Genomic DNA, 144,179 nt, shown 5'->3' on the forward strand with positions numbered 1-144,179 from the left:
CAACTTAAACCCACAATTCTGGATAACAAATTGATGCACTTCCGAGAGCACTTTTGTGCCAAATGAAGCCTTAATTGATGGCTTTGAAGTATACACCAATTGGAGTAATATTCGGACCTCTTGTCGACGCAAAATGCAACACCAAACAACAACAAAACCTTGCCAAAATAATGAACAAAAACAGCAAACAAACTATGCCAAAAGCAATGGTTAGCTCTCATTCAAACAAGAAATTGAAGGCTCAAAACTTTCCAAAAATTGGTGAAGGGAGAGGAAGAAAAGCAAGCACACTCTCTAGAGTTTTACTTCTCAACCACCACCTAAAATGCTACCGTAGACTACCAACCAATTCGGAAAAAAAAATCACTTAATTCACAACCATGAGCATTGAAGCCAACATTACTTGCCAATTGAAATGTGTAACACAAGAAAAGCTAATTAAGAAAGCTAAACCACATTGAATATGATTTGACAAGACTGAATTGAATAGCCAAAAAGGACAATCAAGAAATTAAGGCTTGAAAGAAAGGAAAACACATCAAAAGGAATCCTAGAATGGATTAAAACAAATGAAAACAGAAACTGCAGTGCTCATAAAATGATTATGGTATTCATTGCATGTGTGCCAATATGAGGGAACTAAGCCACTCTAAATGAAAGTAATTGATGGCAATATGGAATACACACATAGACAAGCAAATGTATGGAGCAAGAGCACTGGAATTCTGAAGAAAAACACACCAAAAACGCACTAAATAGTGATTTTCCCGAAAACACAACACCAGAAAACATTGACAGATGCCTTAATTTAGAAGATTTATCATATTTTTTGTACTAGACATATTTGAATGATTCTTTTTGCTAATTTTTCGTCCAGATGTTAAGAAAATTAGGCAAAAATCAGAAAGTGATTTAGTGCTATGAAACGTTCCAGTTAAATCAAACAAGAAAAGTGTGCGTCAGGACACAAGTGAAAAAGCAGCAGATTTGCACTGAAAAACGCAGAAAGTTGCTTCTACGTCGAAAATTTGGCTAAAATTCAATTCTCAACATAATTGAATGATTCTTCTTGGAGAATTTTCGTCTATGACTTAGCTTTTCGAAGCAACAATAAGATTAAAATTTCGTGAACTGAGTCACTCATGACAACTCTCAAACAGAAGGTTTTGCATTGGAAAAAAAATTGAAAACTGGAGCAGAATGCTGAACTAAAATTTGAAGATGTTCAATGAAAAATCAAGATGATTGAAGCATGATTATGATCTAGAATCAAGCATAGAGGAAGGATGAACATCTCAACACACTAAGGCAGTAAAACCAACGGTGAAAATGCTTTAAAACTAGTAAGAACAGTGTCTGCACATCCACACGCATAGATCACGCCTCATTGCGCTTATGTGTGATGGTGGCTCGGTTTCATGCACCACAAACAACAATATGATGAAATTAAACGGTGGAAAAGGAAGTAAACATGTAAACAAATGAAGAACAAGACATATAACACAACTTACAGTAGAAATTGAAAAAAAAAAACAAAGAAGATTCACTTATTAAAATGATAAGAAACACTATAGAAGCAATAAAATGGTGCTGAAATTTAAAGAAAAACTAGTAAATGATGTGAACCATAACAAGCATGGAAATCTACAAATAGAGTGTAGAACACTCTTGTAGTCTCATAGTTGCATGGAATCAATGGAGAAACAATGTAGAAACACGTTGGAATGGCAAATGAACGGTAAAAGTGAAAGAAATAAAATAGAAGAAGAAGAAGAAGATGAGATAACAACACGAAAAAGTGAAGGAAACACAAGACTAGGAAAGAACCTTATCAAACCATGAGAGACCATGGTTTGATGGGTCCTGATGCCATTATGGTGGATATCCAAATGTGTGTGAAGAACTCCATGGTGCAGCGGAAATGGGATGAATGAGTAGAGAGGCAAGTTTTGAAGGCACTTGCAAGCTATGGTAGGTGAAGGAGATGGTAGGATTTCCTAACCAATGCTAGCCTAAGGAAGGTGGCTAGAGCTAGAGAGAGGAAATCTCTAGAAAGAGTGATTCTCAAAGGCAATAGAGGGAGGAGTGATCTCAACTCAATTAGCATCTATTGCATAAAATTTCAAGAGTGAATACAATGTTGAAAGTTTATGGCTTTTATACTCAAGCCATTACACATGAGGAATCTGGACCCTTGGATGAGAAGGAGAAAGCATCTTGGACTTTGATGCTAGCTTGGAGAAGAAGGTTTGATCTTGGTCGTGAGATCCTAGTTTGAAAAGAAAGCCAAGTCTCCTAGCCCTTGGATGAAGGTGTGATGAATCCATGAGCTCTCCTTCCTTGTACCAAGTGATGCTCTCGGCCAAGCATAGCAAAAATTGGGCCGAGCCCAATGTGTATCTCACAATCAACATGTTTTTATGTCTTATGCATTATTGAAAGCAAAGCCCAAACAATGTCCCAATTTAAATCTACACTACTAGATTTACATGCACTTCTTCAAGTTTTTGTGATGTCTTTGGCCTATGTAAATAATGTGAGAAGCCCATTGAATTTGTGATCATCTAATGGGAGGCCCTTTTGAATCTTCTTCATCATTGATCTTGTAATTGGGCCTTTAAGTGGGCTTGCACTTGAAATAGAGCTTGAAGGTGCATTTGGGCTTGTTTGGGTCACATCAGACCCCGACGAGCATGTCAAAATCTATGTCACTCATGTCGGCCTGTACACAAGTGAAGATGCCATTTTCTGCATGGCCTTTCCCTCCACCCTCAAAGGACCAACCCTAGACTGCCTTCATACTCCATTGACTATTTCGACACCCTATCCCACCTATTCACCACCCAGTTTTTTGGAAGTCGCCCCCATCAAGCCACCCAATTGTCCTTCCTAAGCGTTAGACAAGAAGATGATGAAACATTATACGCCTTCATTGAATGATTTGAAAAAGTCGCTCTCCGAATGAAAAATCTAACGCAGGAAATGATCCTACAATGCATCACACTAGCTCTAAAACCAGGACCATTCACAGACAACGTCTACCTTCGACCACCAGCTACCACGCACGAGCTCAGCTACATCCGCATGGAGGAAATGAAAACTTTGCGCACCCGGTTCTGTGTTGAGTGCTAACTTATAGACTCTGAACATACAAGACCAGCCACCAAATCCGACTATAAGCCGCATGACCCCAAATCAGCCAACCGGCCAAAGTTACTGACCCCACAAACCTCGACCACTTAGATTCTCCTAGTACGCGTCGATAACTACCGCCCAATCCCGCATTCTGGATGAAGCCCTTGAAACAGACTTGATACCCCCTCCTCGCAAAACCCTCAACCCCCAAATGCTGACATGAGAAAATATTGCAAATACCATCACAATAACGGTCACACCACAAACGACTAGAAGGCGCTACAGGATAAAATTGAAGAATTGATATGCGCCAGCCACTTAAAAAGATTCGTTAAACGAGAAGGACATCCCAATACCAGACCCATCATCCATTGCGACTCAAGCAATACCAGACCTACCAGCACCCACCAACAACATGATGACCACAGAAACAACGCACAAGCCTACACTAACATCGCCTCCACAGACCCTCCCCGCTTACATGGCACTATCAACACCATATCTAGCGGATTCAATGGTGGGGGTCCACTTCCTCTGCCAGGAAGAAACATCTCTGAAGGGCACAATCTGTCAACTCCATCTCGCGTTCTCATAGTGGTCGTCGAATGTCGCCAATTACCTTCACTAACGCCGACTTCCAAGGCATGGATCACGAATAGGATGACCCCATGGTTATCAACTTGGAGATCGAAAAGTTTGCGGTTAAAAAAGTGTTGATCGACCAAGGGAGCTTAATTGACATTCTATATTGGGCAACTTATATGAAGTAACAGTTACTCACAGAGGCTATGATCCCCTATTATGAGCCCATTTATGGATTCTCCGGAGAAAGAGTATGCACACGCAGGTTGTAACATCCCTACCGGATATTACAAATTTAAATAATAAAATAAAATAAGAAAATAAAATTCATTAATTATAAATCCATGTTCCAAAATGCAAGAAATTTCAAACTTTATTCAATCATAAAATAACTGAATCCAAAATTTATAAAACTTAAATACAAATCCAAGTTTAACAATATAAAGTATTACAACTGATTCTGAAACATATTAAATAAAACTATATGAACTCTTTATCCCAAACTAGCCTCGCTCCGGCTCTACGCCTCACCAGATCCACCTGCAACATCTTATGCTCATGTATACCGCATATACGATCATCGCCAAACACAAGCAGATATGGTGAGCTAATAGAATAAAACATATATACAACACATTTATATATATAACGCAATCATGCTAAAGGAATTTCATCCTTTGATTGCATACCATATGGCCACAACCATGTTAATTGTGTTCTACGTCTTTTAGTGCGTACCTCAAGATGTCTTGCTGCCACACCTATCGGCCATAACTGATAGAGCACGTGCGGGAAACCATGTTATGGATCACACACCGTAACATCAGGTGAAGTTCCCAATACGAATAACATTCGTAATGTCCCAAGACTACCAAACTCGTCAACTTATTATTGAGGAGGGCAATCTACTGGACCCACCGTACGAGCCACAACCCGCTCATTCACACCGACAACACTCGTCAACCTGAGCCACAACTCAAGAGTTGCTCGTGTTCAACTGCCATCCCGAGCCACAACTCAAGAGATGCTATTCTGAGCCACAACTCAAGGAATACCACGTGTTTAACCCCTATCCCGAGCCACAACTCAAGGGATACGTTCCGAACCACAACTCAAGGAACACCAACAAGCCTACCTTTGAGGTATCATAGAAGCCTTGTAGACCACACATATCAAAGCAAGCAAACCCCTTTGCTCCACGGTGTCGCCTGGCGCAGCACACTAGGCGTCAAGTGCATCAGGCCTCCAAATGCCACTGTCCTTGCAGGTTTCACCTGGCAGAATAGCCTTTGCCACCAGGCGCCACTCATTCCAGTCCTCTTTGAATTGACCACTATCGCCTAGCGGTCTAACCCCACCGTCAGGCGCCATATCAGTACCTGCACTGTACTGGTTTAAAGTCACCCAGACCCATTTTTGTTCTTCATTCATGATGTCCAAACTCATGATATTTTACCCCAATTTATTTGTATCACTTCTTAAATGACTAACCCATTATCAAAGTTCCTACTTCCATTTAAGTGCAACATCTCAATATACTAAAAGTATGTTTCCCTTGAGTTAAACTTACTCATCCTTGCTATGCCACAATCCAATCATATTCCAAGCATTAGCTTTGTATATAATTTCCCATTCACAGCTACCTAAGGGTCTACCAACACATCCCTCATATTCGGAACCAAATTAAAGAATAGATCCTGTTTTTTGAACTTCCTTCATATGACTTATCCAATTTCATAAGTTGCACTAAACCACCCTTTCTGTAAGCAAAGTCTTAAAATGACTAATACCACAACAGATTAGACAACAATCATTTCAGTCCTCATTTACTACCTCATCTATACCTCCCTTATATCACTTTGCTACTGAATCCATCCAATTCTAAGTTTTAACCAACTAATTCAATTCATGCATTAGAATCCTATCATTAACCATTCAAAATATCACAAAATTCATTCTTCCAGTTCTAATTAAGATTGCAACAGAACCTAAACCCAATGCGTGCCACGCAGTGCAAAATTCACTACGCTGGCGCCTGGCGGAGATGCAAGCGCCGCATGGATACTTAGAAAAATTACAGCATTTCACTGCACCTGCGAATGCCCCACAACTCCAAACCACCCTCCATTGATTTGTTACCCCAATTTCAGCAGTCAATCATTACTACCGAGGTACCTATTCTTCAACCATAGTCAAATTTTTATAGACTATCAGCACACTTCCAACATCTAGCAATAATAAACCTGTACTGTATCTAACCGGAATCAACCAAGTAAAAGTGGTGTATATCGAGACCACCTAATATTCGGACATCACCAATATAAGCCACCTAGCCAAGTAGTCGGTCAAGGCCGACTACCCGAACACACCTGCTAAGTTCTCCAAAAAGCTAAGGGGACCCCCGCATTCAATAGGCCTCTAGGGCCTGGGTTGGGGCCCAGGCCCACTCATGGCCCAAACTGGGGCCCAGGTCAAGACCCAGCCCATGTAATGGTCAAACGTCATTAATATTCTATAAATACACGTGGACCCCATCATTTAAAGGTACGCATTCATTAATCACTGATTTGACTCTCTAAGAGCTTTGACTTACTTGAGCTTCGGAGATTCTTCTGCAGGTAACCCCTCCTAGGTTCAAGCTGACATGTATCGACCGGGAAGAGGCCGACTGAAGAGATAGCGGACTACATGGTAAGGTGACGCTTGTGTCTAACCTCTTATTTGTTCTCTGCAGGAACAATTGGCGCCCACCGTGGGGCACGAGACGAACACCTTTAGTACCCGTTTTTCTCTGAAGATGGTTTCTACCCGTAGCAAAGCTGGAGCTAACAAGCAAGTGGACGCTGGTCCCTCTGGACCTTCCGGCATCACCCCTGACTTGGCCGCCATCTTAGACGGCTAGGTAAAGATGCAACAGGAGCTCGCAGACCTGAAGAAGCGCAGCGCTGAAGAAATGGAAGCGCTAAAACAAGAGAACTCCCGCCTCAGGAAAAGGATCGAGGCAGACGCCAACCTGAAGGGAAAAGCCAAAGAAACCTCTGAAGCTGTGAAGTCTTCGGCCTTCCAGCCTACAGAGGAAGAAAGTGAATACAATCCCACCCCCCACACCTTCACCACCACCCAACAAACCCCCCTTACCTCCACACACCCCCAGCACTTCCCATCCGGTCACCCAGGGCTCAAAGCACCCTCAACCACCCACGCTCCCCACAACATACCCACTGCTCTCCACACCGCATACGTCCCACCCTACAATCCACAGTATCTTCCCACAACCCACATCCCTCCTCATAACATCACCTCCACCTTTCCTACTATGATCAACCACCCACCCCCACCCCACATTCCCCCCTCACCAGCCCAGACGCCGCCAGCTATTCACAGATTTTATCGCTAACACCCCTCTCCCGGCCCAGTGGGAACCATTCAACCTCGATCACTACACTGGCGAAACCGACCCCGACGAACACCTGAAAGTTTACATCACCCACGTTGCCCTATATACATCCCAAGACGTAGTCTTTTGCAAAGCTTTCCCCACAACCCTCAAAGGCCCCGCCCTAGAATGGTTTACCACCCTCCCACCCTACTCAATTGATAGTTTCGATACCCTTTCCCACATGTTTTCCACACATTTCGCCGGCAGCCGCCCACACCAAACCACCACCATATCCCTACTGGGCATCAGACAGGAACCCAATGAACCACTCAGAAAATTCATCGATCGCTTCAGTAAAGCTGCCCTTCGTACACCACACCTTAACCAGGAAATGATACTTCAATGTATGACCCTCGCCCTACAACCCGGACCCTTCGCCAACAATGTCTACCTCCACCCACCCACCTTCATGCACGAACTCAAGCTGCGCGCAGCTGACTACGTTCGCATGGAAGAAATGCAAACTCTTCACACCAAATTCTGTAACGACTATGCCGCCAACACCTCCAACCCCACCCCCAATCCCACCCCACAGCCTCACCCGCGCCCTGACACCCGCCCACGTGAACCCCGCCAACCTCGTTTCACCAGATACGCTCCACTCACAGTAGCCCGCTCCCGCATCCTAGACGAGGCCCTCCAGGCTGACCTCCTCCCCCCACCACGAAAGACAACCACCCCTCCTAATGCCGACATGACCAAGTATTGTCGGTACCACCGCAACCACGGTCATACTACAGAAGAGTGCAAAGCGCTCCAGGATAAGATCGAAGAACTGGTACGCACCGGCCACTTTCGCCGATTCATCCGCAGAGATGACCACGCCTCCTCCTCCCGAACCCGCCACCCTCCACGACACGACCACAGACGACAACCAAGCAGTGCCCACCAAAATAGCCACCCCACCCAACCCAACGACCAACAACCACAGCCCGCCCACACCAACATTACCCCTGTCGACCCCCCCTTACGAGGCACCATTAACACCATCTCTAGTGGCTTCGCAAGCGGAGGCTCCACCTCTTCCGCCAGAAAGAAACACCTCCGCCACATACAATCCATCAACCACATCACCCAATCCCATCACAGACGATGTATGCCCCCCATTGTATTCACAGACGACGACTTCCACGGCCTCGACCACCAGCAAGACGACCCCATGGTCATCACAGTGGAAATCGAAAATTATGCCGTTAAGAAAGTCCTGGTGGATCAAGGCAGCTCAGTTGACATCCTCTACTGGGCCACCTACCAAAAGTTACAACTCCCTGACACCACTATGATACCATATGATGAGCCCATATACGGCTTTTCTGGCGAACAAGTATCCACCCGGGGCTACATAGACCTCCATACCGTCTTTCGGGAAGGAACCCAAACAAAAACAATCCCAATCCGATTCCTTATAGTCGATGCACCCACATCCTACCACATACTCCTGGGCCGTCCTTCCCTCAATACCCTTGGTGCAGTCGTCTCCACCCCTCATTTGGCCATGAAGTTCCCAGCACCATCCGGTGACATCCTAACCATCCACTGTGACCAACGCTTGGCACGCGAATGCTACATGGCAAGCTTAAGACCGCAACTCCCAATCCAACAAACAAACCACATCGAGCGACCACCTAATTCTCGCATAGCCCTATCCGGCGAGGACCTTGACCCCAGAATAGGCTGAGACGCCCACCTCGAACCGGTCGAGGACACCACCCCCCTGGAACTCCCCAATGGCCATTCCATCAACTTGGGCACTGGTTTGAATCTTGATGAGCGTGCCACAATTACACCCATCCTCACCAATAACACGGATCTCTTCGCCTGGTCAGCCGCCGACCTCCCTGGGGTAGACCCCAAGGTGGCATCCCATAGGCTCTCGATATACAAAGAAGCCCGCTACGTATCCCAGAAAAAATGCAAACTTGGGGAAGAACGCAGACAGGCAGCCAAGGTAGAGGCCGAGAAGTTACTGAGCGCAGGGTTTATAGATGAAGCACAATACACCACCTGGCTTTCTAACGTTGTCTTGGTGAAGAAAGCCAATGGCAAATGGCGGATGTGTGTGGACTACACAGACCTGAACAAGGCATGCCCTCGCGACGCCTACCCCCTACCCAACATCGACCGCCTCGTAGACGGCGCGGCAGGAAACAAAGTACTTAGCTTTTTAGACGCATACTCAGGTTATAACCAAATACCCATGGCCACAGCAGATATGCACAAGACCGCCTTCATCACCGATGATGCCAACTACTTCTATAGAGTCATGCCCTTTGGCCTCAAAAACGCTGGGGCAACTTACCAGCGGCTAATGGACAAAGTCTTCAGCCACCTCACAGGACACTGTGTCGAAGTCTACGTCGATGACATGGTCGTCAAGTCCCCAAGCCATCATCAGCACGCTAAAGATTTAGAGGCAGTTTTCTCCGCTCTACGCCAGTACAACCTCCGCCTAAACCCCGATAAATGCGTATTCGGCGTCGACCAGGGTAAATTCCTCGGTTTCATGTTAACCCAGCGCGACATAGAAGTTAACCCTGAAAAATGCAGGGCCATCATCAAGATGCGCAGCCCCACCACCATCAAGGAAGTCCAACGACTAATTGGCCGCCTCACGGCTATATCTCGCTTCCTACCAAAACTAGCAGAACAAACTCAACCCATAATCCAGCTCCTAAAGAAATCTGCCCGGTTCACGTGGACTGATGATTGTGAACAAATCTTCCTCAAACTCAAAACATCCCTAACCTCACCCCCCATCCTCCGCAAACCCGACATCAGCCAACCCCTGCTAGTATACATCACGGCCACCGATCACACCGTCAGTGCTGCCCTTGTCCAAGAAGCAGAAGGCACGCAGCATCCTGTTTATTTCGTAAGCAGGACACTACAAGATCCTGAAACCAGATACCAAATGGTAGAAAAACTAGCTCTATCCTTGGTCCACGTCGCACGCCGCTTACGCCCGTATTTTCAAAACCACACCATAACCGTCAAGACCGATTACCCAATCCACAAAATACTACAAAAACCAGATTTAGCCGGACGCATGTCATCATGGGCCGTGGAGCTCTCCGAATTCAACATCCGCTATGAACCACACGGCCCCATCAAAGCCCAATGTCTCTTAGACTTCGTCAATGACCTACAACAAACACCTGTTGAGGACCAATGGACGCTTCATGTAGATGGCTCCTCGAACCCAAGGGGTGTCGGTGCCGGCATCGTGTTGGAAGGCCCCAACGACATCCTCATTGAGAAATCTCTTCACTTCGCTTTCAAAACGTCGAATAATCAAGCCGAATACGAAGCTATCCTTGCCGGCCTCTCCCTAGCCCGTGAAGTCGGCGTCAAAAAGTTAACATGCAAAACCGACTCCAAACTCACCGTAGGTCATCTGAACGACGAGTTCCAAATCAAAGACCCCATCCTCCAACAATATTACCATCTAGTCCGCACAATCATCCAATCCGCCTTTGAACAAGTCCGCGTCGAACATATACCCAGAACCGACAATGTCAGAGCCGACATCCTTTCCAAATTAGCCAGTACCAAACTCAAAAACTGTAACCGATCCTTGCTACAGCAAACACTATCCACACCTTCCGTTACACACACTTGCCAAACGTTAACCCACACCCCATCAAACAGCATCACCCCCACCCAAAACCCAAACTGGACCACCCCTTACATTCAGTACCTCAAAACCGGCAACCCCCCTGCCGACGCGGACAAAACTTGGCTGGCCAAGGCCGCCAGGTACACTATGGTAGGCGACGACCTCTACAAACGCGGATACGGCCAGCCCCTACTTAAATGTGTCACGCCAGAACAAGCCCAGTATGTCATTAAGGAACTACACGAAGGAATTTGTGGTTATCATTCAGGCGCACGCACCATGGCCACAAGAATTCTCAGAGCCGGATACTTCTGGCCCACAATAGAGGGGGACTGCCAAGACTACGTCAAGAAATGCAAACCATGCCAGAAGCACGGCAACCTTATACATCAAAAACAAGAACAACTACACCACATACTGTCCCCCTGGCCATTCGCTAAATGGGGAATGGACATCCTAGGCCCCTTCACACCCGGCAAAGGACAGGTTAAGTTCCTAATCGTAGCCGTTGACTACTTCACCAAATGGATTGAAGCCAAGCCATTGACCACTATCACAGCCCAGCAAGTCCAGCAGTTTGTGTGGAAGGATGTCATATGCAGATATGGTGTACCGCATACCATCATAACAGACAACGACCGACAATTTATCGACAAGGAGTTAGCAAAATTCTACACCAGCTTAGGCATCAAACACATCACAAGTTCTGTGGAACATCCACAGACCAATGGGCAAGCGGAAGCGGCAAACAAAGTTATCCTCGTTGAGCTGCGTAAAAGATTGGATACCGCTAAAGGTCGATGGCCAGAAGAATTAATTGAAGTGCTATGGGCCTACAGATGCACCCCTCAATCGTCAACAAATGAATCCCCTTTCAGCCTGGTCTACGGCGCAGACGCCATGATACCAGTAGAAATTGGCGAACCATCCCTGCGCCGAGAACTGTACGACCCAACTCACAACCACCAAAACATGGTCGTACATCTCGACCTCCTTCCCGAACTCAGAGAAAAAGCCCAAATACGCAATCTCGCCGCCAAACAACGAGCTGCCAGGAAATATAACGCAAACCTGCACCCACGATCGTTTGTCGTAGGAGACCTAGTATGGAGAATGGCCAGCAGTGCTAGAAAGAAGGATGGCAAGTTCTCCGCCAATTGGGATGGCCCATACCGCATACGAGAAGACACAGGAGGTGGGGCTTATCGCCTAGAACAACTATCTGGGGAAGAAATCCCCAACACATGGAATGTATCCCACCTCAAGTTCTACTTCAGTTAAACATGCATCATAAGCGGATCAATACTTGTAACCACGGGTGTACTCTTTTTCCTCACTTGGTCTTTTTTCCCTAAGGAGGGTTTTGGCCAAGGAGGTTTTAACGAGGCACCCCTATTTGAATAAATAAAATGAGTGGTTCCCTACTTTATGACTCTATACTATTTACTCGTGGTTAATTCGTTTAAGTTCCCCACCCTTACCACAAGTAAGCGGCCTGGGTCGAACACCCTTTACTCGTGGTTAATTCGTTTAAGTTCCCCACCCTTAAAACAAGTAAGCGGCCTGGGTCGAACACCCTTTACTCGTGGTTAATTCGTTTAAGTTCCCCACCCTTACCACAAGTAAGCGGCCTGGGTCGAACACCCTTTACTCGTGATTAATTCGTTTAAGTTCCCCACCCTTACCACAAGTAAGCGGCCTGGGTCGAACACCCTTTACTCGTGGTTAATTCGTTTAAGTTCCCCACCTTTAAAACAAGTAAGCGGCCTGGGTCGAACACCCTTTACTCGTGGTTAATTCGTTTAAGTTCCCCACCCTTACCACAAGTAAGCGGCCTGGGTCGAACACCCTTTACTCGTGGTTAATTCGTTTAAGTTCCCCATCCTTACCACAAGTAAGCGGCCTAGGTCGAACACCCTCAATAAAAAATCGAATTCACCAAAAATCACATACATCAAAACACCCACTAATGATTATACCATACCGCTAACGCACCACTATCACATAAGTTATCGGCATCCAATAAAGAACATAGCATACACAAAGCATTGATCATATTAAAAGCAAGCTAAAGAGTGTATGAAGTATTACAGACATAATGTACGAATTATTACAGACATAGAATCCCAGTTTTCAAATTATAAACAATAAAAGTCCTATGTCGCCTTAGTGACATCACCCTCCACAGCCGGTTCCGCATCCTTCTCCCCCTCTGCCGCCTTGTCCCCAACCTCCTCCCCACCCTCTTCATCCTCCGTCACCAACTTCCCGCCAACTACATCTTTATCAACGTCAAATCTTGAATCCAGGGCATCCACATCCTGATAGAAGAAGGCCGCCTGCCGCAACCCCTTCTCGAAACCATTTATATGCTCCTGGATAACGCTGTTTTTAAAATCATCCAACTCCCCAACAGCCCCGTCGTACTTGTCCTTCAAATCCTCATAATCTTCTTCCAGCTCCCCTATACGCTTGTTCAGTTTTTCCTCAGAATCCAAACAGCGCACTCTCCATGACGCCAGCCTCTTCCTCTCAGCTTCCCACCCTTCCTTCTCCTTCACTAGAGCCGCCTTCTCCTCCTCAAGCTTGTCCACATTACCCTGCAACTCCCCCACCTCCTTCACTTCCCTTCTGTAAAGGGACCCTACACGTCGACCCAAGACTAAAGCCTTGCTTCTAAACTCCACCATTGTTCTCACGATATGATCAACCTCCATGTTATCAATAGAGTTCACAACAGTGTCTGGAAGGTTGATCGAGATGTCCTTCCTCACGGATATCTCCGGAAACTCAATCAGCCCGGCCTCCGGCAACCTCTCCCCGCTAGCCGATCCCGCCCCACTAGCCGACCCAAGGATAGCCGCCCTTATTTCCTTCACGTCTTTACCCTTCCCAGGTCGAGGCGGGAGCTCAGCTCTCCTCTTCGTTCCGCCGTGTACATGTACTTCCACAACCGATTCCTGCAAATTTGGAACATCAGCTTTCCCAGCCTCCTTGGCCTTGGCGGCCATCTCCTTCCTCAGTGATTGAAAGAGCGCCAAATTCTTCTTACCAGATTGCGTCATATGCCCTGCAATAACATATCACAACTCGGATCAAAACAACTTATCATCATTAACACAGCTTAAGTAATAAACAGATACCTTCAATATCTATTATCGGATGCATCGAATTATAAACCCTAACTAAACCCTTAGTAGGCAACTTATCCACAAATCTCAACAATATCCCCACCACCTCCTTGTCTCCAGCCGACAACTCCTCCACTCCCATGTCTTTGTAACGACAAGGATTGTTGGTCCAACTAAAAGGGAACTTGGTACTCCCATCCGCATTCAGAAAATGCGGCTCACCTCCCTCCTTCACTACGACCTTGAAGTACCCGTCTTTGAAGTGCTTGAAAGATTGGGAGAACGCATCCAACCTGCTGATACTAGGACGGCTGATTAAAGAAAGCCAAGTAGCCGGCCTTCGGGGTCTGGTGTCATAAAAATACAAGAATGCATAGGGGGTAGGCTCCAAGTACAAAGACTCGCACAGAATGCAGAAGGCCTGTAAGTAAGCCCAACTATTAGGGTGTAGCTGAGTAGGCGCCACATTTAACGCCCGCAACACGCCCATAGTGAAGTCGTCAAAGGGTAGTCGTACGTGAAGCTGAGAAAAATGGCACATATACATATAAAAGAACTTCTCAGTAGCCCCTTCCTGCCCGTGGCATACCCGGTCGACGGCGTTCACCCTCTCCAGCGATACGATATCTCCGCTGATCCCCCTAGACATGACGGGTGTACAATTTAACCAAGAATTTAACAGGCGAGACAACCTAAACAATGATGACTGGTCACGAACATCAGCAGCGACCCATCCATAGCCGACTTTGGCTGGCCAGTTACTCTCCTCCAACTCCTCAGGAGGATCCTCTCGAACTTCCCTCACCACCTCCATTGGCATCCCGCTTGTAACGACTCCGGAACTCGTACCCTCTCCGCCAAGTCGTTCATCCTTACTCCTATCTGACTTAGTACTTTCACTACTACTAGACGAAGACACGCTACTACTACTGGACATACCTGATTTTGTTTTTTACGGGAGGATGTCGGTCGAAATAGAGGACAAGTCGGACACTTTTACGCGCACAAGGTCTATAAATTCAGAAATCACAAATGAAACAGGTAACCTCCTACCAAGTTGCAAACACACATTTATAGCCTGTGATCCCAAACGACGAACCTCTTCCCGCCAAAACCATGTCACAAATCAATCGACACCATCAGTATGAAAAAACCCACTCCGAAATGACGGCGCCAAAACTTTTTCGATATGACCAACTGACACCCTTTCACCTACCTTCTGACAGTTGCAAAATTATAAGCCTTAACACTGTTCACCACACTTAAAGGCTGGGGGACTGGTGTATCACACCTAGCCGTTCCCGCTAGCCTACCAACACATATCATCCTTGACCGACAACCCATATCGGACAAGGCTGGGGGACTGGTGTACTGTATCTAGCCGGAATCAACCAAGTAAAAGTGGTGTATATCGAGACCACCTAATATTCGGACATCACCAATATAAGCCACCTAGCCAAGTAGTCGGTCAAGGCCGACTACCCGAACACACCTGCTAAGTTCTCCAAAAAGCTAAGGGGACCCCCGCATTCAATAGGCCTCTAGGGCCTGGGTTGGGGCCCAGGCCCACTCATGGCCCAAACTGGGGCCCAGGTCAAGACCCAGCCCATGTAATGGTCAAACGTCATTAATATTCTATAAATACACGTGGACCCCATCATTTAAAGGTACGCATTCATTAATCACTGATTTGACTCTCTAAGAGCTTTGACTTACTTGAGCTTCGGAGATTCTTCTGCAGGTAACCCCTCCTAGGTTTAAGCTGACATGTATCGACCGGGAAGAGGCCGACTGAAGAGATAGTGGACTACATGGTAAGGTGACGCTTGTGTCTAACCTCTTATTTGTTCTCTGCAGGAACAAAACCCTAAATCCCCAATTTGCCAAACCCTAAAAGATGTTCATACGAGTTCATCCAACGTAACCATCAATTACATGAATTTTTCAAGGATGTAAGACGTCTAATCATTCACACACAATTAGAATTTGGTTTCCTCCGATCAGGATCCTCCCAGAACCCAAGAAACATCAAAATCAAGCCAAAAGTGGCTCGCGTCGCTTGTCAAGTATTCATCACCGCCAGGCCCTTCATAAAACCCAGAAAACTAGTTACACTACCATGCATTGCCTAGCGATTAAGCCCGTGCCGCCAGGCGGTTTCGTCTCTAGAACCCCCAATTACCCAAAAAAAGGATGAGTCGGCTAGCGATGATTCATCACCCGCCAGGCGATTTCTGGAAAATTCCAGAAAACACGAAAATACATGAAATGGCATAGTACATGCATTCAAATTCTCATACATTTCATACAAATAACAACACGAAATAAAAGGTTCAGTTTCAGCTCCCCTAACTTGGATTTCCTTGCTAAACTTGAAGGTTTTTGGCTCCTTCTTTGATAAAAAATGGCTTTTCTTTAGTTCTCCCACTATTTAGCTCCAATCTAGCACTCAAACCTCACGTTTCACTCTGGATTATCTCTCCCTAAGGTGCAGTACAATGGTAGAATCAAAGAAACCATCCTTCTTACCTCTAATTGGTCTTTTAATTAGAACTTAATGATGATTAATTAGCCAAAACGAAAAATGGGTTTAATGGTGATGGTAATTGCTATTCAAGGCCATTATTGAGTTGTTTTTCAGCCCCTTTGGCTGCCTTCACGTGGCTACTAAGGTTTCCAATCCTTCTCATCTTTGCTAAAAATAAGTTTAGCAAAAAGAAAGCTTAGTTTGAGTTAATCAAGGTTCGAACCCCTAACCATGACAATGTCAATCAATGCACAACCATTCAACCAATTCATGTTTCATGTTGATTAATATAATTCTATAATTATACTATCACTCAACATGATCAAGCATATTGTCAAAAATAATAACACCTAAGTCCTTTCCACAATAAAGTACTCTTAAAAATTTGAGCTAGTACTTTTCCATATCACATCAATCAATATTTAATGCCATAAAGGCTTCCACTACTCGCATTTATTAATTAATTATTTATTTAATTAATTAAATTCCACGGGTCTTACACAGGTATATCGACCTCCATACCCTTTTCCGCGAAGACCAACAAACCAAAACCATTCACATCCGTTACCTTGTCGTCGATGCCCACACATCATACAACGTCCTTTTGGATTTTGGGATGACCCTCGCTAAACACACTAGGAGCCATCATATCCTCACCCCACCTTGCCATCAAATTCCTATCCTCATCTAGAGACATCATCCCAATTAACGATGATCAAAGGCTCGCACGTGAATGCTATTATACCAGCTTGCGACCCAAAGAACTCGCTATTGTTACAAACATTGAGCGACATCCCAACGTCGGCCTGACCCTAGCCGGCGAAGATCTAGACCCCAAAATATGCTATGATTCTCGCATCGAACCAGTAGAAGATACCCAACCTATGACCATCTCACCAGGTAAAAGCCTTAAACTTGGTCCTGATTTATGTCTTAGTAACCAAGCCTTGATTGAGGCAACCTTCAACGACAACACAAACTTATTCGTCTGGTCAACGATAGACTTACCCGGCGTCGACCCTAAAATAGTTGTCCACAAACTCTCAATATACAAAGAAGCCAGGTATGTCTCCCAGAAGAAAAGAAAGTTAGGAGACGAATGAAGACTTACATCAAAAGCAGAAGCAGTAAAACTTCTTGAGGCCGGGTTCATCGCTGAGGCCCATTACACCACCTGGTTAGCCAACATTGTTCTCCTCAAATGGAGGATGTGCGTTGACTATATTGACCTCAACAAAGCATGTCCAAAGGACGCATATCACACAACTGTCAACATCCAATTTCGTTCGGGTGACTAAATAATAAATAAAATAAAATAATTTTTTTTAGTAATAATAATCTTATTTTTCTTATTTCCTAGATAACTAATTTAAATATATAATATAACATAACTAAACATTTTTTTTAAATAGAAAAAGATAAGAAAAATATTTTTATAGTGAAAATGAGTTTTTAAAAGATAAACACAAAAAAAAACATAAAAACAACTTTTATGATTAAGAATAAGAATAAAAAAAGTTTTATAATAAAAAAATAATAATAATAAATTAAAAATAGAAAAATAGAAAAATAGAAAAATAGTTCTTAAATAATTAAAATAATTTTATAAAATAAATTTGAATTTATAAAAAATGGAAAAAAGATAACGGTACAAAAAACTATAAAAATATTGTTTTTAAAAACATATAGTAGACTAATACGTATATGAAAAAAACTAATAAAAATAAAAGAATACAAAGATATATATAGTTTCTACTAAAGAAAAGAAATAAAATTAAAATTAGGAAAAGTAAGAAAAGTTTTTTTTCAAAATTTTTTTGTTATATGTTACCGTTACTCAACTATATCCTCCTTATACTCCCACAATCTAGATTCTCTCCCCATTTTTCTCTCAACCTCCACACACAGTTAATATCTTAGACGATGCTACAAAAAAATAGAAAAAAGGTCTCAGGATTTGATAGTCTCTCACGCTCACGTTCATCCTTGGAGCTTTCTTTTCTTTTCTCCACTTCATTTAAGAGTGGTTTTTCACACAACACATAAATAGACATTTTTCTCCTTTACCCACCATCATCTTCTTCCCAAGGTCAAAAAGATCCTTTTTGGATCTCACTCTCATCAGCCTTCATTAATGATCATTCTCAACTCACACTAAGGGATCACACACCATGATACCAAACACAAAGAAAAGGTACATGAAAAATACTTTTTGGAGAGGAAAAGCCACCGAAACATAGAGCTTTGAGAAGATAACAGAGGTACACTTGCAAACATTGTTTTGATTTTGAAAAGCAAAAATCATCAAATAGGTGTGAAAAAAATCCAGGTTTTTCTTTCTCCTTTTATATTTACTTATGATATTTATTATGAGATCATAACACCGAACATATTGATTGTTTTTTCTCTCTCTTTTCCTTATCTTAAACTAAATCTTGAACTCGTCATGGCACTGTATGTGCATGTTCTAACTATCATTATTTTTATGAAATTATCTCTTATAATATGGGTTTGTTATGTCAAAAGAAAGGGTTGGTTGTGTAATATACGAAATCTGGGATGGACTTTATTGTCATTAATATTAGATGAAAGTTGCATATATGTGCTGGCATAAAAGGTATCAAAGAAACATAAACCTCTTATGTATATATAAATCTCTGCATTTGGAAGCTTCTTTTGGTACGTTGGTTTATTGATCAAAATCTTTTATACTTTTTACTTAATTTCTTTTATCAGAATGCGAGTCATGATTTTAATGGCTAATATATTATGTTGCTTGTATTGGATGTTTCAAAATAACACACAAGATACACACTAAACATGAATATTGGAATAAAGAATTTTGAGCTAGCTATTGAATAATAAATATGTCTAGGCATTAACTGAGAAAATTTTATTTTTGTTTGGTGATATTCTTTTCTAAAGAGATATATAATATTTTAAAAAAATTATCAATTATTTATTTTGTTTTTTATAGATATATCGCATAACATCAATCATATTTTTTTGCTTGATAATTAAAATTTCAAAATTCTCATTAATTATCATGTTTGGTCTTAGACTTGCTTGATAATTAAAATCTTTCAAAATATTTTCTTTTCTATTTTCTTCTCTCTTTTTTTCAAGCTGTTTGGTGGTGCAGATGTGATAGGAAAGGAGAATTGAGTTTGAGCTCGGAGTTTCTTTGAGAATTGGGTTTGAGCTAGGAGTTTCTTTTTTAGTCTTAGGTTTCTACGTCTTAACTATAAAAAAAAGGAATAATAATGACAAATGGTGAATAAAAAATAATACAAAGGCACTGTTAATTAATTAAACCAAACTAGTAAAATATAAAATGAAATAAAAAATGTTAAGTGAAACAAAAAAGGCCCTTTTTTTTCATTTCTGTTTGTTTTGCTCTTTTCGAACCCTTTCTTTTTTATATTTGCAATATTTGCAGTCATAGGTTTCATATGACTAGATTGCTTCGTACACTCCTGTGTTTATGGTTTGTACTCGTGTTCTTTTACTTTGTGCACTCTTTATTTTAGTATTTACACTTCCCCTGCAATATTAATTAAAAAAAATTGTACACCCCAATTTTGATATTCACAATCATACTTTCCTATCTTTACATATTTCACAAAAAAATCATTATCTTCTTTTACGTCAAAATTTTTAATATTAAAATTATTAATTGTCATGTTAAGTCTTGGACTTACTTGATGATTACATGTTTTTTTAAATAAATTTTAATTATCATGTCTAGCCTCAGACTTGTTTGATAATTAAATGTTTTTTTAAATAAATAAACTTTAATTATCATGGTCTCGGATTTGCTTGATGATTAATTTTTTTTTTCATAATATTAATTATCATGTCAAGTCTCGGACTTGCTTGATAATCATGATTTTTCATAACTTTAATTATTATGTCGAGTCCTAGACTCGCTTAATAATAATTATTTTTCATAATTTTAATTATCATGTCGAGTCTCAGACTTGCTTGATAATCATTTTTCATAACTTTAATTATCATGTCGAGTTCCAAACTCGTTTGATAATCATTATTTTTCATAACTTTAATTATCATGTCGAGTTTCAGACTTGCTTGATAATCATTTTCATAACTTTAATTATCATGTCGAGTTCTAAACTCGTTTGAGAATCATTATTTTTCATAACTTTAATTATCATGTCGAGTCCCAGACTTGCTTGGTAACCATTATTTTCATAACATTATTATCATGTGGAATTTCAAACTCGCTTGATAATCATTATTTTTCATAACATTAATTATCATGTCGAGTCTCGTACTTGCTTGATAATCATTAGTTTTTATACTTTTTAATTATCTTTTTAGGTCTCAGACTTGTTTGATAACTACTTTTTACAACATACAAAACTTCTCTAAAATAATTTGAGTTTACAAATTCTTCCATCTTTTTCAAATAATATTTTATCTAGAACTAGTGATCCCTGATTTTCCATTTTGAATGGAAATACATAGGAGCAAGGCCAAGTCCTTGTCGGGTTCACCTTCAAAAAAATCAAAATCTTTTCAAAATCATTTTTCATAGTCTTTTATTTAGAACTACGTAAATCATTTTTCATAGTCTTTTATTTAGAACTACGTGATCCCTGATTTTCCATTCTATATGGAAATAGGTAGGAGCGAGGCCAAGTCCTTGTCGGGTTCACCTCTTGAAAATTTAAAATGGTTTTAAGATCTTTTTACAAATAGTTTTTTAAGAACTACGTAACCCTGATTCTCCATTGCGAATGGAGATACGTAGGAGCAAGGTCAATCCTTGTCGTACCTAACTAAAATTTTCAACAATATTTTCTTTACAAAGTTGTATTTGTTTGTCTGTTTGATTTTTTTGGGGGAAAACTAATATTTTAAAATTACATTAATTTTGCACACTTAATTAAAGGGACCGTCTTTGGATAGACATTGTGGGATGCTAATACCTTCCCCACATGTAACTAACTTCCGAACCCAAACCTGGTTTCGAAGACTATTCTTTTTAAGGTTTTTCCATAGTTTTTCTTAATAAACTATGGTGGCGACTCATCTGTTATTTTAAAATAATTTTTTTCGCCGTCCCGTCGTTATCCTGATTGCAACAACAACGAGGAATTGAAGCGAACCCCAAAAAATGCAAAGCTATCATCGAAATGTGTAGCCCAACAAACATCAAGGAGGTGCAACGATTAGTAGGTCATCTTACCGCCATATCAAGATTTCTCCCTAAACTAGCCAACAAAACGAGACCCATGATCCACCTCCTCAAGAAATCAGCAAAGTTTGCATGGAACGACGAATGCAAGCATATTTTTCAAGCCCTCAAAACAACCCTGGCATCCCCTTCAATCCTACAAAAGCCAAACATCAACCTCCCACTAATAGTTTACATCACAGCCACAGAAGGAACGGTTAGTGCTGCCATCACCCAAGAATCTGTTGGCACCCAATACCCAATATACTTTGTTAGTCGATCGCAGCAAGACCCCGAAACAATATACCACATGGTCGAAGAGATGGCCCTATCTTTAGTAAACGCGGCAAGACGACTCAACCCTACTTTCAGAATCACCAAGTCATCGTGAGGATGGATTATCATATCACGAGAATACTCTAGAAGCCAGACTTAGCCGATCGAATGTCTTCATGGGCGGTGGAAGTATCCGAATTCAATATCTGTTATGAACTGCACGGATGTAACATCCCTAGGGAATATTACTTAAAAATAAATAATAAAGTAAATAATTATTTTAATAGTCATCTCGATAAAAATCCCAACGCGGGAAAAATTTAAATTCATTAAAATAGCGCACCAAAACTCATAAATAAATCCATAAAATGTTACAAGTTCCCAAAATTTGTATTTAAAGCATAAAATACAAATGAGTGAAATCCTAGCTCTAATCCCACTACTAGCCCCCACTCCGTCGCCTGGACATCCTCAGCATCACCTGTGCCAACATCTGCTCCCGTGTAACGAATCACACGATCATCGCCATACATAAACACACAAATAAGAAAGGGTGAGCTGAGAAAAATAAAATAAGAGATATACAATATGCAAAATAAAGCATACATCCATCTTATTCATTCTACATAATTCTTGGCCAAGACCTTAACCCCAAGACTTATCAGTCTTCAAATCATACAATTGGTTAGCCTTGAACTCGAGAATATGATGCTCACACGACCCTGCTCGCTCGTGGTCCTGCCTCTACGAACCTCCCCGCTCGTAGTCCTACTCTACGAACCTCCTCGCTCGTAGTCCTGCTCTACGGACCTGCCCGCCCGTAGTCCAACACATGTGATCCACCAGTCCCGTACCTCCCCGCGCGTGGCATCTCTCAACGTGAGCACGTAACATACGAACCTACCTCGCTCGTATCCCCACGTGAGAGTAATTGGATATGAACCTCCCCGCTCATATCATTACATGTCATCCACCATCCATGAACCTACCCGCTCATGGCACAGCATCTCCCGATCCAAGCAAAGCATCATCGTTAATTAAAAGCAACACACCAAGAAAGCTAAGAACAACAGCATTTCCGCCTGGCTCGGCCCACACGCCGCCAGGCGGAACTGTTCCAGACCGCCTGGCAGTACCAGCTCACCGCCAGGCGCCAAAGCCCTTCCAGCGCCACTGTCTGACTGCTACCGCCTGACAGAACACACCGTGCCGCCAGGCGCCACTCAAGGCACAACTTTCTCCTACTAAGGCTATCGCTTGGCGGTATTCAGTGGACTGCTAGGCCCCATACCGGTAGCTCCCTGCTACTGGTTTTGGCACCCAAAATGGTTAATTCTGCAATTCTAGAATGCTTTAGAAGGTACTGCATAATTGTTCTACCAATGTTATTAATTTCCAGCCCTATACCCTCTCACGTATAGCTCCTGTACCTAAAATAAAGACATTTGGGCACTCTCTCTCATTCCTCTATCATGGTTAATCACCACTACAGTAACAATACACTTCATTCTCTATCAAAATCACACAGTTCAGAAACATTATCAAACCTCCTCTCATCATACTTATCTCACGTTGTACTGCCATGCATCTTGTTCCACACAACATTACATAATGACATAACTTACATCTAAGCTCACAAGTCTCCAAAACACATAAAGCCCACAACTAACCATCAAGGATATTTAACAACAATTATGCAGAATTCTAAGCTTTCAAATCTTTATCCATTAACTAATGTTATTCGATTTCTTCCTTTAAATAACACAACTCTCAACAACCCATCGCATGAACATACTATCAACCTCTTTCCATTCCCATGCTCTCTTACCCAAGTATATTATTCCTTACTGTGTCCTCCTTTAATTACCTATATCCCTCTTAGCCTCTCCTCTCACGACCACTCGAAAACAACACGCATTACGCCACTGCCCCCGTCATCGCCAGGCGGCATATCAGAACCCAGAAAAATCTCCAGGTTGCTGCACCCGCAATGAGCCAAGTTGGCCAGAATTCAATCTATACTCCACAGACAATATCACACAATAAATCACACTTAATTTACTGACCCAATTTCCTTTGACATAATATCCTCAAATTCGTACCCACCATGAACCCTAATAACTCAATTTGGACTCTACCATTCCAATAACCCAACTCCATCCATGTTAACATATAAAGGTATTCTCAAGCACCATCAGACCCCAATTCTAACCAGTTCATACTATCAATACATAAAATCACAATCAGGAGTCTTAATGACCCTGCACAGAACGCAAGCCAACAGAAAACGCATCACTGACGCGCCGCCCGACGGATATTCATCCCTGCCAGGCGGCTTAAGCAACCTGAAACCCAAAATTATGCACAAACAGATGAACCGCCTGGCGACACATGCATGCCCGCCAGGCGGTTTCTGGGCAGAACCCATAAAACACGAAAACAGCGCATACCAGGCAGAGAATTCATGCAATTACGATCGTACAAGGCACAACATGGTGAATACCATTAATAGCACGCGAAAACAACTCCCCGTACCTGGATTCCTTGCTAAATTCGGATTGGTATGCTTATCCCCTCACCAAAACCTTCCTAGCCTTTGCCTTCCACCCCAACCTTTGCGATTTCAGCCTCACCACTTCACTCTATTAGCCCCAATCCTCTGGAAAACCCTTGCTTATGATTAACACAAACCCACAATGCTCTTTTTCTCCTCTTATGACCTTCTCTCTCACTATCACTCTCACTTAATTACTCCTTTAGTGTCTTACACGAATTTTAATGAAGAATTACACTAAGGCTAACCAAATGTTTAATTAACCCTCTGTTTTCCAGCCCTTAGGTTACCTCTCCATTGGCTGCTAGGTTTCTAACCCTTTCACATTCATGCAAAAGGAAAATTTGGCAAAAAGAAATTATTTAGTTCTCAACAAGGTTTGAACCCACACTCATGCACATACCAAACCAAGGCCAAACCATTCAACCAATCCAGATTTCATGATAACTCCTACAATTCTAGGAATTTATCATCACACCACGCATTCAATATATAATTACATAAAAACGCATAATTTAAATAACATCCAAGTGGCACACATAGGACTCGAATCCAAGTCCTCACATATAATAAAGTACTCTCAACCATTTAAGCTAGTACTTTTCCACGTCATAGTTCCTCACATTAATTGCTTTAAATGTTCTTATTACCCGTCCTAATTAAATAATTAATTAAATAACTATTTAATTTTCCCGGGTCTTACATTACCCCCACCTTTAAAGCTTTTCGTCCTCGAAAATAAGACTTACCAGGAAATAAGTGCGGATAGGATTGCCTCATGCGATCCTCCATCTCCCAAGTCATCTCCTGAGTAGTCTCATCCCATAGCACCTTCACAGTCTTGATTTCCTTCCCCCGTAGCTGTTTCACCTGTGAGTCTAGAATTCGCACTGCTCTAGTGCTCACCGTCAAATCCTCCCGAATCTAAATATCATTTGACTCCAGTATGTGCGACGGATCTGCAACATATTTCCTCAACTGGGAAACGTGGAACACATTATGCAGATTCGCCAGGTGTGGTGGCAAGGCGATCTCATAAGCTACAACGCCAATTCTCCTCAGAATCTGATAGGGCCCAACAAACCTCGGAGTTAACTTCCTTGACTTGATGGCCCTCCAAATGCCTGCCGTCAAGGTCACTTTGAAGAATACATGATCACCAGCCTCAAACTCTAGAGGTCGCCTCCTCTTATCTGCGTATGACTTTTGTCTGCTCTGAGTAGTCCTCATTCTCTCCTGAATCGCCCTAACCTTCTCAGAAGTATGCTGTAAAAACTTGGGACCCAACACCAATGATTCCCTATCCTGGTTCTAACACAATGGCGTCCTACACCGCCGCCCATACAACGCCTCATATGGAGCCATACCAATGCTGGTGAGATAACTGTTGTTGCATGTGAACTCTACTAAGGGAAGCATTTCACTCCAACTACCCATATGATCCAGCACACACGCCCTCAAAAGATCCTCCAAGGACTGAATGGTACGCTCCGACTGCCCATCAGTCTGAGAATGGTATGCAGAACTCATCCTCAAATGAGTCCCCAACGCTGCCTGTAAAGACTGCCAAAAGCGAGATGTGAATCTCGGGTCTCTATCTAACACTATACTGGCAGGCACACCGTGCAACCTGACCACCTCCCGTACATATAACTCGGCCAATCGGTCCAACGACCACTTCTGATTAATAGCAAGGAAGTGAGCACACTTTGTCAACCTGTCCACTATTACCCATATTGAGTCATGCCCTTTCACAGACCTCGGCAAATGAGTTACGAAGTCCATGGCAATACTATCCCACTTCCACTGAGGGATATCCAACGGCTCAAGTGTAACCCCTGGTCGCTGGTGTTCAATCTTGGCCTTCTGACATACCAAGCACGATGCCACAAAGTCAGCAATGTCGGTCTTCATCCCATTCCACCAGAAGGACTGTTTCAGATCCTGATACATCTTAGTCATACCCGGGTGTATGTTAAGACGGCTTTTATGGCCCTCCTCCATGATCTGTTTCCTTAGTCTCCAATTCCCAAGCACACAGACTCTATCTCTGAACCTTAGGATACCATCTGTCCCAATCATGTAATCCTTCCCCTTCTCAGTCCCTATCCAACTTACAAATTGCTGTAACTCAGCATCATCCTTCTGTTGATCACGGATAGTCCCCAACACGTCACTAGTCAGTGTAAGAACACTACATCTGATGGAATCCTCACTCAGCTGTATACCCAGGTTCATATCCCTGAGTTTCTCAATCAACTCCAGCTCCTTCACCATCATGGCTGAGACATGCATCCTTTTTCAACTCAAGGCGTCCGCAACCACATTAGCTTTACCAGGGTGGTAAAGTAACTCAAAATCGTAATCCTTGAGATACTCCATCCAGCGTCGCTGCCTCATATTTATCTCCTTCTGATCGAACAAATATTTTAAGCTTTTATGATCACTGAAAACCTGAAATTGGGAGCCATACAAGTAATGCCTCCATGTCTTGAGGGCAAACACTACAGCAGCCAACTCCAAATCGTGGGTAGGGTAGTTTTTCTCGTGCACCTTTAACTGTCTAGAGGCATAGGCTACCGTCCTCTTCTCCTGCATTAGTACACAACCCAAACCCTGGTAGGATGCATCGCAGTATACCTCAGACATCTTACTGGTATCTGGAATAATTAAAATCGGAGTTATAGTCAACCTCATTTTCATCTCCTCAAAGCATTCCTCACATTTATCAGTCCATGAGAAGGGTTGATCCTTCCTAGTGAGTTGAGTTAATGGACTCACCATTTTAGAAAACCCTTCCACAAACCTCCTGTAGTACCCAACCAACCCTAGGAAGCTTCTGACTTCCGTTACAGTTTGAGGTCTCTCCCATTTCAACACTGTCTCAATCTTGCTCGGGTCCACTACTATACCATGCGAAGAAATCACATGCCCTAGAAATTGCACTTCGTCCAACCAAAATTCACATTTGGACAGTTTACCGTACAACTGATGTTCCCTCAACACCTCCAGCACAATTCTCAGATGGCCTGCATGCTCCTCCTTAGTCCGAGAGTAGATCAGAATATCATCTATAAACACCACCACAAATTTATCCAGATAGGGCCTGAAAATGCGGTTCATGTAATCCATAAAGACAGCTGGAGCGTTGGTCACTCCGAATGGCATTACGACATATTCATAATGGTCGTACCTCGATCTAAAGGCTGTTTTCTGGATGTCCTCTGGTTTGACCAAGATCTGATGATAGCCAGACCTTAAGTCGATTTTAGAGAACACACCTGCCCCTTTTAGTTGATCCAGCAAATCATCAATCCTTGGTAGTGGGTATTTGTTCTTTATCGTCAACTTGTTCAACTGCCGATAATCGACACACAGCCGAGAACTACTGTCTTTCTTCTTCACTAATAACACCGGGGCTCCCCATGGTGAAGCACTGGGTCGAATGAATTTCTTCTCTAGCAGGTCTTCTATCTGATTCTTCAACTCTACTAGTTCAGCTGGTGCCATTCTGTATGGCGCTGCCGACACTAGACCCACTCCAGGGATTAGATCAATTGAGAAATCTATATCCCGGCTGGGTGGTAATTCAGGTATCTCGTCTGGAAATACGTCGGCGTATTCATCTACCACTGGTATCTTACTAATCTGCTCCTCTGTACTCATCTTCTTCTCCTGGGCCACTATTACAAAACAAGTAGACCCCCTCTTCATCTCTTTCACTGCTTCTCCAGACGTCACCAACTCTATCCCCTCTGTTTCTGGAAACACAATCTTGCGCCTTCCACAATCAAGTACCACATGGTTGGTAGACAGCCAGTACATTCCCAGTATGACCTCCAATCCCTCCAAGGGCAAGCAAACTAGGTTCACTTTGAAGCGTTTGCCCTTTACTTCCATCAAGCATCCAACACAGGCTAAATTTGTTGAAACCTGTCCAGATGCCGGTGTCGAGACTATCAACTCGCATCCAAGGTCACGAGTAGACAACCCCAATCTCTCCACACAGTCATGGGATACGAAGGAGTGTGAAGCTCCTAAGTCAAATAATACCAACACACGGTTACCAAAAAGAATGCAGTGATCCAGAATCAAATTACCTGACCGGGTGGCCTCTGTGCTAGTCATAGTAAAAACCCGGCCCGCTGCTCTCGGCCTGTCAGACGAAGGTGGCTTAGATCGTGATACTAGAGCAGTCTTCCTATTTGGACATTTGTTGGCAAAATGTCCGGGTTGGTCACATGCGTAGCACTTGTGAGTGCTCATGCTGCTACCTCCACTGCCCGTTGGCCTGGTACAATCTCTACGTAAGTGTTCTCCTCCACAATTATAGCATCTCAGTTTTTGTGATGACTGAGCCGGTCTACTATAGGGCTTCTTCTGTTGCCTACCCTCAACGTTATTTTTCTGTGTGCGGCTGACCTGACTGGGTCCCATCTCCAGCTACTCGACACTCTTGGCTTGGTCAACCAAGATCGGGAACTCTCGCACCCTCAGCGGTACGATAAAACGCCTCAGCTCATGTTTGAGGCTGCCCTCAAACTTCCTACAACGCCATTCCTCCGTCACAATTTGGGAATAGAACCTCGAGAGGTACTCAAACCTCTCCACATAGTCCTGCACTGACAAATTTCCCTGCTGCAGGGTGAGAAACTCTACTTCGCGCTCATGTTTAGCGTTATCGGGGAAATATTTCTCCAGGAACCTCGTCTTGAAGCTGGTCCATGTCACCTCTTCCGCTCTGTTTAGCATCTGTTGTTGCATGCTCATCCACCAATACTCAGCCTCGGTCACCAACAGAAATGTGGCGAAGTTAAGCTTTTGGGCCTCCGTGCACTCTATCACCCTGAATATCTTCTCGCACTCTCGGAGCCATGCATCCGCCTCATCTGGGGTGGCTTTCCCAGTGAATTTAGCTGGCTTGTGACGCATGAAGTCCTCCATGGTCATTGGTCTGACAGGTGGGATCATAGCCCTCGGTGGTGCTGCCATAGGCTGCATAGCATCCACCATCTTGTGGATTGCGTTAGCAATCTCATCAGCCCTAGCGGTGTTTCTACGCCTCCTGTTTGCCATTGCCTGTGCACGCCACATATTTCAGCTGTTAAAATCAAACAACTAAGGATTAAAATATACTCTAGCAAATTTAACAATCACACACATCAACCAATTTCACACAATAAGCGTCAGCTCACTCCCCAGTTTTCCCTAGAGCAGCAAAACGTATGCTCTGATACCAAATGTAACATCCTAGGGAATATTACTTAAAAATAAATAATAAAGGAAATAATTATTTTAATAGTCATCTCGATAAAAATCCCAACGCGGGAAAAATTTAAATTCATTAAAATAGCGCACCAAAACTCATAACTAAATCCATAAAATGTTATAAGTTCCCAAAATTTGTATTTAAAGCATAAAATACACATGAGTGAAATCATAGCTCTAATCGCACTGCTAGCCCTCACTCCGTCGCCTAGACATCCTCAGCATCACCTGTGCCAACATCTGCTCCCGTGTAACGAATCACACGATCATCGCCATACACAAACACATAAACAAGAAAGGGTGAGCTGAGAAAAATAAAATAAGAGATATACAATATGCAAAATAAAGCATACATCCATCTTATTCATTCTACATAATTCTTGGCCAAGACCATAACCCCAAGACTTATCAGTCTTCAAATCATACAATTGGTTAGCCTTGGACTCGGGAATATGATGCTCACACGAACCTGCCCGCTCGTGGCCCTTCCTCTACGAACCTCCCCACTCGTAGTCCTACTCTATGAACCTCCCCGCTCGTAGTCCTGCTCTACGGACCTGCCCGCCTGTAGTCCAACACATGTCATCCACCAGCCTCGTACCTCCCTGCAAGTGGCATCTCTCAACGTGAGCACGGAACATACGAACCTACCTCGCTCGTATCTCCACGTGAGAGTAACTGGATATGAACCTCCTCGCTCATATCATCACATGTCATCCACCATCCATGAACCTACCCGCTCATGGCAGCCATATAAACGAGGGTATGGCAACCATTACTCAAGTGTGTTACCAGACAACAAGCTCAGTACGTCATAAAGGAAATTAACGAAGGAAGATGTGGGTATCATTTAGGAATGCGTTCCATGACAACTAGAATCCTAAGAGTCGGTTGCTATTGGCCAACTATAGAGTCCGATTGCCACGACTTCGTCAAGAAGTGTATACCGTGCCAGAAACATGGCAATCTTGTTCATCAGAATGAGGAATGAACATCTTAGGACCGTTCAATCCTGGTATAGGGCAAGTTAAATTCCTCATCGTAGGGGTCAATTACTTCATAAAATGGGTCAAAGCCAAACCACTCGCCACCATCACAACACAAGTCCAACAGTTCGTTTGGAAAGACATAGTATGCAAATATGAGGTGCTGCATACCATGATAACGGACAATGGACAATAGTTCAAAGATAAAGAGCTACCGAAATTCTTCACAAGTTTGGGAATCAAACACATAACGAGCTTCGTGGAACATTTGCAAACTAACGGACAGGCAGAAGCCGCCAACAAGGTCATCCTAATAGAACTTCAAAAAAGATTAGACGAAGAAAGGGGAAATTGTCAGAAGAATTACCTGAAGTCTTGTGGGCCTACAGATGCACGAGTTAGTCAGCCACCAACGAATCCCCCTTCAGCCTAGTTTACGGAACCGATGCTATGTTACCAGCCAAAATCGAAAAACCATCCTTGAGAAGGCAAAGGTATGATGAAAACATGAACCAATACTACCTATGTGCCGACCTCGAATTAGTAGCAGAACTCTGAGATAAAACGCAAATCAGAAACATGGCAGCCAAAAAAAGAGTGGCAAGAAGATACAATTCAAAACTTCACCCACGAATGTTCACTAAAGGGGACTTTGTATGGAGAATTGCCAGCACCGCCAGAAAGAAAGACGGAAAGTTCTCAGCCAACTTGGAAGGACCTTTCCGGATCCATGAAGACATAGGAGGAGGCGGTTACAAGTTAGAACAATTATCAAGAGATGAGATACTGAACACGTGGAATGTATCTCACTTAAAATTTTACTTTAGTTAAACTTGCCAATGTAATAATGACAAATAACTTGTAACCCTAGGTGTACTCTTTTTCTTCACCTGACATTTTTTCCCTAAGGAAGGTTTCGCCAGGGAGTTTTTAACGAGATAACCTAAGTTATCAATAAAAATAAGGGTTCGTTATAGATTCATCTACCAATAAATAATTTTATTAAGTTCCTCACCACTTACTAAAGTAAACGGCCTAGGTCGAACACTTGCTCAAAATAATTTTATCAAGTTCCCCACCACTTACCAAAGTAAGCGGCTTGGGTCGAACACTCTTTTAATGAATAATATTATTAAGTTCCCCACCACTTACCAAAATAAGCGGCCTAAGTTGAACACTCGCTCGAAATAATTTTATCAAGTTCCCTACCAAAGTAAGCGGCCTGGGTCGAACATTATCTCAATGAATATTTTTATTAAGTTCCCCACCACTTACCAAAGTAAGTGGCGTATGTCGAACACTTGCTCAAAATAATTTTATCAAGTTCCCCACCACTTACCAAAGTAAGCGGCCTAGGTCGAACACTCGCTCAAAATAATTTTATTAAGTTCTCCACCACTTACCAAAGTAAGCGGCCTGAGTCGAATACTCACTCTCAATAAATAATTTTCTTAAACTCCCAACCATTTGCCAAAGTAAGCAACTTGGGTCGACCTCATTACATAATCACATCCAACGAAATGAACAATCAATAAATCAACGCAACAATAAATGGTATCAAAACAACATGATAGACGCAACAAAGCAACCATCGAATTATAATATCATGAACGAATAAAGTGTTGTTCAAAAGAAAAATAAATGTGCAAATTATTACAGACCTATACTGAATAAAAATCAAAATATAAAACCTCCATCACTTCTCTATCTTTATACCGCCACGGGTTGTCAGTCCAACTGAATGGAAATTTTGTACTTCCATCTTCATTATAAAAAAGCAAATGACCTAGCTCCTTTACTACAACTTTGAAAAACCCATCTTTGAAAGTCTTGAAAGGCTGGGAGAAGGCGTCCAACTTGCTTATCCCTAGGCGGCTTATTAATGACAGCCAGGTAATTGAACTCTTAGGCGAGTATCGTAAAAATATAGGAAACACTGTGGGGAAGGTTGGATGTATAGAGACCGACACAACACCCGAAATGCTTGAAGATAGCCATAACTATTAGGATGTAGCTGGGTAGGGGCAACGTTCAATAAGCGAAGCACCACCATCGTGAAGTCGTCGAATGGCACCCGCATATGTAGTTGGGAGAAGTGGCACATGTACATGAAAAAAATAACCTTCCTTGGCCCCTTCTTGGCTATGACATACACAATCAATGGCGCACATTCTCTCCAAAGAAACTATGTTCCATCGAGTACCCCTCTCGAGGACAGGTACGCAATTCAACCATGCATTTAGTATGCGAGACCATTTGAAGAGTGAATGCTGGGTTCGCACGTCAATGGCCACCCATTCATACCCGCTTTTTGCCGACAAATTGTTCTCAGCAATCTCCTCTACAGGATCCCCTCTAGTTTCGAGAGTAACCTCCATTGGAATATTCCCCCCTTACCGGCCAGATGGCCACTACCCTCATCCCTTAACCTTCCACTCCCATTACTCGAATTAGACGAAGACATGTTATCACTAGACATACCTTTTTGTAAAATATAGATGGCGGCAGATATAGAAAAATATATTGGACAAGACACAAATGCAAATGAGGCACTTTTCTTAGATTTGCGCAAATGAAGCAGAATAAACGAATCCTATTCTTGACCTCTATTTATAAGAACATCTATGCTCCAATAAATTTTTTCCCGCCTAAATGTTATGAAAGCGAAACCTCACAAACAAAAGGTGACTGTGCAAACCCTTTTTGATGAGATGTGTGACAACATACATCTCTTCAATTACTCCCATCACTTCTGGCACTTCTGATGAGTTCCCACTTCTCAAGACTGGGGGACTAATATACCCCAAGGAATACCAAGAAAGGAGCATTTTTTCTTGCAAAAGTTGCCAGACCAACATCTAAGCTTCGACATGACCTATCCCGCCAAAGACTAGGGGACTAATGTACTATACCTAGGCGGTTAGGACCGATATGGATGACTACCCGGCCCTAACTACCTACAACTAGTCCTATCATAAAAAGAATAGATGGTTAGTTAACTGCACAACATAACGACACATACATAGCGGCTAACGCCGCCTACCCCAAAGAATAACACACAAGTAAAAGCCGTCAGCTCCAAACTTAGGAAATCATAGTGGGGTTTCTAGTGTCAGATCACAAACATGGAACTTGGGCCAGGCCCAGGCCTAGTCAAATCCTGAACATTGGTCTAACGCAATAAAGAGGGGCCCAACCTATAAAGGGGAAAAACATAGTTAATATCTCTATAAATACATGTGGACCCCAACCATTAAAGGTACGTTTTCATTAATTCACTAATCTGCGTTTGACTTTTTGATGAAGGCGTGACCACCCCCTTAGAAGCTCCCTCAAGAAGGATCACTAGAAGCATGTCTAGAGGAGAGTCTTCTATTCCATCACCTTTATCTTTTTTTCGCATTACTTTAGTTTGAATTCCCTAAGTTGGTTTCTAGTTGACTTATTTTTGTTGACTTGTTGACTTTGATCTCAAGTTGAACTTTGACCAAGATTAGATTAACTTAAACCAACATGCTAATCCTTGTTTGTCTTGTTCTGTAGGTAATTAAGAGAAAGTAGAGCATGGATAGGTGGCACTTGGTGATTGGAGCACTTGGATGAAGTGGAAGAGAGAGGAAAGCAAAAAAAGCATAAAGCAAAAGCAAAAGTAGATGTGTACCTTGTCTCGTTTTGCCTTTGTAGTTTATGCCTTAGAAGGTCACTTGGTCTCCTTCCTCTTTTGGCCTAGAATCCTCATGGGAATGCCTCCACCAATCATCTCCCTTCACTTGGCCAAGACTCACTCTCACATTAGGTTTAGGGTTTGCTAGTTAATCCTTTTTCATGTTTTTGTATTTCCTAGAAGTAAACTCACATTTGCCTTATCTTGCTTGCAAGTGGCGGCACCATCACTCATCTCTAGGGCTTGGTTGGCTTAGATCCCCCCTATGAGTGGCGTGCTTCTTCCATTCTTCATCTTTTATGCTTTCCATTTTTATTGTTTCTTCTTTCATTTTGCTCTTTAAGTGTTGTTATTTTCGTGTGTGTTTAAGCTTGAATCCAATTTTCTTCTTCCTTTCATGAGCTTGAGAAATGAACCTTCACATCTAGATAGCATGTTATCTTAATGTCCAGTGGGAATTTTCAAAAAGATTTCTTAGACAACTTCACCATATTCACAACTCTAAAAGGAAACAAGATAATCCCTCATCACTTTTGAGAGCCTTTGTTGACTTGATCGTCGAAATCCTTTCCGTAGGTAACCCACTAAGGGTCCAATCCGCCAACACTAAAAGAGGACATATCGAAACCAAGGAGAAAATAGTCAAGAAGTCAACGATTAAGGTAAGATATGATTTCTGCTCTCGAATACTCTGTCTATTTTGAGTATGAACATGTACTATTAGATGCTCAATTTCGATTCCCATTGATATACAATACTCATGAAAAGCATGACATGTAATTTCACCAGTATTATCAAAACAAATTTTCTTAATTAAATTATCTAGGAAGTGAGCTTTTAACTGTACTAATAACTTTGCAAATAATTGATTACGAGTTGATAATAAACAAATATATGACCATCTAGTTGATGCATCAATCAAAACCATGAAATGATCCACATGGTGGATGTATTAGACCACAAATATCACTATGCACTCGTTTTGGAAATGATCCACATTTCTAATTTTTCATGTGATGGTCTTATATCAACTTTCCTTTGTGAACATACAGTACATGAGAACACATTGGTCTGAAGAAGTCTTTTGACTTTTACGTGTGTGTCCACATGAGTTTTTCAACCTTTTTTTGCATCATAATAACTGATCATGCTAACCAAGGAATTCATTCTGATTCATAAACTTCTACTTTACCATGAGATGCATTTTAATTGTACTGATCTATGTGTAGTACAAACAATCCAACTGATCATGCCAAACAAGTCATTCATATTGATTCATAAACTTTTGGTTTACCATGACATGCATCTCAGTTGTACTAATATATGTGTAAACCATAAGAAATGTTTGATAATTTCTCCAATACACATTTTTTTCAACTCAATCATAAAGATATAAAGATATTTCATATCTTTTTCATTATTAGTATTAATAGTATATCTATTTAGACAAATATCCTTGACACTTAATAAGTTTCTATTCAACTTCTTGGTATAAGTATAATAGCTCTTCCAGAGCCTTCATATATTTGTAGTACTATAAATAATACTAACATTGATGTCTCGCATTACCAAACAAGAGAAAAATTTATTACTCTTGAGAATTGTATAAGTTGTTGCACTATCAATAAGACACATATCATCATCATTGGTGCTAGTGTCAACATTCATTTTTCATTTAAACATAAATATCATTATGAGAAAATCCTTTTTTAACACTCTCACAACTAATGAGGTGATCCATGTTTCCATTTGGTTTAGCAAAGAAAATAATAATATCAATATGAGTAGCATTCATATGGCCATAATCAGAATCACCATCTTCATAAGAAAAATGTGTTTCTGTGTTCTTCTCAATATTTGTAAGATGATTTTGATGTACGACAAGTATAACTCAAATGACCTTTATCATCGTAATGATAATATATATGGTGGAACTCCAAAGGTGCGGGAAGAACTCCATGGGCAGCGGAACTTGGATGAAGGAATGGAGGCAAGTTTTAAAGGCACTTGCAAACTATGGAAACTGAAGGAGGTGATAGGATTTTCTAATCTAGGCTAGCCTAAGGAAGGTGGCTAGAGGTAGAGAGAGGAAATATCTAGAAAGGGTGACTCTCAAAGGCAATAGAGAGAGGAGTGCTCTCAACTCAAGTAGCATTTATTGCATAAAATTTCGAGAGTGTCTATAAATGAGTGAAATTTTGGCTTTTATATGAAGCCATTTACACATGAGAAAGGAGAGCCATTGGATGGAGTGGGCCTTGATCTTGGCCCTTAGATCAAGCTCGGAGAAGGACGCAAGGTCACGCCCCTTGGATCTTGGCTTGAAGAACAAGAAGGATTCTTAGCCTTTAGATGTGATGACCAACCTTGCCTTGATAATCTCAGCCATGTATGAAGAGAATTGGGCCAAGCCCAATTTGAACCCCATCCTATGTTCCTTTCATGTCTTATGTATTATTGGAAAGCAAAGCTCAAATAATGGCCCAATTTAAATCTACACTACTAGATTTACATGCACTTCTTCAAGTCTTTGTGATCTCTTTGGCCTATTTGAATAATGTGTGAAGCCCATTGAATTTGTCATCATCTAATGGGAGGCCCTTTTGAATCTTCTTCATCATTGATCTTGTAATTGGGCCTTTTAATGGGCTTGGGCTTGGGCTTGAAGGTGCAATTGGGCTTGGTGGGGTCACATCAATATACTTCCATCTTATTTTCCAATATTTTCCCATTTTTCTTTTTTCTTTTTCACATTATTGTGCCACTTCTAGTGACAAAATATGTCTTTGAAATTTTCTTTATAACCATGTCCATAGTCAATATCATGATCATGAAAATATAAATCAAATGTTGCTGCATTCACTTCTGGGAATGGAGAGAGAACCAATTGGACACGTTTCATGATTTTCTATCAAAAGTTCATTACTTTGTCCAGCCATACTTAGGCATGAAATAAATTCATAATATGTATTGTTGCATTCACTTCTGAGAATGGAGTAGATTAAGCAGATCTCATGATTTTTCATCAAAAGTTTATTACTTTGTTCAACCATACAAAGGCATGAAATAAATTCATAATATTTGTGAAATCTCTTTTTAGAATATTGTTGTCACAGAAGCAAATTACTTGCTCAAACTTTATTTCTTTCTTTAATGGTATCCCAAGACCCATTGCGTCTAAATGTTTTTCAACATTTGAAATTCAATATAAGTAATTCTTCCTTGTAATATCAAGGGTGACAAATTCAAAATTTGCAAGATTTGACATGTTTAGAATTCGTACATAAAATAATAGTAATAATAATCATCATATTATAAAAAAAATAAAAATAAAAATGAGAGAATAGGGAGAACATTGTCTGCGTATTATTACTGATAGGAAGAGTCATATTTATAGATACAACATGTAATCCATAAAGGAAACAAATCAACTACTTAATACAAATATTTACATAAAGAGGAGTAGTAATGAATACATATTGACTCCGTTATCCGAAAACATGCAATGAACATTGGATCCCTTGGAAGCCTGCACCTGTGTGTGGTTCCCAAACTTTGTAGAGTTTGGCCTTGAGGGGTTACCACCCAACCACCCACTAGGACTTGATCGAGTCCAGTGGCTAGGACCTCCTTCTTCTATTCACCACATAACCTACTATACACTACTTGAGTGTGAGTAGTTATTAGAGAAAGGATACCAACCAATAATGAATCCTTATGTCATTGCATACACTAAAGTACCACAACTTAAAACTTCCCTTGAAATTCTAGAAATCAATTCTCATACCATACTCATACATACATATACAGATATACAATTATTTCAATTATCATTTACCATCAGGTTTATACAAACCACATACTTCAATATGAAAGAGGAACCTTGAATTCTAGTCCCGATCCACTTGCTCAGCAAGCATGTCTTCTCGCTGGGTGAGAGGTACACTCTCGACCAACGAGCCATTGCTCACCCAACGAGTTTATCATTGTGACTCTAGGGAATTAATTCACTCATAAATCACCCAACGAACTGTAAAACAGGAAACCCTTGATTCATAATTCTCTTAGTGAGCTCTTGCTCGCCTAACAACTCATGAATAAGGACCCCCCAGGTTAGCAGGTTGCCCAACGAATCCTACTCCCCCAACGAGTTTGCATAATTCTATAGATCAAAATTCTGCATAATTGTGCAAATCCTAAACCTACAGAATTATACACTTCAGAGCCCAGATAGATGTTTACTTTAGAATTGCACATATACCTCATTCCTGCCACAAGTCTTAGGGACATCAAACAAGATATGCATAGAAATTCAAACACTTCATCACTTTATAAATTCAACCTAAATGTCAAAGTTCAAACTAACATCCATTTCTTACAAAACCTCTATCACAATCAAATTCACAATCAGTCCAAACAATTGACACCAAATTCATCAGAGACATTAGGCAAATAAAGAATTATTAGCTTCCCTTATTTGGTAACTCAACCTCAACTCTAATATAGACATGATCAAGGCACAGAAAAAGAACCACTGATAAGCAAAAACTCAGAGGGAACAATTAGAAAACACATGCGACTCATCAATCATCACATGTTTCCCCTAAAAATAATTGACAAAGAAAAAGGTAGAAAATCAACTTATTCCGTGGAGGAAACTAATCGGACAAAGTCAGAGAGTATGCCGCAAAGATCTCTACAATAGTCTCTGATCATCAAACAAATGAGTATATTGTGAGATAGGGTAGAGAGAAGGGAGACAGCTCCTAGAAAGAGTTTTCTAGAGAGATAGAATGTTTTGAGGTAATGAGATCTTTCTATGAAATTTCTTATTTATATGTAAGCTTTTTATTATTAAAATAATAATAAGGTTCCATTATCTAAAACACTCAAAATCTTAAAATAAGATTTTCTAGGTTCTCACAAGTTTCGTTTATATATACACATGAATATAAAACCACACTACTTTTCATTATTATTTTTGCATTTTTAATACAAAATAATCATTTTATTTTATCAGTATTATTGAGTGTTGATTTTAGAGGTTATCAATTTCCTAAAGTGTCGTATTAGCCTCAAACTGTATTACCTCACACTACTCTTTCATTTTTTTAATACATCATTATTTTTTTACACACAACATCGCTTTATTTTATCATTATTAATGAGTGTTGTTTTTAGAAATTAGCAATTTTCTAACACGTTGTATCTATTATAAATATAGAAATACAATGTATTAGTGAAAACCCCAATTCACCCATACCTAGAATAACAATATATGTCCCTTATCCCCATTTTACCTCAACTTCATATGTTGCTAAGTATCCATTTTTTATTAGACTTTGCTGTCATTTAGCTTTTTGTGTACTGTAGAAGAAGTTGGCACTAACCCTATATATATCTGTCAAATACTTCTTTTATTATAAATATAGAAATACAATGGTGAAAACCCCAATTCCCCATACCTAGAATAACGACACATGTCCTCAATCCCCATTTTACCCCAACTTCATATGTTGCCAAGTGTCCATTTAACAGGTTTTGTTGTCATTTACCTCTTTGTGTATTGTAGAAGAAGTTGGCACTAACATTCTATATATCAGTGAAATATATCTTCTAATGGTTCAAATTTTGTGATACAAGTTTAAATTTGTATTATCTTTCATTTGGGGATGATGTATCTATTTTCGTTATTCCTCACGACTATTTTTGTGGGAGAATTTTTCATTTTTGTAAACAGTTGTTGATTTTTGTTTTCGAGTTGTGTTTGGTTGGAATGTGTTTTTGTGTTTCATTTTCCTGTTATTTTTCCTTTTTGTTCTCGATCTTGACAACTTATATGGAACAAATTATCGTCTCCGTAAATGGGTATGGTTTTTTGTTTTAGAGATTTTCAGTTTTTTGGCTCTTGGTCTCTCTTCATGATACGTGTTGCTTGGTTTGTGTGTTATTGGAAAGTCCTGATGGTGGTTTTTCTCTTCTTTGCTTCCGATTCTAATATTTGGAGATTATTTCGTGAAGGTAATATGGAGTTTTCTCACCTTCCCTTTACTTACAATTTTTTTATTTTTATGGAGTCCAAGTTATGTTTTATTTTTATTGAGTGTTGATGTAAAATGGGGAAACCCTTCGAACGTTGTTCTCCTTCTTTTCAAATGCAACAGAAACCCTGTTGTAGCTGAACTTCTAATTTCACCAAAGAATATTTTACCCTGAAAACCTAAGGTTTCTATATTACCAAACAAGTTAAGGTTTTTGGATTGTTGAAGTTGATGTAAAATGTTGAATCCATGACTTTATTTTTGTTGAAATGTGCTTTTATGGTTGGTAATATTATTTTCGCAACTTTTGTGGATTGGTAATGTTTGCGTAGGACGAACTATATGATGTTATTTTGGTTATAAGTTAGCTTATGGATTGCTTTCTATTGTATGACCCTATCGGTTAGCTTATGTATTGCTTTGTATTATTCGTAATATTATTTGGTTTTGGTTGTATTGTGTCTCACATTGTACCTTCTATTATTTTTGGAACATTATATTTGTTAGTTGTACATATTATAGGTAAAATGGTGAAGAAACTGGATATGATCAGTGATATTGACGACAAAAGGGAAACACTTAAGGTTGCTATCCGAATTAAAGATTTGTGGTATGTGGAGAAACGTGATTGCAATAAACATATTGGGTAATCTGATAGATTGTTGAACACGTGTTGATTGATGAATATTTGTTATTAGCCTAACCCTTGGTTCCTATGGAACTACGTGGTTCCAACTTTGTTGTTTCTATTGGATGCTAGCTACGGTGTTGAAGAAACAATTCTCATGGAGCATGGTTCTGAGGTACATTGTTTTTCTCTCTTCCTCTTTACTATATTTTTATATTTTCATTTTTATTATTTAAAATGTTTATTCTTTTAGATATAATGGTCCATGCAATGATACTTTGGGTGGAAAAGTTATCTAATTTGTTGGTTGGTGATTTTTATGTGCAGATAAAGTAGAGAAACTGTTGATTGAAACCACGGGGTTTAGGGTATCATTTCATTTCTCAGCAATTTATTAAAAATGGTAAAATTTCTGCATCAAATATAAATGAAGATAACTAAGTTGTAGATCTGTCTTTCAATTTAAATCATGAAAGCGAAGAATCAAAATCAACATTGTGCGACTTGAAAATGAAACATATCTAAATTTAATAGCTCTCCATCTAGCTGTATACAATGTTCTTTCTTCATTGCATTATTTCCTACTTTGATGTGATTAATAACTTAAGGTGGCCTTTCAGAACAGTATATTGAAGAAGATCATTGTTAAAATCAACCAAGTAAATCCTTGATCATTAGCCTTTGCTTGAATGAGGATTCTTTCATTAAAAAAATGAATATTTGTGTTTAGTCCAGCACATATTCAACCAGTTTCCACATCAATCCCTTACAAATCCAACAAATAGTGGAGGCACTTGCAGATCTTTTAGAGAATTGTCCACATTTGGAATTTATACTTAAATAGTATCAGATATTCTTTACTTACTTATATTTAGTCTTTTCATAAGTTTGCTGCTCATGGTAGTGGTAGTTCTATAAAATTTTATCTTCGGTATGATTTCACAGGAGCTTTGCAAGGCCCATGGGAATTCTACTTTGCAGAACTCTCACAATTTGTTACCATCATTAAAGTGTTTGCAGAAAGCAATCACTAAAATTCATTAGGATATAGCAGATACATGTTCCTCCAAGGAATATACGTTGTGATATTTATGCTCTTTTGTTGCCAAGAAATGAATGTTAAAAGTTCACGAGTTGGATTTTTGTAGGTTTCGAATAAAGCTCTTGATTCCAGTTTTTTGCCCACAGAAATGACTTGGTCAAACAAAGAGGGTGGGGAGTTGAGAAAGTTGTAATGAAGAAGAAAACACATAAAATTTGAAGATTTAAAAGATTAGTATACATTGAGTGATAAATAACATTTAAGCCCCTCAGAAAGTTCTCAAACTTCTATTATGTTTCTTAAGATGTAATTTTCTTACATGTTAGTCTTGATCGACCTCTACCTAATATGTTGATTTATGCCTTTTGCATGTTGTGTTAACTACATGAATAGGTTTGGTGCAATTATATTCTTTACTAAGTTGGTTTCATATATATGTTTGAAAGAACATGTATATAATTAGCACTACATGTATTTCAACAGTTACATCAGAGATGGGAGTGCATGGATCACTAGCTCTTTGATGTGGCCAAAGTGGCCAACAGAGGACATGCCCATCGATTATGAAGTATTTGCAATTTGAAAGGGTTACAATGCACCTTAACAAGTAAGTTTTTCAAAGATAACAAAGCCTATTTTATTATTTATAAGTTGATGTTAATTACTTAACTCAACAATGATGAGATCCTAATTTGTACATGTGAAACAATTTCAAATTATGAGGTTATGCCTTTTATATTCAGTTATTAATTAATTCTACTACATGTGCACATAAAGCAATGTGATTATGATGGAAAAGCAGTGACCATTTGATGGATGAACCCAAATGAACCAGGACCCAGCCATGTGCAGTATGAAGGTGCTTATGGAGCCTTAACCCAAATTACAACATGTCTTAGACTTATACAAAGGACCGAATCGAGTAGAAATGAAGATTCATAAAGGATCTATTGTAGAAGAAGTCCAACAACATCTTGATGCTAGATGGATTTATGGTCCAAAGGATTTATGGAAAATCTTCATATTTACAATCTACCGAATGAATCCATGTGTTGAAAGATTACAAATTCATTTACCAAATCGACATCAAGTGCGATTTTATAAATATCAAAACATCAATTACATGTTAAATGATGATACAACACCAAAACCATGCTCACATTTTTTTACCCTCAATGTAAGAGATCCATAATCTAGAAAATTTTTGTATAGAGAAATTCTAGAGCATTATTGTTAGAATAACAGACAAAAGGAATGGTACCCAAGAAGGTCAAACAAGAAAGTTATTAGTCGAATTTATATTGTATATCCTTTTGAAGGATATAAGTTCTTCTTGTGTATTTTGCTTTCTCACATAAGAGGACCAACTAGTTGGGATTATCTATTATCACCAAATGAAACATAGTGTCCCACATTTAAAAAGCCAGTTGAGAAATAGGGACTTTTAGAAAGTGACAATAGTATTCAGGAATGCTTAGTTGAAGCACCAACTTTACAAATGCCACATGCTTTACAAAGATTGTTTGTGACCATATTACGTTTTGTGGACCAACTGATGTTAGAAGCCTATGGAATAAATTTCGTACCTTAATGCTTGAATATTATACTTCAACTAACACTTTTATCGGTGTGAACTTTATTCCTATGTTATTGAGGGATTTAAATGACCTTTTAATTCAGAATGGTAAAACAACCAAGGATTTTGATATGCCAACTTTATCTTCAAATGCATTGGAATTCACTATCAAGAATTATACAAGAAGAGTTATCAATATAGATACCTAATGAAAATGTTGACAATGTAAATCGATTGAATCATGACCAAATCCATTGCTTTCAATATCATTTTAGATGTAATCAACCATAAACAACGTTAGGTATTTTTTTTGTGGATGGACCATGAATCGATATTTGATTGCTTAAAGAAAGAATTTGAGATGAAGGTTCTTTGAAGGGCAAAGTTTTGTTTGAGATTAGAAATTGAGAATTTAAATAAATGTGGTTTTATACATCAAGAGACTTATATAATTAAGATGCGTAAAATGTTCTAAATGGACAAGTCACATCCATTATGCACTTCGATAGTTGTGAGGTCATTAGATATTGATAAAGGCTCTTCTTAGACCTCAAGAAAATGATGAAGATCTTCTTGGTCCAAAAATACCATATCTTAGTGTCATAGGAATACTATTATATCTTGCTAATTATACTCGATCTGATATTGCATTCACTGTAAATTTGTTAAGCAAGATATAATTCTTTAACTACAAGAAGAAAATGGATTGGAGTAAAACATATACTTCATTACCTTAAGGGTACTATGAATATGAGATTACTTTATCCAAATGATTCAAAATTATATCTAATGGATTATGCAAATGCAAGTTATGTATTAAATTATCATAATGTCATAATGGTTGATCACAAAATATGATACTTGTTCACATGTGGTATCACAATGATTTCATGGCAATATGTGAAAGAGACCATAACAACAACATCGTCAAATCATGCATAATTTTTAGCATTACATGAGGTAAGTCGTGAATGTGTTTGGTTAAGGCCCGTAAGTCAATATGTGCGACAAACTTGTGGTCTATCCTTGAGAAGAATGGAATCAACAACCATATATGAAGACAACAGTGCATTGTTCAATTGAAAGGATGATATAGATATCCAAAAGATTCATTCATGTGAAAATCTAGCATATTTATTTACAAAGTCTTTGCCAAGGAGAACTTTTGAGCAATTGGTTCACAAGATTGGACTTTGTCATCTTAATTATGTAAGTTTAAATGAGGGGGGAGGGGGGAAATAAAAGATGTAAAGAACAATATTATATATTCCAAGTAAGGTTTTAATGAAGCACAATCTCTTATCAATGGACACCCAAGGGGGAGTGCTATAAATTAATGATTGTCCAATGATTTGATATAGTTACTCATATGATTGATATGATTGATACTCATATGATTCATTACTCTTTATGTAAAATATTTGTATTAACTATTTGATTTGTATCCTTTATGGGTTACATGTTGTATCTATAAATAGGACTCTTCTTATCTGTAATTAGACACAAAAAAGTTACTCTCCATTATCTCTTCTTCCTTTCCTTCTTCTCTCTATTATTAGCTTTATTTTATGACATTTGAGATTTTTTTTATTAAATATAATATTATAATTAATTTAATAGAAAAATATTATTAGTAAAAAAGATTTTTTTGAGGCCTTGTTTCTTTGGAGGCCTAAAGCGAGTGTTTTACCTGCTTTACTCTTGAGCCAATCTTGTGTAAGATTAGAGGGAGAGAATGTGATCTTTGTAAGACCCAGGAAAAATAAGTAATGTTGCAAGTTGTAGTTTTGCATGTGAGATATTATTTAAATTAATAAATAATAATTAAGATAGAAGTGAAGTGTAACATAGTTGGCTAAAACCTTATCATGGGTTAGGGGTCAAGGGTTCAATTCTTGATGTATATATTTGGAGTGTTTGCAATATTTCAATATTACTTTTCAAAATTGGTTATATGAGCATGTGGTGTGACATGTATTTAATATTTTATAAATTAATTATAGGTTAAATTATGTCTTTAGTCTCTTTATCTTTATTTATCTCAATTGTGTCATTTCATGATTTTTAATTTTTTTATTATTTATTTATTTTTTATTTAAAAAAAATAAAAAATTTGTCACGTGTTAAGCTGACATCATCCAACGTCGCTTGATAGTATGATGTGGTAGTGATAGTGCAACATGTTATGCTAGGTGTCATTTTTTCATTTTATATTTGGTCTATGTATTTTTTTTTCTCAATTTAGTCCCATTTTTTTTTTAAATATTGAGCAATTTCGTCCTTCTCCAAATTGAAACAAAAAATAATTTTTATATAAATGTTATACAACTACTTTTTATTAAATTTGATATTTTTATTATATATTTTTAACGAAACTAAATTTATTTAAATTTGTATTTCATATTCAACTTTATTTAAAATTGTTTTCAAATTTTAAATTTATTTGTTTTAAATTGTTATATAAATTATATATAATTATTTTAAAATTTTACATTCAAATTTATATAATTGTTATTTTTACACCAATTCAAACATTTATATAGAAATTATTTTACACATTTTAAAAATATACAATTATTAGAAATATAAATCCAAATAAAAAAATAATATTAAAATATGATGTAATAAAATATCAATACAATAATTTGAATTTTTTTATTAGCATTTTTTCCATTAACAACTTCAAACAATTTTAAATAAAGTTCAATGTAAAAATTTCTATATTCTTTGCAATTGTTTTCACTCTTAGGTTAGACTTGAGGGCCCAAAAACGTATTTTTCCCAATTAATTACTTAAAGATATCTGAAAAATTATAATCAACTAGTATTTGCATTATTTTTTCAAATAAGCCTTTTGCAACTCTATAGTCTAAATTTGCAAATAAATTCAAATATATCAATGTTTATACTTTAACCCCTATTGTTTGACCATTTGACCAGACTTTGGTTGACCCTTTGACTATCCAATGAGAAGTTGACATGGGCAACTCCCACCTTGTCCCAAAATTAAGCCTTTTCCTCATCATTCTCGTGCAAGACAATGTACTAGTTTGTTGGCCTCGTTGTTGTTTGCTCTCGCCGGATTCCCTTGAGTTTTTAATAAACTTAAATGTATTAACCATTATGGGTAACTAGCCATTATAAGAAACTAGCCGTTGTGAGTGGTTAATGCACTGGCCATTGGAGTCTAGGTAGTTAATGAGTTAGCCGTTTATAGTTGTTTTTAGTACAATGATTAGAAAATGTGAGTCTATAAATTGTATTGTATATTGTATGAATAAACAACAACAACAACAATAGGTCAATAAAGTTTTTTCACAAGTAGAGAGTTGTTGTTTATAAAGTGGCAACACATTGAACTATACTACTTTTGGTCTGGTTTTGCTTTTTCAGATGATGCTTAAGGTTTCAAATGGTGGTTGGCAGTGACTTGCGGTGGACATACGTGTTCCTACGATAAAATAACATTATGAAAAGGGCTTCGTCGTGGCTCCTAAATGCTGCATGTAAGTCGTGTTTCAGATGTAGGTTGCGAATTGGTGAGGTTGTACGGTGTGGTTGCTTTAATGCATGAACGGTGGTTTGTTCATTTTGTCCGGTGGGTTCTCGGTCACATTTTCTATTTTTAGCAACAACGTGAGGTGGTCTATGGTGGGAGGTCTTGTTGCATGTTGTATCCTTGAAGATGGTGCACCGTCGGCACTGTTACGATCTGCAACTCTGTCGAGGTTGAAGGGACACTAGCGTGGTGGCTGACAGCGTGCTATGTGCGTGACATATCTATTTGTGTTGGGAGGTTGAAGATGATGAGGTGGCAACATCTCATTGGCTCAAATGTTTAGTGGTAGATTGCCACATGGCATGATCTTGTTAAGTTGAATAGTGAGTAGTAGGAGAGGTTATAATTGAGTTTATTAAGCATGAGATACAAAAACATGTTAAAAAGAGTTTTTTAGTTGTATAAATATTCTTTGTATATTTTGATGTGTGTTAGTGCAGCTGTAACTAAGTTGAGCTCATGGAGGTGTGGAGATAAATTGACTAAAACTTCATGAAACCTTAAAGATAAATTTGAGAATAGAAAATTACAAAAATCATGAAGAAGGCAAGAAAACCTTGAAAAAGTGAAGAACTTTGGCTAAGCCAAAAAGAGAGAACAAGCAACAAAATTTGGACCTTGCGTTTTTTCCAATATTTTTTCAGAAAAAGGGCTTTGATAATTCGTAAATATGTATGATAAAAGATAATTTAGGAAAAATATATCTTTATATATTTTATTTGATATTTTTAAATAATTATCTGATTTAATTATATCATAAAATATCAAAAGATAATAACTAACAAACCCTTTAGGGGGGCCTAATTTCGTCTTCTCTCTCCACCTTCTCTTCTTTTATTTTTATTTCACTTTTACATTCCATGGAGGGCTAAGCTTCAAGGGTTAGTTCCACTATAATTTTTTAATTGGATTCTAAGGTTAGATGAATAAAAATGTTTGTTTTTTTGATTCTTGTTGTGATTTATTTTCATCTATTTCTTTTGGTTCTTAATCTAGTAAAAGAATGATTTTTACATTGTGGCAAGTTAGCACAGTGTTAAGTCTACAACATAACAATCATATGAGTTCAATGGTTTTTAAATTTTAATTGAAAAGTTACTTTGGTTAAATTTAGAAACTTTCATATGATTGAATGAGGTTTTGCTAATCATTGAGAAGTTACTTTGATGAAAGGTGAAAACTTTGATTAGAATTAATCAAGAAGTTACTTTGGTTAATTATATTTTCACTAGATACAAGAGGTAAAAGAATACACATGATTAGGCATAGTAATATTTAATTTAAAAGTTAATTTGGTTAAATTTACTATGATTAATCTATAAAGTTCTTACTTTTGATTGAGAAGTTACTTTGGTTAATTGTGAGGATGTCAACAAATTAATTGAGAAGTTACATTGATTAATTTGAAATCTTAGACAAGAAATCAATAAGAATTATTTGTAGAAAACCAATGATGAATCTTATTTTGAAAAAAACAGTGGAATCAACCTATTTTTTTACTATTGTTTTCATCTCTTTTTATCTTCAATTCTATTTCTTTCTTTGGTTATCTTAATCCTCTTATATTTTTATTATTTTATTTGACTAACTCTTTGTATTGTTTTTATAAGTACTAATTTGTTAGAAATCAATTATGTGTTCATTGGGAGACGATTTAAAGTTAACTTTAAGTAGTATTAATTTGATCACGTCAACAACAATGTTATCAGTCAGCTTCGTTTACACCACCATATAGAAATACACCTTTATATCTCAACAATCTTCTTCATGTTCCTTTTATGACCAAGAATATCATTAGTGTGTCACAATTTGCCAAAGACAATAAAGTATATCTTAAGTTTCATATTGATCGTTGCCTTGTTAAAACTCAAGACGAGCATTATATAAGGATAAAGACCCATAAACCCATTGCCTTAATGTTTTGGGTCTTTATCCTTATATAGTGTTCTACTTTCTTATTTCTAACCAATGTGGGACTTAGACTCACACTTGGATTCTTGACAACTCACTCGATCATTCTCCAAGGGCTAGTTAAAGACGGTTTATATGTGTTTCCGAAATTGCTGCATAATAACAATTGCATTTTTTTCAACAATGTTCGTGAAACAGATAAGTCGTTGTTTAAGCTTTTGCATTATTGTTTAAGACATCTTGCTTCTCTTATAGTTTCTCTTGTTCTTCGTTCATGTAATATTGCTTGTAATAACACTAAAGATTTTTGTAAACCATGCATTGTTGCTAAAGCTAATCAATTTCCTTTTAAATCTTCTCAATCTTTGTATACTCTTCCTTTACAGCTCATTTACGTTGATATTCGGGGTCCATCCCCTGTTACTTCTACTAATGGTTGTCGTTATTGTAAAACAATTAAGGATCTTTAGAATTTATTCTCACACGATAAAAGGTAATAGAGTACTAACCTTGATCCATGGGAGATCCAGTGAATATGCATTCTTCAATTTGTAATTTTGTGTGCTCTTCAACCACCTTTTCACAATCTATCTCTTTGCCTTACTTTTCTCTTCTCACACGTTCGTGATGGTTTACAGTGAAAAGAACCTTATGGCCAGAGACAGAACCCCAATCCCTTTTATAAACCAATGTCCCTCAAGTTGGTTTTCATTTTATCTTTATTTTATTTTATTATCACTTCCAATAATAATAACCAATAGGTATTTAAATTTTATTAAATCACAATTGGGTCATCATAATATTTCAAGTGAGTCACTAATAGAATTAATTCGTCAATTAATTCTAACATTCTCCCACTTGACTCATATGATGTCATAACATTATGTGATTTAATACATAAACATAATGCGCATTAAAAGACCTTAATAAATTGGTTTCATTATAGATACAAAAATAATAATAGATACAGAAATAATAATAGTCATGGCGGTCACAATTGTGATTTAATAAAAATTTAAAGACCTATTGGTTATTATTATGGGAGGTGATAATAAAATAAAATAACGATAAAATAAAAATCAACTTAATGAACGTTGGTTTATAAAAAGGGATTGGGGTTCTGTTTCTAGCCATAAGGTTCTTTTTAAAGTAACCCATCAAAAACGGGTGAGAAGAGAAAAGAAAGGCAAAGAGATAGATTGGAAAATGGTGGTTGAAGAGCACACAAAATTACAAATTGAAGAATACATATTCACAAGATCTCTTATGGATCAAGGTTAGTGCTTTATATTGTTTTATCATGTGAGAATCCTAAATCTTAAAGATCCTTAATAGTTTTATAGTAAGTGGATATCCAGGAATAAGTACAAAGCTAATGGTACATGTCAAAGGCACAAGGCCAGATTAGTCGTGAAAGGGTATGATCAAACTCCAAGGTGTGATTATAATGAAACATTTAGTGTAAGACCCAAGAAATTTAATTAATTAAATTAATAATTAATTAATAAATGTGGGTAGTTAAAGCTTTTATGGCATTTAATATGGATTTTTATGACGCTGAAAAGTACTAGTTCGAGTGGTTGAGAGTACTTGGGTATATGTGGAGAGGATTGGGGATCGAGTCCTATTTATATCAATTGTGTGTTATTTTAATTAAGTTTTATTTTGATAAAGTATGGATCATGATGAGTGTTAATAAAATCCTACATTTATAGGAATTATGATGAAACATGAATTAGTTCAATGGTTTTGCATTTATTTGGCATTTGTGGCATTTACATGGTCGTGGGTTTGAACCTTGGTAGACACAATAAACTTTCTTTTTGCCAAAATTCTTTTTGACATGAATTTGAAAGGCCAGAAACCCTAACTGAGAGGGGCAGCTAAGAGGGCTGGAAAACAACTCATAATGATCCTTGAATGGCAATTACAATCACCATTAAAGTGATTTTCGTTTCCTTGCCATTAACCACCATTAAGGCTTAGTAATTGGCCAATTAAGAGGAAAAAGAGAGAGTTTTGAAGGTTGTTGTTAGTGAGGACTGGGAGGAGAGGTTTTACAGAGTATCAAAGTGCCAATTGAGTGAGAATGAGAGCTGAACTGATGAAGCACTAAGGAGACCATTATTGATCAAGGAAGAAGCTCAATAACTATCAATTTTAATCTAGGAATCCAGGTTAGGGGAGCTGAAGTACGACAATTTTTATATTTTATATTTAACTGCATGATGTATAGCATGATATTGTATGATTCCGTTTTATAAATGCTAAATTTCTGGGTTTCTGGAAAATTCCCAAAAATCGCTTGGCGGGCCTTCAAAGACGTCAGGCGACACATGAATTTTCCTGTGTGTTATTGTGTTTCTGTGATGAACCGCCTGGCGGCATGAATGGGCCGCCAAGCGCACTACTAGGGCAGGGGCATTTTGTTATTTCACTGGACTGGTAGCGGGGAGTTGGGTCTAAAAGGTTCTTGGGAATTGAGTGGGCACTATATGATAAATGGAATGCAAAATAGGACCTCTGTTTGGATGATTCCTTAAAGTTGCCTAGGTTGAAAATATGAGAGAATAAATAGTAAAGAGTGGAAGTGGGGAGTGGTATTTCAGAAAAGTGGTTGGAATGGATAGTGATAATAAGGTGTGAATTTTTTCTAATAAGTGGCATGAATTACTAAAAATTGAACTTTGTTATGGATAGGACTAATGAGAGTGAAATGATGAAATAGATACTACTCCAAATGGTAAAGGGACATTGATTACGGAGGAATGATGAATAATAGAACTAGGTTGTAAGTACCAACCAGGGATGGTGTGTGAATTAAGAAGAGCATGTTAAGTTACAATCAAGTCTAAGTGATGGAATACTTGTGTCGGTGAAATCACATGGGAATTAGAAATATGGAGATAAATCTAGAGTATGGAGTTTAAGACTGTGGAACCTGATGGAATTAAATTGGGAGAGAGCATTTTGGGTCTTGATGTTGGATTGTGTTTAACCCTGCCCTGTTGTCCATAAAACCAGTACAACTCATTGTATTGGTGTAGCGCCTAATGGTGGGATTCGAGCCGCGAGGCAATGGCTGCTATTCTAGAGGCTATTATAGCGCTTAGGGCCTGGCGATGAGAAGGGTTCCGCTAAGCAACAATTGGAATGTAGTGGGCTCTACAACACATGGTGTCTGGCGGCGTGTGACTTTCGCCAGGCGGTCTGGAACTGGCTTTCGCCTGGCAGCTCTAGAGTAGTGTCAGGCGATAACCTAGAGGTAGAAGGTCTGTTTATTTTGGAACGTGTGTGGTCTACAAGGTTTGGGTGATACCTTTAAGAGAGACTTGTTGGAGTGTTCCTTAAGTTGTGGCCCAGAACGTATCCCTTGAGTTGTGGCTCGGGATAGGGGTTAAACATGTGGCATTTCTTGAGTTGTGGCTCGGAATGACATCTCTTGAGTTGTGACTCAAGATGGCAGATGAACACAAGGAATCCTTGAGTTGTGGCTTGGATTGGCAAGTGTTGTTGGTGTGAGTGTATGAGTTGTGGCTCGTACAGATGGGTCCAAAAGATTGCCCTCCTCGGTAAGTTTGGTAGTCTTGGGACATTACGAGCTATGTTCGTATTAGGAACTCCACCTAGCATTATGGAGTGTGGTCCGTAGCAGGTTCCTGCACATGTTCTACAAGTTGTGGCTTGTAAGTGTGGCAGCAAGAGTATCTTGAGGTATTCATCTAAAGACGTAGATTATGGATAACATGGTGGTGGCCATGTGGCTTTGTATCAAATGATAGAGTTCCTTTGATGAGTGTAAGTTTATATATATTTGAATTATTATATGTTACTGTTAGCTCACCCTATCTGCTTGTGTTTGGCGATGATCGTGTATTGCATTACATGGGAGCATGTGATGTTGTAGGTGGTATTGGTGAGGCATAGAGCCAGAGCGGGCCTAGCTTGGGGAAAAGCTTTATCAGTGTTTTTATTATTTGGATTCAATCTCTTATCAAAGAGAATTGTGTCACTATATCAACTCCCAACATTTATTTAGATAATGAGGGAGCTATCCTTTTGGTTGACAACCCCATTGTGCACACTTGGTCCAAGCATTTTGAACTTGACGTTCATTTCGTTCGTGACCATCTTCAACAAAAACTCATTCAATTGGTTCATCTTCCATCACAACATCAAGTAGCGAATGTCTTCACAAAGCCTTTATCTTTTACTTCTTTTGATAAATTCAGACAAAAACATATGATAGTTCCTCACTCACACATAAGTTTTAGAGGGGATATTACGTGAATGATGAATTTTAGCTTTTGGGTCTTTGTATGATACTCATGCATGCCTATATACACATGCACCCTCGTTGTTTTAGGGTAACCATTGAATAATAATCATATTAAATATTATGCTTCGTTTTATCTTTCTCTCTCTTTTTTTTATATCACAATTAGAATCTCATCAATGAGTGGTGGTTTTGTGTTCACTCCTACAACAACTATTGGAGGTGTAACTAACAACTGTAATAGTGAAGAACAACTTTAAAAATATGTTTTAAGAGGAGAATCATGACTTAGGAGAGTATTTTAACAATAAGAGACCAAATTCTTGGGAATGGGTATGGGCATTAAAATCTTAATATCAACTTCAATTCACTAACTCTTGAAGTTTTACGAAGCACTAGTCATAAACATGGATAAATCTTAAAACTCTCAAATTCCATATTTTGTAACATCCAGAAAACACTATTAAAAAAAACATCACATAATTTAATATAAACAAGCAACGAGAAAAAGTATAATAGAATAACTATTACAGTTATCCACATATACATCAAAGAGTTTTTCAAAAGGATACTAAAACAGAGAACTAACTAAGAACATAAGAAATAGTCCTTCAAAAAGATGCTAAGAGAAAAGAGTTGTCTAAGACATCCTATCTACACGACAACATCTCCCTCCACCTAATCAGGATCAATAGACGTCTCCTCATCTGCTTACACTAATTTTGGTGATCATTGCAAAAGAAAAGCCAAACAAGAAAACAGAAGCACAAGGAGAAGGAGTGATGAGTGCATATTTTTGCCCTCATTTAATGTTTAATTCTGGGTATTTAATTGAATTTGTGTGCTTAAAGAGTGATTTAATTGATAATTCTAATAATTAGGTTGTTTGAGCTTGTGTGATAAAAAATGTGATATTTCTTGGATATTTTAACGTTTGTTGATGCAGCTAAAATTAAGATTAAGCTCATTCAAGGTGAGAAAATAAATTGGTTGAAGTTACAAACCACCTTTGAATAAGGTTATAATCAGCAAGTTCTTGAAAAATCACTTTTGCACCACATACATTACTTATACACTTCTCTCTTTCCAAATGGGTCACACAAAACTTACTTCTACACTTCTGCCTTTGTCTATTTTCATCCCTTTTTCCACTCATTAATAAAAGGCACTCAGATCATGCCATGTGGCAATCCCTAAATTTCAAATTTATCCAACCACATGTTGACACCTATATTGATCCAGCAACTCAAAATTCAGCCAACCAAATGGTGCCACGTCATCATCTTCATATCTCCCTTGAGAAACCCTAATTTCTCCTCTTGCACCATGTAAGACCCAGGAACAACTTGGAACACTTTAGGTAAAATTAAATAGTGATTTATATTTTGGTATGGATCTATAAATAAATTTAGTCATGACAAAAGACTAAATTTAATTAAATGAGTAATTAGAGTTCCTATTTATCTACTTTAAGGAATTATGGTTTGTGGAGTATAAGGATTTAATTCTTATAATGCATATTATATCATGTGATGGCATATAGCCTAGTACTGAAAGTTTCGTGCACAGGTGAGGCTCCAGGGGTTCGAACCTTGCGGATGGAAATTGGCTTAGTGTTGCTTAAAAATTTCAATTTTTGTTCTCCTTTAAAGGAGTGGGGCCCATGGAGAGTGAATGGGGTTGTGTTTCTAGCATGCAGAAATATTGGGTTCAAACGCTGCAACCAATTTGTTTTTTTTCGTGCTTATTTTCTTTTCTGTTATATCTTTTGTTTTTTTATCTTTTGGAGTTAAATGATAAGGAAAAAATAAAATGGGCTAAAAATTTTAACAGAATTATTGGGTGGGATTAGATAAAGCTAAACCCTAGAAGTTTTCTTTAGAGAAAAGAGGTAGACGGAAGAAGGAAAAGAGAGGAAAAGTGCAAGTTAGAGTTTTCAATGGCTGTGGTAGAGAAGAGGAATCATCTAGAGAGGTAGGGGAAGTTACCTTTCTTTTCTGTTTGGGTTAAAGCTTGGCCTTATTTTGGTTGCTTGATGAATGAAACTTGAAAAGCTTGCATTGTTTTTTTTTCTATTTACGTTGCAGCCATGCCATCTTAGGTTTTACTTTCTTGTATTTGTCATATGGATTGAAGCTTGCAGCCATGCCTTGTTTTTTTTTGGGTTAAATATGTTTTTGGTCCCTTAACTTTCAGTGAATTTTGGAATTAGTCCATTTTGAAACGTTGAACCAATTTAGTCCTTCATCTTTTGAAATACGTGGATTTAGTCCTTTTAATCAAATTTTGTTAAGTTTATTTGGCATTTCAAGCGCGTTTCACAATAGTATTTGACTTAACATTAAAGCAAAAATGTGTCAAACAGTATAAACAACTGAAATAGAATCCTAACATGTGTACGAAACATCAAATAAACCTAACAAAATTTGATTAAAAGCACTAAATCCACGTATTCCGAGAGATTAAGGACTAAATTGGTCCAAAGTTTCAAAATGGAGTAATTCCAAAATTCACTAAAAGTTAAGGGACCAAAAACATATTTAACCCTTTTTTATTTATTTAAAATACTTGATTCCCAAATATAGTGTTGGATAGCGAATGATTTCCCTACAACGGTGATTGGTGGTTGGATTATCCGCGTTCAGTGTCGAGCATCGCATGGAGTATTCATGGAGCGTGTTATGAACGACTATGTCCCCCTTGATTTAAATTCCTAGATTGATCATTGTTCTATACTTTGTTTTTATATTATTTCTGGTATTGTTCTTGCTAGGGATGCGTGGGAGACGTTTATGGCAACAAGGGCACTAGATTCTGGAATTGTGATCTTAATGGGTGGTGAAGATGAAACACTAATCTTAGAGTCCTTTCTCTCATTTTAGTAGTGGTGGTCCTAGGGTTATTTGTGTTTCTCCCATTACGGAAATTGTTTCTCAAATTTGCTTCTATTTTTTTTTTCGTCGATTTCTTTATTAGTGTTACAACTTCATCTCATAGGGAAGAGCAATAGTGAATGCTTTGTTTCATGGATTGGTAGCGGGTACGGGTTACGTTGCAGGGGTGGGAATTCATGGGTTGATTGGGAATTAATGGGAAATGATACTTTAACTCAGTATTTTTTACCTACTTTTGACCTAGTGAGGTGACATCCTATGTGTAATTTTGATAATGTTTTTTCATTTTTTTTTTTGGCATCCTATGTGTAATTTTGATACTTTTTTTCATTTTTTTTTTGGCATCCTATATGTAATTTTGATAATGTTTTTTCATTTTTTTTTCTTTGGTGCACGCTGGATAAAGGAGATTAAAAGGTGTACGAAAATATTTGAATTTTAACACAATTTTCACCTTCGCGCCCATTGTCTTTTCCACTCTTCCATTTCCGATGGTCATCTCTCTATCCTCTGCCTCCTCAGATTTGTTTTGTTTCTTTTCTTCTTCTTTTTTTCATGTTATTCATAGGTTCTTCTTTTCCTTCACCATGGTTGCCTTCCCTCAGTTCCATCTCCACAACCTCCATAACTTTGCTTCGTAGTTCCTCCTCTCCACTCCAAGGGTTTCTATTGATAAAAAAAATCTCCGCATCCTCCCCCACTCCCATCAATATCCTGACATCCTACCAACCTTATATTGTCTACGTCCTATCTTTCACTACCTTTCTTCTTCAAAAAATGAAGTTTTCCTCTGTAGTTTGAGATGTTGGTCCCAATTGTTGAAATTAGGGTTCAAGTTTTAATTCATGAACTCGGTCTCTACAATGAGTTTAATCGTCATCGTGCGTCATCATTGTTAAGGATTTAATGAGGTTAGTCACATTAAAACCCTAACTTATTTTTTTCAGAAGTCGCGACCACATAACCTAGTGTTGATTTTCAGAATCGAAGAGAGGTTTCTGGGAAGGTTTATGATTCCACTTTTGTCCGTCGAGTTCTTCATTGGTGTTTTAACATATAATTATGTTAGATCTTTGATTTATGGCACTAGTGTGGTTGCCATTGTCTTCTACACTAAAGACTCTCACCGAAGTTTGGTGATTAGTTTTTTAGGTGTTTGCTTAGTGCTTAATATATTTCGATTTTAAATGGTGAATGATTGTTCTTCTAACTTGCCTTCTCTTTTCTAGGGTACTAGAGGTGCTTACCTCATTCCATTGTGGAGGGTCATTTTCTTGCTATAGGTTAGGGATAATTTCGTTCCTACTTGGAATAATTTCTACTCCAATTGTGGTTTTTAAGGTTCATAAGTTACTTTTAACTTTTGCATATGGATTGGACATTTTTTTTTATGAGATTATGTTTATTGTTGGATAATAGTAATATGAATTTTGTACTTAATGGGATTATGGGTCACAATCTTGAAGTTCTTCTATTTGTTTTTGGTACAATATGTTGTTGCATGAATTAGGTAGAATTTGTTCTAAACATTTTGTATTTACCAAGCAAGTATGTTGTTTTTTTCTTATATAGAGTTTTGATCTAAGTAATCTGTAACAAATTATGTGGTTTAGTGTTTCGTGCTAATTCATCATTGGAATTTATTCATTTGTCATTTGTTTTGCTTTTTAAAGGATGGTAGAAAGAAATTGAATTCATAGATCTTTCTTTTGAAAATAGTCAAACGATACATTTTTCCTTTTGTTTAGTCTCATATCAAATGTTGAATAGCATGTTCCAATTCAACTTGAATGGTTAGGAATGTGGTAAGAAGTGAAACAAAAAAGAACGATTACTTGTAGGAATCACTCCAATCCCCAATGGCTACAATCCAACTACATGATACTTGAGGTTACCACACCAATTATTAAAGAAAAAACATGGTGTATACTTGTTCTATTTTAATTTTCAAATATAACTTTATATTGATCATATGGTGATTGAGTGTTGCATATTCATGGGTGAGATTATGGTCAATTCGTACCATGAGAGTTAATTATTTAGTGCTTATGTTATGTGCTTATGTGCTATGCTTAAGGCATTAATTTTATTTGCACATGTCAAATAATATATGTATGAAGTTGCATACCTTATCCATGTAACTTTGACAAAAGGTATTGTTTGGATATTGTTAAAAGTTCTATTTCAGTTAAGAGTTAAAAATCAATTAGTATAAGGAGAAGTTAAAGTTGGACCACTTACTATAAATATTGTCCATGACTTAATATTGTTTACTTTTTGCAAGGTGGAGTTGAAGATGATTTGGAGAAGAGAATTGACAAAATATATAAATACTTTTATTCTTGTAAATGTTCTTAGTGGGAGTTTCTTTTCAATTTAAATATTCTTTTGTAAACATTTTAATGATAAGGAAATGTACTATTAAGATTTTGAATACGTAAAATGAAAGTTCTTCCAAAACATAGAATATGAATATATCTGTTGTTGTTTTCTAATTTAAATTATAATAATATTATGTTATCAATTTTAGTATTTAAATCATGAAAATTATAATTATGTTCTTTATATGTTACAAATTAAAAATGTTACCCAAAACATTATACCACAATTTCATAAATGTGGCATAAAGGAATATAGAATATGAATATATTTGTTGTTGTTTTTTAATTTAAATTATAATAATATTATGTTATCAATTTTAGTATTTAAATTATGAAAATTATAATTATGTTCTTTATATGTTACAAATTAAAAATGTTACCTAAAACTTTATACGAAAATTTCATAAATGTGGCGTAAAGAAATAAGTAACACAAAAAAGTTGTTGTACACATACATACAGTTATGTGAATTAATACCATATGTACAAAATCTTACGAAAAACAAAAAGATGGTGGTACACAAAAAGTCATTTAAGTTTATTACTATTATTATGTTAGCAATAAATGGTGGTTTTTCTGGTATCATGAGCACCACCATGTGTACAAAATATTACAAAAAAAAAAAAAGACAAATACTTGTACACAGAAATATATTTACCATGTGTACAAAATCTTACAAAGAAAAAAAATCTTGTACACAAAAAGATATTTAAGTTTGTTACGGTTAGAGTTAGTGAAACAATTAATGATAATTAAAAATTAAAATTAATAGCATTTTAGGAATAAACATGTACTAAAGAAAAAGATAGATACTTGTATACAGAAAGACACTTACGTGACCATGTGTACAAAATCTTACAAAGAAAAAGACAAATACTTGTATACAGAAAGACACTTATGTTTGTTGTTGATACTATGATATGGAAATGGAGGTAGCCTTTCAAATGTGCTTTTGTGATACACAATTAATCAAAATTAATAGTGTATTGGGAGTAACATAGTACTATTGTGAGAACTACCTAATTGAATGAACATAACCATGTGTACAAAATTTTACAAAGAAAAAAACATATAGTTATACACAGAAAGTCATTTAACTTTGTTAATGTTATTGTGTTAACAATGAAGAGTTATTTTTCTACTAGTAATAGTTAACGTTGATTTGGTTAAGCAATTGATGAAAAATAATAGTGTATTGGGAGTACTCATTTGGGAACTACCTAATTGAATACACATGATCATGTGTACAAAATCTTATGAAGATAAAAAAAAAATAGAAAGCCATTTAAGTAACGTATATCATATGACTTCCTACACTTTGATATTTTGTCAACTTCACAATCAAAATAATGGTTTTTATCTCAGTAACGTGTCTAAGAAACTTTGATATTCAATAAGCAATTTAATGTGTACAAAATCTTACACAGAAAACGACACATAATTGTACATATAAAGACAATTTCTTTTATAAGTGTCTCTTTGTTTCATAAGTCGTATAAAAAATTTTAATCTCGCTGTACGAAATGAGACTCCATTTTGGTAAAGTTTTTAATGACAACATCTATACCCCATTGGGTGCAAGAATTAAGTGGTGTCCTGACTAGAAATTTAATGTGCAATATTATTTGTACAAAATATCGCACCCAGAAAGACATATATTTTTACACGTAAAAGCAGTTTATTTTGAACGTCTTTCTTTCCTACATAAGACCTTTTAATGTTTTATGATTTCAGTCAATGGTAAGACATGGAAAAGTTTTTAAAGACAACTACTATACCCATTGGATTCAACCATATAGTGGTCTCCTGACTGAAAAATGAAATTCAATGTGCAGTGTTATCTGTACAAAATCTCACACTGAAAAAGACACATGATTGTCCGCATAAAAGCATATTATTTTTGGAATTTAAAATGTATAGAAAAATTACACTAAAAATAAAATATAAACTTTTTTAGGTGGCTTGTGAAAGTATAGATACCCTCCAAAGATCTCATATATATATATATATATATATATATATATATATATATATATATATATATATATATATATATATATATATATATATATATATATATATATATATATATATATATATATATATATATCATCTAATCCTTCTCCTGAAATAACCCATTTCACACCTAGTGATTTAATCTCCCGAGACATAAGAAACATGGGCGTGCTTGCTCTAATTGTCGTCACATCATCTATTTCAGTGTGGTATGTGGTATATAACATCCTCACTAGCATATATTCCATCCTGCATAAAAACATTATTCACTAATTATGATATTTATAAATTGACTTCAGTCCTTTCACATTCAAATTTCAAACTGATCAATTTAATCCTCAATATGATGAAAATGTTAATTCAGTCCCTATTTCAAGTTTGTAATAGTAAAAAAAAACTATTACTAAATGCTAATTTTAAAAAAAGCTTGAAAATACAAGTATGATAACCAAATTTCTCTCAAAGTATAGGAACTAAAAACTCAATTTTACTTTACAAACAAGAATAATGCATTAACCTGGAACTTCTCCGTGTACATTTACTCTCCATTGAGTACAAAAGTCATAGTACTATTATCCAACAACAAACATAATCTCATAAAAGAAATAATAAAATGTCCAATTCATATGCAAAAGTTAAAAGTAACTTAAACAATAAACCTTAAAAATCACAATTGGAGTAGAAATTACTCCAAGTAGGAACAAAATTATCACTAACCTATAGCAAGAAAATGAACCTCGACATTAGAATGAGGTAAGAACCTCTAGTACCCTAGAAAAGATAAGGCAAGTTAGAAGAACAATCATTAACCATTTAAAATCGAAATATATTAAGCACTAAGCAAACACCTAAAAAAACTAATCACCAAATTTCGACGAGAGTCTTTAGTGCAGAAGACAATGGCAACCACACCAGTGCCATAAATCAAAGATCTCACATAATTATATGTTAAAACACCAATGAAGAACTGGACGGACAAAAGTGGAATCACAAACCTTCCCAGAAACCTCGATTCTTCATAAACTCGTGCATCACGCCTCTCTCTCGTTTTCAATATTGAGATCTTTCTCGCTCTTCGATTATGAAAATCAACACTAGGTTATGTGGTCGCGACTTCTGAAAAAAATAAGTTAGGGTTTTAATGTGACCAACCTCATTAAATCCTTAACAATGATGACGCACGATGACGATTAAACTCATTGTAGAGATCGAGTTCATGAATTAAAACTTGAACCCTAATTTCAACAATTGGGACCAACATCTCAAACTACAGAGGAAAACTTCATTTTTTGAAGAAGAAAGGTAGTGAAAGATAGGACGTAGACAATATAAGGTTGGTAGGATGTCAAGATATTGATGGGAGTGGGGGAGGATGCAGAGATTTTTTTATCAATAGAAACCCTTGGAGTGGAGAGGAGGAACTACGAAGCAAAGTTATGGAGGTTGTGGAGATGGAACTAAGGGAAGGCAACCATGGTGAAGGAAAAGAAGAACCTTTGAATAACACGAAAAAAAGAATAAGAAAAGAAACAGAACAAATCTAAGGAGACAGAGGATAGAGAGATGACCATCGGAAATGGAAGAGCAGAAAAGACAATAGGCTCGAAGGTGAAAACTGTGTTAAAATTCAAATATTTTCCTGCACCTTTTAATCTCCTTTATCCAACGTGCACCAAAGAAAAAAAATGAAAAAATATTATCAAAAGTACACATAGGATGCCACCTCACTGGGTCAAAAGTAAGTAAAAAATACTTAGTTAAAGTATCATTTCCCTTCATGGGTTGATTCTCTTCTTTCTCTCATTCTCTTTATAGATACCACGTGAATGCATAGAAATAATGGGTTCCTGTGTTTTTTTCTCTCTTTCTTCCCCTTACATTTATTTCAAAGGCATGTTTTTATTTGTCTTTTTCACGTGCTTCAGCCGTCCCTCTCTCCTCCTCAAAATCCTTCTTTTTCTTCTTCTCTTAAGATCACACGTAAAGGTATGAGGTGGTGGGGGCCACGGGTTTGCTTAGTCTCTTTTTCTTTAAAACACTCATATCACCTTTGAGGGGTTGTAGTCTTTAAAATTGGTGCAGACCATGCCATATTTCTTTTCCTTTCTCTTTTTGGCTTAGCTTCTCACGTGAATGAAGGGTACAAAATCTTTGGACTTCCTCTTGTTTCATGCGTAAAAGAAATTGGGGCAGCGGGTTTTAAAATTTCAAGTATGATAAATTATATCTGGTTATTTTCTTTAAAGGGTTAGAAGCACTTGGAGTGTTAAGTGATGTTTTTCTTTCATTCTTTCTTTTTCTTGTCCTTGTATTTTATTAAATTTTTGGCACGTGTTAAATACAAGTGTGATATATGAATTTGGTTTGGTTATGGGACTTTATTTTTCAAGCATGATGTGATGGTGTATACTTGGTTTGGCATGATTGATTTCATTTTAGTAATTGTTTCTTGAATGCGACGTTGAGTATTATTAGACATATTTTATTTATGAATTTCTTTTATGAATATCATTGTTTATGGTTAGCTTACCCCTATTTGTTTGTGTGTTTGTTGCCTATGCGATGATCGTATAACGTGTGTGTTATACAGGAGCAGACAATAATGCAGATATTTCTGACTCGAAGTAAATTGCGGAAAAGATTTTGACTTTATTTTGGTTTATTTAAATTGAACAGTAAAGACTATGAGATTTTATTTTGATTCCTAGTATTTAATTGGAACTTGGTTGTTTTTTTTTATTATTACTATTTAAACTTGCGTGTGGATTACCTATTTACATTTAAACCACTCGTGTTTCACCGAAAAACGCCATTAGCCTCGTCGGAAGTGCAGTTCAGAGTCACCAGATGCAGTGAGTGAATGCACCATCATCCATTGACGCATAACACTGCAGCAATGTCATTGCACCTGCGACAGCAACAAGATAGAAGTGGAAACCTTAATTTTGGGGGAGAGAAGGGAATAACACGTGTCAGCTCCTCATTAGGTAATCAACTGGTCAAATATTGTCAAACAATCAACTATGGTCAAAGACTGGTCAAACAAGAGGAGTTTAATTGCAAATATTCATCTTTTTGGATTTCCCAGCAAATTTGGACTATAGGATTGAAAATAGCTTATTGAGAAAATTGATGCAAATATTATTTAGTAATAATTTATTGGACATCTTTAAATAATTAATTTATTTAATTATATCATAAATTATTAACCAACTTTATTTGTTAAATATTTTTAAAACTAACTATCTCTCCAAATATTTTTAAAATCACTATAAAGATAAATAATATTTATCTTTATTTTAAAAGATATTTGAGAGGTTTTAGCAACCGAAAAGCCCAGTCCAAGTCCTATATAAAGAGACCAAGGGAGTAAAAGAAAAACAAGCTCGGGACTTTAGAGTTTTGGAACCCTTAGGGATGCCTAATTTCGTTTCCTTTTACTCTCTATTCTTCTTTCTATTTCTATTTTACTTTTGCATTCTATGGATTACTAAACTTCTTGGGTTGATTCCATTGTAATTTCATTATGGATTCTGAGGTTAGAATGAAATAATTTCTTTGTTCCTTTTATTATTGTTGAGGTTTTAATTCATCTATGTCTTTTATCTTTTAATCACATAAAAGGTAATGATTTTAAATCTATATGCATGCTAATCACATGAGTTGAAGGGTTTTTAAATCTAATTGAGACTTTACTTTAATTTTATTTAGAAACTTTCATGTGATTAAATAAATTTTTACCAATAACTGGAACTTTACTTTGATTAAAGGTATTTACTCTAACGAAAACTAATCGAGACTTAACTTTGATTAATTCAACTTTTTATTTGGTGTGGAGATAAAAGAATAGACATGATTAGGCATAATAAAATTTGATTGACACTATATTTTTATTGAATTTACTGTGGATAATCTAAAAGTTCTCACTTTCACTACCAAAAAATTTGTTAAATATGGCAGTTATTTGTGGCATAAAATGGCGCTTATGACTACCATATTTTGCGCCTACGGCAAGTCTAGGTACCGCCATATATTCTGCCGCCACAAGGTATAATATGGCGGTTTTATGCGAAGCGCCGCAACACACGCCATTTAATGCATTACACAAATAATGGCAGTTCAAACCACTATATTCCATGTGCAAATAATGGCAGGTGTAACTGTTGTAATTTGTTTATTTAAAAAGAATTCTAATGCAGAAAATGACACCTAAAAGCGCCAGTATTTGTTGGCGAAAAGAAGGAAGCCCATTGATTTTGAATGATGATCAAGAAATGAATGATGATAAAGCAAGAACGAAGACAAAATGTTTAAATGTTTAAATGTTACCTTGTAAAATAAAATAAGTGTGTTGTAGAATAGTTTAATTAAACTTAGAATCAACATCATTGCATTCGTCTCTCTAAAGGTCTCTTATTTTTAGAAAAACTACAGTGATAATCGATTATCTGTGCAAAACTTGTATTTTTCGAAAACCTACTGAAATAATCCATTATTCTTAGTGATAATCGATTATCCTTTGTAGTTGGAACATGACGTTGCAGTTTTTAACCTAATTTTCGAAATCCTACTAGAATAATCGATTATCTCCTGAAATAATTGATTATCCTATTCAAAATTTGTTTGTCAGGAAACCTACTGGTATAATCGATTATTTTTAGTGATAATCGATTATCCTTGGCAGTTGGAACATGACGTTTCAGTTTTTAACCTAATTTTCGAAAACACTAATTAAGGAACTGTAGTTCAACTTCGAAAATACCTTTTTAAGATTCAGATTTCTTGTGTTTTGACTACAAAGTGTTGCTTTGTGAGATTCTTAAAGATAGCTTTGAAAAACCCAGTGTGAGTGAATGATAATTTTTCTAAGTGAGTTCTTAGAAGATTGAGTGTTGTGTTGTTACTAGGAAAGCTGGTCATCCTTTGTGTGATTCAGGTGGAGTTTTGTTCATCTCTTGTGGTTGTTCAAGAGAGGTGTTTTCTAATCCTTACTCTTATATAATCTGTTGTAATATGATTATTATAGTGATTGAGTTAATCTCTTTGTTTAAGATATTAACAACTGGACGTACGGTTTTTTGATCCGAACTAGTATAAACATCAGTGTGCATTTTCTTCCCTTAAACTCTTTATTTATCTGCACTTGCATTTAAAGTAACTATGATTTTAAGTTAATCAATTAAATTTTGAGAAAAATTTTTAAAACCTGTTAAGACTTAAAAAAATCCAATTCACCCCCCCCTCTTGGTTTTTGACCATTGTTTAGTCATTCCGCTGCGCGATACCAACAATTGGTATCAGAGCTTGCTTTGATAGTTATTCAAATTCTTCGAAAATGGTAGGGTAAAACCAAACTTTTGCTGAAGGTGAGTCTATCAATAGACCTCCACTTTTCATTCGTGAAAACTATCCTTTCTGGAAAGTCAGAATGCAAATATTTTTAGAATCAGTTGATAGGAGTATTTGGGATGTTGTTTGGATGGACCATTTTTTCCTGTTAACATTGTTAATGAAGTGTAGGAACCAAAGCCTTTTTCTCAATGGACTGTTAATGAAAATAGGTGAGCTCAATATGATGTTAAAGCCATAAACATTATATCATTTGCTCTAACTCTTGATGAGTTCTATGGAATTTCTGTTTGCACCAGTGCACGCGAGATGTGGGAAATCCTTCGAGTGACTCATGAAGGAACTGATGATGTCAAACGGGCTAGAAAGAACTCCTTGATACAAGAATATGAAATGTTTCGAATGCAGCAGGGAGAAACCATCTACAATGTGCAGAAGCGGTTCACACACATCGTCAACCATCTCAATGTGCATCTTTGAATAGGACTTGGCAGCCAAAGGTGACGGCTATCACGGATTCACAAAATCTTGCAACAATGACCATGGCGACTCTGTTTGGAAAATCGAGAGAGCACGAGCTTGAACTGGGAAGATTGAATGATGAAGAAGATCAAGGAAGAGAGAAGAATATTGCAATCAAAACTAAGGTTGTCAAAGGAAAGAAGCAAAAAGAGGAAGAAGATTCTGATGATGATGAGAATCTTAGTCTCATGATAAAGAATTTCACAAAGTTCATGAAGGCCAAAGGAAGAAATCAATTCTAGAGTAATAAGAAGGAGAATCAAGGAAGCTCCTCAAACTTTAAATGCTATGGATGTGGAGAAACTGGTCATGTAAAAGCAGACTGCCCAAAATAAAAAAGGAGTGATGAAAAGAAAAGCAGAAAATATTATAAGAAAAAGGCATACATAGCGTGGGAAGATAATGCCTCAAGTTCATCCAACTCTGAAGGATCTGATGAGGAAGAAGCAAACTTTTGCTTAATGGCCAATAATGATCACTCTGGCAGTGAGGTAAGCTCCTCTGACAATGAAAATGATTATGATTCTCTTTATGATGTTTTTTCAAGAATTGCTTGCTAAATCCAGTAAACTAGATATTGCACGCAAAAAATTAAAAAGTGATTTTAAAGAGTTACAAGACAATCTTGAAAAATCTCTTGAAGAAGAAAATGTTTTAAAAAATAAAATCTTAATTTTTTAAAATAGAGAAATTGAGACAGTTGAATGTGCATCTTGCAAAAGTTATATGTTTGATTTAATGATTTTAAAAAATCAACTTAAAGATGCTTTTGAAAATAAATCTTTTGAAAAACATGTTTTTGAGAAAAAGAATTTAAGTAGAAACAAATATGTTCCTAAAAATAAAATTAAAAGGACTCGCAAAGTGTGGGTAGAAAAAGGAATTGCTCACTCTAAAAATACTTGTATAGCTACTTGTTTTTATTGCATGAAAAAGGGGCATACATCAAATAAATGCAATATTAAACATTATGATGTTCCAAATGGGAAGTATACTTGGATGCCTATTGTTAGATAATTAGTATATCTCTCTAACCCCAAGGACCCAATAAAGTTAATGGGGACCTAAAGAAATTATTTTTTTATTTTGTCGTTAACTTCCAAATCCAGAAAATCAATGTGGTACCTTGACAATGGATGCTCAAGACACATGACGGGTGATAAAAGGAAGATCAAGAATCTCAAAAGAAAGGATCAAGGATTTGTTACATATGGAGATAATAACAAAGGGAAAATAATTGGAACTGGAGATGTTGGTGGAGGGGATACCTTGGAGATCAAGGATGTGCTACTTGTAGAAGGACTAAAGCACAATCTCCTCAGTATTAGTCAACTATGCGAAAAAGGTCTCAAAGTTATCTTTGAAAGTGATTACTGCACTATCCACCAAAATAATTCTAAGGAAATTGTTCTGAAAGGTATGAGACATAACAATATCTATTTAATTGATCTTGATTATGCATCGTCTAGTAATATAACATGTCTCGTTGCAAAAGAAGAAAATCCTTGGTTATGGCATAAAAGGGCTGCTCATATTCACATGAAACATTTGAATAAATTGATTTCTAAGGATTTAGTAGTTGGTTTACCAAAAATAAAGTTTGAAAAAGATAAAATATGTGTTGCTTGTCAAAAAGGAAAACAAGTAAGATCATCCTTTCATTCAAAAAATATGTTATCTACTCCAAAGCCATTAGAGCTTTTGCATATGGATTTATTTGGTCCCTCTAGAATTAAGAGTTATGGAGGAAATTATTATGTTCTTATTATTGTTGATGATTACTCTAGGTTTACTTGAACATTCTTTCTTACTTTAAAAAGTGAAGCCTTTAAAGCATTTAAAAAATTTGAAAAATTAGTTCAAAATGAAAAAGATTTGAAAATCAAGATTATAAGAAGTGATCATGGTGGGGAATTTCAAAATGAGTCATTTGAAAATTTTTGTGATGAAAATGGAATTCTGTATAATTTCTCTGCACCTAGGACACCTCAACAAAATGGAGTTGTAGAGAGGAAAAATAGGTCCTTAGAGGAACTAGCTAGAACAATGATAAATGAATATAATGTTCCTAAGTATTTCTGGGTTGATGTTGTGAGTACTGCATGTTATGTTTTAAATAGAATGCTTATTAGGCCTATTTTAAAAATTACTCCTTATGAATTATTTAAAGGTAGAAAGTCAAATGTTGCTCATCTTAAAATTTTTGGATGCACATGTTTTGTTTTAAATAATGGAAAAGAAAACTTAGGAAAATTTGATTCTAAAGTTGATGAGGCAATATTTCTAGGATATTCCCTCACGAGTAAAGCATATAGAGTTTTTAATCGAAGAACTTTGAATGTTGAAGAATCCATGCATGTTGTCTTTGATGAAGTTGTAGACTTTGAGGAGAACCCTCTTGAGTCAAATAAGCAAATTACAGGTGATGAAGAATATATTCAGGAGGCCCTTGAGGAAATGTATTTAAATGAGATTCCACCTCCTCAATCTAAAGATCATGAAAAATGCTGGAAGTCGTCAAGAGGACTATCTCTAGACAATATCATTGGTGATATTTCAAAAGGGGTAATCACTAGAAATATGAATAATTTTTGTATGAATGTTGCTTTTGTTTCACAAATTGAACCAAAGAATGTTCAAGAAGCTCTTCAAGATGATCAATTTGAAAGAAATGAAGTATGGGAGTTGATTCCAAGAAATGAATCACTTCAAGTGATTAGGACAAAATGGGTTTTCAGAAATAAGATGGATGAGGATGGAAATATTACTAAGAATAAAGCTAGGCTTGTGGCAAAGGGATATCGACAAGAAGAAGGTATAGACTATGATGAAACATATGCCCCTGTTGCAAGGTTAGAAGCTATACGCTTATTTCCTGCTTATGCCTCTATTATGAAATTTAAATTATATCAAATGGATGTCAAAAGTGCCTTTCTAAATGGTTTTATCAAAGAAGATGTGTACGTTGAACAACCTCCTAATTTTGAGGATTATAAATTTCCAAATCACATTTATAAATTGAAAAAGGCACTTCATGGTTTAAAGCAAGCACCTAAATCTTGGAATGAACGATTAAGCACATTTTTGCTCGAAAATGATTTTGAAAGAGGTAAAATAGACTCAACTTGTTTATTAAAAGGGTAGGTGAACACATTTTATTGGTTCAAGTTTATGTTGATGATATAATTTTTGGATCAACTAATAAATCTCTATGTGAAGGTTTTACAAGCATAATGCAGGGTGAGTTTGAAATGTCAATGATGGGAGAATTAACCTTCTTCCTTGGTTTGCAAATTAAGCAAATGGAAGAAGGGACCTTCATATCTCAATCTAAATATTATAAGGAAATACTTAAAAAAATTGAAATGGATAATGCTAAAGCAGCAAGTACTCCTATGGCAACTTCCTGCTATTTGGATAAAGATGAATCAAGTATTGAGGTAAATCAAACTATGTTTAGAGGTATGATAGGGTCTCTTTTATATCTTACTGCAAGTAGACCTGATATTATGCAATTTGTATGTGTTTGTGCTAGATATCAAGCTAGTCCTAAGGAATCACATCTTATAGCAGTAAAAAGAATTTTAAAATATCTTAAAGGAACTATATCTTTTAGACTTTGGTATCCTTCTGAGCCTCACTTAGTTTAATAGGGTACTCTGATGCTGATTATGGTGGTTGTAAAATAGATAGAAAAAGTACCAGTGGTACTTGTCACCTCTTAGGAAGCTCATTAGTTTCTTGGCACTCCAAGAAACAAGCCTGTGTGGCTTTGTCAACTACAGAGGTCGAATACATTGTTGCTGGCAATTGTTGTGCCCAAATCCTATGGATGAAGCAACAATTAGAGGATTACAGTATCTATCTAAATCAAATACCTCTAAAGTGTGACAATACTAGTGCCATAAATTTAACTAAGAATCCCATAAATCATTCTAGGAAAAAACACATAAATTAGACACCACTTCTTAAGGGATCACATAAGTAAAGGCAATTGTGTGATAGAATATGTAGACACCAAGCATCAATTTACGGACATCTTTACAAAACCTTTAGCCAAAGACGAATTTATGACCTTAGGAGAGATTAGGAATATTAGAAGTCTCTTGAAAGAGCAACAAACTTCACTTTTCATATTTTCGTAAAACAACGCTCAATAATCGATTATCACTCAGGATAATCAATTATCTTCTCCCTAAATAAGTTCTAAACTCCTGGAATAATTGATTATCAAGTAGGATAATCGATTATCATGACCCTAACCAAAATACTCAAAATCATTCTAGAATAATCGATTATTACTTACAATAATCGATTATCTACTCATACCAATATTTTCTAGAATCCATATCATGAAACAATAATCGATTATCACTCAGGATAATTGATTATTGCACGACGTTAAGTAAAAAAAAATTCAAAAACTAGTCGTTGTAATGACTAGATTTGCTTTGATTCTCTCATTTTATCCATTAGTAGCCTACTCTCTGTAAATTGTGAACCCCAATTTCAACTATTCACGCAGAAACATAAGCCTCTCATCATTTACCCTCTTTTTGAACCCCTAAAGACCCTTTCAGTGTCATCTTTTGTTCTCAATAATCAGTGCCATGGCAGAATCTTCTCGTAGAAAGATCCCTACACGTAGACGAACTGTTCCATGTCCAACTCAACCTTCCACCAGATCTACATCCATTGAAGGCTGAATCTCTGATGAAGATCGCAGGGAGGAATTCGCTCAAATTTGGAAAAACAAAGTAATCATCTCTCCCAAGTACATCAATTCTCGAAAATTCACAGTTGCAGGTTTTGAGTTTCCTGCTCTCTTTAATTTCCAAGGCATCAGACCATTTGTGGAAATGCAAGGAAAGTACTATCCCGATCTTGTACGAGTTTTCTACTACAATCTCAAGATCAGAGATGAAGTTGCTTTATCAAAGGTGAAAGGAGTGAACATTATCATTAATAATGATATTTGGGAAAATGTGACAAAATTTCCCATCAATGATGTTGCGGAATCAATTCTCAATGGGATTGTTGGCTTCAATCGAATCTTAGCCTATCAATCCTTCTTACGCAACCTAACACAAGATGTTGGGAGACAATTATTGGATGGAGGACTCAAAATGGATGAAAGACTCATCCATTATTTAATTGTCTGGATTTTGTGTCCTAGAGGAACCAATCATGCTTAGTGCTTAGAGGTTGACCTTCTCATAATGTATGGGATTCTAAATCGTGTTTCAATAAAATGGTCTAGTTTAATCCTTGACACTATGCTCAAAGCCAAGAGGTACCTACAATATCCTCTCCCATATTCTCTCTTAATTTCAAGGATTTGCGAATACAAGGGAGTTGACACCACCGGGGAGCTTTGTCAAAGTACCATACGTGCAAATGAGATTGCTGAAAGTTCTCTCAAATAGCTAAAGCTTGTTCCTCTTGGTGATACCTATGTCCATAGAGATGGCATGCCCAATTATGACGCTAAAGATGAAGAACTTCCTCCTATTGATCCCAGACCCCCTATTGCACAAAATGTTGGATCTTCAAGTGGTGCTGGCTCATCCTTCTCTATAGAAGACAACATAGCAAACATGAACAAAAGACTAGAAGAATTATTTCTTCTTTCTAACTTTCGTCATGAAGAGGTTGTCGGGCTAATTAGGGGGATTGATACTAGAATTTTCCATCTAAAAAATAGGTTTGATGAGGAACTCACTCATGATGATGACATGAGTGCAGAATTTTATGGGAGGATTTATAATGATTTGCCACTGCTTGTACCCTCTGTTTATTTATGAATAAATGAATGATTAAGTGTTTCATTTTTTTTTGTGGTATAAAGATTATCCCATTTAGGGGGAGCTTTTGCCTTTTCTCAAATGATCAAGAAGGGGGAGAATAAGTTTAAAAGAAGACAATATTTTATCTTAACTATTTTCTTTGTAAGTTTCTAAATTTTAGGAAGTAACGGGTACTTTAAACATATTTTGATCATCATCAAAAAGGGAGAGATTGTTGGCAAAAAGAAGGAAGCCCATTGATTTTGAATGATGATCAAGAAATGAATGATGATCAAGCAAGAATGAAGACAAAATGTTTAAATGTTTAAATGTTACCTTGTAAAATAAAATAAGTGTGTTGTAGAATAGTTTAATTAAACTTAGAATCAGCAGCATTGCATTTGTCTCTCTAAAGGTCTCTTATTTTTAGAAAAACTACAGTGATAATCGATTATCACTACTGATAATCGATTATCTACGCAAAACTTGTATTTTTCGAAAACCTACTGGAATAATCGATTATTCTTAGTGATAATCAATTATCCTTGGCAGTTGAAACATGACGTTGCAGTTTTTAACCTAATTTTCGAAATCCTACTAGAATAACCGATTATCTCCTAAAATAATCGATTATCCTGTTCAAAATTTGTTTTTCAGGAAACCTACTGGAATAATCGATTATTCTGGAATAATCGATTATTCTTAGTGATAATCGATTATCCTTGGCAGTTGAAATATGACGTTTCAGTTTTTAACCTAATTTTCGAAAACCCTATTTAAGGAGCTGCAGTTCAACTTCGAAATACCTTTTTAAGATTCAGAGTTCTTGTGTTGTGACTACAAAGTGTTGCTTTGTGAGATTCTTAAAGATAGTGTGAGTGAGTGATATCTTTTTCTAAGTGAGTTCTTAGAAGATTGAGTGTTGTGTTGTTGCTAGGAAAGTTGGTCATCCTTTGTGTGATTCAGGGGGAGTTTTGTTCATCTCTTATGGTTGTTCAAGAGAGGTGTTTTCTAATCCTTACTCTTATATAATCTGTTGTAATCTGATTATTATAGTGATTGAGTTAATCTCTTTGTTTAAGAGATTAACAATTGGACGTATGGTCTTTTGATCTGAACTAGTATAAACATCAGGGTGCATCTTCTTCCCTTAAACTCTTTATTTATCTGCACTTGCATTTAAAGTAACTGTGATTTTATGTTAATCAATTAAATTTTGAGAAAAATTTTTAAAACCTGTTAAGACTTACAAAAATCCAATTCACCGCCCCTCTTGGTTCTTGACCATTGTTTAGTCATTCTGCTGCGTGATACCAACAGTATTTGCATGGCACTAAAATGAAATTATTTTTTCAATTCATTTTTTATTTAACATGCTTTTAATAAAATAAGAAAAAGTAAAAGAAAAAAAATCAAATAAACAAATTTTTAATCACATATTTTCATTCATAATTCATATAAAGAAAATTCATTTATCCAACATCATCCAAATGTTTGCACGTTGAAAACCAAAAAAACAATTCTTTCATCATTATATACACCTCTAATAGCTTACACACAAAAAATCCTAAATTTCTATAACTATGTTCCTAATTAGTCTTGTCTCCCTCGCTTGATTTTCTTGTGGCAATCGGTGATGGAGCACCACTTCCAACATTCGGTGCCTAAAAAAAGAAACTTACAAGTTACAACATAATTTGCACTAACATAGTTGAAAAGTAGCTTTCTTATACATTTCTCCTTCATGACATAAGACACTAGTACCAACGTCAAGGCAAGAAAATGCATGACATAAATGAGGATGGGGATGATGGTGACAATAAACCTTGATAGTGAACGATGAACGGTGGTGAAGAATGACGACGATGAAAGGTTCAAGAGGAATAGTGGAGCTCCAAACTGCATCGTGAGAAAGACGATTTGTGAGGGCTGAGCGCGGTTGCTGCTATTTCACTAACTAATGTGATAGAGAAATTTGATCTCCGAAGAGTACCGCTCTGGTAGCTTCAGTAGTCTAGCAAGTTTTTGAGAGAACTCCGACGAGTTCTATGGTGGCTATGGTGTTGACATGTGGTTGATGTGGCACGAACAAGAAAATAGTACAATACATAATAATGACATTTTAAAATGCCATAATTTGCATACAAAATATGGCAGTTATAAAACTGTCGTGTTATAAAGCAAATTATGGCAGCTTTCTAGAACCGCCATATTAAAATTGTCGTAATTACTTCAATTTTTTGTAGTGTTTTAATTAAGACTGTACTTTGGTTAAAAGTGAGAACGTCAATAAATTAATTGAGACTTTACATTGATTAATTTGCAAATCTACAACAATAATTAATTGAGCAATAATCTTTAGATAATCAATGATGAATCTATTTTTAAAAAGTAGTGGAATCAATCTATTTTCTATACTATTGTTTTTATCTCTTTTTATCTTTTATATTTTTTTTCTTGCTTATCTTAATCCTCCTATATTTTTATTATTTTATTTGACTAACTCTTTTGTATAGATTTTATAAGAACTAATTTGTTAAAAAGCAATTCCATGTTCGTTGGGAGACGACTTTGGGTTACTTTACCCTTTCTATTTTGTTGACTACTTTCTTAACAATACTGAAGTTGTTATAGATAAGTAGAATTAATTTGATCGTCGCAACGACAACGTTATCAAAAGACTAATTTTGGTGATCATAACAAAAGAAAAGGCAAACAAGAAAACATAAGAACAAGGAGAAGGAGAAGGGTAAGTTAATGAAATTAAATTAAAAAATAATAATCAAGTCATTGTAACACAAGAAACATGTAATACCAAGCAATAGTAGACACTCTAACTCAATTATTCAGATACATGTAATGAAATCGGATTCACTGGAAACTTGCACTTATGGTGGCCTCTACTACTCTGTCAAGCCATTGCCAATGGGTTTCACCCTACTACACACAAGGTTAATTCATGATCATCTAAGGTCATTATTAGGACCTCTTACTACTTTCACCACGAGCCATTCTACTCTACATGAGTCTGAATTATCATTAGAGTGTCAGGATGTAACCTTACTTGAATCCATAGATCATTACATACACTACATTACATCTAAAAGAATTTCTCCATGAAATTCCCTTGTCTTCCACGTTTTATTTGAAAATAAATTATATCTCATACCAACACATCAAGTCAAGTCTCACACATCATATTTCATAATTTCATGTAACAATCACTCTGAAACATCAATGTTCAAGAACAACTAGTAACATTTCATGAAACACAAAGAAAATCACCAATGCCACACATAACAGAGAGGATGTGAGAGTTCATATTAAAAGTGAAGAAAGCAATAGAAGATTCCACAAGTAACCTGTGAATTTTTCCACAACCTGTGGATTTGGCTCCATGAGGCATAAGTCACATCAGTGAGTTCCACAGGTGACCTGTGGATTTTTCCACAACTTGTGAATTTTCTTGTTATGATAGAAATAAGATTTTTCAAGCTATCATAATTCAATTCAAAAACATTTATTAAATTTACAAACATTTATGAAACCTAGTTGATAAAATTTAAAAATATTTTTTTTAAAATATAAAAGGAAAACAAATATTCAAATTAAAATATTTTTTAAATGTATTTTTACTTCAATTTTTAAAATTCTAATGATTATCTTTTTTTACACTAATAAAATTTATAATACATGACTTGATCAAAATCATGCAAAGAATAAAGATTAAACTAATAGTAATAAAATTTTAACATAAATCTTGTTTGAACTTCAATATATGTTGGATGGTGATAAAAAAAATTCATAGCAACTATATAAATTTTTATATTATAGTAAATAAAATATATTTATATAATTATAGTGACAAAATTACAGTTTGATATTGAGTTAGAAAATAAATAAAAAAACTTATATAAAATATATCAAAATAGTATTCTACATGATAAAAATAAACAACAAATAAAAATATTAAAAAATTATCAAATATGTGTCTTATAAACAATTTGAGAGATTATTGAATGAAATCTCACAAAGAAAAACAAATATATAATTAAGGGTGTGATAAGATGAAAAATACGTTAGAGATCTAAGAAAGTTTTTCCAATATCAACATAGTCAATGGTTGAGAAATAACGAATTTTTTTTAACAAAACAAAAAAGTTCTTCAAACGAAACAAAAATTAATAATAATAGACTAAAAAAGATAATTTTTTTTATATTACTTAGTGAATGAAAAGGTTTATGCTATTAAACACTTAAATTGAGAGTGTTAAACATTTTCATATGAAAGGAAAATATACAACAAATAAAAAATATTAAAAAAGAATACAAATATTCAAATGTGAGACATAAAAAATACTTAATTAACATACATCAATTGAATCTAATTGTATAAGGATTATAATATGATGAAAAATATATTAGAGATGTCAAATGAATTTCATGAAAAACAAACAATTAGAAGAATTAGAAAATAAAAAATGTATAGTAATATATATATATATATATATATATATATATATATATATATATATATATATATATATAAGGTTACTAAATTGAGTGAATATTTTAATAATTTAAGCAAGGATGGGGATATGGCAGAGATGGGTATTATGACGGGGATAGGGACAGAGACGAGATATCCATCCCCATACTAATTGAAATAGTCGAGGATTCTCTATACTCTTACCTATATTTAATCAATGCGAGAATTTTCTGTCAAAACGAGAACGACTTCGAACAATACCCAAATAAACGAGTTTATTTACCATCTCTGATCCCAAGTGTATCTTGGTAGAATAAGGAAAAAGGTTTGTTTCAAGAAATTGGTTGACCATCATAAAAAAACACGGAAAAGATTGTTAGCAAAACTAAAAACCAACGATCTTTTTATGTTATCCATATTATATATAATATATTCAAATTTCTTCTCTCCATGGATTATCAAAGTAATAAAAATCGTAAAAGCTTTAGTTGTTTTCCTATAAACTTGAAGACAAAAACTGTTCTATGAACAAATTAATTAATTAAATTAAGGTAAATGTAAGATCTTTCAAAATCAGCTTTTATATCTACAAATTGAAATATTACTTGTTTTAACATCTAAAAATTTATGATTCATAGTTGTATCAGTGGCCATTTTTATATATTTTTTCTTTCTATAGAAGATTTTTTTTTTTTCATTTAATTTTTAGATGAAAGAAAAAATTGACAATTCATGCATTTATTTCATTTTGTTTACATGGCTAAATTATAAACTCAATTACTGAACATTTTAATATTTAAGAAACAATATTTGCGAAAATCATCTCCGCATATAAATTGATTACTTAGGAAGCAGGTTCTTAAATTGATAACTAAATCATATTTACTTTATCTTATTTTACATTTCAATATTATATTATATAATAAATAAAATTATTACTTTAAGTATTAGGTTCTCAAATTATTTAAAAATTCTAATTCGGTTTTCAAACTTAAAAGGACTATAATGCTTCATAAATTTGAATATTTTTATTAGTTAAATTTAATCTATTAAATATTCAAAAATTTTAAATTAATATTAAATGATATTACGATTAATATAAAATAAAAAATAACTTTTACTACTATAAACAACAAAAGATATTCAACTTAAAATAACCACAATAACATGACTTTATATGAACACGGACACAAATTAAAAATAAAGAAAAGAAAAACAAACTAAACTAACCAGCTATCATATTATCCAACTTATAAAATAATTAAACAATGAAACTCAATAACTTTGGAACTTAATTAAATTAGAAAACTTATTGCTGGATCATTGATCTTATACAGAAAATTGAATTAATATCTGAAATTACCCTATTGTATCCTTTTTACTCAAATAAAAAGGTTACAAAATCAAAGACCGAATTATAGATTTATTTTAAGCAGTTTTCTTAATCATAAAATAAAAACATTGCTTGTCCGCTTTCATCACTTGTGATGAACTCTAAATTTCGGACCCTAAACCGAATTCAACAAAAGCATTAACCTATTGCAGCACTATCCAGTGGATGATATACAACGAATTTTCCGTGTGCTGAATGCAAGTGTAAACCCTAATTTCCAATCATCTGGTTTTGGAGGAAGCCTGAAAGAACTGCATGGGAAATACATCTACAGAGCTTTATAATTCTTGAATATCCAACTCTCACACGCTCTGTGGCACTTCTGATTTCATGTGCAAGAGATGCAGGCAGAGACTTCTGTTCCGCACCAGAAGGTTCAAATATTTGAGAGGGAACCACCCCGGAAGGATAGACCCCACTGCCCAGAAACCATTTTTCAAATCAATCGCCGTCTTTAATTGCAAATGCCAAGATATTTAACCAAAAACCGAAAAACAAAAATGTAGAAATAATAATATTAATAATAATAACTAAAATAAAAAATAAAAAAATAATTCTTATCAATGAGCATCGTCATATCAAAACAAAAATTAAATTTCTGCCAAAAAATAAAAAATGATAGTGATCAGAATGCTTATAATTTATCTAACAAAAATCCAAAATACAGTAAAACCTTTTAAATGTGGAACTTACTGGTCTAAAATTTGTCCGCAGTATGATCATAACCTGATAGTGATTACCGGGTAGGTCCAACAATAACACTAGAAAAATTCTAATTATTTCTAATAATAATTTGAATTTTGGATGTGTTTAAAATTTTTTAACAAAAAGGTCCAAAATACCTCAAATTGGTGGTAGGTGGTTTGTGAATATTCGCGTTCTGGGCCTATTAATTTATATTTTATAAGATATAATATAGTTTTAAATATTTTATATGATACTTTATAGCGAATACGTTTTCTCCTCTCCTTACACACCGACTTCGAAGAGAACCAACCAGGGTAAATTTGCAGATGCATATAAAACTCCGAACAAGAAAGGACCAACTCTCAGCAAATTAAAATTAAAACAAAAAGGAAGCAAAAGTTTACCATTTTAAGCACGTTATATCAAATATGGCTTTCACCTTCCTCCCACTATGGAAATCAATGAAAGACAGCTGCAAATCAAGCCTCTGAACTGCAAAACCAGAGCATGAATGGAAGTGAAAATGCAGTTTCTCCTCATCAAAATTTTTCAATGAAAATGCAAGGTACCATCAATGAATATCGGAAGATTATTTTGTATATAATGGAGGATTCAATTCAAAGCTGAAATGAGAATTGAATTCACAGAAGTAATATTTCAGAGTATGGAAAACTTGTTTACCTGAATGAGAATAGAACTTTGCGTCGACCAAATTTCTAATTTCTATCCGAGCTAATTGAACCTCTTCAACCACATCTAGCAAATTACTTAGCAGTGAGCTTGTTATCTGCATCGATTAGCAGGTCAGCTACAAAGCTTGTTGGAAATCATTTGCTACATTTTAATACTTGAAACCTATTAAGATGTAGGAAGAACACTCTAGCTCATATGTACCACGAAAAGCCTAGTCCTTATAAACTCCGCTTTTGGTTCCAAGTCTCTCTATAATTACGTCTCTTCAGCGCGAGTCTCGTCAATTAAGCAAACATTGCCTATTGGATCATATATGTTCAACCTTAGTTTGTTTTTATTTCGTCACTTTCGTTAATCATTTTTCCTAACGAACCTAGGTAATTTTTTAGTAATAAATTGTTTTGACATTCTCTCCACGTTTAAAGGACTCTCAAGAGAAATTCATAATTAGTTTGGTGCTTAGTTTAATTAAATTTAATGCACTAATGTCCCCGGGTATGTGTCTTCCCTGTTTCAATCAGTTCTAACCTCACAAGGAATTCTACATCAAGTTAATTTATCAAGCAGCAAAACTTGCACTCATGCAACAAAATTGGCACATCTATGCAAGTTTTCGAAATTGTCCTGAGTGCTGGAAAAGTTGCACGACTTTGACATTGATAGAGAAACAGAGCCCATCACTCTGCAGTCCAACACATACTTATGAGAGGTTCATGCAGAAGTTATTGAAGAGCTCAATTGAAGGAATGACGAAAGGCCTAGAAGAGTCAACAAAACGGCCTTAAATTTAGCTGATTTTACCATTTAAATTAATCAAATGATGTGTTATCTTTTAAAATCTTGTCAGATATAGTGAGAATACTCGAATAATTGTGGTTTGTAATTCTGTTATATATTCCTTTGCACTAAAGGTGCATGGCAGAAAAAAAGAAATTAGTCTCTCTCTTTGTCTCTTTCTTCTAAGGAGGACCTTGACCTCAGAACAAGGAAACTTTTATCTATCATTTCATACGTTCATTGAGAGCACGCCATGACAGACCACAATACCCGATCCAAGACCGCATCAGACCGAATGGAAGAGGCCATACAATGTTTAACGCAACATCAGACAGAGCTGAGTGCCAATCACGACGGCCTTAATGCAAAGATGGATATGATTTTGCAACAACTTGCTACCCTGGGGACCAAATCAGAGCCATCATATGAGACAATTCATACTCAGGACAAAACGGGACCTCTCACATCCCATATGAAGCTTGAGGTTCCTCGCTTTAATGGGCAAGGGCAAGATGCCATGAGCTGGATATTCAAGATATCCCAATTTTTTTATTACCATGCGACTCCAGAGGCAGATCGCATCAAGGTAGCATCATTTTACATGGAAGGTCCTGCTCTCAGCTGGTATCAATGGATATATCACAATGGCATGATTGTTACGTGCCAAGTTCTGCTGCAAGCATTGGAAACTCATTTTGCCCCATCTTATTATGATGATCCTCAAGGTGCCCTCTTCAAACTGACACAGAAGGGTACATCAGATTATCTTAACAAGTTTGAAAGGTTAGCAGCTGAGTCCGGATCTCAGGCATCGCAACCTCATTCAATGATACAAACAGCTGCTCTAGCAAGATTACAAGACAAGTTGATGGAACAAAAGCATCAACGCAAGGCTAAACAGAGCTTGTTTGTACCTACAAGTGCTCCCCCTCTATTGCCAATACCCACGAAAACAAATTATAAGAAGCTCACCCACGAAGAGATGCTAGTTCATCGTGTGCGATGAAACATTCAGCCCAAGTCATAAGTGTAAGGGGCGATTCTTTTTATTAGTAGTGCGGACAGGGGAGGACATGGGTGATTCTTTTTATTAGCCTAAATTCTAATGTATGCAATCGTCCCATACTTCATGCTTCTTTGTGAGGCTGTTGGGTCCTGGAATCAATAGCACCTACCCTATCTATGGTCAGCTCTCTGTCATCTACAATGTTGCTTGTGTCTTAGATTCCAATAATCCCTTTCCCCACGGAAAAACACCTTGTCATCAAGGTGGTAAGCTACAAAAAGTGTATCCCAATGTTCCCAAGTGATGTCCTCAAGAGAAACCACACCACTTAATCAGGACCATCTATTTAGGAGGAACAAAAATGAAGTCAAGCTTGGTGGCCAAGAGTGAAAGTGGACCAACAACCAGTTTTTCATAAGAAAAACAAGAAGCAATTCTAGAGGTGGAGGAAGGAGGCCATAGTGAGGCTTTTAAGCAAGGACCATTGAAACATGAGTGAACTTTGGCGCTCTCAGGAAGGGCCTCTCCACCAATAACTGTTATACTGGGCCATTCCATTTTAAATTGTGGCTCAGTCAACAATACAATGGCTTATACATGATCCATAGCATTGTTTTAAGTTTCTTGGTCCATGATCAAGTGCATATCCATAATCAAAGAAAATATGAAATAAAAAATAACAATAACTTGCTAAAAGAAAATTATCATATTCATAAGAAATAAAGTATCTACCTGTATTTCTCGTGCCATACTGCTTGAGTCAGTGAACTTCTTAGAGGTATGTGGATTTAAGACAAACACAAATGCAGAAAAAGATTCCAAGTTTGGGAAGGTCTGAAAAATAGAGACACCATATTAGAAAAGAGAAAGGTATGAATATTGAATGCTGTAATAAAACAGAATAATTGTTAATTAACTTACCTTCCCAATATTCACATCATTCAAGCTAGTTGATATTATTATGCTAGAGTGACCAGTATTTACAGTGACCCTGCATTCCATCAAAATAAGTTGGAACTTTCATATTTAGTCATCATAAAAGATACACTTCAGCTTCAACCACAGAAAGAAATGGAGCAAAATTAACTAACCTTTGGGTTACATAACCACAATAGTTGAGACAAACTTTGTGACAGTCATCCCTGCGCTCAAAATCTTCAATTTCCCACAACTGGGAAACAAAAAAGTAGAAGAAAATGGATGTTTAGCATTATTAAAAAAGTATATATTATATATGGTATGAGGACAAAACATATTTAAAGTCACACGACCTTCAAATTCTGGCGTATAGACTTGCAAGGCATTCTCTTCTGCAAATAACCAGAAACAGCTTTCACGGTGTCAGTAAAGCTTTGGTCTCCTTCCATCTTGCAGTGACTCTGTAAGAATTCACTTAAAGATTTTGCTTTTGATTCCAAAGATTCAAGTTCCTGCTTCTTTTCCAATACCTTTTTGCAAGAAACCTAGCAATGAACAATAAAATATTGCCAATTAAAATGCAATGGAACAGCACAACAGGTTGATCCTTTCATGATCAAGTGACACCATCAAACTATAAACAAGAGTTTGGAACAAATGCAAATGAAAATATATCATGCATTCTACAGAATATTGGTTGATCAGAACAGAATTGGTTTATTATTATGATTATTGCAAGGTTAATGATGGCTGTATATTTAAAATATCAAAACTTAAAGCATAAATTGTTATAATGTTTTGAGAGACTTTAAACTCTGGCCAGCCACCATTTGTAATACAAATCATTTACATTTTGTTACATATCAAGAGGATAACAAGTCTTCGAAACAAGCAAAAAACAGAAGTTACAGCTCTTGGAGATTGTATTGGTTTCTCCCAGAACCAAAAGGAGAAGAAATGTTCAATATACAGTTACTAACGAAACTCTGCAGAGAGTTTCTTTTGATTTGAAGTTCCAAATTTAGCTTTTAAGACCAATTCTAAACGAAGTTTAAATACATCTCTACCTATTTACAACACAAAAGTTTGACAGCTTAAAAAACAGAGGAGATTGTATTGGTTTCTCCCAGAACCAAAAGGAGGAGAAATGTTCAATATACAGTTACTAACCAAACTCTGCAGAGAGTTTGTTTTGATTTGAAGTTCCAAATTTAGCTTTTAAGACCAATGCTAAACAAAGCTTAAATACATTTCTACCTATTTACAACACAACAGTGAAAATTAGGTTACACACTAAAGTTTGACAGCTTAAAAAACAGAGGAGATTAATGCATACAAAAAAAGAGACTGTGTGTAGCTTTCAAAAATTGAGAGTGAACCAGTATAAAAGGGTTGTGTGATCTTTTCTCTATCTTTACTATTCTTTCATGAATCTTTAAATGGAAAATTGTGATATAGCATTGGATCAACATATTTCAGGAAATAGTGGAAGTTTCTTTCTTTTCCAAAAGGTGATCTTAGGGAAAAATAATTAGACTCTGTTTGGATTAATTTCTCCATAAGGACTTCCAAAAAAGAACAATAAGAAGAAAAACATGAAATTGACTTCTCCACAAGTTAAAATTAGTTTATACATTAGCTACCAGTAAAAACTCTCTCACAGAGCTTCTTCAAAATTCTCCAAACTTCTATTTTTAACTTATGAATGAACTAATTTTAACTTCTGGAGAAGTTAATTTCGTTTTTTTCTTCATATTTTTCTCTCTTAAAAGCCCTACTAAAGAAGCCCATCCAAACAGGCCATTAAATATTTATGATCACCCCACAAACTTAAATGCGATTTACATGCAATTTCCTTATTTAGTTAGTCTAGCATTAGTATAGATAAAGAGTTAGTACTTTGTCTTGCGGATAACATCACATCACAATTCGTTATATAATTTTTGCATAGTATTTGTAAGTACAAACTTCAAACCACTAGCCTAAGCCCAACAAAATTTGCTTCAGAGAAACTCCCTCAAACAGAATAGTTCTCACTTGAATTGCTTTTAGGTAATTTGAGGAACCTTCCCACAAAAAAACTATACAATTGTATTCCTCCTCCCTCAACCTCATTCCCAGTTCCAGGTCAATTTAAATAAATACTTCATACAAACAGTTATACCTGAGATTTTCCCTTGGAAAAACTATCATTCGCTTGACTGTCCACTGCCCCACGTTTAAATGATGGGATGAAATTTAATTTTATCATCTCACACTCTTGAAGCCCAGAACTAATCTGTTGTCCCTTTTCCTGTTTACAACGGCAGTTCATATCACCAACTGTGGGCAATGATAAATGCTAACATGTTTTCAAGTAAGATAGAGTACCAGTAATTTGTCATGCTTAATATGCAATAATTGTAATTTTGCCTTCTCATATGCTATACTATGCAGCAATATTCTTGTTTCAGCAACTCTGCAAAAGATTTCTCCAAGTTCACATCACCAAGCGATCATATTCAAAACAGTTCCATAACCATACAGATATGTATTACTTAGTCAGACGCATAAGCATACCTCTTGTGTCTATGAATGTTTAAACGATCGGTTATTTTATGCTGGGAAAAAAACAAGAACCATGTCATGTCATGTGAGTAAACAGATGCCAGGCTTAAACTGTCTTTAGAAGAAGTAACATGTTCTAATTACTGTAAAATGTAAGTTTGCTATGTTATAATAAACCGAAAAAAGTATATTAAATTTCATTATCTATTTTAACAGACCTGAGATTGAATTTCAGAACAAACAATCTCTGTCTTCTTAACTTTCTGCAGATGAACCAAAATATCTTCCAACCTGCCAATCTAAATATTGACGGGCTTAAAGTTATTCATATAAATAGCTATGAGATGTTTAAGAGAACAATCAAAACTAAAGACTAAGCAACAATATCCATATTTTCAGTTGAATACTATCATTTTCTAAGTCAACACCCACAAATTAGAACATACCAATCTCAAATTTAGCTTATCAACTGAAGGAGGTAGCAGGTGAGTTGTTCTGTCTAAGAATTTTTTAAGAAACTGCAAGGTAATGTGAAAAGCTTAGTGTCCCATCTAACCAATTGAAACTATATACAATACAACATAAAACAGTAACCGTACTAGATCCCCATCATTCGAAGTCTGATTTCCAAGCATCACTCTTTCCCTTCTCATAGAACCTGTTTGCTCCAAAACTAACTGTAGATCACCACTCGCATTTGAATGAGCCTCTGGTGTTCTGTCAATCCTCCCTATTTTATCTATTTTGTCTTCATTTCTGAGTATCTGGACACCTTTTCTTTTCTTCCCAGAAGAATTCCCAATACCAGATTTGGTAAGAGGGCTCTGAGCTACATTGAGTACTGAATGGGGGTTGTTATCAGGACCATGACCATCAACAGTAACCTTGGGAGGCACGTCTTGCGGCAAGCACAACTGAGGTGTTACTTGGTGGATAGGAGAACTTGGGACTAGAATTTCATTTTTCCCTGACCTATCTGCCAGGTCCACATCTCCCACCATCCTTAAATGAGTCAACTGTGAGGAAGAAGCTGAAATTGGATTTAAGTCTCCGTCATCCATTTTGGTGTCCACAATATCTTCATTTTGACTTAACTTGGAAATATTTTTTAAGGACTGAATTCCACGATCATTGCAATAAGCCAAACCTTTATACGTGTTACTAGTTGGAGTTGAACTAAACAGTTTTTCCCCTAAATGAATTTGGCAACTTTCTTCTTGCTTGTATTCTTGATTTTTTTCATTTGACAAAAGAAATCCAGGAGAGTATTTTGATAATCTAGCTTTCAATATGTCCATTCCTTTCTTGAGACTCGACATGGCAAGAGGCTCGATAGTAACCATCTTTGCAATGCTTCTATGCGCAGAAGAAGTTGCACAATGTGTGACACTTACCTCTGGACCATGTAAAGCAGATTGCTCTAAACGTGGAGTTATGTTTCCAGCATGTGCGGATGAAACAGGGGACCTCGTAAATGATTGTTTTCTTCCAGACAACAACAACAGCGTAGACTCATATATTGGATTTCGGTCTACTTTATGAGACTTACAATTTGAATCCAACACCATTCCTTTGTGTTCACCCACCCTCGGTGATGTTTCACTATTGGCATTCTCAAAGTCCAGTTGTCTACAAATTGACAAAATCTCAGTTGCATCTTTAGTAGACTCCTTAATTTCCTAGAAAAAACAAACAACGGACAACATGAATTAATCTTGCACATAACCCGAGAATTGCAATAGGAGGTATAAGGATAACCACTAAAGTGTCATCACAAATAAACCATGCATACCTACAACTTGATACTATTAATCAAATCAAATGCATACAACATACACACAAAAAAGTGACACCGCATACTCATATGATTAAATTGAACAAAAATATTCATAAACATTTTTATAAGAAAAAAATTACCATCAAATAAAATTAGCTTATACATAAGCTGATATATCTCAAAAAACTTATTTTTAGTTCATGTATACGCTAACGTTAACTTATGAAATACTAGTTTTATTTACTTTTATTAGTTTCTTCACCTTACTTTATTCAATTAGTGGCTCATAGCACAAGCAGAAAGAGATGTCCATCATTTTGGTGTCTGTAAAACACCCGAGAGATTAATCTCTGATTCGACGGGAATAAAAAAGAACTCCTAAACTATAAATGCTAATTGAAACAAACAAGTAATGCTCACCTCCATTGCAGAATCAGAAGGTTGTTTCTGGTGGGATTGAATAAATGGAGGAGACGCAACCGAACCTTCCAAGCTGCGTTGCGGTGAGTTATTGTGTGCTCCCTGAACCAATATTGCAGCACCAAACGCAGGAGAGGGTAGTATGTCGTATTCAGAACCCCTCTGCTGCTCTCCTTCGATGCTCATGTCATTGGAGTCTTTGCCTGCGCTATGTGCGTCGAGCACCACTCCACACAACTTGGGCTCCGTGAGCTCCATGTAACTTCCTCGAGAGTGAGAGTTCGGCGTCGTGACGTCGAACTGGAGTGTCTTGATGTCGCCAGAGTCCGACCGAGCGAGACTCCTGTAATGCATCGAGAACGCCGTCGAGTCCATCGTCACGTCGTCCGAGACGCCGGAGTCCGACAACCGCTCCGGCCTGATAAAATGCGCGGACACTGGACCACGAAAGTCGTCATCGTCGTCTGCGTACATCATGAGCAACAAATTAATAATAAACTACGGAGAGGGTAAGAAAATTCCGCGAAAGAGAAAGGAAAGAATCTAGGCGCACCGTCGCCTTCGTCTGCGGTGCTGCTGTCGCCGGGATAAGGAGAGCCAATTGGACGGAGGAAGGAGTTTCCGTCCTCCGCTTCCTCGTGAAGTTGCGGCTGTTCTTTGTCGTCGTCGTCGCTGTCGGAGGCGAGGTCGCGGAAAAACCCTACGATGGAGGGATCGGAAGGGGCTTCGGAGGGAGATGAGGAATCATCGTCACGGCGGAATACGTGGACGGAAGTGATTTCGTTGTCGGCGAAGCTCACGCGCCGCAACCTCTTCTTCTTCAGCGCGACGGTGGTTTCGTCTTCGCTTTGGGCGTTGTTCTTAGGAAGCTCCATTTTAGCGAGTTTGGATTAGTGAAGAGTTGGGGACGGAGGCCAAATCAGCATTGTGCGGGAAATGATACTTCTTTATTAGCCGTTTCAAATTCTACAACGGGATACATTTTGTATTTTTATGGCTGTGTTCTGATTTTTTTATTTTTTTTAAAAAAACTCTATTATTTGTTCTTAAAAAAATTTAATTGATTATTTTATTCTTTATTGAACGATAAAATAGCACTTATAAAATACTTTGTTTACTTTAATCCTCAAAAATATGAAATTATTATTTTTATTTTGATGCTTATTTTAAAATAAGTAAACAATGCTTTTTCGCAATCTAGAATTTATTTTAAGATATAATTGATATTAATGATTGTTGTTAGGCTTAATTACCATTTTGGTCTCCTAATTTGTTAGGTTGGTTCATTTTGGTCCCCTTATTATTTTTAGGTTCAATTTGGTCTTCTAATTCTTTAAAAAGTTCAATTTGGTCTCTGCCGTTAAGTCAACTTTAACATCGCCTCCGTACATGCCACGTGTCAGTGGAATTTTCAATTTTTTTAATTTTTTTTTAATTTTTAATTTTTTTTTAAATTAAACTGCCACGTGTCACCTTATGGTTGTGACACGTGTCAATTTGAGATTTTTTTATTTAAAAAATGTACTGCCACGTGGTAGGTCACGATTGTGCCACGTGTCAAGCTAACATTGGTTGTTTTCAATTTAGTCCCTCTATTTACAATTTTGATTCAATTTAGTCCCCCAATTTTTTAAAATGATTCAATTTTATCCTCTTCAATTTGATACCAAATTAATAATTAAGCTTAATTATAATTTATATATTCATGTTAAAATAATTTTTAACCATCTATACATCAAATCACTCCCTAAATACTCATGTTATTTTATTTGTTACATTTTTCACTTGTAATTTTTTACACTTGAAATTTTCTATACATGTAAAAATAATAATAATTTGAATAGTTAGATGGAGTAATTTAATCTATAAATATAATAAAAATTATTTTAATATGTATATATAAGTTGTAATTAAGCTTAATTACTAATTTGATATCAAATTAGAAAGGACAAAATTGAATCATTTTAAAAAATTGGGGGACTAAATTGAATCAAAATTGTAAATAGAGGACTAAATTGAAAACAACTAATGTTAGCTTGACACGTGGCACAATCGTGACTTGCCATGTGGCAATACATTTTTTTAAATAAAAAAATCTCAAAATGAAACGTGTCACAACCATAAGGTGACACGTGGCAGTTTAATTTTTTTTTTTAAATTAAAAAAAAATTGAAAAATTCACAAAATGACATGTGGCATGTACGGAGACGATGTTAAAGTTGACTTAACGGCAGAACCAAATTGAACCTTTTAAAGAATTAGAGGACCAAATTGAACCTAAAAATAATAAGGGGACCAAAATGAATCAACCCAACAAATTAGGGGACCAAAATAATAATTAAGCCATTGTTGTTATTACAAGGTTGTTCTTTAGAAAATAACTAGTTTTTTTACCTGTGCAATGCACGAGATTATTTTTAATATTGATTATAAAATATAAAATTATTAAAAAAATGTTAACAATTTATTATAAATAACTATATTGTCATATAACAAAGTTCAATGACCATAATTGATCAAGTACACAATTATATTGTCATATAACAAAGTTCAATGACCATAATTGATCAACATTACAAAATTATGCTTAATCTAATCACAACAACAACCATTAACGAAGACTTCAACATTTGATTCGATGAAATCATTATCTGCTTGAAAGACAATAATATCTCCTTCTTTTAATTCATTTTCAGAACAAAATTGCCTCCAATCTTGACCTATCTTTGTTGAACTTCGTTGTTTGTTCGATATTAGTATTTTGCAATTCACTATAGTTTTAGGCCCTATAAGAAAGACGTCTTCTACCTTCACCTCCTGAATGAAGTTGGCAAACTTTGATGGCAAATCCTACATGATTCAAAAGTTTTTTGTTAGTATAAGTATTTCAATTTAATTATAGTAATAAGCATAAGAAGAAATTAGAAGGAATATACCAAGTGACTTGCTTTGCTTTGATACTTTGTCAATTTCACTGAAAATATAGATCTTGTATTTTGATGAGTAATACGGTGCATAAATGTTATTAAACTTCTTGTTGTACATCCACCTTTAAACATTGTTAGGTGAAATAAAGAATTTCCCAAATACTGAAACTGGATGTGAGAATCACTTTGAATTTGATACAAATTTCTCATATTAAACCAACCTTCAGTGATCCTTGGGTTATCTGAATCCATGTTATAGGTAATTGTTGTGCTCTTACCATTTATATCTACCAAGTGCCACTATGGGCCTAATTCGTGTGCATAACCAACAGCAAAGTGTCGATCGACAAATAAAAATGGCTACAAAATAATGAGGACACTAAATTATTTTCAAACAATAAAGACATTATCAATCTTTTTTCTGCAAGAACAGAAACATAAACAAAACATATATAAGTTATGAACATACTTATATATAACTTATTTTAAAATTATAATTACAAAATCTGATATTCTAAACAAATAATAAATTAGAAGGGTAAAATATATTATATATAAACAAATGTTCATAAAAATAAAATCCAGAATTAATAATTCTTTACAAAAATAAATAAAAAAATGAAATAAAGTAAAAATTCAGAAGATTGAAATAAAGAAACTATGAATCTTATATATATATATATATATATATATATATATATATATATATATATATATATATATGAAAGTGCAGTACATACGGTAAATGAACGTTAGTAGATTTGATTGTGTTCCTCTGTAATACTACTAAAGTGGGGATCATGATGATACAATTAGAAGATAGAACACAGCGAACCAGACATAGAATAGAACATCTCAATGCATGCTATTAGATCTAAATTTGTATTTGTGTTAAAATTGAAGACATACCTGAGAGAATATGTAGATGGTGTTGAACTTCCAAAGTATTGTTCTCTGATCTTGGATTTGCTCCATTTCCATTTTTGTAATTACAGAGAAATGGAGGTTGAAATGTAGTGTTGAGTGAAGGATGTGAATCAAATGGTAAAGTGAAAGTTGTGAATGGAATGGGAAAGTTTAAGTCAGAATAGAAAACATTATCACGTGCAAACAGTGACAACAAATTTAAAATTGTTATTGTTCACTGACACAAAAAGTAACAGAAAAAATAAAGTATAGAAGTTACAGCAAAAGTAACAGCAAAATTATAGAATTCTGATTCTTTAATATTTAGACAATTAAAGAAATGAAATGCAATTATGTAAATTTAAATGAATGTTATTTTTTCAGTAACACCCAAGCACATGTATTTAGACATTTATTGTTGACAATACAGTAAAGCAACAAATAACAATTGAAAAAGAACATATATATATATATATATATATATATATATATATATATAACGAATACTAGAAACAATAGTGTATTAATATATAAGTAGCATTACTGGAATCCAATGAAGTAGATCCTAGAAAACAAAAGAATATTTAATGCAGCTATCAAAACATGTATCAATCATTATATATTATACATTACTAATCTGCATGAACTGTAATGTGCACCAAAATTTGTATATGGACCCAAAAAATCAGTTAATCTACACTAATTGTAATCTGCAAGGTAAAAATGAAATACAGTTAAATGTACAATAATTGAAAAATTTTAAGAATGTTGTTAAAGTAATTTTTATACCTTTATCAAAGATTTTCAAATATTTCTTTATAAACCACATTTGTAGTTATAGTGGTTACTTTTCCATCTTCATCCAGAATTAAGATTTTTAGTCCTTCCTTTGATGTCACTCTAGAAATTGTTACGTACAATTGTCCATGAGTAAAAACTGGGCGAGGAAGATAAAGTCCAACTTTAGAAAGAGTTTGACCTTGACTTTTGTTTATTGTCATCGCAAAGCATAAGGATATTGGAAATTGCCTCCTTTGAAATTTGAACGGGATGCTGGAATCAGAAGGTGTCAAGTTCATTCTTGGTATGAAAATTTTGTCACCAACATTTTTGCTTGTTATTACCGTAGCAGAGATAACATTCTTTCCCAAATCATTAACTTGCAACCTTGTACCATTGCACAGACCATTTGCTTGATCAATGTTTCTTAAAAGCATAATTAGTACGCCAACTTTCAATTTAATCCTATGATTTAGAATTCCTGAACATTTAATATCTATTAGAAACTCTTGAGTAAACCACTCACCTTGAATTTCTTGATCATTATCAGATTGGCAAGGACTGTCTGAACTTAAATAAACTTGTTCTCCACCAGGAATCAAAGATAAAATGAAGTCATTTACTTGTTCAACACTATCAATTGTAGGGCAAAATATAGCACCATCATCAAAGAATCCAAGAGTCATGATATTTTCAATTAGACCACCATAAACAAATTTGACTAAAGAAAGTAAAGGTGTTTTACTTTCCTGAATTAGAAGATCTGTTGGTATTGAAAGGTTTGCTTCACCACTTTCATTCAAATTCATATTTCCATCTCCAATTTTAAGAATCCAATCAGCAAATTCTTTTATATCTTTTGCACTTTCATTTGAAGCAGCAGTCTTTAACCTCATGTTTTGTGATAGCTTAAGAACTGTGCAATATTGTCACAAATCAGAATAGTTAATTGATGAGTTCACAATATCATACCTTGATCCTTTTCTTACTACTAGCAAGATTTGTCTAAAATCATCGCCCAAGACCACCACCTTTCCACCAAATGGTTTGTCAGCATTATGTTGATGCGTAGCTCTCATAATGTCTCTCAATGTTCTATCAAAAGCTTGAAAGCATAACTTATTCATCATAGGAGCTTCATCTCATATTATAAGTTTTGCTTCCATCAATAGTTTAGCACGAAGACTTCCTTGATTGATGTTACAGGTTGATTCATCATTGATTGCTAATGGTATGCAAAAAGTAGAATGAGCAGTTTTTCCTCCAGGAAGCAATAAAGATGCAATGCCACTTGAAGCTACATTAAGGACAATCATTCCCTTTGCTCTAATAGCAGCTGACAAAAGTTTCCATAGATATGTTTTTCTAGTACCACCATAACCATATAAGAAAAAGAAATTCCCTACCTCTGAATTCACTACTATCATAATTTTGTTATAAATATGTAGTTGCTCATTAGTGACAGACTGCAATAGAGATTGATGTAGCTTCTCCATTTGTTCTTTATCATAATTCATTTCATCAACAATTAACCTGTTGTGAAATTTGAATGAATTTGAAAGATCAGGTTGAGGAAGACAACTATAATATGTTAAAGCTCGCCCATTTGAATTTAGAAGTTCTTGTACTTCTAGGAGACAAAGATTGTGTAAATCATGCTCTTCAATTTGAAAATCTACAAAATAGAACATGTAATTAATACATAATTATGGAAAAAATAGTGGAGATTAATTCAATTTAGTACCTAGTATGTTCAAGTCTTTTCTTTTTTGATATAGGATACCATCTGCAAGTAAAGTCCAAGTTGCATCCCAAACAACATTTGGCTTAAACATTGTATTCATGATTAACAAAGCAACAAATAACCTTCTAAGTTGATTTCCATATGCAAGATGGCTAGCCTCTTTAATGGCATCAATGAATTCTTTGTCATTTGCCAATAATCCTAATTCTTGGCAAGCCTCTTGGTGTGTGGAGAATGTTTTACCATTAATTGTCTTTATACTATCATGATCAATACAACCTTTTTGTTTTGTTAGTAAGATTCTCATGTAGTAGCATTCACCTGATCCTGGAGGAACATATGTTAGTCGACCAATACTATAACCTTGCTTTCTTGGTTTCCGTTGTTTTTGTTGAGACATCCAAACAAACTTTGTTGGAAATTTAGCATAGGTCAAGTTTCTGCCTTCCTCAAATTTTTTGTTAGCTTCAAACCAAGCTAGGAACATGGTGTTCATATTCTCATTCCTATGCAATACATCATCAATTCAATCATCATCTTTAAACAAAACTAGTTGTTGATCTTGTAAGTGAAAAGTTAAACGTTGAACAGCTGGCCATCTATGATGGATATCAAAGCCATAAATTCGCCAAACTGCTTCACATGCAGATAAATATCTACAATCATAGTATCTTTTTATCTCATCAACAATAAGCATTTCTGTAGATTCATTCTCTTTGTCTGTAATCTTAATTGTTGCTTTATCAGGACCTTTGTTGACATATTTGAACAAATACTTGATTGAGTTGGATTTGTTGCAATATTCTGTATTAACATGAGCCTGATAACGCATTAAGAGAAGAGGACTATACGACACCAAATTTGCATTACCTAATTTATGTCCATTTTTCAACACAAATAAACCATCATCTCTACGTCTATATACAGGATATCCATCTTCATCAATTGTAGTTGAATGTCTAAATTTTTTAGGAAAAAATTTAGAACACCGACCTTTTTTCATACATGGCGAGTTGAATCTAGCGGCTCCGCAAGGACCATGTATCATATATGTTTGAACAACCTTTGAAAGTTTAGGATAGAGATCTGGATGAGGAAGTTCAGCAGAGATGACTTGATTTATATGCTTTGCATTTTCTAACTTGTTTGAGTCACTCAACCATAATAATATATGAGCATGTGGCAGACCTCTCTTCTGAAATTCAACTGTATACATACCTAAATTTGGAACATAATTATTAGAGAAAACAATTTCCAGTAAGAAAAATAAATTAAGAAAAGTAGTATGGTATACCTGCATTGACTTTGCCGAAGAAATTATTCTTCTTGAAATCTGTCATCATTTGGTCTAATTTCTAAAAACTCTACAAACAATGTCTCTGAAGTAGTTAATCCTCTTGATTTGACAAAATCAATAATTTCAGGCCAAGTTACATTACATGTGATTGTTATAAACAAATCTGGATAGCCATACCTCTTACAAATTGCCATAGCATCTTGGCAATTATTGAAGATGTATCTCATACCACCTGTAAATGAAGCTGGAAGAACAATACGCTTACCAATGGAAGAAGGATCAGTTTCACCTTTGTTAACAGCTTCTTGTAACCCATTCAGAATATTTGAACGAATGAGTTTTTGATTATTTCGTATAAATAAAACCTTTGGGCTTCAATCATAGTGTATGTATCCACTAAAAACTGTTGAAACAATCTACGTGAATTTACAACATTACCAAATTCAACCTTTCTATCTTGTATTCTGAAAGCAATGAATTCTCGTAAAGAAATGTGAATTCTCTTTCTACTTTGTCCATATTTTTGACAATCTCTAATTGGAATATCCTCTTGATAACCATCCTCTCCATATGGGAAAATCAAAGGATATTGAAGAGGAATGAAACATGTGTGTGTTTCATGTAGTCTTGTTAACTGACCAGAAACTTTCTTGACAATGATGTCCCTTCCTACATCTAAGGTGCTCAAATCACCAACAATCAATGTTGCGAATTCATCTACTACTGGTGTATTGTATACTCTAGGATCCTTAAAGCAATGTCTAAATAACCTCAATCCAAAATCTGATTGTTCATCATCATGTATAAAATCTCTTACTCTTCTGAATGTTTGAGCAAGTACATTGTGTTTGTCAATCATTTTCTTCAACTCTTCGATCAATGATTTATCAAATATGGATTGCTGACTATTAGACTTGTAAAATTAAAAATTAGACAATTATATGCGCAATGATTGCTAAAACATAAATAAACTATGTACACATACCCAAAGTGACTAACTCTGTTGGTTGTTTCATTTTCTGTGTCATAAATATATAGTTGTGCAAATTTTGGATTTGATCCTTTTTCAGGCAATAAACTTCCAATGCGATGGTAATTTTGACCACTAAGAATAAATTGAGGAGGACCCGATCCATTGTTGATTGAGGAATGGATCTTAGCACCAATGGATGTAAATGAGAACATGTTGTTGTAACTTCTTATGTAATGTAAGAAATGCTGGCTTGTAGTGTCTTCACCTTTGAACAACTTTTGAAGCAATTGTGGAGGTTTCTTCAACAATGGAAGTTGGACTTTTCCCTTTTGACAACAAAGAGAGAAATCAACTTGTTTTAATCTTTTGCATTTATCAGATCTTTCTTCGTACCACAATTGAGCTTGACAATAGGGACACTCAAGTGAACACTCCCCAACATCAACATTTCCAAAGTACATAAAAAACATATATGTCATTACTTAAATAACATTTATATTTATATCTATATAGTAATATAAAAACACTAAAAAGTATTGTTGCACCTTGAATTTCAGCTTTTGAATACAAATCAGAGGAGAAATGTCCAATTATGTTATCTGAAAGAAAAGGAAAAACCAATTTTACATAAAGAAACAATAAGTGTTTATTATTTAAAATGAACCATTATTGATTACCATCATTTACATCTTCGTCAGAATTATTGTCAAAATCCAATATCTTCGAAATAAATCTAATAGCCTGCTCCCGAGAAGGCCGACAGAATTGTACACCTTCAACATAAATTGAAATGAGTATTAGCAACCTGAACTAGTAAATTAAAGAAATTAAAGTAATGAAATGAATTTTGTTTATATTAGAAATTACCATGACTTTTGTTTTGTTGAACATAAAAAGGATTAACAACTTCAAAAAAAGCAGAACAATTTAGTGAAGCATGACTGGAGCTGCTACCCACAATTTCTTTATGTAACAGTTCTTGTGTATTAAACAGATTGGTTTTGCTTCTTCCAATATGACAATCAAATTGAATAATACCTGCAAGTACATCCATAAATTAATGAACTGAATTCTAAATTTATAAAAACAATAAATATTATTGATATATAAGATTTTGTAATTCTGTTCTTAATTTAATTTATCACTAAAATATAATTATACAGTTGAATAACTAAAATAACTTAAATTTGACTTTGAAAAACTAAAATTAATAAAAAGACTAAAATATCTTAAAGTATTGTGTTTGTACTTTTTCTATTAAGAGAAAAGCATAAAAAAATAAATATAATTTTGATTTGTACTTGTGTTGTTACTGTTGTTGTTGTGCAAAATTGGAGCATTGGTAGATCGAATGGAGGTAGAACCATGATATTCTACTCAGAGATGTAGTAATAGTAAAATTTAGTATGAAAGGAATTGAAATCAAGAAAAGATAATAATAGATATATAAATAATTAGTAATTAAAATTTTTTATCACCAATGGGATTGCTTTTTTCTGCCAACTTCTGATTCATAATAAGTTTCCTTCTTCTTCGTGCAACTTTCCCATTATTTTGGTCAAGTTCTGCAAAATGCAGTTAAACAAATGATTATGAAATGCATTTAAAGATGAAACAAATTGATTATGAAATGATGTCATCTAATATCCATGTGTGTTAATTGTATAATATGCATTAAAGATGAATAATGAGACTAATAAGTCTGTAGTGCTAGCATTTGTACTGAATTTGAATGAAATTTAAATTAAAATAACAAACTTACCACAATATGTCAACTCGGAAAGTCACTTTCTATTTGTAGATTGAATTCTTTTATTCTGCACGTGTCTATCTTCATTAAGAGATAAGTAGGTTTTGATAGTTGCATCTGGGGTAACATTTTCTTTCCTTACTAGTAGAATTGTTAAAAAGTCAAATGAGAACAGAATAGATAAAATTCATTTCATCTAAATTTCTTTAGTTTAGTAGGAAAAGCAATGTAACTATGCAACACAAATAATAAACATATTGAAAACTATCACAGTGTAAGTTATTACAAATTCCATATTTGTTTTAGTCCATTGAGTAAATTGATTTTGGTGCCTTTTTGATATCAATATTTGTGAAGGAAATTAAAAACAGATTGACAATAATGAATGCAGTAATAAATTTGTTGGATGAAATTTATAGTGAATGAAAAAATGATTACCACAATTTCTTAACTAAGAAAGAGGTGTAGTATTTGCAAAAAGGAAATGCTTCACTGTGACTGGATTTGTCCTCATTTGTAACTGCAATCAAAAGAACAAAAAAAAAAATAACATACATAAAGTAAGATTAGTATTTACATCTTTGTTTTTACATATGAGTGTGAATTTAATTGAATTGGATGAGAAACAAATGAAATGAGATAGAAAAAATGAAGAAAGTTTAAAATGCAATGTGAGAAACATAAATTTATTTAACCTGTGGACTTCATCAAGCTATTGGAAATATTTTGTGAGACAATGTTCTTCCTTTTTCTTCTTCCATTTGTTGAATCATTTGAATCCATTTTGTTGTGATAATGTTCAAAGTGTGCAGAAGTTATGCATTGTATTGTTGTATTATGGTGTTTTACAAATTCAGAACAGGTTGGAAATCAAATAAGATTAAGATTTAAAATTAATAATAGAAAAGTAATAACAAAACCAATTAACAATGCACTATGAAGAAAGTAAAGCAGAAAGCAAGTAGAAAGTTATTAATAGATGTAGGCACATTTTTAGTTTTCCACGCACATTCTTCTTGATTCAGGTACTGTCAGTACAAACTTTTGACACAAAAGAACAAACATTTCATTAATATGGAAATATCAGAACTGAACATATAACTCAAAATTGATGATTTGCAGACAATGCAAAGCTTCATTTCAGAATGTGCATCTGTGCTATATGTCCTTTTTTGGCAAGCACAAAAGTACTATGGTTTGTAATAGTCAACCCTTAAAGTAGACATTTATTTCTACATTGAGTGTAACACGCAACTACTAAAGAAAGGGCAAAACAAAATAATTTAATTGTTTTGAATTATAAAAATGAAAATAAATTCAAAGAAATTAAATTTAAATTAAAAAACTTCTAAGAGAGTTCAAACTGAAATGGGTTTTAATGTTTTCACGGTTACTATATTATTCGAATAAGTTATAGATTACTAAAAAACAATTAAAATAACTTTTGCAACACATATTAAAATAATTTTTGTAAAAAAATTAATAAAAGTTTATTCAAATTATATTCAGTTAGTATTTCCAAATATTAGTACTGCAAAATATAAAATTGACTTCTTTATTATTACTTCAAACCTTTTTTTACGAAAATCAATCAAATCTTTTAAGATATTTGAATTCTCATCATAATCATTTTCAATTATTTTTATTATCGAATTGAAAAATTATTTTAGAAAATCATTATTTAAATAAATATTGTATTAGGAAAATAATTAAAATATAAAACTTGACGATAATTAACTTAGGTAAAATACTTATAGATATGGCTTCTAATTATTAGAAGCAACAAAAATAGGATGCTAAAACTATTACAAACAAAATAAAAGCAAAGTACTTTGAAAGTTCTTCAAAAACCATACATAATATAAAAAGTAAACTAAAAAAAAAGTGCAATATTAAAAACTCCATTCTTTGTGGACATAGACTTTGATCTTCTTCTTTGTCATTTCTTTGTCAGCTAGAAACACAAGAATATCTCCTTCTTCCAAACGATTGAATGTGCAGAAGTCCTTTCATCCCTTCCCAATCTTACTTGACTTCTTAGGTGTATTACGGAGCAGAAGCTTACATTGAACAATGAAAGTGTTGTCACGTCCCTGCAATTCCAACCTCCTCAATCTACGTTTACGAACGTAATCTACAAAGTCAGATTGTAGGTCCTGAAAAAAGAACTAAATAAGAGCACAAAAAAAATATATAAACAAAATAAAATATAAAACAAAAATATAAAATGAAAAGTTCACCAGATGGCTGGCTTTGCATTGAGATTTTGTCAATTTCACTCTAAATAGATGTTTTTTTCGCAACCGAATTAGGTTTGAAAGAAATTTCACACCAGTGGATATTGTAGACATGTTGGAGAATATAGTGATGTGGAAGGTTGAATTGCCAACATATCTAAATACAATTTGATGGATATGTTGCAATTTATAAAAAACTCTCAGGCTATACCAACCATCCGTGAGAATGGGATGATTCACATCCATATTAAAAGTTAACTGATGTTGATTCCCTTCAATATCTTCCAACTGCCAAACCGGTCCTAATTCGTGACCAAAAATAGCAAAAAATATTGGATCAACATGTCCGAACTCCTAATGAGACAAAAAACAGATAGAAAGGTCAAAAAGATGAATAAGACAAATATGAAACTAATGATGAAAGCAAAAATATTTCAATCAAGGAATAAAAACATGCATGGGTGATGTAAACAAAAAAATAAGCGACATAGACGAAACATGTATAAAAACAAAAAATAGAAAGTCGTGAATTTGAAGGCTTAATGAAGAAAGTTGACATCTTTAGAAGAAATAAATACTAAAGTCAGAGTTCAAGCAAAGTAAAAATATAAGTTGTCTTATGAAAGCCAAAAAAGGTCAACATACATGAACAATGCATCAAAAACAGAATATGTAACCGATTTGAACGATTATTGAAGAAAGATGACATTTTGATAACCAAAAAACAGATGAAGTAAGATTTGGAGAAGAAGTAAAAAAAATTGCATAGATGATGACAGAAAATATAGTTTGACATACATGAGCATGGAAAACAAATAGAAAAAACCGACCTTTGAACGATTATTGAACAAAGTTTTAATTTTTAGAAAGAAAATTGAGAATAAGTAATATTGTCAACAAAGTGAAAAAAGAAATACATGCTTTTGAACGATTACGATGGATGAAGAGACAATGTGCTACGGTTTAAACGTAAAAAAAACAGCAAAGAACATACTTTTTGAAGTTTTTGTGAAGTAAACGTACCTGATTATGAACAAAATGATACGTAGTGAACCTTTCTAAAGTTTTTCTTGCAGTGACACTCAAAGAGGAATCCATGGAAGCAAGTTTAGGGGAGTGACCGTTCTTTTTCCTTGATTTATAAAAAACATAAAACTTGATAGTAAATAAGGCAAACAAACGGTTATATAGATATGAAAAGACTTGTAATTAAAGCGAAATTAAAGAAGGGTTTTTGAAAAAACAATCATATTTAAGAATATTAATAAATTAATTTTGATAATATATAAATGACTTTCAAAAAATTTTAAAGAAATATATATTCTTTTTTTAAATAAAAACAAATCAGAAGTTGAAAGAGTAATACCAGATAAAAATAATATTAAAAAATATTCAGAAAAAAGATAACTAATTACTAATTGAAAAAAGTTAATATTATAAAAATTGTATTTTTAAATAATAAAATTAAACATTGATTTAAAGTTATTTAAAATAAAAATAGAAAATTTAAATTTAAGGCACTAAACATAAAAAGAGGTAGACAATTTTTTAAAACATTGTAAGAGTAATCATTTTTTATATGAAAAGATAAACAAAATAAAGAAGAAAAATTATGATTAAGAAAATAAAAATAAACTTTTGAAGACATTAAATAAGTTTTATATGTTGCGAAACCAATAATGTAGTTGAAAAATATACATAGATAAAAACTTAATGACTTTGATGTAGCTAGCATCATAATGTAGTTGACATTAAAAATAATATCAAGACTTCGACATTATGCTAGCAATATATACTCAATTTTAAAAATAACCATAAACAACAAAAGGTATACAAATTTTTAGAAATATATTTAAAAAAGGTACACAAATAGTGAAAATAAACGATTTTTTATAACCCAATACACAATAAAAAACACAAGGAAAAACCTCTGCTGAACTTAATTAATTTCATGTAGCTAGCATGATTATGGTGTTGACAATGCCAAATTATATCAACACACTTTGATTCAGCTAGCAAATTGTGACTGTAAACATAGAGTACAAAATTAAGAATAATAAACATGAAATCTATTCAGAATTGAGCAAGATTTGATGTAATTCATAATTAAATTAAAACATAGTTGGAGTAAATGTTTTGAAAATAACAACCTAAGACAAACACAAAATAGTGGTCATGAGTACAAATACTTAAAAGCAGCAAATGTTTTTCAAAAAAATAACATAACCAACATAAAACACAAAATAAAGTCTATTACAATTTGTAGTTTCAAATGACAGAAATCACTTTTCAATCTTGATATTCTTCTTCAACATCTTCACTGGAATCTTTTTGTTTTCTTGAACCATAGATCGACTCTGTCTTTTAAGTGATGGGATAGGTGGTTGAGTAGCCAAGTCAAGATTGTCCAGATGAGATGATTCTTTGCGGGTTAACTCATCAATTTCAACATCAATTACATCTTTATTATTCAACGATTCGTTTGCAGGAACATGGCTTGATACTATATTGTTCAAATGATCACTTAGAGTCTCAACATCATATGATTCTTCTGTGAATTTGATCAGCAAATCCTAAAAATAAAATTAAAAAAATAGCATATACAAAGCTTTACAAAATAAGTTAAATTGTAATCTTCAACTACCTCTACAATGGAATCAGATGAGATTTGATTTGTTCGCTCATTTACTTTGCTTTCTTCTTCATTTGTAGAGTATAGATCCTAAAAATTGTATCCAATAGAAATAATATTACAATTAAAGAAAAATATAGGATAAGACGTCAAAAGAAATAAATAAGATCTTACCAAAGACTTAATTTCAACATCAGAAAAGCTTTCAATTACTTTTTCATCCATACAAACTTTTTTAACTCTAAATGATTATTCAAATTTGCTATTATAATCATTCTTGCACTCAACTTTGAACAGATAGGTCTTATCAATTAGGATTTCAAACTCTTTAGGCAAGTCTCCAGCAACAGTGTTCTATTAAAAAAGGATAAATATAAATGATGTAAATTAATGAAAAAGAATTACTATAGATAACAATAATGATTAAAATAATTGGAAAAGAAGTACCCAATATAGAATAGGAAAATATTGATTGTGAATTAATTTGAAAATAAAACAAAACATTTAAGTTAAATGTCAATAATATAAGCAGAAATGATTAACTTAACCTTGTCTTGTAAGTCAAGAATATCAGAGCATGATTTCTTCAACATTGCACTTGCATCACGATCAAATACAAAAAAGTTGTAGAATCTGTAGCATCAATTACACGAAGTTTAAGTTTATACCTAAAAAAAACATTAAAGACATTATGAACATTATTAAGTTTTTATAATATTATATTAATAAAATCATATTCTGAAGATTAATAATATTACCTAGGTGTAACCTTAATGACATGCTTGTTACACTTTTCACAAAAAAACATTTTGGAATCAGGATATACTGCTTTGTTGTGGACACATGCTGTATACCACCAATCATCATGATCTAGCACATGTTTGATAGTAGCCTTTACTACAAAAGTACTTTCCTGTAAAATAAATAATGAAACGATATGAAAAAAATGAACGGTAATTAAATAAAAATATTTATGTGCAACATAGAGACAAATATTTGAACCTGTTTAAAATCTTTGAGACCTTCAATTGAACTTCTAGGAAGCAGCTTAATGAAATCATCTTCTAAGCTAACTTTAGAAGAAGCACAAAGTTGGGTAAGAGGTTGAGAAGGAGATTCAGTACTATCCCACATCCTACGTTAAAAAAATATGTTATATTACAAAGATATACATATATCTATCTATAAACAAAGATATATCTTATGTATATATACTTACATTTTTTTCAACTTGGTTGCATCTTCACCATCACAGTTAAACATTATCTTGGTACAATTCATACAGTTTTGAATAGAAACTTTATCTACAAAAGACAACATGTCAAAAACAATTTAAAAAATTAATACAACTGTAATAATCAATCAAAGTTAGTTACCTTAGAAGGTCTTCACTTTGCAATAATGTAAAGCAATGACAACATGTTGATCCTCTCCAGAGGCCAGAAATGCATTTAATATATCAACATATTGACCAAATAAAGTACACTCCAGTCGCAAACTATTGCATGTTAAAAATCAGATAAAAAGAGAAACAGATGAAATCCATAAAAAAAATTTAAAAACACTAAAGAAGAAAAATAGATGAAATTCGCTTACCCATCAACTTCAATAAGGATGACATTCATTTTGGTTTTCTTACCACCTTTCTCTAGCTCCCTCTCTATTCCAACACCAGTAAACATTCCAATGACATCTACAGAAAAAGGAAAAAGTAAGAAAAAGAATTAAAAAAAAGTTATACGAAAAAAGAAAGAAAAATAACAAAAATATACTTACTAACTAAGTAATCTGTGTCAAAACCAGCAACTATGATGGTTGAAAAAGGGGTGTATGAAGTTCTAGTTTTCAGAACTAAGGTACTTTCAACCATATTGACCTTGGTTCCAAATTGGAAGTTGATCTTATAGGCGTGATTTGAAGTTTATAAGAACTACCATTACATGAAACACTAAAAGATTGAATGGTGTAAACCTTATCCTCTTTGATTTCATACTAGAATTTGTATATCAATGTGTGTCTAACAGATGCATGGATTATGACACCCTACAAAAACAATTTCATAAATGAAAGAATAAAAGCATATTTAAACTTATGTGTAAAAATACAAAAATTAGGAAAAGTAAAAAAATAAAAGGCGTTTATAGTTTTAGGACAGTACCTCTTTGTCTTGAAGAACAATTTCCATGGAAAATGGAGTTTTTCCTTTTGTGTAATCTTCAACAAACCATAACCTTGCCACTCTTGCAACGATATTCCAACTTTCCTTCTCCTGGTTGAGTTCTTGTAAGGAGTGGGTGTGTTTTTGGATAACAGACATGGTGTAAGCAGTGGCGGAACTTGAAGAAAATACGTAGGGGTGCCAAATTAGATGTTTTATATATAATTATTTTAATTAAAAAAGTTATTTTCTTTATTTAAATCATGCAATTCAAACTTTTCAATTTTTAATTTTCTTAATTTGTTGAATTCACATAAATGAGTATTCTAATTTTTATTTCAATTCAAGAGTATTCAACTAATTCATTTTATGCAGTTGAAAATACAAAATATCAACATTTTATAATGTTGGGTTATACTAATTTGAGAAAAATATAATTAGGGTTCATGTCAATTTCATACAAAAAATTCCTAAAATCATAGTTAGGGTTCATATTAATTTGGGGAAACTTAATTTGGGAGAAATATCATAATGGAAGAATCATAAATCTAACATACATATATCATATTAGGATACTTATTCATGAGATCGTGTGAGTATGCATATTTGTTATCTTTGTTCTCCAATTCCTTTTTTCTAATCTGTCTTTCTTTTATTTCATACTTTTTTATGACTTGTTGTGGATAAACCTTATAACCAGATATAAAACCTTAATCTCTTTAATCTAGTTATTAATCCATCAAATTAATTTTTATTTTACTTTTTAAACAATAAATAAATATATATATATATATATATAACTTAATAAAAATAATATTATATATATATATATATATATATAATTAAAAGCTTGGGGGAGCCATGGCTCCCCTTTGTCCCAACTAAGGTCCGCCATTGGGTGTAAGGAATGAGGGAAATTAGAGTATAGTAAGGAATAAAGAAAGGTCTGCAGACATGTATTGGTACAAAACAGAAACACAAAAATAAAAAAATATTGGAATATCATAAATAAAAAACAACACCATATCCATGCTCTGGTTTTCGTTTCACAAATTTAGAAACAATCGGGAAAAGCAAAAGCAGTTTTTTGACATGAGTAAAGATATTTACTAAAACAATACGCAGACTGTGGTTTTGGTTAACCAAATGGAGTAAAAATTGGGAAAAGTGACTGACAAAAATACGAAGACCACAGAAGAAACCAAAAGTTGTTTTTCACATGGCTCAATGTTATGCAAGAAGAGGAAATATGGCAGAGAGCAGTAGAAAAAGACAACATACAGTAACTTTAAATGTTGGAAAAGGTTGACAAATAAACGAAAATAGGAAATAAAGATCTGATTTCAAATAAAGATGTAGTTTGAACATTTGAAAATTTACAACACAAAGAAGAAAAAGGAAAGAAGTAAAGTAATGCAAACAATAACATAAATGTTGTAACGTAGATGAAAAAGGAAAGAACTGACTTGATGTATGCATATCAAAAGACATAAGAATTAAGTAAACCTGAAATGTTGGGGTTTCTTGAAAGTTGAGGTACAATCAGATCAAATTTCAACACACATTAAGAATAAAAGGTCAAATTACATCCTGCTACAATTAATAAGCAACTTTCTCAGGTAATAGAAACCAATAAAACATGCAATAGGCCACACAAAAATAATTTTCAAACGGTAGTATGGAAGATCTTTGAATCAACAATACAACAACAACAAAAAATCAATACAACATATTAAAGGGATTCCATTATATCAATATTCTTGACTTACATTTAAAAGTTGGTTAGCATTATCAACTACTCCTTGGTCTCTGCTTACCTCAATGCCATATTCATAATTAATCAACAACAAATTTGCTTATAACTTAAGATGGCAACAGTTTCTGCAAGAAATTATGAAAATCAAAGGCTTCGGAAATGAAATTAAGAATGCATTTAAACAAAATTATACCTAAAATCTTGGCGTCTCTTGAAAGTTAAGGTAAAATCAGACCAATTGCATCATATTTTCTTGAATAGTAGGTGGACATCATTTTTGAATTAAATTGCTTCCTTGTTCCTGGAATTCCAACAACCACTAAGACAACAGTGGCAGCTTGGTTTGAAATCAAGCTATTTGAGTAATACAGGTAAAAAAAATATAAACCTGAAAGTATGCTTATCAAAAGTATATTTTGTAATGAACGGAAAGTAAGAGAAAATATAAAAACTACATAAGAATGAAGTAAACCTGAAATGTTGGGGTTTCTTGAAAGTTGAGGGACAATAAGATCAAGCTTCAACAAACATTAAGAATAAAAGCTCAAATTACATATGGGATGGAAAAAATTGAATTCATCAGACATCAGAAACTCAATAACAATGGAAGACATGTTTAATCAAAACATATGAATCAAAAAATACAACATATTAAAGGGATACCATTATCAATTAAATTAAAATGGAGAAAAGATATTTTATCAGACATGATAATTTTATACAAAAAAAAGTGATCGCTTAATTGCGATTAGAAACTGAAATGCGCAATCCTCGTCGTGATAAAGGTGTCATCAGAAACTGGAATCTGCAATCCTCTCATGAGGAAGTTATCTTCTTAGAGTTAGTGAACGAATAACCCCAAAAATAATCTACACAAACAAAATTAACAAAAACATGAGATAGATTTCTAAAAAAAATAAATGTAAACGAAGTTGGAATCAATGAAATTAAGAAAAAAATAATTAGGGTTTCAAAATGAGAAGTGAATAGATGAAAATAGAAAGTATGATTAGAAGAACATATGAGATTGAAATGCTAGGGTTTGAGGCGGCAAAGAAGTGGAGAGGGTTTGATTCAACAGAGACGTCGTGAGGGTTTGAGACAGCATAGAACCACAAAAACAATCTACACAAAAAAACAAACAAAAACATGAGTTAGAAGCAAAAAAGAAATGTTAACGAAGTTGGAATCACTGAGAGTAAGAAAAAAAATTAGGGTTTCAAAATTAGAAGTGAAGAGATCAAAATAGAAAGTATGATTAGAAGAAGATAGGAGATTGAAATGCTAGGGTTTGAGGCTGCAAAGAAGTGGAAAGGGTTTGATTCAGCAAAGAAGTCGAGAGGCTTTGAGGCGACAAAGCTATTAACCCAGAGCGATGGAGAGAGTTTCAGGCAGCGCTCGAGAGGTGGCTGGGGTTTGAGGATGCAGAAAGGTGGAGAGTGTGATTCGAATGGAGAGGGTTTCATGCGGCACAAAAGTGGAGAGGGTTTGAGTTGAGAGAAACGTGGAGAGGGTTTGAGGCGGCATAAATGTCGAATGCGTTTAAGAAGGAAGAGTGGTGGAGAGCGTTAGAGGTGGAGGTCGAATGCATTTGAGAAGGAAGAGAGGTGGAGAGCGTTAGAGGTGGAAGAGAGGTGGAGAGCGTTTGTGGAGGAAGAGCGAGAGAGAGCGTCTGAGGCGACGACAGAGAGGTGGCTAGGGTTTGAGGAGGCCGAGAAGTGGAGAGTGCATAAAACAGGGTAGGGTTCGAGAGAGGGAAAGTGAAGAGAGAGGAAAAAAGTGAGTGTGGTGGAAAGTGAGAAAGAGGGCTTGAGAATTGATAAGAAGATGACACGTGTCCAAATTACTTTAAGAGGTAAAAAAATTTTGAAATCTAAAATTGTAGAAATTCTAAGAAAATGACACGTGTAACATTTTGCTTTTTGTGATACTTTGAATTGTATTATAAATAGATTTGGATTTCTTAGTTTTAATTTTACCTTTATGGTTCCATATCTTCGCAGCTACTTTTCGCTAAGGTGATTTGATGTTAGTGTAAAAAAAGTTAGTATTTCCAATAATATATTATTGTAAAAAAGTTAGTGCAAAAAAAAGTTAGTAACCATGTAAAGACTTCGCCCTCTAAGATGGCGTTTGGTGGCAGCCCTATGTCGCTAGGCGGTGCATACAGTTCTGGGCAAATTCTCATAATTTTTACACCTCCACTACTCTCTTATATTTTTTCTTGATACTTTTCTCTGCCTATCTTCACTTTTTCATACGTGAGCATGATCACCGTGACACCAGTATTCAAGGTTAGCTATATCCAGCACAATTCCATTACACATTTACAATAATTGTACTAGAATCATAAAAAACCCCCAATCTGTCAACCTTAAATTTGTTCATATCAAATTTTATCCAATTCCCTTCCAATCTCGAGCGGATTCAACTATTTTAGTCTCCATTAGCCAACAACTGAATAACTTACTCATTTCCCGATTGAGATCGACCCAGAACCAATCGAAAATACAAGAATCGAGGCACACTGCTCGTGTCGCCTGGCGGTTTGATCATCACCGCCAGACCCTTCATTAAAAACCCAGAAACTGAGTTTGCACTCATGTGTCGTCGGGCGGTCAGGCTCGTACTGCCAGGCAGTTCCTCATCTAGAACCCAGAAACAAGTATAAAAGGATGAGTCGCCTGGCGGTGGGTCATCACCCGCCAGGCAGTTGCTGGAAAATTCTAGAAACACGAAAATACACGAATTAGACAGAGTATATGCATTCGATTTAACATACATTTCATGCAATTAATCCTTAAACATAAAACTAATGAGTAAAAGCTCTCCTAACCTGGATTCCTTGCTACACTTCAAGAATTCTAGAGTTCCTTCTTCGCACAACAATGGCTTTCCCTTGCTTTCTTTTCCTTTCGGCTCCTTATCTCACTCACTAATGTAGTGCTTACTCTCAAAACCACTCTACTATATGAATACACCAATGGCAACCCCAACAAAACCCTTCTTTCACCCTTACTTTGCCATTTTAATTGGTTATTAATCAAGGTTAATGGCCAAAAATGACAATTGGCATTAACATGACCTTAATTATCATTCAAGGCTCATTTAGTGGTTGTGTTTCCAGCCCCCTTGGCTGCCCATTCAGCTAGGGTTTTCCCTACCCTTTCACATTCATGCCAAAACTAATTTTAGCAAAAAGAGAGTTTAGTTTAGGATTCACAAAGGTTCAAACCCATACCATACTAAAGTCAAATCAATGCACAACCATTTAACCAATTCATGTTTCATGATAATTGTTAAAATTCTAAGATTATATTATCACTTACATGATCAAGCATATTATTAAAATAATAACAAATTAAATAACACACAATTGGCATACACAAGACTTGAACCCAGTGGCGAAACTTGGACAAAATATTTAGGGGTGCCAAATTAGATTTGTTATATATAATTTTTTTTAGTTAGAAAAAAAAGTTTTTCATTTTTTCTCTTCATTTCCTCTTCTTAAAAAAAAGCACACATAATAGTAGAATTCAAAAAAATATGACTATTATTCGCTATTATATCATGCTATTATATCATGATACCAAACCATGAATATCATTTTAGATAAGCTCTTCGTACCTCATCAATTTAATTTAGTGGGTATTGTCAAATTTGACGATGCTTTTCCTAGATCACGTTCTAATAAATTTTTAAATCCATTATATATAACTCTAGGAACTTTAGAGATTTATTTTTCTTTGTGTTGAATTCTTGGTTCTCATGAAAAGTTAAACGTATATGCATTTTTTTCATCTTTATCACAAACCTTCTTCTTTAAAAAAATAATCAATTTTTTTACTCTTTATCATAATCTTTCTAATATAAATTTATCACATATCACCTATTTAGAAAAAGATAAAATTTATATTCACAAATCACAATTACCACAATGCAAAACATAACAATACTCATACCACTTTAATTAAATAAGTATAAATTCAAAACTTAAAAAAAAATTATCATAGTAAGCGAAAAACACAAAATCCCTAAATTTCATAATTAAGGATTATAATAATTTGAGAAAAAGTATAATTAGGGTTCATACCAATTTCATAAAAGAATCCCTAAAATCATAATTAGGTTTATACTAATTTGGGATAAACTTAATTTGAAGAAACATACTAAAAGAATCATAAATCTAACATACATAGATCATAATAAGATACTAACATTGTGAGAGATTATGTGAGAATGTATACTTCAATCTCAATCTATGTGTTTCCTAACTTTTTTTTTTTCCAATCTATCTCTTTGTATTTATTTTTCCTCACACACTTTCATGATAATCTCTTTTATAAATCAATATCTCCATTAAATTTTTTATTTTATCTTTTATTATAATTTCCATAATATAAACTTAATATAAATCATATATAAATATAATTTTAAAAAATACATATACACATATATATATATATATATATATATATTATAATAAATTCCAAAAAAAAAATTGGGGGAGCCATGGCTCCCCATGTCATTCAATAGTTCCACCATTGCTTGAACCCAAATCACACAACACAACCAAGTACTCTCAACCATTTGAGCTAGTACTTTTCCACGTTATACATGTTAGAATTAAATGCTATAAAAGCTCCCACTACCCGCATTTATTAATTAATTATTTATTTAATTAATTAATTTTCACGGGTCTTACAGATTATCTAAAGATTATTGCTCAATTAATTATTGTTGTAGATTTGCAAATTAATCAATGTAAATTCTCAATTAATTTGTTGGCGTTCTCACTATTAACCAAAGTAAATTATTAATCAAAAGCAAGAACTTTGTAGATTAATCATAGTAAATTTAACCAAAGTACATTCTCAATTAAATATTACTATCTTAATCATGCCCATTCTTTTACCTCTAAAATCAAGAGAAAACCTAATTAACCAAAGAACATTCTTGATTAATTCTAGTTAAAGTTTTCACCTCTAATAAAAGTACATTCTCAATCATTGGCAAAAACCCATTCAATCACATGAAAGTTTCTAAATTTAATCAAAGTAAATTCTCAATTAAAATTAAAAACCTTTAAAGTCATATGATTGATATGCATATAGATTAAAACATATCACTAGCTATGATGTAAAAACCATTACTTTTCATGTGATTCAAAGATAAAAGACATAGATGAATTAAAACCTCAACAATAATAAAAAGAACAAAGAAATTATTTCATTCTAACCTTAGAATCCATAATGAAATTACAATGGAATCAACTCAAGAAGTTTAGCCTTCCATAGAATGCAAAATAAAAATAAAAATAGAAGAAGAAAGGAGAAAGAAAGAAATTATTCAGCAACTTAATTTCGGTCCAATTTCCAATTTTTCCCCTCTTGTAATATCCTCCAATTATCTTTTAAATAATCCAATATCTTCATGATATATTTGTTTGTTATGGAGATCTAGAAAGATTCAAGAAGATCTTGCCATATTTAAAAAAAAATTTGTAGTTATTATCTTTTGATATCTTATGATATAATTAAATAAGATAATTATTTAAAAATATCAAATAAAATATCTAAAGATATATTTTCCCAAATTATCTTTTATCATAAATAGATATGAATTATCAAAGCCCTTTTTTCTGAAAAAAAAAATTAGAAAATCGCAAGGTCCAATTTTTGTTGCACTTTCCCTCTTCTTGGCTTAGCCAAACTTCTTCACTTTTTCAAGCTTTTCTTGCCGTCTTCATGCAATGCTTGACTTGGATTTTTGTGATTTTGTAATTTCCTATTCTTTGATTTATTGTCATGAAGCATTAAACAATTTATTTCTACACCTCTATGAGCTTAACTAAGCTACAACTGCACTAACGCACCTCAAAATATCCAAAGAACATTTATGCAACTAAAAAGCTATTTTTAACATCTTTTTGTATCTCATGCTCAATATGAACTCATCACACCCCGCACACTTATCCTTTTGCACTCTTGGGCAAAATTTAGTAATTTCAAAACTTGTTTTGAGGTCTTTTATTTCACACATCAACACTTGATCAAAGGAATGAACATTATTGAAACAAATCAATCTTCTAGAATTCAAGTTATCATGTATATACAAATGGAAAAGTTATATTTTTCACACATGAGTTAATACTTTGAATTTACAAGAAAATCACATATGAAAGATATCACTCAAGATAAAATGTATATTTTCTCTCCAAAATCCGCTCAAGTGTTTTGGCTTGTGTTTTCACTTAAAATACTAATGCAAGTAAACACTCATAATACTTAACAAGTGATGGAGCATGGTGGAGACATGAAGCTCCAAGTGCAGCGGAAATGATGGAGGAAGCATGGAAGAGTGGAAGGCAAGTTTGTAGGCTCTTTCTTGTAATGGATAGGTGAAAGAGTGAGTCATTTAGAAGTAGCTCTAGCTTAGGAAGGGGGCTAGAGGCAAAGAGAGTAAACTCTCTAAAAGATGACTCTCAAGTGGTAATAGTGAGGAGTGTTCTCAACTCAATGTGTCTATTGCAAAAAAATTCAAGAGTGAGTACAATGCTAAAAAATTAAGGCTTTTATACTCAAGCCATTACACATGAGGAATCTTGACCTTTGGATGAGAAGGAGAAAGCATCTTGGCCTTTGATGCTTGCTTGGAGAAGAAGGCTTGATCTTGGCCATTGGATGATGCCTTAGAAAAGGAGGAAGCATTCCTAACCCTTGGATGCTTTGGATCCATGAGGTGTAGGAAGAAGTGTTGACTTCCACTTAGTCCACCTTGGCTCTTTTGATAGCTCATGTCCAAATCTCCTATTGGGCTTAGTAAAGCCCAATTTTATCAATTCAACTACTCATTGTTTGACTTATTATTCTAGAAAGCAAAGCCTAAACAATGGGCCAATGTTATTGCTATTCTATTACTCTTTGAGACACCTCTTCAAATCTTCACATCTTTTTTTGGCCCATGTGAAGAGTATGAGAAGTCCATGTGGGTTTGGGCCATCTTGAATGAAGCCCAATTTGATCTTTTTTAGCATGCCCCTTGTTATTGGGCCTCTTGATTAGCTTAGGCTTGAAGGTGCATGATGGCCATGGATTGGGCCTTGAGCATGATTTGGGCCTAGGTGTTGCCCAAGCTATAAGCCTTATTGGGATCACATAAACAAGACTATATTCACAAACTTTCAGAAAATATGCAATCAAAGATAATGAGGAATTTTCACAGGTTATAACGGGGCTAAGGCAAAGGTAGGAAAATTTTAGAACTTTTCAGTTTTTGAAATAAATATAGAAAGAATAATGGAGCATAATTCCAAAAACAACTTTTTTTTTTCTTTTATTGCTCTTTTTGAGGAAGCAATTATTTTTATACATATTTTTTTTTTTCAAAACTCTTTCATCACCTTTTTCTTCCTTAATGCAATTTTCATTATTTTGTGGGTGAGGTACTCACCCACACACTTTATTCCTCAACCAATTCTAACATAATCCACCAGCTCTATTCTTTCTTCCTAAGGTAAGGAAAAACATGGTCTTTTTTCTTTTTAAGGGTTTACAATGGGCTTAAAACAAGAAAAATGAGGTTTAAACAAGAAAAAGGAGGTTTAAAGCTCAGAGGGGCTACCAATGGATTAATATCAAGGTGGGCTTATGATGTAGGATTATCTTGTTCCTTTTAGAAGATTAATAAATATGGTGATGCTTGATTAAAAAAACCAAGGAAATCCCCACTAGACATTAAGATAGCAAGCTATCTAGATGTGAAGGTTCCTTTTCAAGGTTCTAGAGAAGAGAAGAATGGATTGATTCAAAACAAATAAGAGTGGACAACACATAAAAAGAGTAAAACGCAAGTCACAAACACAAAGGAAGAATAAAGCACAAAATGGAAAGGAAAGGAATGATAAAAATGTGAGAAGCACGCCACTATAAGGCTAGGCTAGAAGAAACCATGGCAACCTTGAAGATGAGTGGATGTATGCCACCACTTGAATCAAGATTCAAGATAAGGCTTAAAAGAACCCCACTCCCTAAGGAGGAAGACTCTCACAATGGTTGATACACAAAGGTGTTTAATTTCTCCAAAATGTTCAACCCTTGTACAAGTGTTAGAGGTCCCTTTAAATAGAAGTATCTAGGGGCCTCTTACCAAAAACAAATAAGCTACAAAGGATTACAATACAAATAACAAAACCTAGTGTAACATCCTGACATGATATTACTGATTTAATTATAAATAAAGAAATAATAAAAAAATTCATTTAATAATACCTCATTTCCCTAAACGCGGGAAATTTAAAACTTTTATTAATGTACCATAAAAGCCACATATAATTCCAAAACTATAGTTTATAAAACTGAAATAATAAACAAAAGGTCTCATAGGAGTTTACAAATTATTTCCAAAACATAATAATTAAAAAGACTCCCATGCTATCCGTACTCTGTGGCTAAGTCTCTCCAGCACCACCTACATCAACATCAGCTGCTCACGTGTATCGCGCACACGATCATCGCCAAACACAAACAAATAGGGTGAGCTTAACAAATATAACATATAAAATAACATACACATATATAACACACAAATATATGTAGACGACACTTTCAGCCCATAGGAACTCCAACCCATCTAATTCATTCCACCTGGCCACAACCATGTTATTCGTGTTTTACTTCTTCTAGTAATTACCTCAAGGTAATTTGCTGCCAAACCTATCGGCCACAACCATTGCTACTGATCATACACCATAACGCCAGGTGGAGTTCCCAAATACGAACATAGTTCATAACATCCCAAGACTATCAAACTCGTCAACTACTTAGTGAGGAGGGCAATCTATCTAGACTCATCCGTACTGGCCACAACCAGCACACTCACACTGACAACACTTGCCAACCTGAGCTCAACTCAAGGGTTCCTCATGTTCATCCGCCATCCCGAGCTCAACTCGAGGGATGCCATTCCGAGCTCAACTCGAGGAATGCTACGTGCTTAACCCCTATCCCGAGCTCAACTTAAGGGATACGTTCCGATGTAAGACCCAGGAAAATTAATTAATTAAATAATTAATATATTAATAAATGCGGGTAGAAGACGCCTTTATGGCATTAATTGTTGTTTAATGTCATGGAAAAGTACTAGCTCAAGTGGTTGAGAGTACTTTGGTTGTGTGAGAGGACTTGGGTTCGAGTCCTAAGTATGCCAATTTATTGTTTAATTTGTTGTTTACCTCGAGGTTCTGACAGTCGTTGCAGAACACTTTGGGCACTCAGTTGAGAATGAGCTCGGCATATCATCCTCAGATGGATGGCTAGTTTGAGAGAACCATACAATCTCTAGAGGACTTATTGAGAACGTGTGTTCTGGATCACCTCGGGACTTGGAGTGATGTGCTACCACTAGTGGAGTTCATTATAATAACAGTTACCATTCCAGCATCGGGATGGCACTGTACGAGGCCTTGTATGGCAGGAGGTGTCGAACACCTTTGTGTTGGCAGCAGGATGGGGAAGCACGTATTCCTTAGAGTTACACCTACAACAGGTATTGGGAGAGCCTTGAAGTCGAGGAAGTTGACCCCTTGATTCATCGGTCCATATCAGATTATGAGGCGAATTGGACCGGTGGCGTATGAGATTGCATTGCCACCTCACTTGGGAAACCTGCACAATGTTTTCCACGTATCACAGTTGAGGAAGTACGTGGCGGATCCTACTCATGTGCTGGAGCAGGATGATGTTCAGGTGCGTGAGAACCTGACTCTTGGAGTTAGACCAGTGAGGATTCTAGATTCTCAAGTCAAACAGCTCAGAGGGAAGGAGATTTGGACTGTGAAGGTTCGAGTCCTAAGTATGCCAATTATGTGTGATTGTTTTGTTATTGATTTTTTTAGGATATGTATGAGTATGTGATTGGTATTGTAAACTATTGTTGATTTGTGAGTCCCACCAAATGGGATTTGGTATAGTGGTTGTGCTATGGCCTTATGAGGGAAAGAATAAGCTTTATTTTTTCTAACTAATAGTTGTGGTATGAATATGAAGGGGTAAAGAAAAGCCTAGCAGAATGGGGCAGCTAAGGGGGCTGGGAATTTACCAAATAAGTAACATTGAAGAGGAATTAAAAGCCCAAACTCGTTTTATTTTTAAAACCTATTTTAAAGGCACCTATAAAAGCTAAAATTTAAGAAAAAGGAAGGGTTTTGGTAATTGTGGGAGCTGCTATAGAGAGAGCACGAAATTGAGACTGGGAGAGGAGGTTTTGAGTGTGCGAAGGGCTGAAGCAAGAGGGAAGTCGTGAATCAAGGGGTATTGTCTTCATAACTTTGATCACACATCCCATGTTAGGGGAGCTGAATCCAAAATTCGTATTATTGTGTGTATTGTATGTTTTGATGGATTTCTGTGCGGAAACTGGTAATGCTTATGATGGAAATTGGGGGTTGTGAATTTGGTACTGATGTGTTTTGGATTTTGGGCTAAATGCATGAAAAAGAGGGGTTATACATGGTATGTGCGGGAATGGGGTGGAAAATTGTGTTTTAGGGACTTTCTGGAGTATATACTATGCCAATTTGATGTTGCAAATTGTGTAAATTGATTTGGTATGCTCGAATTCTGTTTGGTATACTTTGTGGTGCGAATTGGACAAGGTTGGAGTGAGTCGAGTGTGTGATCAGTGAGGGTATCTGCATTTCTCGCTCAGGCGAGCTTGGTTCGCCTAGGCGAGATTAGCAAAGACGCAAACCCTGTTGCTACCAGAGCGTCTCACTCAAGCGACGTGGATTGGGTTTGAGCGACACGTACTCTCGCTCAGGCGAAAGATGTTCGCCTAGGCGAGATGGTGTTAAGGTTGCGCATGTTGAGCGTGACTTCTCGTTCAAGCGAGGAGTTTATGGGTTTTGAGCGAACCAGAGTCTCGCTCAGGCGAGATGGCCTCGCCTAAGCGAGATGTCTTGGTCATGTTCGGTGCTTCGCGGGTATTTCAGCCCAGGCGAGTTGAATTGTGTTTTGGGGCGAGAGATGAACTCGCCTAAGCGAGAGGATCTCGCCTAAGCGAGATAACTTGGTGTTGTTGCTGTTTTAAGCTCGCTCAGGCGAGGTGAGCTAGCCTAAGCGAGGCTGAGGGCTAAGCTTGGGCGAGAGGTCCATAGCTTAAGCGAGTTTATGTGAGTTACTATGTTTCTTATGCTTGTGAGTGTGTGTTTTGGCTGTTCATAATAAGGATAGATTGTATATGCATGTGGTGTGATGTTTGGGCTTGAAGGACTAAGTCCATTAGGGGTTTGGGATGTGCTCGGCGGTTGGACACATGATGGCATGGAACTGGTTGAGTTCCCGTCGACTACTAATGGGTGAGGAGTCCTTAGTATGGTGATTGCATGTGTCGGGCGCACAATGGGCAAGGAACTGTGATGTTCCCGTCGGCTACTATTGGGCGAGGAGTCCATAGTATGGTGATTGCATGCGTACGAGGGTCCAAGTGTGAGACTTGGATGTTTTTACTACAGACGAGGAGTCTGTAGGGTAGGACTATGAGCAGGATAGGCTCATAGGGTTGGACCACGAATGAGTCAATTTCGTGGGAACACAGGGTAGTCCCAAGACCTAGTTCATGCATATGACTCATGAAGGACTATGAGGTCATGGTTGGGTGATTATGAAATATGAAATTAGTTATGTTATTTTGGGTTGGGAAACATATTTATACTCATGTTTTTTTTATATATGTTGTGCATAGCTCACCCTTTTTGTGTGTGTGTGGCGATGATCGGGTAACTTGTTATCCGGGAGCAGATGATGTGACAGGTGGGCCAGGAGATGCTTAGACTCAGAGCGAGGGCTAGCATGGGATATTTTGTAGATACATATGTATTATGTTTATTATTTTATCCTTGAGAACATTATGTAAACTTGGCAGGAGCCATTGATTTTTATTTTAGTTTTATGAATTATGGACTCCTGGTTTTATGACTCGTATATTTAAAGTTTTAAATTTCCCGTGTTTTGGAAAATAGTGCATATTAAATGTGACAATTATTATACTTCGAATTTTATTTATTTTATATCAGTAATATTCCGTAGGGATGTTACAATTGGTATCAGAGCAAAAGTTTTGAAAATATTTTTAAAATATTTTGGGGCTAGTGGGGAGTGAGCTTATCGATATGTTTGTTTATGCATGTTGTGCGTTGAATGTGGAAGATGTGTGTGGTTTTGTTGACTAAGTGATTGATTTATAACAGTTGTGATGTGGCGTATCCAGGCTATGGTTGCTAACAGGAGGAGGAGGAGTGGTGGTGCGGATGACATCGCGGAGGCGATTCACCGGATGGTGGATGCGATGCAGCCACCTGTAGCGGCATAGCCTAGGACGACGATCGCACCAGTTAGGGTGCCAACTGTGGAGGATTTTCTGCGCCACAAGCCAGCAGAGTTCACTGGCAAGGCCTCCCTTGATGAAGCGGATGCATGGCTCTGCAAGTGTGAGAAGATTTTCAGAGTGATGAATTGCGAGAATGAGCAGAAGCTGCTCTTTGCCACCTATATGCTGAACGAGGATGCAGAATATTGGTGGACAGGTATGCAACAGCAAATGGAGACTCAGGAGGAGCCAGCGACATGGGCGAACTTCAAGACTCATTTCCTGGAGAAGTATTTCCCCGATACCGCTAGACAAGACCGGGAGGCAGAGTTCATTGCACTACAGCAAGGAGATATGTCGGTACAGGAGTATGTCAACAGGTTTGAACATTTGGCTAGATACTCCTCCTAGAATATGAGTGAGGAATGGAGGTGCTTGAAGTTTGAGCGAGGACTCAAACATGAGTTGAAGAAAGTAGTGATGCCTCTGAGAGAGAGGAGATTTTCGGTCTTGGTGGAACAGGCCAAGAGCGCCGAGCACTTGGAAAAGGGTCCTGGTTCTATTGTGAGCCGACATTAGAAGAATGTCACGGAGGCTAGGCAAATGAAAAAGCCGTACAGCCAACCTCAGACATCTCTGGGTCCCACTTGCTACCAGTGTGGCGGACCCCACCTGAAAAGGAATTGCCCACAGCTGGCAGGATGAGTATGAGGGTCAGGTGACCGTCGCAAGTGTTTTATATGCGACAAACCATGACATTTTGCCAATAATTGTCCAGAGAAGAAAAGTATTGGCACGAAGAAACCAGCAGCATCACCAGCAGAACGAGCTAGGGTTGCGGGCAAAGTCTTTGCCTTGACCACCACAGAGGCTACACAGTCGGGTAATCTTATCCTTGAACCTTGTATGTTGTTTGGTAACATAGTACTTGTGTTGTTTGATTCTGGGGCAACCCATTCTTTTATTTCTAATGTGTGCGTGGGGAGATTGAGATTGGTGACACGTGATTTGGGATGTGAGTTGCTTGTTTCAACTCCCTCCTCAGGTCAAATGGCTACCAGTTCAGTCTGCGTTGGGTGTTCTATGGAAGTGGCAGGTCGCAGATTCAAGGTGAACTTGGTGTGCTTGCCTTTGTACGGACTGGATGTAATCTTGGGGATGGACTGGCTGTCTAACAATCACGTCATAATTGATTGTGGACGACGCAGTTTGGTATTCCTAGAATATGAAGGACTTGAGTTAATCTTGGCTCAGAGGGCGATAAACGAAGCAGAAGCCGGAGCCACCTGCTTTATGATAGTGGCTCATGCAAAGAAGAATAGTACCACCGAGAAGATCAGTGTGATTCCAGTTATGGAGGAGTATGCCGACGTATTTCTAGATGAAATACCCGAGTTGCCACCGAGTAGGGATGTGGATTTCTCCATTGATCTCATCCCTGGAGCTGGCCCAGTATCCATGGCGCCTTATAGAATGGCACTAGCGGAGTTGGCTGAGTTGAAGAAGCAAATAGAAGATTTGCTTGAGAAGAAGTTCATTCGGCCGAGCGCATCACCTTGGGGAGCACAGGTACTGCTAGAAAAGAAAAAGGATGGCAGTTCGAGGTTGTGTGTTGACTACCGTCAGTTGAATAAGCTGACCATAAAGAATAAGTATCCGTTGCCGAGGATAGATGATTTGTTGGATCAACTGAGGGGAGCCGCAATGTTCTCTAAGATTGACTTGAGGTCTGGATACCATCAGATCTTAGTCAAACCGGAGGATATGCAGAAGACGGCGTTCAGGTCACGATACGACCATTACGAGTATGTAATGATGCCGTTCGGGGTGACAAATGCTCCTGCTATTTTGATGGACTACATGAACATGATATTCTGACCATACCTTGATCAGTTTGTTGTCGTGTTCATTGACGACATATTGATATACTTAGAGAGTCGGGATGTACATGCAGATCATCTGAGAGTGGTGCTAGGAATTCTCAGAGAGCATAAACTGTATGGGAAGCTGTCAAAGTGTGAGTTTTGGTTGGATGAGGTACAGTTCTTGGGCCATGTAATATCAGCCCAAGGTATATCGGTGGATCCAGCGAAGATTGAAACAGTGGTGAAGTGGGAAAGGCCACAGATGGTTACTAAGGTGAGGAGCTTCTTGGGTCTGGCAGGTTATTACAGGCGGTTTGTGGAGGGGTTCTCCAAGCTGGTGAGTCCCTTAACTCAACTCACTAGGAAGGACCAACCTTTCTCTTGGACAGACGAGTGTGAGGTCTGTTTTGAGGATATGAAGAGGAGATTGATTACTACACCCATATTAGCTATTCCTGACATTGCCAAGACGTTTGAGGTATACTGTGATGCTTCATACCAGGGTCTGGGTTGTGTGTTGATGCAGGAGAAACGACCTATTGCTTATGCATCTCGTCAGCTGAAGGTGCATGAGAAAAACTATCCTACACATGATTTAGAATTGGCGGTGGTGGTTTGTGCTCTCAAAACATGGAGGCACTACTTGTATGGGGCACAATTTCAGGTATTCAGTGATCACAAGAGCTTGAAATACTTGTTTGATCAGAAGGAATTGAATATGAGACAAAGGCGCTGGATGGAATACCTGAAGGACTACGACTTTGAGCTGTTATACCATCCTGGTAAGGCTAATGTCGTAGCAGACGCTCTGAGCAGGAAGAAATCTCATGTGTCTGCCATGATGATTAAAGAGTTGGAGTTGATCGAGAAAATGCGAGATATGAATCTGGTATTAGATATGGAGACAGATCACATACGATGCACCATGTTGAGGATCACTAATGAGTTTTTAGACGAGGTCCGGGTGGAACAGGGTAAGGATCAGGAGTTGCAGCATATCATTAGTGAGTTTGGCACAGAGAAGAGAAAAGACTTCAGGATGGGTAGGGACGACATCCTACGACTCAGAGAGAGAGTGTGTATACCCAGCAGTCGGGTACTGAGGAAAATGCTCTTGGATGAAGGGCATAAGAGTCGTCTTGCATACACCCAGGTATGACTAAGATGTACAAGGATTTGAAGGCAACTTTCTGGTGGACAGGTATGAAAACTGATGTGGCAGATTATGTGGCATCTTGTATAGTGTGTCAGAAAGCGAAGATAGAGCATCAGAGGCCAGGTGGTATGTTAGAGCCTCTTGAGATTCTTCAGTGGAAATGGGACAACATTTCCATGGATTTTGTTACTCATCTACCGAGGTCAGCGAGGGGGCATGATTCTATATGGGTAATAGTGGATAGATTCACGAAGTGCGCTCACTTTCTACCTATTAATCAGAAGATGTCCCTAGATAAGCTGGCAGAGTTGTACGTCACGGAGATAGTCAGATTACATGGTGTGCCTAAGAGTATCATATCAAATAGAGATCCGAGGTTTACCTCGAGGTTCTGGCAATCGTTGCAGAACACTTTGGGCACTCAGTTGAGAATGAGCTCGACATATCATCCTCAGATGGATGGCCAGTCTGAGAGAACCATACAGTCTCTGAAGGACTTATTAAGAACGTGTGTTCTGGATCACCTCGGGACTTAGAGTGATGTGCTACCACTAATGGAGTTCACTTATAATAACAGCTACCATTCCAGCATCGGGATGGCACCGTACGAGGCCTTGTATGGCAGGAGGTGTCGAACACCTTTGTGTTGGCAGCAGGATGGGGAAGTTGTGGTACTTGGTCCAGAGTTCTTACAACAGACCATTGAGAAGGTAAGGGTAATACAGGAACAGATTCATGTAACTCAGAGTCGGCAGAAATCCTATGCAGATAAGAGGAGGAGGCCACTCGAGTTTGAGGCGGGTGACCACGTATTCCTCAGAGTTACACTTACAGCAGGTATTGGGAGAGCCTTGAAGTCGAGGAAGTTGACCCCTCGTTCATCGGTCCATATCAGATTACGAGGCGAATAGGACCGGTGGCGTATGAGATTGCATTGCCACCTCACTTGGGAAACCTGCACAATGTTTTCCACGTATCACAGTTGAGGAATTACGTGGCGGATCCTACTCATGTGCTGGAGCAGGATGATGTTCAGGTGCGTGAGAACCTGACTCTTAGAGTTGGACTAGTGAGGATTCTAGATTCTCAAGTTAAACAGCTCAGAGGGAAGGAGATTCGGACTGTGAAGGTTCTCTGGGACGAGGCAACCCAAGAGATGACTTGGGAGATGGAAGATCTCATGAGGAAGTCCTATCCTCACCTCTTTACTAGTAAGTTCTATTTTCGAGGACGAAAACTTTTAAAGGTGGGGGAATTGTAAGACCCAGGAAAATTAATTAATTAAATAATTAATTAATTAATAAATGCGGCTAGAAGACGCCTTTATGGCATTAATTGTTGTTTAATATGATGTGGAAAAGTACTAGCTCAAGTGGTTGAGAGTACTTTGGTTGTGTGAGAGGACTTGGGTTCGAGTCCTAAGTATGCCAATTATTTTGTTATTGATTTTTTTAGGATATGTATGAGTATGTGATTGGTATTGTAAACTATTGTTGATTTGTGAGTATCACCAAATGGGATTTGGTATAGTGGTTGTGCTATGGCCTTATGAGTGGAAGGTCATGGGTTCAAACCTTGGTGGGCAAAGAATAAGCTTTATTTTTGCTAACTAATAGTTGTGGTATGAATGTGAAGGGGTAAAGAAAAGCCTAGCAGAATGGGGCAGCCAAGGCAGCTCGGAATTTACCAAATAGGTTTTGAGTGTGCAAAGGGCTGAAGCAAGAGGGAAGTCGTGAATCAAGGGGTGATTTCTGTGCAGGTAATTCTTATGATGGAAATTGGGGGTTGTGAATTTGGTACTGATGTGTTTTGGATTTTGGGCTAAATGCATGAAAAAGAGGGGTGAATGGGGTGGAAAATTGGGTTTTGGGGACTTTCTGGAGTATATACTATGCCAATTTGATGTTGCATATTGTGTAAATTGATTTGGTATGCTCGAATTCTGTTTGGTATACTTTGTGGTGCGAATTGGACAAGGTTGGAGTGAGTCGAGTGCGTGATCAGTGAGGGTATCTGCATTTCTCGCTTAGGCGAGCTTGGTTCGCCTAGGCGAGATTAGTAGAGACGCAAACCATGTTGCTACCAGAGCGTCTCGCTCAGGCGACGTGGATTGGGTTTGTGGTATACTTTGTGGTGCGAATTGGACAAGGTTGGAGTGAGTCGATTGCGTGATCAGTGAGGGTATCTGCATTTCTCGCTCAGGCGAGCTTGGTTCGCCTAGGCGAGATTAGCAGAGACGCAAACCCTGTTGCTACCAGAGCGTCTCGCTCAGGCGACGTGGATTGGGTTTGAGCGACACGTACTCTCGCTCAGGCGAAAGATGTTCGCCTAGGCGAGATGGTGTTGAGGTTGCGCATGTTGAGCGCGACTTCTCGTTCAAGCGAAGAGTTTATAGGTTTTGAGCGAACCAGAGTCTCGCTCAGGCGAGATGGCCTCGCTTAAGCGAGATGTCTTGGTCATGTTTAGTGCTTCGCGTGTATTTCAGCCCAGGCGAGTTGAATTGTGTTTTTGGGCGAGAGATGAACTCGCCTAAGCGAGATAACTTGGTGTTGTTGTTGTTTTAAGCTCGCTCAGGCGAGGTGAGCTAGCCTAAGCGAGGCTGGGGGCTTAGCTTGGGCGAGAGGTCCATAGCTTAAGCAAGTTTATGCGAGTTACTATGTTTCTTGTGCTTGTGAGTGTGTGTTTTGGCTGTTCATCATAAGGATAGATTGTATATGCATGTGGTGTGATGTTTGGGCTTGAAGGACTAAGTCCATTAGGGGTTTGGAATGTGCTCGATGGTTGGACACATGATAGGCATGGAACTGGTTGAGTTCCCGTCGGCTACTAATGGTCGAGGAGTCCTTAGTATGGTGATTGCATGTGTCGGGCGCACGATGGGCAAGGAACTGTGATGTTCCCGTCGGCTACTATTAGGCGAGGAGTCCATAGTATGGTGATTGCGTGCGTGCCAGGGTCCAAGTGTGATACTTGGATGTTTTTACTACAGACGAGGAGTCTGTAGGGCAGGACTATGAGTAGGATAGGCTCATAGGGTTGGACCACGAATGAGTCAGTTTCGTGGGAGCACAGGGTAGTCCCAAGACCTAGTTCATGCATATGACTCATGAAGGACTATGAGGTCATGGTTGGGTGATTATGAAATATGAAATTAGTTATGTTATTTTGGGTTGGGAAACATATTTATACTCATGTTTTTTTTATATATGTTGTGCATAGCTCACCTTTTTTGTGTGTGTGTGGCAATGATCGAGTAACTTGTTATCCGGGAGCAGATGATGTGACAGGTGGGCCAGGAGATGCTTAGACTCGGAGCAAGGGCTAGCATGGGATATTTTGTAGATACATATGTATTATGTTTATTATTTTATCCTTGAGAACATTATGTAAACTTGGCAGGAGCCATTGATTTTTATTTTAGTTTTATGAATTATGGACTCCTGGTTTTATGACTCATATATTTAAAGTTTTAAATTTCCCGTGTTTTGGGAAATAATGCATATTAAATGTGACAATTATTATACTTCGAATTTTATTTATTTTATATCAGTAATATTCCGTAGGGATGTTACATCCGAGCTCAACTCAAGGAACCCAACATTCTTACCTTTGAAGCATCACCAAAAGTCAAGTAGATCACACCTACAAAGTCCAATGACTCAGACTTATAGTAGCCAAATCGCCTAGCGGGGGACACGTACCGCTAGGCATTATCAGCTTCCAGGCCGCCTGGCAGGAGACACGAACCGCCAAGCACACAATGCCTCAAATTCAACCTAGCTGCAGGTACCGCCTGGCGGAAGGTCCCTCACCGCCAGGTGCACACAGTTCTGCAATCCCCTATTGGGAAGTCATCGCCTAGCGGACCCACTCATGCTGCTAGGCGCACGCGAACCAAATGCCCTCTGTTTACACACCTATCGCCTGGCGGATTCACACCGTTGCCAGGCGTCGTACTAGTACAGCAGCACATTCCAATTTGGGTTCTCCATCTTCGATTTTTTTTTCAAGGTTCCCAGATTCTAGCATCCACTGCCATACTCACTAAGTGAATTACATCAATTCTCCTAGACTTGGCTGGTTACCAATGTACCTACAATCATTTGAGTTCCGTATTTGAAACCTTTTCATTTTCTAGACTCCCATAAGTTTTCCCCTTACTCACAATTCCACTCCTGATATTATTGTCCCTACTACTATTTAGTATACTCCATCATTTACTTCAAGTAGTACCTATGTTGTTACTAGAATTATCTTCCCTTCTCCCTCTTTATAGCTTGCTTACCTATAAAAATTCAACTCGCCATCTTATACACCTATTTCTACTAACCTTAGATAGTCACTACGACATTCCAAATACTCATGCCAGTTTATGCCTCACGCCAGAATCTTAATTACTATCATTCCTTATTATTCTCATGTACTCATCTCCACATAACCTAACTACGATTTAGGTGATTTCATTTTTTTCTATAGGCTCACAATCCCATGACTCCAGGCTCCATCATAAAGAACCCCTTTCTCACAGAAAACTTCCTCAGACCCTCAATTCCCTCTCAGCCAAGCAAGATTACAACCTCTGCACTAACGCCTGACGACAAGCCCCGCACCGCCAGGCAGTGCATCACTGGAAATTCCAGATTTTTGCATTGCACCAACGAGGGTCCAATTATTTTCCCAATTCTCACGAAATTTCACATACATGAAGTCTATTATACGAACTGTACCTACTCTGTAAATTTTCCCCTAAGGATTGCCACACAAATCGGTCTCATAGTATAAAATTCCCCCAAACTTTCCAACCTTAATATCTATTTGCACTGTTTCATTCAATTAAACCTCAATTACACGACATTCAATAGTATTTTCAACATTTGATCATCCTTCAACAATTATCACAGATTTCCCCTCGACTGGAAATTACCTAGAACCCCAAAATCATCAAAATCGAGACCTATCGCTCATGTCGCATGGCTTCTTGATCAGCACCGCTAGGCCCTTCATTCAAAAACCCGGAAACTGGTAAAAACCCCTTGCGTCGCCTGGCGGCTGGGAGTGTGCCGCCAAGCGATTCCTCCCCAGGAACCCCAAAACCTTATACATGTGCCGCCTGGCGGCTATGAGCAGCCCGCTAGGCGGTTGCTGGAAATTTTCCAGAAACGCATAAATCCAATCAAAAATAAAAGATGTTCATACAAATCATAATATATCATGCAATCCAATCCCAGAACATAAAATTCAACGTGAAAACTCCCCTAACCTGGATCCTTTTGCTTATAGGTGGATTGCTTGAGAGCTCCCAATGATCACCAATCTCCTCCCTTTTGGTTTCCTCGCAATTCAACCCCGGAACCTCACTCAAACCTCACCAATCTCAATAATTTTCGTGCTCTAACTCTAAGTACAATCCCAGCTTGCCAAAACCCTCACTCTCACCACAATTTTCCCTTTTAACTTGACTTTAATGGGGTTTAATTTCACAAAACGAAAATTGCATAATGGTGATGTTAATTACCATTTATTTGGCCTATTTGGTCTATTTTTCAGCTACCCATGGCTGCCCCTTAACCATCTAGGGTTTCTATGCCATTCCACCTTCATGCTAAAAGAATTATTGGTAAAAAGAAAGTTTACTTTGGGTTTACCAAGGTTTGAACCCACAATCACGCAATGCCAACTCAATGCCAGACCATTCAACCAATTCACATTTCATGCCAGTACATATATTTAAAACAATAACAAACAATAACACAAAATTGGCATACATAGGACTTGAACCTAAGTCCTTTCACACAATCAAAGTACTCTCAACCACTTGAGCTAGTACTTTTCCACGTCATACCAATAAGAATTTAATGTCATAATACTTTTCCCACCCGTATTTATTAATTATTTAATTAATTAATTAATTAAATTACACAGGTCTTACACCTAAAGTCTAGAAAGTAGGTCAACAAAGGAGCACATGGACACATTCTAGAAGCCTTCTTGGCCAAGGCAATGTAGATGCTCTTTCTAGATGTTTGTAGACTTCTTGGTGGCTAAGGCATGTGGTCATCCTTTCTAGATGTTTTCAGAAAGCTTTGCTCGTTCTCTTTCCTCCACATGTGCTCTTCAAAAGCCATCTAAATGCGCCATTTGTCGTTCTTTGTCCCACCTCTTAATGAACCTACCAAACAAGTTAATTTTGAATTAGCATGTTGGCTTTAGGTTAAGCTAATCCTTTGAGTCAACAAGTCAACATAAAAATAGTCAACCAAGCCAACTTAATGGAATTTTAAACTGAAGAAAATAAAAGCAAAGGAAAGGGTCAAGAAACTCCCTTTCTTCTAAGCATGTGCCATGGGCCATCATCCTTGGTAGGGATCAATCCCTTATTATTCTCCCCTTGTTGGAAAGAATTTGACCTCAAATTCTTGAAGTCTTTGTTGATGGAGCTTGACTTGAGTTGATGAGAACTTTTAATGATTTCATCACTAGTTTTGGAGATGCCTCTTTCTTTTTAATGCCACCATCCTTTTCTTGCTTGTGTTTTTGTTCATCTCTCTTTGTTGGGGAAGAGAATGAAGAGTGGTGTTGCACCTCTTGCTTTGAAAAACCTTTTTTGTAGGTAAGTAACTCCTTGGTGAAAGCTTGCCCCTTTTCTTTTTCTTTTTCATCTTTTATTTTATTTTTGTCCCCATTTGCTTATGGAGGTAGGAGAGGTAGGATTGTTTAGTTACTTTTATTTCTTCTTCCTTAATCCATGATAGCTTGTAGGGTTTGGCATGAGGAATGGTTTTCAAGCTAAACTTATCCACCACCCTTGGGCTAGTCATATTTACACAACTTCCACTATCTATGATGAAGGGACATATCTTGTCATTGATAAGGCACCCTCCATGAAAAAAGTTTTTGTCTTTGCGAAGGATCATGTTCTTTGGGAACTTTCCCTAGTTGGCGCCTTACAATTAACAATGCACTTTTTAAGGGGTTTAGTCCTTTCAATTAAAGAAGAAGAAGTGTGGGAAGAAGTACTTTGGGGGGAAGGGGAAGAAAAATGTTCACTCTCATCATCACTCTTCTTTAAGAAAATTGTCCTCTTGATTGGGCAATTCAAAGTAATGTGTTTATATCCAAAACATTTAAAACATTTAATGGAACTTGATCTTTAAGAAGTGGAATGGTGAGTGTGACCACTTGGTTACTTATTTTTACTTGATGGTGATTGGTGAGACTTAGAAGGAGATTTATCATGTTTCTCTTTAGCTTTTCCCTTCCGTGAGTGACTATAGTAATGGTTGGGTGAGTAACTATTCCTTGCCCTATTCTTTCTTTTCAAATGAGTTTCAATCCTAAGGGCAAGTGTGAAAACATTTTGAAGAGTGGAGTACTCATACAACTCTACTTAGTCTTGTATGTCTCTCTTAAGACCATTCACAAACCTTTTCATTTTTTCTTTGTTAGTTTCTTTTAGGTTAAATTACTCTTTTGGTCCCTCTATTTGTCATGAAATTTCATTTTGGTGCTCAAGTTTCTCGTTGTCTCAATTTGGTCCTCATTTTCTTAAAAATGACTCAATTTGGTCCTCACCGTTAACTTTGACCAGACGGTGTTAAGTCAACGCCACGTGTCAATTTCTGGTTTTTTTGAATTTTTTGATTTTTTTTTGAATTTAAAAAAAATTAAAATTTTTTTGACACGTGTCACTTCACAGTTGTGCCACGTGTCAAAGTGATTCAATTTGGTCCCTATATTTGTTTTTAGTTTCAATTTAGTCCTAATTTTTGTAAAAATGAAGCAATATTGTCCTCCTTAGATTGAGACTCAATTTAATCTTTGTATACAACTTATGATGATATTCTTAATAAAATTGACGTTTTTATTAAATATTTGTAGAAATATTTTTAAATAATTTTTTTTTAGTTTTATTATTAAACAAAGTTAAACCCTAAACTTAATTTCAAAAGTTAACAATTTTGTCATCATATATAAAGGCATCAAGTGTATCATATTATAAAATTAAAAATCAAATAACTTGTCACACATAAGTTTAGGAACTAAATTTCAAGTTCAAAACAAAATCAAAGTCTAATGTTTTTTGTAGAATTTAAAATTAATTTAAAATATTTATAGAAATATTTAATAAAAACATTAATTTTAGTAAGAATATCACCATAAAATTTATAAAAAAGTAAATTTAGTAACAATTTAAGGAAGAACAATATTACTTCATTTTTACAAAAATTGGGACTAAATTGAAACTAAGAACAAATATAGGGACCAAATTGAGTCACTTTGACACGTGGCACAACTGTGAAGTGATATGTGTCAAAAATAAAAAAAAAACTAAAAAAAATTAAAAAAAAAAACCAAAAAATTGACACGTGGCGTTGACTTTAACACCCTTTGGTCAAAGTTAACGGTGAGGACCAAATTGAGTCAGTTTTAAGAAAATGAGGACCAAATTGAGACAACGAAAAACTTGAGGACCATAATGAAATTTCATGACAAATAGAGGGACCAAAAGAGTAATTTAACCTTTCTTTTATTCCAACCCTAAACATTTGAGACTCCAATTCTTTAAAGTACTCACTCACACACATAGGACCTTGGTGAAGCCTTTGGAGCTCCAAAAGAAGTTCCTTCCTATAGAAGGGAGGAACAAATCTAGCGCACATAAGAGTTTTAATGTCCATCCAAGACGCCACGGGTGGTCCTTGGTCATAATTTTTACAAACTTTATGCCACCAAATTTCGGCATACTTCAAAAATCCTAACACTACTAGATCAACTTGTGTTTGATCCTTTACATGATTTTCATTGAAAATTTGTTCTACTTGAGCTTCCCAATCAAGGTAGATTTTGGGATCACATCCACCATAGAACTTAGGAATCTTTGGAGTTTCCTTCTTTTGTGATGGTTGGCATCTAGAATGCTCTCTTTTCTTAGCCTCTCTTTGGAATGGTTGCAATTGTTGTTGCATTTGTTGCATGTAAACTTGAAGGGTTCTTTCTTGTTGTTCTTTATCTTCTTGTCTCTTAAGCTCCATTTCTTGTAAGATTTTACCAATGTCTACCAATACACCTTGATTGGCCATGGGAGTCACCATCTCACTTTCCTACAAGAAAACTCAAAATCCGAGAAAAGGAGGTGTTAGTGGCAATTGATAACCAAACCCGAGACCAAGTATGGTCCAAAGAAATTCACCCAAGTGTTTAGATCACTCTCCCCCAAAGCAACAAGGCAAGGCTACACTCAAATCCACCAAAAAGGAGTGAAATACTTTCAAAGTTTTTGGAAACCTTTTCAAGACAAGTTCAAGTGGCTCAACCACTACACTCAAAGGAAGAAAACTATTAAGACAAAACAAAGAACCTAAAGACAAGCAATAAAATTACTTAAAGCCAATAAAGTTAAACTCTAAGGAAGGGTTATCAAGGTGACAAAACATTAAATCAAAACAAGCAAGAAAAACACATGAAAAGACTATTGGAAAATAATTGAACTATGCATCACCAAGTCTCAAATCATGCATACACCAAGAAAGATCATAACCAAGTTTAAGCATGGAACTAATTAGCCAATATCACCCTACACTCAAAGATGAAAACTAGTAGCATAACACTTAGTGAAAACACAATTTTGGTTCATCAAAGAGCCATATTGCTCTCGGTAAAATGGTAAAAGTGTACCAAAATTTTTCTTCTTTCAAAAACTAGTTTCACAAGATGATGAGAGAGGTGTTTTTGGGTGGGTTGGACACTTAGTTTCCAAAAAATTTAGGCCAAAATCAATTTCTAGGAGCATACATCAAGCAAGATATAAAGTGAATGCAATATTCAAATACTTGGAATAACAAGAACAAGAAAACTTCACGCTAATATATGACATATGACTCAAGCAAAAGTTGGGCACATTCAAAGACACAACATGACATACACAAAGACACAAACATGTAGCTATCATGCATTTAAACTCATGGAATTTAAGCTCAATGACTAAGCATCCAAAGACATGTTATCCAACCACATTTAGGAGCAAAAGAGTCACAAAACCGAAGCCAAAATTGCCACAACATAACCTGAAAACGTTGTTTTTCGTATTCTCGGCAGCTCTGACCTTTGCTCACTCCTTTGATCATAACTCTCTCCACAGAACTCCAAATTCGTTCATTCTTTTTTTGTTGGAAACTAGACTCACAGGGCTTTCCTTTGATATAAAGAACTTTACTTTTGGGCCACTGAGCTAGTTGCAGTAGTTTTTTCAGAAACGCACACGTTGCTGCCATCACTGTTTTTATGTGAACAATTCAAAGATAGCTACACAAGACAAGGTTAGAACATGAAAAACACTATATTCAAGGACAACCTAAGCTCTAGATACCAAATGATGTAGGATTATCTTGTTCCTTTTAGAAGATTATTGAATATGGTGATGATTGATTAAGAAAACCAAGGAAATCCCACTGGACATTAAGATAGCAAGCTATCTAGATGTGAAGGTTCCTTTCCAAGGTGCTAGAGAAGAGAAGAATGGATTGATTCAAAACAAATAAGAGTGGACAATACAAAAAAAGAGTAAAACCCAAGTCACACACACAAAGGAAGAAGAAAGCATAAAATGGAAAGGAAAGGAATGATAAAAATGTGAGAAGCATGCCACTATAAGGCTACGCTAGAAGAAGCCATGGCAACCTTGAAGATGAGTGGATGTGTGCCACCACTTGAATCAAGATTCAAGATAAGGCTTAAAAGAACCGCACTCCCTAAGGAGGAAGACTCTCACAATGGTTGATACACAAAGGTGTTTAATTTCTCCAAAATGTTCAACCATTGTACAAGTCTTAGAGGTCCCCTTAAATAGAAGTATCTAGAGGCCTCTTACCAAAAGCAAATAAGCTAAAAAGGATTACAATACAAATAACAAAACCTAGAGTCTAGAAAGTAGGTTAACTAAGGAGCACATGGACACATTCTAGAAGCCTTCTTGGTCAAGGCAATGTGGATGCTCCTTCTAAATATTTCTAGACTTCTTGGTGGCCAAGGCATGTGGTCATCCTTTCTAGATGTTTCTAGAAAGCTTTGCTCCTTCTCTTTCCTCCACATGTGCTCTTCAAAAGCCATCTAAATGCACCACTTGTCTTTCTTTGTCCCACCTCTTAATGAACCTACAAAACAAGTTAGTTTTAATTTAGCATGTTGGCTTTAGGTTAAGCTAATCCTTTGAGTCAACAAGTCAACCCAAATTCAAGGTCAACAAGTCAACTTAAAAATAGTCAACCAAGCCAACTTAATGGAATTTTAAACTAAAGAAAATAAAAGCAAAGAAAGGGATCAATGAACTCCCTTTCTTCTAAGCATGTGCCATGGGCCATCATCCTTGGTAGGGATCAATCCTTTATTAGCTTATTTGGCCAAGTAGCTAAAAACAAGAAATGCTTCAGTCATATCAAATCATGCCCATTCCCCTAAGTTGCACAACAAAAGAATCAAGTTAAACATTTGAGTATAAACAAAGCATGAGTAAGTCACTCAAGAAAAATAAGAATGACACATGGCAGTCTATCCTTTACATTAAGGCTCAAGATTCACAAGGTCAAATTCTTTCATAAAAGATCTAATCAAGAAATTTTCAAATAAACTCAATTAGCAAATCACATAAGCAATCCATTCATATCAACAAGACACTTATTTTTCCAAAATTATGATCATCCCAGTTTCTGAATCAAATCCCAAAAATCCAATGTCAATATTTTTATTGAAAACAAGGAAATCCTAACTACGGTTCGTCTCCCCAACTCTTATTTCAAAAATTTTCCTTGATGGACTTATTTTAGGGAGGAGAGAGAAAATTGTGTGACTTTTGGCTCAATCTAGCCATATGTCAAAATTTATTTTCTTTAATATTTTTAAGTACAAATCAGCTTGTACACTTTTATTGAAAAAAACAAAAACACATATTTTTTTAAAAAAAAATAAATTTTTCATTAAAATAAAAAACAAAAAACAAATATGCATGCATTTTTAATTTTCTATCAACAATGTTTTCAAAAGAATTTGAATCTAACCTCTTTTCCTTTTGGAGCAACCTATCTTCTTTCTCCGCAGCCATGTCAACAAAGATCACCAATGAAAATCTATTTTCATCATTCACATCAACAAACTTGATATATGGAACGTGTGACTTTAACTCAATTTCAGCATCATCAAGTGCATTAGGATGGTTAACAGGATCATCAGTAATCCTCATAATCTCATCTTGTGAGCAAACATTTTCATCTGAAGTAATTGACTCTAATGCTTTATCATTAACCAAGCTAGTTGTAGTAGTATATGCTTCAATTGCATCTTCAAATATCGTTGGTTCTTCAACTTCACTTGGGTCCTCCATTGTATTATTCTCATAACTTTGCTCATGAAAAAGATCATTTGTACTCCTATCATCATTAACAGAGAAAACTTTATATTCACATCGAGCATCATCAACATATCCATTAGTAGATATGTTAGTGTGAGAATCTTCAATTTCTTCATCAGCAACATCTTTAGTAAAATTAATATGTCCATCAGTAGACATATTACTATGAGCATCATTATATCTATCAGTAGATATATCAATGTGATGTGATTCTGGTGTTGGTTGATATAACATTTGAATCGTGTACTCGTTCACATCAGTGCTCAATTGTTCCATCCTTTGATTCATGCTCCTTAACATTATCATTTCATCCCTTTGCTCAACTATCGCCTTCATAAGTTTTTCTGAGGTGGCCTCCATAGATTTATCTTTCATTAGTTGACTTAAATCTTCTGACATTTGGTCATCTCTAATGGCCAACTTTAGAAGCATATCTTCTATTTCATGACGAAGTGCTCTAAATTCTAGGATTTCAGCAAATCTCGGATGGCATTTGAAGGTGGTGTTAAAAATACCAAGTAATTCTACAAAGTTGTTGTTACTTGCATCCTCCATCATGGTGTATAATACTTTATCATTTCCATACCATTCTTGCTCAATATCTTTGCATCGTTGATCAGCTCGCAACCTTTCATCTATGATGTCGAATTTCTCTCTCAATCCATCCATTATTAACACAACTCCCCTATAGGGTGGTCCATTGATTGCTGCAACTTATTATGATGGTGCATGTTATTGTTGTTGAGAACCAAATGGAACATATGATGGCTGGAGTGGATACTCAGAATATGGTTGTTGCTCATGGCATGGTGGTTGTTGCTCATATCCCAAAAAAGATGATCTAGGATATAGGTCATTAAATTGTCATAAAGTTAACCCACTTATATCAGGTGTAGAAGTAGGTGTGACAATTTGTTGCTAATGATCATATGAATCACATGGTTGTTGCGGATAATAATCATAGTTCACTTGAAAATCACACTGTTAATTATTTTCATATGAAAAACTATTTTTCATTTTTTAGAGAGGTTTTCTGAAAAGAAATAAGTTCAAAGGTTGTTGAGTAGACTTCCAAGAAAGAGATGTGCGTCTCAGTGGACAACTTAAGTACCTTATCTTTCCTTAGCCAAAGTGTTTCCCAACTAGTTTCACAAATTTCACAACAAAATTCCTCAAACAAAAATTATGCTTAGAAAAAATAAAAATGACTAAAAAGTAAAATAAATGTTAGGAAAAAAATAAAGAAAAAGAAAATGTTAGTGATAAAAAAAAATAAAAAAATAAAAAAAATAAAAATTGTACTATACCTAGGAGATCCTGGGTAACTGCCCGGTCTAAATCGCCTACGTCTAGCTCAGTTGTAAAAAGATGGTTAACTCAATAAGACAACACACATGGCGGATCAAGCCGCCTACTTCAAAGAATAGCGCATAAGAAAGAACCGTTAACCCCAAACTTGGAATATTGCAGCGAAGCCTCCAGTGTCAACTCAATAACATAGGGCTTAGGCTTGGCCCAGGCCCATTTAGAACCTGAATATTAGCTCAATGCAACGAAGGGGGCCCAACCCATAAGAAGGGAAAACATAATTAATGACTTTATAAATACACGTGGACCCCCAACAACCTGTAACCCTAGGTACACTCTTTTTCCTCACTTGGTATTTTTTCCCTAAGGAGGGTTTTGGCCAGGGAGTTTTTAACGAGGCACCCCAACATTATGAATAAAAATAAGGGTTCTTCACATATTTTATTGATCAAATGTTATTTTCTTAAGTTCCCCACCACTAACCAAACTAAGCGGCCTAGGTCGAACAACTCACTCATTAAGTTATTTTCTTAAGTTCCCCACCACTTACCGAAGTAAGCGGCCTGGGTCGAACACTTACTAATTACATTATCTTCTTAAGTTCCCCACCACTTACCAAAGTAAGTGGCTTGGGTTGAACAACTCACTCATTAAGTTATTTTCTTAAGTTCCCCACAACTTACCAAAGTAAGCGGCCTGGGTCGAACACTTACTAATTACGTTATTTTCTTAAGTTCCTCAACACTTACCAAAGTAAGTGGCCTGGGTCGAACTCTTACTAATTACGTTATCTTACTTAAGTTCCCCACCACTTACCAAAGTAAGCGGCCTAGGTCAAACAATTACTCTTTAAGTTATCTTCTTAAATTCCCCACCACTTACCAATGTAAGAGGCCTGGGTCGAACAATTACTCATTAAGTTATCTTCTTAAATTCTCCACCACTTACCAAAGTAAGCGGCCTGGGTCGAACAATTACTCGTTAAGTTATCTTCTTTACACTTACCAAAGCAAGTGGACTAGGTGGAACAATTACTCATTAAGTTATCTTCTTAAATTCCCCACCACTTAGCAAAGTAAGTGGCCTAGGTCGAACAATTACTCGTTATCTTCTTAAATTCCCCACCACTTACCAAAGTAAGCAGCCTAGGTCAAACAATTACTCATTATGTTATCTTCTTAAATTCCTCACTGTAACATCTCGACCGGATATTATTAATTTAAATAATTAAAATAGGGATATAAGTAAAGAATCGCATTTATGATAATTCCTTTTCCCAAAACGCAGGAAAATTTAAAACTTTATTTCAATGCGCCAATTATAAAATCCATTCGGTGTTCAATTATTATAAAGATTAATTGTTCATAATATTCATTACAAAGTAGTTCATGAAGAAAACTAGAAAAAAACTCCCATAGTTGGTCCCCAATCTGATTCTAGGCATCCACACGCTCACCTGCATCAACATTTGCTCCATGTAACAAGTTACATGATCATCACCAAACACACACATATAGGGTCAGCTTAAATACAAGAAGGACAATTACACATGACATAATTAAAGCATTTCATAACCGTAACCCGTGTTAGCCCCAATCCTCAATCCTCCACTTCCAAACTTTCTGTTGGACGCATCTTGATTCTACACCCTTTGATGAGTACACTGATCGATCTTTGCTGCACGAGTGTCTACTCGCCCCTCCGACTATATGCAACCACTTGATAGTCCACACACGGGAATAAATTTTCCACGGCCTCACACCGCCACACCAAGTGGAATTTCCCAAAACGAACAAAAGTTCGTAGTTGTTACCAGACTACCAAAACTCTATCAGATACATTGAAGAGGGCAATCATCTAAAACTTCGTCGTACGAGCCACGTTCTCGCACACTCCACTGGACTTCCTAAATCACCAGGCTACAACTTAGAGTGGCCATGTGTTACCCCAATACAAGTTACACTCGTAACTGGGCCCTAGCAAAGCATCACCTCATGACCTCCATCCAAAGCGGTGTAGGAATCCTCCTCGTGATTCAACTCTGCACCCAAAATCGCCTAGCGTACCTCTCGCGTCGTTAGGTTGAACTTGGATCCAGACCGCCTGGCAGACACCTCACGCCGCTAGGCGCCACACGCTTTCCAAAGCCTCTACCAAATCTTTTTCGCCTGTCGGGATCACATTTTTCGCCAGGCGCCATGCGTTCCAAGCTTCTCTGGTTTTCCCTTATCACTTGGCAGCACACCCCAAGCCGCTAGGCACCACACCAGTAATGTCACTGCTACTAGTTTTTGGCACTTTGAAGCAAGTTCCAAATAATCCCAAACACTAGACATACAATCCATAACATGAAATATGCTTATCCAGTCATAATCACACGACTGGATGATAGTCCAACACAATCTTGAACAACCAAACAATATACAAAAGTAGGAAGAATACATAACCATTGCCCCAAAATATCGCACGGGCAATAAAACAATAATAATGATAATAATAAAAAAACAACAACAATAACAATGATGATAATAATAATAATAATAATAATAATAACAACAACAAAAATAATAATAATTACAAAAATAATAATAATAAAAAAAATGACACAATAAAAATAAAAATAATAATAATGAAAATAATAATAAAATAAAATGAAACAATAATAGTAAAACAATAACACTAATATGATAAAATAATAAGATAAAATAATAATAAATAGAAATGATAATAAAATCATAAATAAAATAAAACAATAATAATAATAAAAAATAATAATAAAATCATCGTAAAATAAAATAATAATAATAATAAAGATAAAGATAATTATAAAATAAAATAAAATGAAAATAATAATAACAATAACAATAACAAAAATAAAAAATAGTAATATTAATAATAAAAATAATAATAAATAATAACAAAGTAATAATAATAATATAAATTGTAACATCCCATTTTCATAGTTTTCATACTATCAAAAAGAACATTTAATTTTGATAATTCAAAAGCAGTTGATATAAACAGGCCAGTATAAAGTACAATACAGTCATCCTCAAAATAACTATACATGTACTGTCCCTACATACAGCCCATACAAAGCCAAGAAAAAAAGGGGTTACAACACCCAAAACATCTAAGCAGAACCAAAGGTGACAACAACAGCTGAAAGCGTCCAACACCACTCAATTCCTGTCTAGGAGGGGTGTATCCTTACCTGCACCTTTATCTGCTCACGCCATTTAATAAGGACGATCATTGCAAAAGTAGAAGACACACAAAACACACATATACAAGAAGGGTAAGCTAACTTAGTTCAAAATAAATCATACAATTTAATGGTTAAGCATCAATCAGGTTTGATCACACAATTATCATAATTTCATCCAATTCACCATGACTATAACACAACATCACCATTCTAGACTCGATATCCAGATTATGTAAGTGACATTGCAGCTCTTGGTCGCTTGCACTTGTGACGGTTCCCAAACTCTGCAGATTTTTGGGCACAAGGGGTATTCACCCAACCACTCCTAAGGTAAGCCCCTTCTCGTCTATGACGGATCGGGTCCATAGACCAAGACCTCCTACTACTCCCTTGGACATAATCCATTATACTCTATATGAGTCTTAATGGTTACTAGGAGCGTCAGGATGCCACCAATATGAGTCCTCATGTCCTTACATTTACTAAAACCATTTTCCTTAGAATTTCCCTTGAAATCCTAATTCCAACACATTCTCATACAGACCAATTCCACACAATATCATCTCACTGACTATCATGCATAAGAGTCACATACAAGACTAACCATTATCACATCAATTCAATTAATACAACTGCAATTAATCAAAACAGGGAAGAAACTCAATTTCTACAGTGAATCTAACTCAAGCTAGAGGGTCTCGCCTAAGCTAGAGAGTTTATCTCGCTTAGGCGAGCTGCTCTCGCCTAGGCGAGACCTCTTACAGTGGCAAATCAAAGATCCTGAGTGAACTCTCGCTCAGACGAAGTTGGCTCGCCTAGATGAGAAGTTCTCTCGCTCAGGCGACTCCAGCTCGCCTAGGCAAGACTTCGCGCAGTGACAGAGGTGATCTTCTGATATTTTCGCTTAGGCGAGAGCTGCTCGCCTGGGCAAAACTACCAGGAAATCTCATTTGTTCTTCACATGCAGACTCGCTCAGAATCATCCAACACTCAATTTCACACACAGGCAGTTTCAAACACGAATTAAACACATAATCACGCAAATCAATCACTCAAGAACTCAAGTTGGTGGAAATCAAGCAAATTGCTAGAGAGTAGAATTTTTAGTTCAACCTAGGAGAATCCATCACCACGACATGGAGAAGGAAGAATTACGCGGTCAGAGCCAAAATACAGAGGTTAACCAATGAATTCTGGTTGGAATTGAACCAAGGTGAAGATGGAACCTACCTAGGAGAATGGACGCTGGGAGAGGAAGCTACTGAGGGTCCTGTTGAGTTGGTCCTTCCAGAATCTGAACACGCAACAGACATACAATGAGATAACAGAACTGGAGAAGAGAGGTTGGAAGAGAGTTTGGGCAGCAGAGAAGATGAGAAAGGGGAGAAAGATGGGTACGGTGGCTTTTGTTTCAAACAGAGAGAGAGTGAAAAAGGGGGTATTACATAAATAATAATAATAATTATTACTATTATAATAATAGTAGTAATATAACCAAATTTTAAAAATAATAATAATAATAATAATAATAATAATAATAAATAAAGCAGTAATAATAAAACAATGATAATGATAATAAAATCATCAATAAAATAAAACAATGATAATAATAACAATAATAATAAAATAATAGTAAAATAAAATAAATAAAATAATAATAATAATAAGGGTTAAATATGTTTTTGGTCCCTCAAGTTTTAGTGAATTTTGGAATTAGTCCGTCATCAAAACTTTATACCAATTTAGTCTTTCATCTTTCAAAATGCGTGAATTTAGTCCTTTTAACCAAATTTTGTTAAGTTTATCTGACGTTTCAAGCACATTTCATGATAGTATTTAAGTTAACATTGAAGCAAAAATGTGTCAAACAATGTAAATAATTTAAATACTATCATGAAATTCGCTTGAAACGTCAGATAAACTTAACAAAATTTGGTTAAAAGGACTAAATTCACGCACTTTGAAAGATAAAAGACTAAATTGGTCAAAAGTTTTGATGAGGGACTAATTCCAAATTTCGCTGAAACTTGAGGGACCAAAAACATATTTAACCCTAATAATAAAGATAATTATAAAATAAAATAAAATGAAAATAATAATAATAATAATAAAAATAAAAATAGTAATACAAATAATAATAATAATATAAATAATTATTATTATAATAATAATAAAAAAAGTTTAAAAATAAAAATAATAATAAAATAAAATGTAACAATAATAATAAAACAGTAATATTAATAAAATAATAATAATAATAATAAAATGAATTAAACAAAACAATGATAATAAAAATAATATAATAAAATAATAGTAAAATAAAATAAAATAATAATACTAATAAATATAATTATAAAATAAAATAAAATGAAAGTAATAATAATAATCAAAATAATAATAATAAAAATAATAAAAAAGATAGTAATTGTAATAATAGTTGTAAAACAAAATAAAAATAAAATAATAATAATAATAATAAGGATAATAATGATAATAATAAGAATAATAATGGTAAAATAAAATAAAATTAACAATAAGAATAATATTAAGTGTGTTGTATTTAGAAGAAAACTTTAAATATCTCATCAAGCCAAAAAGAAAAATCATGATAATCATAGCAATGATTGGGTCACAAAAGCCAGAAAGAAGAATCATGATAATCATACAAAGAGAACTCAATACAATGGAAACCACAAACACAAACATACTCTCTCTAAAACCATATACGACAAACAACACGATACAAGAATTTGATTCAGGAGAAAACTTCCATGCATCAATATATAACACAATAGCATATAATATCACTAAAATAGGAAATTACAGCTCCCCTAACTTGGAATTCTGGCTCCAAAAGTACTCTTAGAATCCTTCCGTACACCATAATTGATCTCCCATTTGAGCACCACCCTTGGGCACTCCTTCCAACCTTCCAACACTCTCCTAAGTTCTGTTTTTAGGGTTCTAAAACTCCCTTTTGGTAGCCAAGGCTAAATTGTGCTAGCCAAGGTTCAAACCTACCCTTAGTCAATTACCAAACAATTTCACAACCATTCATATTTCATGATGATTTATGCACACATGTGCTTATACATTAAGTCATGAGATCTTATCCCTACACAAAACAAATTAAATAATTTATTAACACCATAATGTCATATACAAGACTTGAAACCAAGACCTTTCATATAATCAAGTATCCTCAACCACTTGAGCTAGTATTATTCCTTGTATTTTCCCTCCACATTATTTAACTTAGAGATTCCCGCCCTCGCATTTATTAAATAAATATTTATTTATTTATTTATTTTTCCTGGATCTTACATTCCCCCCAACTTATTAAATTTTCATCCTCGAAAATTGCACCTACCCGGAAACAACTATGGCTAGGTTTGTAACATCCTAGTAGGATATTACTTAAGATAAATAAATAAACAAGACAAAAATAAATACCTCATTTATTATTAAACAATTTTCCTAAAACACGGGAAATTTCAAAACCTTTAAATTTAATATCCAACTTGAATATCAAAATACTCATCGTCCTTCTATTACATTATTGAAGTCCAAAACCATAATTAAATTACATGAAAATTTATTTAAAGTATTCATAAAATCCCCTATACTCTGCTCCTTCTCTCCGCCATTAAGCATCTCCTGGCTCACCTAAAACATCATCTGCTCCCGGATAATAAAATTACTCGATCATCGCCACACACAAACAGATAGGGTGAGCTATGCACACAGATATAAATAAATATGAAAATATCCCACCCGGCAAAATTATAACTATTTATCATTCCACAAAATTACCCATTATCCCTTACTCATAATCATTATGAGTTCATGCATGTACTCTAAATCTTGGGACTTCCTGTGCTTCCACGACCCTTCTCCCTCGTGGTCCAACCAACAAGCCTATCCCACTTGTAGTCCTGCTTCACGGACTCCCTCACCCATCATCTGAACTCCTCGCTCGGACCCGGACACGCATACCCGCCTTTCCTACTATGAACTCCCTCGCTCATAGCATTCTCAAGTTGAGCATGAGATGAACTCCCTCGCTCACTCATCCCAGCGAGAGTACCTTCGGTGAACTAAAATGTTCACGTTCCGCATGCGGTCCATACATCACTAACTACTCGCTCGCGACTCCAGCCAAGCACATCCCAGATCCTAAGGACTTAGTCCTTCAAGTTCAAACACCACAAACACATGCATATAATTTCCTTAGCTTAGGAGACACCAAGGAACCATCTCAAACAGTGCACATAAGCATGAATTCTCGCCATTCTCGCTTAAGCCATGGATCTTCGCCCAAGCTAGTCCAACTGTCTCGCTTAAGCTGAATCACCTCGCCTAAGCGAGCATGAAATAGTGGTTTAACCCCATCATCTCGCTTAGGCGAGCTCTTCTCGCCTGAGCGAGACCTTGGCTCGCTTAAACACACACAACTCCTCGCTTGAACGTGGATTCGTGCTCAACATGCACATGTCTCATCGTGACCTCGCTTAGGCAAGTCATTCTCGCCTGAGCGAGTGAACGTGCCGCTCAACCCCAAACTTGGTCGCTTGTGCGAAAAGCTCGAACCAAAACCCTGAACGAGCTTCTGCAACTCTCACTTAGGCGAGGGGACTCGCTTTGGCGAGAATTGTAGAGTTTCGTCTTTGTTCACGCACACAATTCACCAAAGTCATGCCAAAATACAGTTTAATCATTCCCGTTCAATCTATTTCAACAATCAAACCATTTGATCATGCTTTATGTCCATTTAAACTACCAAAAGTCGAGGTTTAATCATCAACAACCATCCAATACCTTAAACCCCCATCCCTACAATCATACAAGGCAGAAAAAGGGTTTTCCAACCCACATCAAACCACCAATTCTTACTCTCATCACACGTACACAAAATTTCCAACACACAGGAACCCATTGAGAATAGCAAGATGCAAAAATCATATCATATACTTTATACACACGAGAGAACAACTTCCCAAAACCTTGAATTCTTGATTAAAATTGGAAAACATGAATATTCCTTGGTTTGCCAATGCTTTGCTTCAGCCTTTCTCCCAATTCAGCCTCTTGCACACCCAAAACTCACCTCTCACTTTCTAAACATGAATTGGCATGATGGTTTAGCATTGATATGACATTGGTGTGGTTATGGGTTCAAACCTTATTTTTTTTATTTTTGGCTTTGGCTTGAATATGAAAAGTTGATGGAAACCCTAGTTGTATGGCATCCTAGAGGTGGTTGAAAAACAACCATAATGAGATAATGAATGTCATTAACAACCAATTAAGTTTCATTTTTCATTTTAGGTAATTAACTTAGCTTCTAGGCACCCTTTAAAAAGCAAAATTGGGTTAATAGAAAGGGTTTTACAAGGTTGGGATTATACTCAGAAACAGAACACGAAATTGAGACTTGGTGCGGTTTGGGTGAGGCATTTTGGAGCTGAATAGAGAAGAGACTAAGGAAGTCCTTGGTGTAGGGAGAATCCAATTGCCAAAGTTCAAGCTAAGGAATCCAGGTTAGGGGAGCTGAACCACGTTCTATCTGAGTTTTTATGCGTAATTGTATGATTATAGAATGTATATGTTTGATTTTTTACTTAATTGCATTGAAATATGTGTTTCT

General features: G+C 35.8%; 4 protein-coding genes and 1 long non-coding RNA gene across 7 annotated transcripts; 2 read left to right on the forward strand and 3 right to left on the reverse strand.

Moving 5' to 3' along the window:
- The first annotated feature begins 40,032 nt into the window (after positions 1–40,032).
- Positions 40,033–43,648, forward strand: LOC114186698 (uncharacterized). 2 transcript variants are annotated; one of them, XM_085674179.1, is made up of 6 exons: positions 40,033–40,399; positions 40,942–41,029; positions 41,118–41,222; positions 41,375–41,450; positions 42,573–42,696; positions 42,867–43,648. In XM_085674179.1, the coding sequence occupies exons 1-4, from the start codon at positions 40,243–40,245 to the stop codon at positions 41,376–41,378; spliced, it is 354 nt and encodes a 117-aa protein (XP_085530305.1). In that variant the 5' UTR covers positions 40,033–40,242; the 3' UTR covers positions 41,379–41,450; positions 42,573–42,696; positions 42,867–43,648. The 2 variants fall into 2 exon arrangements, with proteins under 2 accessions (XP_085530305.1, XP_085530306.1); XM_085674180.1 differs by having other exon boundaries at positions 42,892–43,648.
- Positions 43,649–60,578: 16,930 nt separating this feature from the next.
- LOC146885431 (uncharacterized) lies at positions 60,579–62,303 on the reverse strand. Its single transcript, XR_014995540.1, has 3 exons — positions 61,698–62,303; positions 61,420–61,473; positions 60,579–60,951 (listed from the first exon to the last, which is right to left on the reverse strand). It is a non-coding gene; the product is annotated as an uncharacterized LOC146885431 (long non-coding RNA).
- Positions 62,304–78,131: 15,828 nt separating this feature from the next.
- Positions 78,132–88,010, reverse strand: LOC114186920 (uncharacterized). Of its 2 annotated transcripts, none has more exons than XM_028074998.2 (15): positions 87,620–88,010; positions 87,067–87,530; positions 85,469–86,548; positions 85,316–85,387; positions 85,088–85,168; positions 84,882–84,922; positions 84,693–84,780; positions 84,487–84,615; positions 82,676–82,867; positions 82,496–82,575; positions 82,326–82,395; positions 82,137–82,238; positions 79,610–79,715; positions 79,333–79,420; positions 78,132–78,659 (listed from the first exon to the last, which is right to left on the reverse strand). In XM_028074998.2, the coding sequence occupies exons 1-15, from the start codon at positions 87,939–87,941 to the stop codon at positions 78,452–78,454; spliced, it is 3,123 nt and encodes a 1,040-aa protein (XP_027930799.2). In that variant the 5' UTR covers positions 87,942–88,010; the 3' UTR covers positions 78,132–78,451. The 2 variants fall into 2 exon arrangements, with proteins under 2 accessions (XP_027930799.2, XP_085530386.1); XM_085674260.1 differs by having other exon boundaries at positions 78,554–78,693.
- A 3,578-nt stretch (positions 88,011–91,588) lies between these two features.
- LOC146885432 (uncharacterized) lies at positions 91,589–93,919 on the reverse strand. Its single transcript, XM_085674924.1, has 5 exons — positions 93,463–93,919; positions 92,884–93,354; positions 92,206–92,595; positions 92,024–92,160; positions 91,589–91,609 (listed from the first exon to the last, which is right to left on the reverse strand). Exons 1-5 carry the CDS (start codon positions 93,917–93,919, stop codon positions 91,589–91,591), a joined length of 1,476 nt encoding a protein of 491 aa, XP_085531050.1.
- A 28,293-nt stretch (positions 93,920–122,212) lies between these two features.
- On the forward strand, positions 122,213–123,310 carry LOC146885433 (uncharacterized). Its single transcript, XM_085674925.1, has 3 exons — positions 122,213–122,425; positions 122,512–122,827; positions 123,252–123,310. The coding sequence occupies exons 1-3, from the start codon at positions 122,213–122,215 to the stop codon at positions 123,308–123,310; spliced, it is 588 nt and encodes a 195-aa protein (XP_085531051.1).
- Positions 123,311–144,179: the final 20,869 nt, after the last annotated feature.

The sequence above is a fragment of the Vigna unguiculata genome, chromosome 6, assembly GCF_037176805.1.
Source record: "Vigna unguiculata cultivar grain cowpea cultivar isolate G323 ecotype 2 chromosome 6, ASM3717680v1, whole genome shotgun sequence".
Lineage (NCBI taxonomy): Eukaryota > Viridiplantae > Streptophyta > Magnoliopsida > Fabales > Fabaceae > Vigna > Vigna unguiculata.

Bases quoted from the DNA above. Each gene is read 5' to 3' on its own strand.
- LOC114186920 (XM_028074998.2), bottom strand. From the start codon at position 87,941: ATGGAGCTTCCTAAGAACAACGCCCAAAGCGAAGACGAAACCACCGTC. The intron at 84,781-84,881 runs GTATGCTTATGC...AATCTTTTGCAG, and splicing joins AACATTCATAGACACAAGAG to AGTTGCTGAAACAAGAATAT. The intron at 82,868-84,486 runs GTATAACTGTTT...GTTCATTGCTAG, and splicing joins TTTCCAAGGGAAAATCTCAG to GTTTCTTGCAAAAAGGTATT.
- LOC114186698 (XM_085674179.1), top strand. From the start codon at position 40,243: ATGGGTATGGTTTTTTGTTTTAGAGATTTTCAGTTTTTTGGCTCTTGG. The intron at 40,400-40,941 runs GTAATATGGAGT...TACATATTATAG, and splicing joins TTGGAGATTATTTCGTGAAG to GTAAAATGGTGAAGAAACTG. The intron at 41,030-41,117 runs GTATGTGGAGAA...ATTTGTTATTAG, and splicing joins ATCCGAATTAAAGATTTGTG to CCTAACCCTTGGTTCCTATG.
- LOC146885433 (XM_085674925.1), top strand. From the start codon at position 122,213: ATGGCACCGTACGAGGCCTTGTATGGCAGGAGGTGTCGAACACCTTTG. The intron at 122,426-122,511 runs GTATTCCTCAGA...GGTCCATATCAG, and splicing joins AGTTTGAGGCGGGTGACCAC to ATTACGAGGCGAATAGGACC. The intron at 122,828-123,251 runs GTAAGTTCTATT...ATGAATGTGAAG, and splicing joins CTATCCTCACCTCTTTACTA to GGGTAAAGAAAAGCCTAGCA.
- LOC146885432 (XM_085674924.1), bottom strand. From the start codon at position 93,919: ATGAACACCATGTTCCTAGCTTGGTTTGAAGCTAACAAAAAATTTGAG. The intron at 93,355-93,462 runs GTATCCTATATC...TCTATTTTGTAG, and splicing joins TTGGACTTTACTTGCAGATG to ATTTTCAAATTGAAGAGCAT. The intron at 92,596-92,883 runs GTAACATCAATC...AATATTGCACAG, and splicing joins AATCAATGATGAATCAACCT to TTCTTAAGCTATCACAAAAC.